Source organism: Orcinus orca, chromosome 5 (genome assembly GCF_937001465.1).
Source record: "Orcinus orca chromosome 5, mOrcOrc1.1, whole genome shotgun sequence".
In the NCBI taxonomy this organism is placed as follows: Eukaryota; Metazoa; Chordata; class Mammalia; order Artiodactyla; family Delphinidae; genus Orcinus; species Orcinus orca.
Window position 1 is genome coordinate 50,808,164 of NC_064563.1, and position 135,400 is coordinate 50,943,563.

At 38.1% G+C, this 135,400-nt stretch overlaps 1 protein-coding gene across 1 annotated transcript; it reads right to left on the minus strand.

Moving 5' to 3' along the window:
• Positions 1–14,412: 14,412 nt before the first annotated feature.
• Positions 14,413–118,909, minus strand: WDR49 (WD repeat domain 49). Its single transcript, XM_049710517.1, is given in 16 exon segments — positions 14,413–14,634; positions 14,637–14,699; positions 16,636–16,800; positions 18,444–18,542; positions 20,478–20,587; positions 27,117–27,128; positions 30,788–30,903; positions 34,073–34,237; positions 52,692–52,925; positions 71,467–71,612; positions 73,433–73,600; positions 85,913–86,087; positions 87,163–87,333; positions 90,632–90,981; positions 91,202–91,292; positions 115,388–118,909. Coding segments are annotated over 16 exon segments (2,364 nt in total). The 5' UTR covers positions 115,556–118,909; the 3' UTR covers positions 14,413–14,503.
• Between the last annotated feature and the right edge of the window lie 16,491 nt (positions 118,910–135,400).

Genomic DNA, 135,400 nt, shown 5'->3' on the forward strand with positions numbered 1-135,400 from the left:
CATATGATGGAGCTTCGAGAATGATTCTCACTACTCTTCTAAACAACACACTTCAATATGATAACAATTCTTTTGTTTCAATTACTTTTTTTTACAGTTTTTTTCTGGTCAGCCACAACTAAACAAGTACGTTGTTCTGTGTGGCTTTGGGCTTTCTGAGAACAAAAATAGTTTTAATTTTATTTTTATCTTTTAAACACTTAGGAGAGAGAATTAACATCCTGTGCCAACTCTGTTTTGGAAACTATAGTGGGCACTTTCCACATGTTTTCTGGTTTAGACCTTATACTTCTGCCTATTGTACACTGTGAAGGCTTGGACAAGTCACTTAATATCTCTGAGCCTCGCTTTCCTCCTTTGTTAAAATGAGATCACAAGAGCTTACTTTCAGATTTATTAAGGAACACCAACATTCCTGGCACATAGAGTAGTTACTTGTTTTCTTCACACCAATCTATAAAATAATAACATGATAAAAATATATCAACAGTGATTACTTACTGAATAATTTTTTTATAACTTCACCATTGTAAAGGTTATGTGTTTTTTTGTTATAAACATTTCTTTCCTTATATTCATACCTAAATTTATAACTTCTGATGGTCTGACATTGGAAGAAAATAATTTATGATGAAACGAAACAACAACCACAAAGGATGAACAGACACTTTCTGGCTATAAATATACACCTTTAACAACAACAACAAAAAATCTCTATCCTGTGGACCTAAGTAGTGACAATTGTTTACACTAATTAAGTTATATCTTTGAATAAAATGCCTACTAGCCAGGTGATGGTATAAAAGGGTAAGAGCCACGAAGGAGGAGAAGCTAGTTAAGCAAAGGTCCTGTCCCCATAAAAACTGGAAGGTCAGAGAAAAAACTATGAAGAAGAAAATGCCACAGAAACGCACACTATCCTTGCCCTGTGTGTAAACTATATGGACTAATCAGTGGTATGTGTCAAAAGCTCTTTTATCCAGTGTTATGCCTGGATCTTCATTTATGGTATCCAAAATGCAAAAAGAAAAAAATAGTTCAGTGCTTTTGAGGCTTGTTATATGAATCGATAGATTAGCTTGAATCCACAGGAAAAGTTTTTATCAATAAAACACAGGAAGTGAAACCAGTCCATAGTTGTATATAATTCCAGTCAGAAAACAGGAAATGGTCTCAAATATATTTAACATTCACTGTCACAGACCTCAACCTTAACAGCTACAAGCCATGTTTCCAAAAATTGTTATTATTCTCTTGGAAGCCTCAGGCCAGAAAACATACCTATTTTTCACAAAATCATTGAGAGCCATGGGGTCTGCCCTCTCCCTTCTGCCTCCTTTCCTTGCACCCTTTGACCCTTTGTGATTACTGCTGCCCTTAACCTTTATTCCCTATTTTGCTACACATTAAGCAGCTATAGAACCTTGAGATGTTTCCTATACTCTCAGCCTCAATTTCCTGCTCTGTATGAGATTCTTACTGTGATTTTAAAGGAGATAAGATGGATGAATGCTCAGCGATGTGTCTAATAAATAATAGTATTCAATAAATGTTTATTTCCCTCCTCCCTTTTCCTCTCCCCTACTTGACTGTATCTCCCAAACCCAAATGAGCTTAAAAGTAAAAGTTTCATTTTAGAGTCGTTTTAGAGTTACAGAAAAGTTGCAAAGATAGTACAGAGTTCTGGTGTACCCCTCACCCAATTTTCCCTGTTGTTAATATCTTATATTACCCTTTGTCACAATCAATACTGATATATTATGATTAACTAACCTTAGTATTTTATTAGGATTTTCCTAGCTTTTCCTAATGTCCTTTTTCTATCCCAGGATACCACATTACATTTAGTTTTCTGACTCCTTAGTTTTCTCTGGTCTATGATAATTTCTCAGACTTGCCTTGTTTTTGATGACCTTGACAATTTTAAGAAATATCAGTCCGTTTTTTTGTAGAATCTCCTTCAATTTGGGTTTGTCTGATGTTTATTTATGGTTACACGAGGATTATGGGTTGTTGGGAGGAAGATAACAGAGATGAAGTGCTATTCTCATTATATCTTATCAAGGGCACAGGCTATCAACCTGACTTACCACTGTTGATGTTAACTTTATCACCTGGCCAAAGCTGTGTTTCCCAAGTTTCTGTAAAGTTACTTTTTCCCTTCCTGTCTATACACTACTCTCTGGAGGCAAGTTTCCAAGCACAGTCTACACTTAAGGAAGATGAAGAGGAGAGTTAAGCTCTACATCCTTGATTTGGAGGCGTATCTACATAAATTATTTGGAATTATAGATTTTTTTTTTTAAGGAAATCTTTGCCATCCGAAAGACTGATGGTAGGTAGCAGCTTTTCCCCAAATCACACTGGAATGATCTCCCTCACAACATACTATCTCCCATGAATAAGACATATTATTCAACCCTCAGAATGGGAGAAAATATTTTCAAACAAAGCAACTGACAAAGGATTAATCTCCAAAATATACAAACAGTTCATGCAGCTCAATATCAAAAAACAAATAACCCAATCAAAAAATGGGCAGAAGATCTACACAGACATTTCTCCAAAGAAGACATACAGATAGATGGCCAACAAACACATGAAAAGATGCTCAACATCACTAATTAATAGAGAAATGCAAATCAAAACTACAATGAGGTATCACCTCATATGAGTTAGAATGGCCATCATCAAAAAATCTACAAACAATAAATGATGGAGAGGGTGTGGAGAAACAGGAACTCTCTTACACTGTTGGTGGGAATGTAAATTGATACAGCCACTATGGAGAACAGTATGGAGGTTCCTCAAAAAACTAAAAATAGAACTACCATATGACCCAGCAATCCCACTCCTGGGCATATACCTGGAGAAAACCATAATTCCAAAATATACATGCACCCCAATGTTCATTGCAGCACTATTTACAATAGCCAGGACGTGGAAGCAACATAAATGTCCATCAACAGAGGAATGGATAAAGAAGATGTGGTACATATATACAATGAATATTACCCATCTATAAGAAGGAACGAAATAGTGCCATTTGCAGAGACGTTGGTAGACCTAGACTGTCATACAGAGTGAGGTAAGTCAGAAAGAGAAAAACAATATTGTATATCACTTATATGTGGAGTCTAGAGAAATGGTACAGATGAACTTATTTGCAAAGCAGAAATAGAGAGAAAGGTAGAGAACAAACATATGGACACCGGGGGGGAAGGGGTTTGGGATGAATTGTGAGATTTGGAATTGACATATACACACTACTATGTATAAAACAGATAACTAATGAGAACCTACTGTATAGTACAGGGAACTCTACTTAGTGCTCTGTGGTGACCTAAATGGGAAGGAAATCTAAAAAAGAGGGGATATGTGTATACATATAACTTATTCACTTTGCTGTATAGCAGAAATTAACACAACATTGTAAAGCAACTATACCCCAATAAAAATTAATTTTAAAAAAAGACATGTTTATTCAGCCACTATCCGGGCTTTGAATACAAGAATGATGGTACCTTTAGAGAGTCATTTTAAATAGTAAGAGAATCTGTAAAAATAAGAAGTTGGTGGTGGATGCAGGAAAGGTAGATTACAGTGCAGTTAGGTCTGGCAGTTACTAGGTTAAGAATATATTTTTTTCCTCAGAAAAGTATAACTGAAATAAACTGAGGTGCAAAAGTTTGAGGGAGGTCTATCTTTGGACTAGTTAACACCAGACCTTAGTTTTTCTCCAAACACCCTGAATGGTTTCCTGCTTTTAGACTCTTTGTTTTCCAGCTCTCTCATCCAGTGGCATTTAAACTGAGTATCTTTTGTATGAAACGAAAGACTTTGTCTATCTCCACTAAAGAATTTAATCCACAGAGGGAAAGAGGAAGGCGGACAGTAAGAGAAGCTCTTCTAGAGAGTCATAACAATCTGCACTAATTAGATGACTGCCTAGGAAATGGAGCCATACTGATAAAACTCCAAGACAAAGGGCAGTTCTATGAACAACTAGACTGTAGAATCAATTTACAGGCCAACCTATTGCTTCTTTTCCATAGACATTTGACTTCTTGGAAAGTGGTTACTATGAAAATGTACAGGGAAATGGAAAGAGGTGAATATTCCTAAGAGTCCAATATTCCTAGTGGTCGAATACAAAAAAGCTAAAGAATGTAATAAGGAACACAGATAGAGTTTAAAACTTTTCCAAAAATGTCTTATGTGGTGATGCAAGAAGGGAGCCTACTATGGGCTCTGGCATCCTTGCCATCAATTCTATGAGAGGGAAAGACTCTAAATCTGCCATCTCTCGGTTCTGGATGTAGGAAGTAGGAACGATGTGTGACAAGTCCCCAAGTGCCCTAAAGGAAAGTGAAGGTGCCTAGAGTAGTGGCTTACCCATAGCAGGTACTTGACAAAACATTTGATCACTTGACTCAGAGACCAGCAACTTTTCAATATGGTCACATGTTGCTTGTCAGACAGGCAGAATAGAGCAGTGGCAAAGTGTACTGACTCTGGAATTAGAATGCCTGCTTTGGGGTCCCTGGCTCACCTCTTGTTCATTGTGTAAATCACTTAACTTTTTTCTGTCTTGCTTTCCTAGTTATGAAATAGAGATTATAATTGTAGATATCACCAAGGATTATAGTGACAATTAAATGTTAAACATAAAAAACCCTAGAACAGTGCCTGGAATATGGTAAGAACTCAATAAGTATTGGCTACGATCTCTTTAAGAAAGAATAATACAATATTTTTCACTCAAAGCAGGAGTTCCAACACCACCTACAGACAGTTCTAATACTCTTATTTTATTTTATGTTTGTATTTTTTATATTTATAATATTCCTATTTTATTTTCTCACATAAGCTCTACTGGCAGAATAATTAGATAATCAACAGCTTATAAATGATATTAAATATCAGTTCCCATCTAATAATAATATGGAATTTAGAACATAATTATTTCATATTTCTAAGGAACATTAATTTTAAGTGTACCTTCTGCCTTATATAAACTTACAGAGAAATTAATGGAATTTATGTTTCATTTCCCATCTAATTATTTTATACTGGTTTCTAATAATCATTTCCCCATAAATATTTTTTTAATGGTAGCGAAAGAAAAATTTGTCAGATAGTAGAAGATGGGGTAGATTTGCTCTTTGTTGCCCTAGAATAAGATGAAGATGGATGAGAGCATGTCCTACAAATGGATAGATCCGACCTACAATTAGAGCCCTTCTATAACAGAGTGGTTGAATAACAGAGAAGGCTATCTGCACAATGGTGAGTGCAGCCTGTAGGATATATTCAAGAAGAGGCTGGGGTGTGCTTCTCTTAAGGCCTCAAGAGGAATTAGTCTAGCAGACATCAGATACCTCTTTCAAGTTCATTATCGAATTATTAAAGATTAACAAATGTGAAAAAATAATTAAAAAATAAAACTGATGATTTATCAGAGTGGCAATTTAAATTAAAAATAATAATTTTTTAAATTTTTAAAAATTTAAATTTTTTTTAAATTTAAAATTTAAAAAAAATAAAACTGATGATTTATCAGAGTGTCAAGTTTAAATTTTTTAAAAAATAAAACTGATGATTAATCAGAGTGGCAATTTTAAGACAATGACAACAGTCAGGGCTGGTTCAGAGACAGCCATTTCTATATACTGCTGGTGGTGGAGCCTTCACACCATTGGGATGGCAATTTAGCAAGACTCAGAGGCCTTTAAAACTTTGACTCAGCAATCCAATTCAAAGAATTTATTGTAATGATGAATTCAGTCAGGTACTCTTAACACGTGTGCATGAAGGTATTTCAATAAATGTTTCTCAGTTAAAATTTGTAAACAGCGTAAATAATTTAAAAGAAGAGAATGTTTAAAAAGCTACGTGATAAATTCCTAAGAGGTCATTTCGAGTACTGATGTCTGTAGATACTCATATTAAGTAACTCAGAAGTGTACTGGCTGTATGTTTTTAAGTAGTAAAACAGATTATAAACTGTGTGTATTATATCCTCACGTTTATAAAATGTATATTTGTTTATTTGTATATGCATGCTCAGAACAAGACCTGAAGAGTGAAATGCCTGTTATTGGTGGTTTTGCTGCTAATGATTTCTTGTCATCTTTTTCTTCTTGCTTGTCTGTATTTCTAATTTTTCTCCTAATGAACATGTACTATTTTCATAATAAAGAAATACTCTAAGGTTATATTGTCTAAATTATTCATTCTATCTACAATGTTTCTAGATTACAATAATTTTGTGTTAATCCAGAAACCAAATATTGCCATAGGTTAAGAAAAATGCATGTCCACTGTGGTTTTTGTTCCCCCATTTACTTTTTTCGATTTCTTTTTTTCCCCACTTTCTAGTGGTAATATGACTTTTGCAGAACCTACAGAAGGAGAAAAATCTATTTCTTTGTGTCAATTTTTAACTCAGCATTAGGACTTCCTATTTTCTCTTAAATTCTATAGTCATCTGCATATCCCCAGGACTTAAACTGAAGACGACATTTACCACCTACCTACTTCTCACACACAATACTATAAGATACCTTAAGCACTATGAAAACCTGGTATTTATGTATAAGACAGAACCTCATAAATGCCAAGCTTTTATCCTGGAAAGAGAATCTTAGGAGTTAAGGTGAGAACATGGCTTTAAATTATTAAATGTTTCCTTCATTTTTCCTGCTTCTTTCATTTTCTACTGGCTTCTTTCTTTTTTCATCTCTATCTTTCTTACTCTTCCTCCCCTTCCATTTAAACATCCCTCCACCCGCATACACACCAAATGTGCTTTTCCCCTTTTAGTCTCTCTAAATTCTTTCACATGTGTACTTTTCTTTCATACTTTTGCATATGAACAAGAACTGGCATGATTTTCTCCTTGGATTTCCTAATCTGATTAGAAATAGGGCACATTCTTCAGAATAATATTTTCTTAGGGAAAAAGTGATCTGTAATCTCTTCAGTACTGGATGGAGGCCACAAGGGACATTCTACATCTGACAAGTGTATTTCATTTGTAGGTTTTCTCCATAGGATTCATGGACATGTTTCTGGGAGAAGTGAGGGCTGTACCTGCCAAGTCAATTCTGAGGATACGTTTTTAACCTTTTCCTTTCAAATAGTTCAAAAATTCCAAAATGATATTATTCCCTTCTATCTCATTATTACAGTCTTAAAATTTACTTCAATTCACTCATTTGAATTAAAGGCAGAAATTTTAAATATCACAGGTATTTTGGGATGTGTTGTCACTTGAAAAGATGTGGTATAAACAGAGATAACTTTGCTTTTTACTGCCAGAAACATCTCCCAAGGCCCACAGAAATGTATAACGAAGGTGAGATGATCACTCTGCTGTAGTCTTATTTCCTCTGGCAGAATGCAAAGCTCTAGTTTTAAGAGAAATCTGTGAAGTTAGGAACCTATACATCAGCACTAATTTTCAGAAGACAAGCAAAGTGTCATGGAACAATAGGAAATGAAATAAGATGGATAGAAGTCAGGAAAGAAGTCAACAGTTTAAAGTGCCAATTTTTAAATCTAAGGAAAGGCTAATTTAAAAAAAAAAGAATAACTGAGATTGTCATAAGTAATGGGAAATTAATATCTTGGCTGAAATACTCAAACAGGAATCTGTGACACTTGCATTCACTCTTCTAGAAGTGTCACAGGAAGAGAAACAATGATCAATCTGTGTTACCCTGGGGTAACTTTATCTCCTGATCTGTACAATTGAGTTGGGTGACTGGGTGGGGGCATTTTATCGTACACCAAGTCTTTCCATTCTCAGCCCTCTATTCTCGTACAGGGTCGGTCATGCTGTATTTCTAAACTGAAAGATTCTTCTGCCTGAAAGTAAAATGCCACTTGACATTTCAGCAAGCCATAATTCAAGGAAATGGAGGAACAAATACCAAAAGGTAATTTAGTGTAACAGGATGTTTAAAGGGGAATTTTTTTTTCTCTCCTACCTCGTCATCAGAGGTCCAAAAAATCTGAAAGCAAAGTAATTAATTAATTAAGAGGTAAAAAGTATTCCCACATTCCAAAGTGAGGTGCTAGATCGATTCCTTGCGCAGGCCCACTTTGTCAAGGAGGTAGCATCTTGTGATGCTCAGGCCAACCACCACTCTACGATAGAAACAGACTAAGGATGCAGCAATCCTAAGAGAGGACTGCACTGGAGAGAGTCATAGGTGTGCACTGAGAACCACTCCCACGGAAGAGGAGGAATGCTTCCCCCTCAGTTCTAGCTCCTGTTCACATAAACCAGGCAAAGAGTTTAACACATGCCCCCTGGGGTAACCATTAGAGGGACACAGTGAACCAGTGACTCATTAATATCTGAAAAAGTCTACTGTGGTTGAAAGTACCCCAGTGAGAGGAGGAGAAGGGGTAGCTGTGGAGCAGTTGGTGTGGCAAGGACGTGTGAGCTTCCTATTGGTCAAGAAGAAGTTAACCCAAGAGAAGCTGTGCAAGAGGCGAGGCTGCCAGTGTGAGGGGACTGGAACAGAAAAACCCCAACTGGTGGGTTTGAGCCCCAAGAGTTTAGCCAAAGAGTGCATTAATTTAGAAAGGTGCAGTGCAGAGGTCTCTGCCTGGTGTCATCAGAGAACCCTCAACTGTACTCCCTTAATGTAAACTATGGACTTTAGTTAACAATAAAGTATCAATATTGGTTCATCAATCAGAACAAATGTACCACACTAATATGTTTGACACTGTGTGGGATGGGCGTGGGGTATGTAGGAATTCTCTGTGCTTTCTATGCAATTGTTCTGTAGACCTTAAAAAAAGTAATATAGGCACATGGTAATAAAAATGCCAATTGTATCAAAGAAAATACAATGAACAAAACTGTTTTCTCAAAAGATTGTTTAATATGAAAGGTGAAATTATGAGAGCATGAGTTAGCAAGAATATGGGAAACAAAAGAAACAATTAAAACTGCCTGGCATTAGAGTTAGAGGAATGTAAGGATGGGATCCTTCAGAGTGGCATGAAAAGAAGAAATGGCTGAACAACAGGAAGGAAAGGCTAGAAGTCATAAAAGGAGAGTGATATCCAATATTCAAAGTCAAGCTCTTGGAACTTCTGACATATATACCTCTGTGTGCCTTACCAAAACCAGGAGTAAAATCTGACATACATTCTAAGATGGACAGGTAACTAGCTAGGTAGATACATACATACACATATACACACATATATTGCTTTTAAAGAAAGGGGTTAATTTCCAAAATTAGGTTGACAATGGAGTAGAAACAAGAGACTGGAAGACACAGAACAGAAGTCAAGCATTCAACAGAGACAAGAAGTAAGAATCAGATATCACCCTGAGAACATACGTTCTCCCGTTGCTACACACACATACCTACCAATAACCTAAATGTTAGCAAAATCTTGAAGTAGTCATTGAACATTCCACAAAGCACAGAAGGAATTTGGGGCCAATTTTACTCCTTATAGGTAAGATGTACTTACTTGTATGTTGACTCTTTGTTTTACTTATCAAGTAGAGAATGTTTTGATGGGTCTAACCATGATTCCTCCTTAGAAAGCAAAGGAATTTCCTTTATGCTTTTCTCTTGAATCTTATCTTCCATTAAATTAGTATTTCTTTTAGGAAGGGAAAAACAGTTCTCAAGTCGCCAATGCTTTGCCTGAAAAAACAGAGATTTACTTTTATAAAATGTATTTTCCTTGAACATTTATATGTGTCTAACATGTGCTAGATTATTAATTGAAGTCTTGGGGACACCAGAAGTGAAGATGATATGGTTCCTGAACTCAAGGAGCTTACAGTCTTCTAAGGGAGATGGGACATATACATGTAACTTTAATAAAGTTAGAAAGTGATGTATCATAAGAAACAAACAGATATTTTCTGAAGAGATAGTAATGAACTGCTAAAAAGAAATTAACATTCCCACTTTAAAATCCTGTATAGCAAGATGTATATTAACTAAAAAGAAAAACAAAGCTTTGGTTGAAGAACTGTCTGAATTTTTCATACTACTACTTTCTTTGCATCTTCCCCTCCCAAAATCTCAAAAGCCAGTCCAATTACTGAGTACTTTTTCCTAGAAAAATATATGTGTTACATGATAGTTTTCACAGATCTTGGCTACCGCTCTTAATGTGTATCCATCTAGCGAGAGCTCCCCATTGACAATTTATGTTTTAAATACAGAAGCAATTTCCTTGTCTTCTATTTGTTCACACTGTATCCACAGGAACGCAGCAGGGAACACAGCCTGTGTGAGATGAGGGAACGTTAGGGATCCCCAGCATATCTGACTGGCCTATGAATGATCAACTTTTGTCAGAGGATTTACAAAGTACAATGCCTACAGGGATCAGGAAGGCAAGTCTTGTATAAGATGATAAATAGCAAATGAAAGTCAGCCTCAGTGTTCATAGGCAAAAGGAAAAGAAAGGTGGCATTACACTGACTTAGAGGGAACCTATTTTCCATAAAGGGGGCCACAGCTACTCTCAGGGAATGACATGTTCTTTTCCAAGAGAAGCAAGAAATTTGGATATTATATGAAACCTCTTAATGTTTAAACATGGGCAACTAAATCAAATTTTAAACACTGGGTGAATAGGCTCGATCAAAGTCACTGGCCATCAAAGCAATCAGCTGAGGAGGGGCGCCAGTACACACTCTGCCCAACACAACAGTGGTCAGTGCTGAGATGGACACTGAAGAAGCACAAGCATCATCTAATTTCTTTTTATACCACAATCATCTGACAGTTTCTTGGGATAAATGTATCTCCACAGATAAACCATCCCTACCCCTATCTCTCCAACTCTAGAAATAGACATAGCACACCACATACTTTTAAAACTCTAACTTGAAAACCAACCTCAGATCAATAGCTATGTTATAAAACTGATTCACAGTTATTAAAAAAAAACTTCTTTTTTGAAATATACTGAATCACACTGCATTAAATTTTGAATACTTTAATCAGACTGAATGTGATTGGAAAATGAAGCCTTAGTGTATGAAATCAAAATACACGATTGCTTTTCCTTTTGTTTTTATAACTGCTAGAACAGAATTAATTCCACGAAAAGACAAATGCAACATTCAAATGTAGGTCAAAAGTCACTACACTGTACAAATCAAGCTGGTTCAGGAAAAATTGCTCTGATCCGAGCTATATTTAAGAATTGAGTCTCTTCTTATCTCTGTATTTCCGTCTGCCTCCCATATCTTTCTGTTCTTTCTGTGAAAGGGTGTCTCATCTCACACTATGAGAAGGACATTCACTGTTGCTTTTTTCCAGTATCTGTTAATTTTCTCTCTTTCTTCCTCCCCTCCTCTCCATTGCCCTCCCCTCCCACTGCCTCCTGTGGCCCTTGGAACTAACAGCACCCATATCCAAGACAGCTTGACAAAAGTGAGTTCTTAAAAAACATTTAAAGCTCAAGCAGAAGGGACTAGAAAACGCAGCTGTCCCCCGCTTTGCCCGCCTTTACTTTCTAAAACTACCCAGCTCTGGTGGCTCTTTTCCTATCTCGAACAGAAGGGAAAAAAACCAAACTATTTTCACGCAGGCTTTCTGAGGCTGAGTTCTTTGAAATACAAAAGCAGAGATGTGGATGGACCTAGAGACTGTCATACAGAGTGAAGTAAGTCAGAAAGAGAAAAACAAATATCGTATATTAACGCATATACATGGAACCCAGAAAAATGGTACAGAAGAACCAGTGTGCAGGGCAGAAATAGAGACACAGATGTAGAGAACAAACATATGGACACCAAGGGGGGAAAGTGGCAGGGGCGGGGGGCAGTGGTGGGATGAATTGGGAGATTTTGATTGATATATATACACTAATATATATAAAATGGGTAACGAATACGTGACGACCTATATACATGATGAAGTTCATCAATTTCATCAAATAGCTGATTTTACTGTTGATTTTTTTTCTATCCATCCTCCCCCATCCCCTCCTTCCTTTCTTTCCACTTCTCAAGTTAGTTAAATCAGTTAGAAACCTTTTTTTGAACGTTCATACCATTTTCCTAACCTCTGTTACCGTGAGCTGTTCTTTTGCATTTGTATCACAGATTGCTGTTCCCAAATGTACCTTTTTCAATTTCCGTATCAGACTTTAAAAAAAAGTGTTACATCACTGCAATCATTTAATATTTTCACATTTTAGAATTCTGGCATTTCTGTTCATTCAGGAGTACTGTCTTAATTCCAGTAAGAACAAACTCACAGAAGCCCCAACTCTGATAAGATCGCTCCGACCTCATGAAGACTGGATAAGTTCCGTAGAGATGTGTGAGCCAGGCGGCCGCTTACTGGTTCTCTCCGCCTCTGAAGACTGCAGCATTTGTGTGACTGTTGTCTGTGGTGCTCCTGTCCAGATCTTTGGTCAGGTAGAAATATCATTTTCTTATTATTCTAATATTTACTTGACATTTATTATGAGCTAGGCCTGATTTCCATTTGAATCTCATTGGCCATTCAAGTTCATTAGTCATGAAAGAACTGACTTCCATTTCTGGAACTGTAGCTCCAGGCCTCCCTTATTAACCAAGACAGTTCTATCAAGTGGAGGACACTGGAGACATGAAAAGTTTGGGGCCTCAACGCAGCTCAAAATGTACCAGCATTTCTGAGAAAAATTTCTCCTCCAAAATAAGTGGATCCCTTCAATTTCAAAATTTAGTAGAAACACACTACAATGTGGATAGATTTACTGCATTATTATCAAACAGATGACTATGACAGCCAAGTAATTATCAGGTAATAATCAAATATAGAAAAATTTAGGAAAAAACCAAACTCTTCTGTTCATTGTCTGATTTATTCCTGCCTAAATAACAATTGCTAATGTTTGCTGAGTTTCTCCTGTTCTAAGGTCTCTACATGAATAATTCCATGTAATCTTCACAATTGCCCGTCCCATGAGGGATGAATGCTCATTATTCCCATTTTATAGATGAGGAAACAGAGGCACAGAGAGTTTGAATAAATTGCCTGAGCTCACAGAAGCTAATAAGTGGTAGAGTTTGACGTTTGACTCAAGCTGGCTCATTTCAGAGCTCATGCTTTTAACCCCTTCCTCCCATGAAACTAAGCTGTGATTTATACCTGCTTATAAAAAAATAGAAGAAAGAAAATATTTATTGTCTCACATTTCTTTTCTTTTTTCCATTTATTTTCATGGGAACTCAGCTCCTGTTCCCTTTGTACTTTGGGGGACAAAATATCATCCCGATCTGTTTTAACCAGCACTGTTCAGACATGGTGGTGTGAGCATAGCCCGGAACCTCAGTTTCTATCTGGCCAGTTAACATGGTCCTATTCAGCAGCCTCAGGTGCCACTCTCATGCCCTGAGTACGGCGATTCTCTTCATGCTGGAAGACGAAGTCTGTTGTTGCTCCCTTTGTGAAGTCGGCTTGAGGATATCAACCTGTGCTGACAGAATTCCGTACAGCCCTTTAGGACACGGAGGGTGATGGTAAATCAGAAAATGATGGTAAATTGTGCAGGTAGACCGTTTTGGGCCGGGTAATGCGGAAGTCTGCAAGAGCTGTACAGCCTCTTCTGCTCTGTAAATAAGGCAAGTGCTAGACTCTTCTCAGGAAAAAGAGTGTCTGGGTGGGAACTCAAATCGGTGTGTGGGCAGGTGTGATGAGACAGCGTGGGGCAAAGCTGGCATTCTGAACATGAAAGGAGTTGAAAAGCTGCTTCTGGCAGTTGGAGAAGTTAATGCGATGCTGACATTGCTATATGGCCATGCCACATGGGCTCTGGTGAGATGAGGTGCAAAAAAAAAAAGAGTGTCTTCAAGCGGGTGTTGTCTGGAGTATAAGTCCTTTAGATGGTGCTGAAGCAAGAAATAGGGCTGTTCCAGGTATGCGTGCCATATAAACTGTGTCCACCAAACACAATCTGTACTGCAATTTTATTTTAATTAAGAAATATGTGCTAGTAAAACTGTTCATTTTATACCTTTGATAGTTTTCCTTAGTTATTTCATAAAGATTTTTTCTTGTATAAAATACAAAAAATACTACTATTTTACAGTATTATTAGAAAATTGAGCAGGTAATCAGTGACACAAAAATCCCAAACTAACTCAGGAGGACAATAATGTTAGATGAAAGGCCAGGACTCTATTTAAATTATGTTTACGGTCTCATTTCAAATAAGGCATATCTTAACTGTTTATTCTCAAACAATGCATGGTATATTACCGACAATACTGCATTCTTAAATTGGGGGATTGACTTGACGATATATTAACAGAGGATTTTCAATATTGAGAAAAATCTGTTTTTCCCCATGAATTATTTAAAAGAAGTCTGATCAATACATATGTTTTCTTTAAAATACTCAGATTGATCGTGTCTTCCTTTATCTAGAAAACAGACAAGACCTGATTCATAGTTATCTGTAACAAAAGGCAGTCAAAAATTATAAAGATACTGTTAGAATTTTTTCAACGTACCTCTGTATTCCAGATTTTCAACCACCCCTCAAGATCTCCTGTGGCGAGTTATCAATTTGACTTATCAGTAGACACAATAATGGAACCAACAACGTTATGAGCCAAAAATTCAGCCAGAAGTGCTTCTTAAATGTATCCCAGAATCTGACATACCCAGATCCTCCACAAGACACCAGGTTGGCACCCCCTAATATGTAAGAGAACCCCTAACTAGGAAACTACAAACACAAGAAACAACTTCCTCACTGGTTTGCCCTGTAGAAAGCATATGGATGTTGGAGAGGTGAGTAGCCCCAAAATCAACTTCCAGCACTCTGATTCTCTCAAATATAAACTGGAAAAAACCCTATGATACATTCACTGGTTTTTGTTGAATATTAAATGAGATAGGATATGTAAGATGTTCCATTAAATCTAGTTACCACTCCTTCGTTCATTGTTTTGATATTATTTGGGTTTTTAAATTTTGATAGAAGTAATCTGTTACTTCAAATAAACTTACAAAATACTAATTTCAACATTATAATAATATTTCAATTACGTAAAACACATCTTTCTTAATTACCCGTGGGACACATATACCAAAGAAGTAAAATTCCTCTTGCACAGAGCTGGATGCGTATATGTAATTATAGCAGCATAGTTATTGATTCCTCTATGTAGCTGTATGCTTTGAATTCTACTTATGAGCTTGTTTTTTAATCTTTCATCAAGAATTCATTGTAAGTCCTTATGGAACACTTTCTTGGTTCATAGGCCTAGAACTAACCTTTTCATTTTCCATTTTTATAGGCTTGTAGAAGCACTTTACCTAAATTATTCTTCTGTGGCAAAGTTCCTATTATTATTTGATAAATCTGTAGACTTCCAATTTGCTTCACAAATGTGCTGCCTATTAACAATCATATCTGTTTAAGGTAGAAATAATGGTATGTAGCCGCTTCAGTGGAAACAATTTGGGAATACTGATAACAGTAAGAAGAATTAGTGTTGAGAGCAATTTCAGGATAATAGTTCATTTTGTAAGTATAAGTGCGTCCTGGAAAATAGAGAGCTTTAGAATCTGTTTCAAGGTCTATTCTAAATATTTCGCAATGGTTCTAAAACTCTATAGGGGTATACCTTTATTGACTTTCAATGCAGAAAAATTATATAAGAAAATCATGCAGATTTTCCATCTGCAAATTGAATATGTGAGAGTGAATGTGGAAAACATGGTTCAGATTTCTTTTTTCAATCATATGACATATATATGTCTAGATTCCTATTGTTGAGGAAAAATATTTCTAAAATTTAAAACTTACTTTTTTAGATGAAAGGTCAAAACTACGCATTTTTCTCAGGAGCAGATTTTTACTCTGGGAGCACGTAGGCTGCATCAACACCACACTAACACAGCCATTGAAGACAAGGGGAAATTAAGCAAAGAGTTATTCAATCTATTATAATATCAAATAACTATGGTAAATCATACGTTAGCGTACATCTTAGAAGAAGCTCTAACTAGAACTCTGACTTATTCTGGAAAGGATTCATAGTTGGTAAAGACACCCAAAGCATTACCCACACCAAAAATATTAAGACAGAGCAGGCAGCTCTCTTGACCTGGGATCAGCAGTTAGTAGCAGCTGTTTCAAATGTTGCTATTGCCCCCAATCTCCAAGTTTGTCACTATTTTCTCATAGCCCACTTTGATAATAAGTGCCAGTGTGGTCATCTCAAGACTCAACCCTTCTACCCCATGCAGACCTAAGCTTTGGCTCGTATATTTGGAGCATATTTCTTGCTGTGCCCTCTACCCTACCAAATCTCTACGCCATGGCTACAACACCAATTCTGATCGTTGCCGAGTTTTTCTCACTCTGATCCTGACATACGCAGCACTGTATAAATTGCTTGTGGGGTCTGGTCTAGCTCCTGTTCCTGGACCCATCCTCCTGAATTCTAACCTCGTCTGCCATGGCCTGTGGCTTCCTGTGACCTGGTGCTGACTGTTCGCTAGACGCAGTCAAACTCTACAAGACCTAGATCGGATTAGATTGAACTTTCTTTATTGTTCCCTGCTCCAACACTTCACAATATATCAAAGCAGTCTACAGTCAAAATATAAATATATATTTTACCTGTGGCTGCAATGTTTTTTCTTGCTTCAAGGAAGCAAAGCCTCATAACAGCTTTATTGCACTCAGTGTCTGTCTCAAAGGAACAGGCTCCCAGAGTGGCCTGGTCAGCCATGGGGTGGGTGAAGCAGCTCCTCCCGGCACCAGGAAGCTTTTGAGGCTCTCTATCTGAGATGGAGAGAAGCCAGGTGTCTTAATGAAGAGACATATGCTTTTCAAACAAAACACTTATGAAAAACAATAGGCTCACCCCCATCACAGCCTCCAAAGACTCCAGCAAACCTCATAATGTTTCCAGTCAACATCTACGGAGCCTTGTGCTGTTCACTTCCTCAACCCCAACTACAAGGATTGCTTGATTCCATTTTTATTTCTCATACTCCGTACAAGCTTACTGTGTTTTCCCTTGATGTGAATTAATAGGGACTTCATTTTATAGTCCCTGCTAACACCTTAGAGATCCTGATATGTTCAAGACAAATGTGATTTTAATATCATGGCATTTTCAACTTATTAATCATTAATATTAAGCTTGCAAATAATTTAATGAACATGAGATACGACTGTGTAATGTATTTCAATGATCATTCTTAAGCAATATTATTTTAGTGAGTTACCCTGGAAAGGATATTCCTAATGGTGCTTCAATGATCTAATGATATCATCTCCAAGCCACACTAATAAAAACTGGGGATATCCATCCCAGAATCTATAAACAGTCTGCACACAGTTATGAAAAACCTATACAGAGGTGTCTTCAAAATTTCAAAGCAAGAAATCTATAGCAATGCCTCTTGTGTCTTTTATACATTTGACATTATCTGCTTTTCTTTCCTATCTGACTGTCTCTTTTTAATCATAGCCACAATTAGGTTCACTATCAGAACAAGACTGTGCTCTCCTGAGGACTAATGCAGACAAAGACGCAGAATTCCACCCTCTCCATGGAGAATTCAGATGAACCCTCATGATTAGCTCTTTGGACATAAAGCAGGTCAGAGTTTTGTGCCTGCAGCCAAGTAAACTCTAAATCTCTTAAGTTAGTCATCTTCCTCCTAAAAAATTACTCCCTTAGCTTTTCACACACACACACAAAAGCTGTATCTGATGACCAGTCCTTTCATAAGGTCTAACTCAGCCTCTGTGAGTTTATCCAGTTGAGACAACAGAACCTCACTGGGCCCTGAGGAATGACATATTCATTACCCAAATAAATTAGTCTAAGGAAAAACCTTTAGTATCTAAAGAAACTAAAATAAAATGTGAAAGGCAATTGTCAAGACATTTTGCTTAAGTATAAAATATTCATCTGCTATGCTAAACTCCCACCAGACACAAGTTACTCCCATCTCATGCTTCTCACAGGTTTCTAAAGCAAGAAATAATGTAAGATTTCCAGGTGGTATAATATTTAATACAAGCTCTAGATTGAGCCTGAGCTGCCTATCAAGTGAACACGAGTTCCCATCTTCCTACCAAGGAGCGCCCAAGGTTCAGCCAAAGGCAATTTGGCGAGGTTTATTGGCAAAAAATAAACTAGATAAAAATGAGAGGCCTGCTCCCTGCTGTCAGTAATTCAGAAACGCTGATATAGCATAAAGAGAAGGAACGGCAGCCACGGAGAATTTGCTAAGCCAAGTAAATCTCAAGGTTCTTTTTAGTCACGTTGACGAGACGACATCACTAATCCCTTGTGCTGATAGCCAATCATCTATAATTTAGGAGCAAGCTGCAGCAGGTCCATGAACAAACAACCAGGCTTACTGTGGCTGAACTCAGCCACATTATTTTAGTTGCAAACTTAGGCTCACCCGATTTGGATTTTAGCAGCCGCTGATAATCAGGGTGAAGGATATAGTGAGCATTTTCTGTGCTACTGTTCCACAGGACAGTTTCTCCATCATAGCTCCCTATATGAGCCAAGACACAGAACAGAACTTGCCTGAAAGTTAGATAGAAAATATGAGCAACAGCAATTAGAAGAAATCATTATCGAAATAACTTACACGGAATCTGGCGCTTTGTAAGTTCTCACTGTGTATTTGGAGACATGAACGAATAGTAATTACTAGTGTTTTTATTAAACTTTAGAACTTAGAAACTTCATGAAATATCTGTTCAGTAAGTGTGACAGAAATTATTGTTATATCTTTTTCATTTTATAGTAATAAAGCATTCAGAATAAAAGCTTTGTAACTAAACAGCTTGAGTCTGAGTCCCGGTTCTACCACCTACTAGATGTGTAACCTTGGGCAAGTTATTTAACTTTACCTGATGCCACAAGTTCCTCACCTATAAACCTTGGTTAATAATTTTATTTTTTTCATAGGGCTGCTGTGAAGAATGAAAAGCACTTAGTGCCTAGCATATTACAAATACTGAAAAGGTGTTAATAATTTTTGTCATATTTGTTTATTATTGAGGGCAAACAAATTAAGTCCTTCTTGGTTTCTGTTTCCTACAGTCTTCGTGTGTGTATGTGTGTGTGTGTGTGTGTGTGTGCATGTGCGTGTGTGTGTGTGTGCGTGTGTGTTCTTTTTTTTTAATTGAAGTATAGTTGATGTGTGTGTGTTCTTTCAGTTCCTTCTCTTTTATGTCCTTTATTGAATGCTGCTTTCTCCAATATTAAAAGTTTCCCTACACAAAGTCCTTCCCTACTGCTCATTACAGAAAACATAGAAAAGCCCAAATAGCAAGGCTAAGTCTGACCAAGCCTGTCTCGGGAGGAGCAGTGCAAGCCCAGACCACTGCTCTCAGCAGCCCAGTGAGGAAAGCTCCCTAGTGAGCAGAACGCCAACATCAAGTGGAGAGCAGAAGACAAGAGCTGAGTGGGCTGTACTGATGGTGTCTTTCTTGGGATTTGGAGAGAGAAGAGAGTAATACATGCTGAACTCTGTAAACTGCCCGAGGATGATGGGTTTCCACGGATTACCTGTCCATGGGAGTAGACTTCCAGCAGCTACATAGCAAATTCAACTGCAGAGTTGGCCCCCCAGAAGATAATCAGGCAAGTTCTGAAAACAATGAAACTGTAAATGTAGATAGAGCAGGAAACCTTGTATTGTAACACTTCATAGATATCCAAGCTCTTTTCCTGTAATTTTTCATTCCTCTTAATTGATGACATTTCTGGTTCTATAAAAAAAAAATTAGTCTGTCAAAATACAGACTTGATAATTTCATGGTGCAATCTGTCTCTATAAATTTATTTCTTTAGCTGGAAATGATTCAGCAATTTCTATCCTCTTTAATATATCATGTCAAAGTATGCCTGTAGATCCTTTCAAGAGCTTGGATTTATAGATGTTTCATGAGACCAGCCTTTAACCAATGTTATTTAGACTAAATTGTGCCACAGGGTTAATGTGTTCCCATTATAAAATATCTGAGTACCACGGAAGTGTGATTTGTACCCAACAGCCCTAATGCTGCTCCTCAAAAAAGGACAATGAAAATAAAACTTGTATTTACTGATGAGCTTATTGTGAGCACTGGGTTAAATCCTTACACAGATTATCTTGTGCAATCTTCACTATAAACCAAGATACTGATATATTATTATTAATCAGAAAAAATTATAATTTAGAGTTTAAATAACTTTCTCCATATGAGGTAGTGGCAAGTGGTGGAACCATTATCTGAAGCCAGGTAGCCAAGCTCAGGAGCTGACGGTCATAACCATTATCACCCAGCCCTAGAAATAAAGACCAAGAGTATCTCTAAGGGCAAGGACTGCTTCTTTAAGAAATCTTTTCATTTTGCAGGTGAGAAAAGGCTTTTTCAAAGTGAGTGAGGCAAAAGAATACAATTTTCACAACTGATGGTCAAGTGAAGGTTCAAGGAACCTGTAACAAGAATTTGTGGAGGTAAAAATGCAGTGCGTACGATATCATTACGGTGTTGTACTCCTCCCTTCCATTCTTCAGGCTGGATGAAAAACTGATTGAAGTTTTTACTTAGAGTAAAACAGAGTAATAGCCCTAGTAAAAAAGGATATAGCACTTAGCTGTGGATATAAAAGTGATATAGATATTGAGTAGCCATCATGCACTTGGATGGTGTGATTTGAGAGGTCTAAAAGATACTGCTGCCCAAAATTTTATCCCTACTTGTCATCCATAAGGCTGAATCCCCACACTGAACTTGCTTTTGGATTCTCTCCTGAATTCTCTGGCAAATTATAAATATTTAATATCAGAAGGTTAATCTTCCTTTCATAATCATTAAACCAACCATGCATGCATCTATCAGATTAATTATCCACAACCAAGACCCTAAAACAAAATTTCTCCAACATGGAACCACCAAAAGGGTTTTGACAGTAACAATAAAAAAGGGTAGAGTCTGTGGGTCCTTTTTCATACAGCATCTTGAGGAACTATATTTGTGGAACACTTGAAAATGCCACTTCAAAGAAATGGGATGGAGGACAGATATGTTTTCAACAGAAACAGTAGTTTTGAAAAGGTCAGTATTCTGGGGCACTTCTGGTGAATTTGAGGACAGACCAGAAAAGACAGAGAATGAAATGTCTTGTGCCTGGTAGGGAAGGGAGGAGCCTAAAGTTAAATTGGGGGGGCATCAAAATATGGGGCCACCGTGTTTCCTCTTGATTACAACTCTGGCTCCCAGCCTCTGGTAAGCCTCTCCCTCCTTCTAGAGCCACACACATTTCAAAGGAGCATTTGTAACCCCAGGCTTGATGTCTCCACCCACGTTCTCTCTACACCTTTCTGAAATCTTGCTTTCTATTCCGCCCATGCTAAAGGTCTCCCAACTGCCCTGCCAGTGTAACTAACTGCTCACCCTCTGATGGATGTGAGTTTGTTCCTGGAAACTCTTCTGTTTCCAAACACCCTGCTTCTCTTCCTGCCTCCCCAACCTTTCATTCCTTGTACTCTACTTCACCTCCCTTTTCTCTACTTCTCTTGTTAATATGGACATTACTCACTGTCATTCCTCCACTCCCCTCTCACTGCTCAAAAGGGCTTGTTCAGAGATTTTGTACACCATCGTAATTTCCAATCTCACTTCTGTACAAATGGCTCTTAAATTTATCTACATTTAGAACTTTTTCCAGTGTTGAGTCACTCCCACTTGACACCTGACAGTTCCATTATAGTTTCCATCATCAACACATCAAAAATCCAAATGTTTCATCTTCGCTCCACAGGAGGACTCCCTAAATTCCCAAAATTGGTTAATAGACCAGAATTCCACCTTCCTGCATGCCTTTCTCTTCTCTAGTCAAATAAAATACTCAGATTCTTCTTCTGTGATATGTTACATATTCATTCCTTCCTTTTTATTTTAAATAACCAATGACAGCTTCCTAGCTCAGCACTCACTAGCTCATGGTGGAAAATTTTTAATAGCCTCTTAACCCATTTCACTGTTTCTAGGCTACACATCTCTGGTACATTCTTCATCCTGCAACCAGATTAATCATTCCATTCAGGAGCTCTTAATATACATTCATTCTACAAGCATTTCTTTTCTCCTTGGAAGTCCCTGTTCATGGTGCTGCAGGGGACAGAGCCATGAATATAAAGTGATTAAAATGCAAAGTGAAATGTGCTAAGTGCCAAGGAAGTACTGACCAACTGCCATGGAAATCCAGGTGTAGAAATCACAGAAGGCTGACTGAAGGGGTTATTTTTGAGCTGGACCATAACGGATGGGTAAGATTTGGAAGAGGAAGTCACTCTAGGCAGAGTGGGGAAACAGAATGATCAAAAGGTAAGGCTAAGGCCCTGTTAAAAACCATTTCTTAGTTTTTTCCATCTCCTACATGACAAAATTCAAATGTCTGGGGGCCTGTTATTCAAGATCTAATAATATTTGGATCCAATCAACTTTTTTAGAGTTTTTCCCTTTATCCTTCTATCCTTGGTTTTCAAAGTAAAATGTGAATGTCCAGCTATTTGAGAGGGCTACTAGAAGCCACAGGGTAAATATGGCATGCCTTCCTAAGTGTTCATTTTACTCAAAGGGTTTTAGGGAAAATATTTTTATATTAAAAATAAAGATACATCCCACTACTGGGCATATACCCTGAGAAAACCAAAATTCAAAAAGAGTCATGTACCAAAATGTTCATTGCAGCTCTATTTACAATAGCCCGGAGATGGAAACAACCTAAGTGCCCATCATCAGATGAATGGATAAAGAAGATGTGGCACATATATACAATGGAATATTACTCAGCCATAAAAAGAAACGAAATTGAGCTATTTGTAATGAGGTGGATAGACCTAGAGTCTGTCATACAGAGTGAAGTAAGTCAGAAAGAGAGAGACAAATACCGTATGCTAACACATATATATGGAATTTAAGGGAAAAAAATGTCATGAAGAACCTAGGGGTAAGACAGGAATAAAGACACAGACCTACTGGAGAACGGACTTGAGGATATGGGGAGGGGGAAGGGTGAGCTGTGACAGGGCGAGAGAGAGTCATGGACATATATACACTAACAAACGTAAGGTAGATAGCTAGTGGGAAGCAGCCGCATGGCACAGGGATATCGGCTCGGTGCTTTGTGACCGCCTGGAGGGGTGGGATAGGGAGGGTGGGAGGGAGGGAGACACAAGAGGGAAGAGATATGGGAACATATATATATGTATAACTGATTCAGTTTGTTATAAAGCAGAAACTAACACACCGTTGTAAAGCAATTACACTCCAATAAAGATGTTAAAAAAATTAAAAAGATAAAAAAAAATAAAGATACATGAATTCATGAAATAGAATGTAAAATTCACCTGGATTTTATAGATAGAATGCAAGTTTTCAAATAACTTTCTTGCTTGTAGGAGCTGTTTTGAGCTGTTAGGAGTATTCAGAGGCTGTTTCTGAAGCACATCTCAGGTTCAAGCCAAGCAATACTCTTACTGCTCTCTAAGTATGCTTTGCATTTCTAGCTGCCTTTTTTTTTTTTTTTTTTTTTAATTTCTGGCTGCGTCAGGTCTTAGTTGTGGCACGCAGGATCTTCATTGAGGCATGGGGATCTTTCGCTGTGGCGCGCCGGCTCTTCGCTGTGGTGCGCGGACTTCTCTCTAGCTGTGGTGTGTGGGTTTTCTCTAGTTGTGGTGCACAGGCTCCAGGGCACATGGGCTCTGTAGTTTGTGGCACGGCGGGCTCTCTAGTTGAGGTGCGTGAGCTCAGTAGTTGTGGCGTGCACGCTTGGTTGACCCGCAGCATGTGGGATCTTAGTTCCCTGATCAGGGATAACCCGCGTCCCCTGCATTGTAAGACGGATGCTTTACCACTGGACCACCAGGGAAGTCCCCTAGCTGCTTTGTTTTTATTCATGATGGGTTCTTCGATTCCTCCATAGATTTCCTTTCACACACAGACCCACATCTACCTGTCTACACACCCATTTGTTAAGTCTATCTTGTTCTGTAGTCTTTCTTAATAACTAGTGCTGAAAGAAATATTTCCCTCTTCTGACCTCTTACATCATTTGCAGTTTACTTACAACATTTAATTAATATTATATAGTCTCTGCTCCTCTGCTAGATTGTAAGCTCTCAGAAACCAGGGATCGTGTCTTATTCTACAACCCTCAGTGGCAATCATAGTGACCTACACATATTAAGTATTCAATAAATATTTTTCAAATGAAGGAAGGAAAAATTCTCTGCTCAGATGTTACCTCATTGGGTAAGCCTTCCCTGACCACCCAAGCTAAAGACTCTTCCTTGAGTTTCTCATTCTTCATCTATATCATTTTTCTTTATTACATTATCATTATGTGATATTGGGGTCTTTACCTATTTGTCTGTTTCTTTTCTGTCTCTCCTACCATAAATAGGCTCTAGGAGAGCAAAGACTTTGTTTCTTCCCCTCAGCATCAGTAGTGCCTAGAATAGTACCTAGAAAATAATAGGCATATCATAAAAACTTGCTGAATCAATATATGAATTATTTTATTTTTAAATCAATAATTTAATGTTACCTTAGTATTAATATAAGGCTTAGCAAGAAAAGATAATATAAATAAGGTAATTTGCAGTTCTGAAATTGTCATTAATCTCATAATAGCTTTATATGCATATATTTTTAATTTTCTCTCTACCTATTGGTAAGTTTGGTTGAAGAGGTTACCTTTTGGGAATGGAGAATGTGAGGGTGGGAGTGAGAGAGAAGTGATCAGTCCATATCTCTTCTATTATCTCTCAGACAAAATACAATGTCAGATGTCTTCTTTGCCAAGCTATCCATATTAACTAGGTATATTTAGGGAGTACCACCCAAAGGTACAAAATCCCTTTCATAAGATAGTATAAAGAGCCCTTCTGATATTTGACCTTGTGTGTCAAAATGGTGAGAAACTAATTAGCTGCCACCTTTCCCTTGAAACCTAACCTGAAACTTTCATTTGAAATGAGTTATCCTTAAAATACCTTCAGAATCCACATTGTATTTCTTACTTTGTACATTTCCATGATAACTATTTTTTTTAAGTTTGTACTTTTGCCAAAAGTAAAATTGAAGTGCAGAATGAGCCCATTTTTAGGCCATTTTAGGAGTCTGAGAGATTTGTTCTTTCAGACATTGAAGGAGTTTACTAGCTCCATTCCACACCTCACATTTGAAATCCTGGGAGTACTGCTACCGAGTCTTTGTGTCTTCTTGTGATGCCAACCTTATCTCTAATTCAGAATTTAGATATGATGACCAACTCTGTGAAAGCAAAATTAGTTTACCTGTCCAGGGCAAAATTTTTTTGAATGTTTTAAAAAACAATCTCTTTTAGGATGAATGAGATAGGAAAATAACTTTTATCAAAACTTATCATGTAGAAATTGTCATGGTGAGAACAAAAGAACACAGTCAACTATTTGTTCCCTCGGAGATTAATTGTTCATATTTTGTTAGTCCAATGATCATAAGAACGTATCTGTGTTCAATCCATTGCTTTTTAGGCCAAAAGGATTATCTCAAAGATAGAGAATGAGGTCAAAATAAATCAGTTCATTTTTATTCTTTTTCCTAAAATTTGCGGAGTCCAATTTTGGATACTGAAACTGTCACAAAATTAGTTTTGAGGGTTACTTGTGAATTTCAAACATACTCGCCCCCTCCTAGCCTCCAACAATATTATTCAGAATAAGTCACAACTTTGGAAATTTTCATTCTGATTTTTATCCTAATAATAGAAACTGACTGAGTCATATATAAGATTATGTATAGTTCCCTAGCAAGGCAATTATTAAGAATTTAATATCTTGTGATACATAAGTTTTATTGTTGAGGAACTTCAAATCCCTAATCTCATTTCCCTTAAAAATACTTTTAGAAATAAAATTATATCAAACAGCTATTTACTGACCATTTACTTTTTAAAGGACGCTACTATCAATCATATTTTCAGAATTATTTGTAATTATATGAAAGATTCTCTTTTTATTTGTATAAGTCTAGATATTTTAGAGATAAAACCTTCATAAAGAGAGGTTTCTCCTTTAACTAAAAGAAGAGAAATAAAGTGGGGAAAACAAAGAGCTTGAGTTTATTTCTACAGAGAGTTGCAAATACAGAATCATGGAATTTGAGGGCATAAAATTAAGATAAAAATAAGATCAAATCTTAAACAATTATGATTATTTATTTGATTTCACCAGAACTATACATATTAGATGACTACTTTTAACAAATGCAAAGGTAATTGATCATCTATTCACTTAGTTTTACCAACATAAATACGGCTAGGTATTTAACCAGGTATTTTTTTAACTGACCCTATGTCAATTCACAACTTTGTCTCTAAGGATATTTTGCTTACGGTGATAAGAAACATATTTCTAGAAGTTCTGAATTTGGGGCTTCTTTTTTCTGATGGAAATATTCTCTAGATATGAAAGGTCATATTTCTAAATAACCAGCATGGGCTCTCTGATTCAGGCTTTGCTTAGGCCCATTTCACAGCGACATTTTCCATATCTTGCCTTGTATGCTTCAACTCCCCAACTAGAATGTGATGCCCTTGAAGGAAGGAATCCTGCTTCTTCACTTTCAGTCCATCATTGTTCCTAACTCCATGTTTTCCATCTAGGTGCAGTTTAAAGATATTTGTGGAAAGGAAAGGGGAAAAATCATGGTAAGCTAAAATTCTAAGGTATTGTTAAGTTGATAAATGTGTGGGTTTTTATGTGTTTCTTCAAGTGCACAAAACTGATTCATTAGCTTTGACATGACCAACCTACTCATTCATATTATTTATTTAAAAGAATATAATTGATCTCCCAAGATTTAATGACTCCATCTGTAACTCAGGAATGGTGGAAAGAGCATGGACCTTGGCCTAGAATTCTAACTCGGCTGCCTGCTAGCCTTGGCCAGGCTACCCAACCTCTTCAAGCCTTGCCTCCCGCTTTGTGAAAGAGAATTGGTAATACTTAGCTTTCTGGCTTACTGTAATGAGAGAATAGATTTGAATAGCTAGTCTGCTTTCCTCTAATTCAGAGTGTAATTACTGGGTAATCAATCTCTCTAATCCTCAGATTCCCTGTCTATTCAATAAACATTAATTAAGCCATTCAACAAATATCATTGAGCATCTAATGAGCCCCAGAAACTATATATATATAGCATATGTATATATATATGCTTATTAAATGCTCAGTATATATATTCTTAGGTTAAATAAAGTACAGGAAACTAAATAACACAAAGACAAAAGGGGGCATATTTCCACCCTGGGCGTAAAGAGAAAGGTTCTGATGGAGAAGATATATGAATGAGACTTGAAATAGGAATAAACATTAGCCACATGAAGAATATTGGAGAGAGTTCTAGGTAAGGGGAGAGAATAAAAGCATGGGGTTGAGAAACAGTACAGTTTGTATGGAAAGAGTCTGACAGCAGGTTGTTATTTAAGTTTGGAATGTACACAAGAATGGGTGAGTATGAAGCTCAGAAAAGTCCAGGCCAGAGGGCGTTTCGTGGGTTTTCTTGTAGACACTTTAAAAAGCTTTAAACAGGGAAGTGACATAGATTGCATTGTAGAAAGAAATCACTGTAGAATTCATTAAAATGAGCAAGTCTACTTAAGAGGTAAAAGGGAAGCATTACTAGAGGAAAGGACAAATAAGAAGGCTGTGACATTCATGTATGTAGAAATGATGCTCTGAATTATACAGTTTAGTAGTAATAGGAACAGATTTGAAAAAAATATTTAGAATATAAAATAGATAAGGCTTAGAGACTACTTGGTTGTGAAGTTGAGTGAGAAGGGAAAACCAAGGTGGATGAACAGGGTGTCTAGCAATTAACTGAAGTTCCGAATCTAAGAGAAGAAGCAGATTTGGGGAAAGGGAATGAATAATACATTCACTTTAGAATATGTAGAATTGGGGATTGCAGTCAGACGCATCCAGGAAGCAAACGGATAAGTGAGCTTGGAGAGAGAAGAGCTGAAGATAGAGATTTGAGATATCTATAAAATATTGCCTACCTTCCGAGAGGAAGCTAAGGATTAAGTTAGATAGTGTACGTAAAGTGGGTAATGCTACAAAGCACTATGAATAAAATAAATTGGATGGCATATTTATGCACCTAACTCAATAAATGTAATTTCTATTCCATCTTGGGCAGAATTATCAGATCAATTTCTTTATTTAAATAGAGCCTAAAGTTAAAGTTACAGTATAACTTAACAGCCTCCTCTGGGTTTTAAAGAAAGCTTAATAAGCTGACGGTCAATCTTCCACTTATTTCTTCTCAAATCACTAAACTATTACGGAGTTGGCTTAATGGACCATCCTCCCCAAGCCAGAACCAAAAAACCGACCTGTTCTCTTGCCTCTTTTGCTAAATGCCTCTTGGTTAAAAAAAGACCCTGCGAAGATCCTGCAAAATCCATCCTAATGTAAGACCTTCTACTTAGGAAATATAATTTTTAAATTCATCAACATGAAAGTAAAACAGTATAATTGAGAATGCATTCATTCAACTTTCAATTCCAACCACAGGGATCCAAGTCCTGACAACCTTGTGGAAGATGGAAAAGATGGAGGAAAATGAGAGGAGTGGTAAGTTTTCCTCCACTCATTTCAATCCTCCCAAAAATTCCTCCCCAAGATTATAGAAAGTGACCACCCACCATGTTGGGGAAGCTAGTAAAGTAGTCTTGTTCAGGCTTCAGAGGTGGCACTAGGTCTCTCTCTGACCAGACAATGACGCTAAAGCTGGCTGCATGCCAAACTGCTGAGCTACACCCAGGCCAGCAGGGGTGGCACCAGCATACATTGTAAACCATTAGATAAAACAGGGGGTAAGTCATGGGACTTCTTGCACCTTGAGGGTCTGGCCAGCCCCCGGGGCTCAAGGACATTCTCAGACTTAAGAGTTAAGACCAAGGCATTTATGACAACAACCAGAGCTGCAAACTTCCACGTAGGTTGATCGTTATCAGCCTGTGGCCTGGTGCTAAAAGCTGGGCTCCTTTGAGTGGCAAACTGAAGTCTCAGCAATGGAGTGGACACACCGCCTGGGACCTTCCCAAACGGGACTCCAGATTGCTGTTCAAGGGACTTCCCAGCGCTGCTTGGATCTGGATGTAGCTGCTTCCCCAATTCGGTGATGTGTAAACCTGTCTTTACCATTCTTTCTTAGTTAGTTATACTATTCTTTTCTTAATTAGTATACTGTAATCTCTGTTAATTCAATAAACTCTCTCTAAATTCTTGTTTGAGTGTAGAGCGGTTATTTTGCCAGCGAATCCTACTAACCTTGAAACCGAAAGTAAGGCTTTCAGCAAAACACACCAATACAGATCAAATCATTGGGTGTTCTTTTAAACCACTTTTGAATGACTCTGTATATCTAATCTTTAAAAATGTCCCCCTGTAACCAATTAAAAAAACTCACATTTGATGCTATTTCTAGCCATGAATGTATAAAAAATTAACTAAGAAAATGGTGTGTCTCCATAGTTTTGACTAACATTGATTAAGTTTTAAAGTTCTTTTCTGTTACGTTCAAAATTTAAAGTGGCTCAGCTGTATATTACACATCTCCCCTGCCATGATATTAGAGAACTTCACTTATTCATTGCCATAGGCTAATTATAGAGATCATTAGGCCGTAGTCTGCTGGAGTGGTTGAGTCATTGACGGATCATGATTGCTCCCAGGGATGTGAAGAAGCTGTGTCTTTCAAAGGTGGGGATGATTAAATTAGTTCTTAATAGCACATAGAATATACATCCTATTAAGTACTATAATGAATGAACTATACTTTCTTTACTTATAGTCAAACCACCCCTGAAAACTAAGCTGTGTGTGTGGGTCACTATATTTTCTAGTCTGTGTTTACATTTACATTAGGCAAAAGCCTTCCCTATGACTGATAAAAATCCCCAAATAAATACTGCTGGTTTTCTAGGTATAAAATCTGATTTAGTCCTACTTCAAACCATTAAGATCATATTTCTATAGTGAATAATCTTGTGCAAATTACCTATTAGAGCAATATTTTGTGAACTGTTGAATTTATGGACAGTATATTTTCAAAACACATCACACTTTAATTTTCCTAGTGCTTATACAATGCCATAGAAAAGGCCATTTATGATCCCTTAGTTCTCTCAGGAAAAGAGGAAAGAAAAGTAATTTTCCTTATAATGAATGGAAAAATTGCTCCTTGAGAACAGTAAGTGGGCTGTGAAAGGCCCTTCTCTGCACTGATATGAAGGAGGTGCTAACATAGATTTCAGCAGGCTGTTCCCCTCTTGTGCTGTCATTTAAACTAAGTAACAAGAGAAGAAGGAATGAGTTCCTTTTACAGTTGAAGGAATGCAATTTATACATTAAGAATTTATTGACTATAAAATTTGGGAAACTTTTGGATTTAATCCCCAGGAAGTGGTATTATGTTTCTATCTGGAATGGTTAAAGAAGAAGATTCCCAAAGCCAGGAGAAAGCAATGAAACACTTCTCAAAGCCACTCAAACTACGTGATCATAGAATATTTTATTCACAAGCATTCAGTCAATTCCAAATAGAATTTCACTCACCTAGGTCACCAGCGAGTTAAAGACGCAGAATCAGTCAGGATTTCTATGTTCTTTTTTCCTTTAGATTTTGATTTAAATAAAACTTTCTCCTTTTACCTTCCTACAGTTTTGCATGAAGCACATCATACCTGTCCCAGCCTGTAACCAGGATTTTCTTCTTAAGAACCAGGATGTGTGAAATATCCACAGCTCCCTCTTGCCCAACATTTAGTGTGTGGTGACGATAGCCATTGAGGTCCCAGACCTTCAACAGAAATAGTAAAATCAGCTTTGAGACAAGAAAAGAAAACGTCTTCTTCAATGAGTACATTAACAGAGTGTAATAGGATTATTTTACACGGTTTTGTTTACATCCTGGACTAGGGGTGATTCACTTGAGATACAAAATAATTAAAGAAAATCCTCTCACCATTTGAATTTAGCTATTATATTTATTACTCATTTTGTAACCTTATCAGTCTATTCTAATATTGTTGATTCAAAGGCTATAAATAAGTGTATATTTTTTAGGGGGAGACAATACAAAATCATGAAAAGCCACATTTTGGAGTCTGTCAAAATCCTGGTTCTTTCTCAAAGTGTCTTTCTAAATTTTAGTTTCCTCATTTATGACACAGGACCTTTACTCTTCAGGCATGCTTGGAATTTTAAACATCTAATACAGAGCCTGAAATACAGTCATCACGTCCTAGGTTTCCTATCTTCTGCCAATAAAACCTCCTGTTGACAGTGCGTGCCAGACCCGAGCCCACAGAAGCACAAGCAATTCCAGTTTACCTCCTCAGGCAGTGGCTGAGGACGTAGACCTGATGGGTATACTTTAAGAGAGAAGGTCATTAGGTCACCAGCAGTTAAAACTAAGCCCTGCTATGAAACATTATTGGTTCATCATCAAAGAGCAAGTTGGCACCTTCTATCAAGATTAAAACACATATACACTTTGCCTCAAAAATTCAACTTCTAGAAAATCATCACACAGAGACACTCATATGTATGAAATGACATATTTTGAAGGATATTCTGGATGCTTTGTTTACAAAAGCTAAAGATTTAAATCAACTTAATTGCTCACTAACAAGAGACTGAACATCAGAATATGGAATATCTACAGTAGCATATAATGTAACTATTTAGAAGAATGAGTCACCTCCAAGTGTCCAAGCTTTGCCCAGAGTCGACCAGCTATGGAAACTTAAAGCAAGTTGCTTTATCTCCTTGGGCTTCAGTTTCCTCCTCTGGTATAATAATAGTACCAACCATGTAGAGGTGTGTGTGTGTAAAGTGCTTAGCACAGTGCCTGGCTCATAGTAACCATGCGATAAAATTTAACTAACATCATTATTGCTGTTGTTTGCATTCATATGAATCAATGTCCAATACAGGAAAATGCAGAGCAGCATGGACAGTGGACTCTGCCACTGAGAAAAAAATGGTGCTCATGGTCTAGAAAGATGTACAGGAAACTAGTACCACTGGTAGCCACAATGGAGGAGCTGGGAACAGGGGTAAGAAAGAGACTTTCTCTTCACTGTATATCCCTTTTATGTTTAAAATCTTATTGTGTGCATACATTATTCAAAACAATTAATTTAAAAACAGACACTTCAAAACCGTGATAAATAGGGCAATACTTTTAAGTCTTTGATTGCATAGGTACTGGGTTTTAGATTCTAAATTATAAATGAGATTGGAAAATATCATTCATTCTTGTTTCTTCACAGAATATGGCCAGCGCAGCTCAACCTTGATTTATGCATCCGACATACCTACGCTGAAATTGTCAAGGTTCAGAATTCTGTTGTGCTATTGTGATAAAGATAAATGTACCTGCAAAAGCTGCGACTGTAATACTAAATTCACATTAACTTCTAACATGTCAAGGCTTGAGCTGAGACATTGAGGGGTATACATGCTCTTCACCCACATCACTTTTTTCTCCTCTAAATATGGCTCTTACCAAGTCCACCTAAAATAATACCCACAAAAAAGTATTGTAAAGACCTGACTGTCTCCAGATCCTATCAAGCTGTGACCCTTAGCTGGGATCATTTTTGCAACCATCTACAAGTCTGCCCTACGCTAGACTCTATGACCAGTTATTCCCAAGATAGGGATAAAAATAATCTAATCCATTCCCTTCATTTTTCACTTCAGCCTTGTATCCAAGGACTGGTAAGTGGGATTCTCACTTGTTCCTTTTGCCTAAGCCACTGTCTAATACTCCAGTTCCAGTTATTCTTGTTTTATTCTACCTTGACTTATTAGGATTGGGATTATCCCATTACCTTCCCACATTTTACCAGTTCTCCCATGAACTAGATTACTTTACTTAAACACATTCTCCCAGTCCATACCTCATGCCATTACCCTTCCCAGAGGCCACGTTCTGCTGATTTCTAGAGATTCTCACTGCAACATGCTTCACACTGACCTTTGCAGCCTGGAATCTCCCGGAACACTTGCCCCCAACTTCCATAATGTTCTACCTACATATCTAGGTAGCTTTCCACTACCCTCCCATGCAGCCTACCTGAATGCATCTTACAACCTAACACAGAAGGTACATCTAATTAACAGCCTTCTGACCCCAGTTAGGACAGAAATTTGAGAACCATTCAAAGCTTATTCAAGAAACTGCCTTCTGTTGCCTCAGACTGTCACAAGTCATCTCTCATCCAACACTGTCATCTCTCTTGAAGCTGAGAAGAACAGAGAAGATTCACTGGTAAGCATGATTTCAGATTGTAAGTATGTAGTTTTGCCTGAAATTTTGATCACCTTTGCAAAGTAAAATACCACTTTCCTCCCAGAAGAAATTAATAATAGTTACAAAATTTAAAAACTGAGAGGATGAAATAGTGTTAGTTTAGGATGGACAATAAATAAAATTATGATTGTTCTTCCTACTTTCCTTCTTTACTGTCTTATTACCTTCACATAAAAATGCAGATTACAAAATGGGTAACTTCTAAATATTCATTTTCCAAAAAATTTGCATCTATGCAATTTTTAAAGTTTACTTACTTGCCCTGATTTCTCATTTTATATACCAAAAGAAAAAAAAAAACAGCAAGAAAAATGAAAACTAGAGACATTAGCTGAAGCACATGAAAATTATTCAGGCTTCTTATTCCCCAGAGTGGTCCTCTATGACTTTCTGAAATAAGTAAGCCAAGTTGTGTTTTGATTCTAAATAATTTATTCAGAAAAACCATTTATTCATTTTTCCTCAGAGGTTTATTTTCCTAACAGCTTTGTTATTAGATGGTTTGGGTTATTTAGCTCTTCTTATCTTCTCATCTCTCTTCTTGAAAGGCCAAAAATACCAACACAAATATAGCCAAAGCTGTGTCTCCTCACACAATATTTTAGCCCCCTCATATCTGGATAGAAAAGCGTCACTGTGTTCGCACCTTTACAGTCCCATCTGTGCTGCCAGTCAAAAGCCGTGTCTCATTTGCATCGAGGGCCATTGTGCTGATTTCTGCGTTGCCATGGCAACCAGTAAACTGTTTGATTTTCTGCCCAGTGTCTATCATCCAGAAGGAAACCGTCGACCCCGCATCAGAACTGATTACCTACAAGAAAATAACACTGTAGAGAAATTAAATATAGTTCCAGAATCCACCGTTTTTATTTAAATAAAATATCCAGCCTGTGCATTTCCACCAGTGAGATTCCCCCAACAGTGACAATCTCGTAATGTATTTGCTTTCTTTTTATTAAGCTGATAACATTTCAATTTCTAGGCCAGAACTGAGGTAATGAAGTCATGATTCTCTTTATCAGAGAAGATAGGAATCTTCTTTCCTTACCCAGCTTAGTGTCTAGAGGCCATCCTGAAATCGAATCCTACTGAAATAAACTTATAAATCTTTCACATTTAGATGAGAAACTTGATTTTATCAGTCATGATGTTCCGACACTATTTACTATATGAAAAGAAACCTTTTATTATATATTAGCTTCCATTTAGCATTCAGAAAATAAAGCAATACCAGCCATTATGGGGAAAAGTTCATTTCAGCAAGTTGCTAGAGTTACTGCTTCTAATGCCATTAGTCCCTTTTTTTCCTCAAGGTACTGTGTATATTTTTACAACTAACACAATTTTTGATGGGTCACTAAAAACAAAGAACACAGGAAGGTTAAATATAAATCTGCATATACACTCCAAGAGGAAGGCAACCAAACAAATGCAAGAAGGGATAGGATTATATATAATAGTTCCATAGTAAGAAATTTAATAGTGTCAAGTAGACTGCTAATTTCAGCTCTAGGTATTTAGGCATCCTTTAAGAGATTTATAGGTTAAAACTACCTTGCCCATATGACTTTCAGACGCAAAGGCATGAAAGAAAAAACAAAAAAAACACTGAACATAAAAATGTGTAGATAGAAAGTTACCTGAAGCAATATCTAGATTTTAAGAAAATTTAAAGTGCATCTTTACCCACTTAGGTATTGATTACCAATGTATAAATATAAATGTATTAAGAATATGTTAAAATGTCACATTTTCATAATTAAATGGGTTAAAGTTTATCAAATATATGTTCGGAAGGCCTGGATAACTGGCTGTCATACACGTATTCACTCATTCATTCACTCATTCATTCACTCTACAGGCATTCACTGAACGTCCACTGGGTGCCAGCTCCATGGGGGCAGTGGGGCTTCACTGATGCATCCCTGCTCTCAAGGGGTCTATAGTCTAGGCTTCTACACTAGAATCACTTTAAAAATCACAGTTGTGTACCAGACCAGAGACTCAGACTTGATTGGATCAGGCAGTGGAATTTTTAAAGAGCTCTGCAGGTTATTTAAGTATGCAACCGGGTCAGGTACTACTGGGCTAGAGGGAGAAACAGACAAGAAGTAAATCAATGCCCAACAATCCTACAAGTTTAGAGGTATCACTCCTGGGTGATCTGGGGGCATAGAGAGTAAAACCACAAATCCATTCATTGGCGTGGGGAATGGGGATAAAATGTGAGGAGGATCGATCAGGGGTTGAAGATAGGAACATGTATGTATTGAGTGCCAAGCCCTTTACACCCACTACCGCATTTGATCTTGAAAGAAACTCTGTAAAATTATGTTATCACCCTCTCTCTACCAGTGATGAACTTGAGATTCTAATCAGTTAAGTACCATTCCCAAGCTTATATAACGAGGTTTGAATCCTGGGCCTTCTATGACAGACACATCATAAGGCCTTCCTCTATTTCAGCATCCTACCCCAGATAATTAAGAGTGATGAGAAGACAGAACTTGGAGGCTATTCCAAGCATGAGAAACAGTAAGAAGTGTAATGGAGCCAGAGTACAGACGATGAGATAAATGGTGGAATATCAGGGGAAGAAGCAAACTGACGACAGATATTTGAAATCCCTAATGAGCAATGCCAGAGAATAATGGGTAGTGTGTATTGTTTTTTTTTTTTAAACTGGGAAAGGGTTCATGGCTTTCATTGGTTATCAGTGGCATGTATGACTCAAAATAAAATTAGGAGCAATCTCTTTGTTCTTAATAAGGAGGAGAGAGAGATTGTATTTTTGTTGGTTGTTTTGTGAAGGTACCTCTGGCAGCAGTGTGGAAAACGAACAGGTTGTGAGAAGACCATTTAGAGGCTGCTGTATCAGTCCAAGTGGAGATGCTCACCTGAGACAGTAGTCCCAGAGGTAAAAAAGAAGAGGAGGGATTGAATGAAAGGGTCACCGTTTAGCAATCTTTATGCCTCAGCAAAGAACTGATCGTGAATGTGGGAGCTCTCACAGACCTTTTTTCCCCTGATATTACAACTCTTAATCAGACAATTTCTTAAATGATGTAAAACTATGTCTATGCTACACATTTTCTCTCTGTGAAATCAAAAGTAGCTTCAAAGTTTAATTACCGTTATTAAGCTACAGTGCAATTTCTAGAACAAAAGACCTGGATCTTCATAATAATGTGACCTAACACTTTAATTATCATTCCATGTAACTGTGTTTCTATTTGTTTTGGTTTGTGCAATATGCACGGTGGTTAAGCACTGGCTCAAGCCAGCATGCCTGAGTTTAAATGTCAGTGTCTGACCTTGGATGCATTACTTAATCTCTCTAAGCTTCAGTTTCCTCACCTATAAACCAGAGAGAATCACTGTCACTACCTTAAACCATTTTTAAGAGGTTGAAGTAAGCTAATATTTGTAAAGCATTTAGCACAGTTCATGGCATACAATAAATGTCATAAAAGTTAGCTAGTGTTACTATTCTATTTAAGCTTAATCATCTGACCTTTTATTTGGACTCATATCCTTTTTCATATCCGAATCAATTTAAGAAAAACATTTAATGTCTTGTTTTCTTCCAACCATGAGAGTGAATGTAGACAGCTACATTTCAGAAACCAGCTTTTAAGATGTACGTTGAAATTTAAAATTATATCACACTTGGAATTTTCTCACATAACTATTTAAGAATTTGGATTGTATTCATTAAAGATAAAGCCATGAAAACATAATATTCCAAGCATGAGTAAAAATTTTGATAGTCATCTTTGAAGAAAAGGTTAGGGGATTTTATGATTTCAATTCAAAAAGTGTTTATTGAGCATCTATTATATGCTAGGCATTTCAGTACTAAAAGATGGGTATTCCCTGATAGAAACAAAAAAGGCAAAATAAAGTAAACAATATTCAAAGAAAGACTTGCTTACTTGTTTAAGACTGGCATCATGCACATTACAAAGCATTTCATCATCCACTCACCACTTTTATCTAATGTAGACATTCGATCAAGAATTAGTAACCTTTGCTTTTTGCTATTTTGCACTCTCCCTCCTCAGCCTTACCTGGCTAAACCCCAATATACTGTTCATCATTTTTCAGCACTTTACTCATTTCACAATTTCTCACGAAATCGGAATCAATAATGACAACAGTGTACAGCCAGTCAGATTTCATTTTATGGCAATCTACCTTAAGGCGCAGTCTTCAGGAAGACAACATGTTGAAATGCAAGGACCGATTATGTCACAAGCACACACCTGGTATTAACCAGAATCTGCTCAAACTATGACAATATCAGAATACAAGAATAATAAGGCAGGTGAAAAGATGTTCAAAGTCAAGTGAGAGAGGAGGGCGTTTCCCATCACTTGGCAGATGAAGTGGTTTGACTACAGGACCGTGAGGACCGTGTTTTTAGCAAGCTGTTTTCATCTGCAATAAACTCCAGGAATAAGTATTGGCATCATATTTATATGCCACATTTTGATGATACCAAGTCCCTTTAGGTTTTCAGTTTCCTCTTGGCTGCTTCTTATCAGATGAGACCTTAACCTTTGAGGACAGGGCCTTGGCATCTGCAGAGCAGAAGCGGCACTTTCCTAATAACTACACTTCAGTGCAAACGGACCCTGTGAGCAAATCGTTCTGATGGAGGCGCGCTCCACCTTATGTATCTGAGTTAATAACCGTTTAGGAACATATGGGTCCTTTTTGTCTCTCTCATCTGAAGCTGTCACAGCCAATCAGACAATTCTAAGATATGTGAGGCTCTATCCATGTCCCCTAATTGTCTTTTTGCTATTCCAACAACAATAAGCACTTCTGTTCTCTTTTATATGCATCTCAAATTCTAGGTTTAAGCAAGAAAAACCAAAAATTGCAGCAGCAAATATTGCTGGCTACCAAGGGATCAGGACATTTGACTTAATTGCTGTTTATAATTTTATTTTTTTAAGTCAGTGCTGTTTGTGGTCCCATAATATAAAGCAGGTTGTCTCCTTTATTTCTATTTCGCATCGAATCTCTAGAGGTTACTTACCAGTAAGTAGTGAAGCGAGGAGAATGATAATATCTCAGAGTATTGGTACAGACAAAGAATTCAAATATTTTAAGGCAGCCATTCTCTATTTATAAATCTGATTTGTCAGAATATCACTTCTTTGTAGATTAATTTGTAATTGGATCTTTCAGACTCATTCCTTTAGTTTGTCAAACCCCTACCGTATGCAAGGCACAGGATCTAGGCATTGGGGATCCAACAGTAAAATATTCCTGCCCTTATATTTAGTGAGGGAAGAGGGGAGGGATGCAACTAAATGAGAAAAAAAGCATGCGCACACACACACACACACAAATACACACACACACGATGTTTAGCGGTGATAAGCGTTATAGAGAAAAATATAACCAAGAAGGGGGTAGAGATCACTGAGAGTGGGTGAAAAGCTGGGGGCTCTGGGAAGCTTTCCCTGAGGGATTATTTGAAGAAAGACACAGAGGTCAGGGAGGGAGCCATGCAGATACCTGGGTGAAGAGAGTCCCAGGAAAAGGAAACAGCAACACAAAAGCCCTGAGACAGAGTGTCCTTGGTATGTTCAAGGACTAGAAAGGAGGCCAGCAAGGCTTAGGCAGTATGAATAACGGGAAGGACCACGGGCTGTGACCGCCTGTGATCATTATACAGGTGCTCAGAACACTCCCCCAATCAGTAGGCACCCACAGGGATTAGGGTATGAAGTCAGAAAGGTATCACTTCCCTTTTTTGGGGTAATTTTATTTAGCTTTTACTCCCACTTTGTTCTGTGTATCTTTATACACAATATTCTTTGTCTTTCACAGAAAATCTACACAGGAGGTATTATAATTCTTATTTTACACATAAGAAAACATTGCTTAGAGAAATTCAATTACTTGCTCAATGGAAAGCATTAGGAACTCTGACTCTAAAACTTCACCATGTCCCTCCTTCTAAAGAATTGCTAAGAAAAACTACTTCAAAAAATAGTTGAGACTGCATTGGACTTGCATGTCCTGGCGCTGCAAGCTTGGAAGTTGTCACTCCATCCTAACAGTGAGTAAAAACCCGGAAAAACTAAAAGATCAACAACTCCTCTTAGATCAGTAAGAGAGGTGAGGTCACAGGGCAGATCACTGCCCTCCAAACTGGAGAGACCAACAGGCAGATCGAGAAAATCACAACCTACCAGAGCAGAAACTCATGAACTGAAAGCTCCCCAGGAAACAGAGCCAAGAGAGGAAAACCTGAACTGTAACTTATGAATCACTTGAGGCTCAAAGCGGATAAGTCTGAGAGTTAAAAATTCTGGGAGCTGGTGATAGGGGAGCCTCCACAAGTTTATGAGTTTTATTTTGAGGTTATGGACCAGGTTCTCCCTATAAATATTAGAGAAAAATCCCCTCATGCTCTGGCAGGGTCAGAGGGAAGGGAACAGCTTCAAAATACGTCAGACAGCTCTGTTCTTCTTAACAAGGTCTGCCCTCGGGAGAAAATGTATAACAGAGCCTAACTTGCTGGGGTTTCATCAGAGCCTAACTGATATGGGAAAAGAAAAGACAAAATTCTAGCTAGTTCTAGCCTTCTTGTTTCACCGAAGGGTGGAAGACAACTGAGAAGCATAGGTGAAGTGCACAGTCCAGAGGCACAGGCTCACTAAAAGACTGCGACCTAATCACAGAACTACAGAATACTCCCACCCCCACCACCTGGCCACCACATCTCGAAAGGCCTTTTTACGTCAGTCCCTTTGGCCCAGCACAACATGTCCGACTATCAAGAAAATTTACAAAACATACTAAAAGGCAAAATAACATAGTTTGAAGAAATAGAGCAAGCATCAGACTCAGACATGGCAGAGATGTTAGAATGATCGGATCTGGAATTCAAGACAACTAATGTTAATAAGCTAAGGGGTCTAATGGGTAAAATAGACAGCTTGTAAGAACAGATGGGTTGGGTAACATAAGCAGAGAAATGGAAATCCTTAAGAAGAATCAAGAAGAAATGCTAGAGCTAGATCAAAAATATTGCAACAGAAATGAAGCATGCCTTTGATGGGCTTACTAGTAGACTGGATATGGCTGGGGAAAGCATCTCTGAGCTTGAGGATAAATCAGAAACCTCAGAAACTGAAAAGCAATGCGTGCAGAGACTGAAAAAAAAAATACAGTATCCAAGAACTGTGGGAAAACTAAACAAGGTGTAACATTCACATAATGAGAATACCAGAAGGAGAAGAAAGAAAGGAAGAGAAGAAATACTTGAAACAATAATGACTGAGAACTTCCCCTAATTAGTATTAGACATCAAACCACAGATTCAGGAAGCTCACATAACACCAGGAAGGATACATGTAAAAAAACTACACCTAGGTATATCATATTCAAACTACAGAAAATCAAGGATAAGCAAAAGATCTTGAAAGAAGCCAGTGGAAAAAGATACCTACCTTACCTACAAAGGAACAAAGATAAGAATTACACCTGACTTCTCAGAAAACATGCAAGCAAGAAGGGATTGGAGTGAAATTAAAGTGCTGACAGCAAAAAGTCACCAACCCAGAATTGTGTATCCTGCAAAAACAACTAAAAATAAAGGAGAAATAAAGACATTCTCAGAAAAAGAAAAATTGAGGGAATTTGTTGCCAGTAGACCTGACTTCAAAATAGACGTTCTTCAGAGAAAAGAAAATTAATATAGGTCAGAAAATTGGATCTACAAAAAGAAAGGAAGAATATTGAATAGGAATAAGTGAAGATTAAAAAAACTTTTGTTTTAACCTTAATTGACTTAATAGGTAACAGTTTGCTCAAACCAATAATGGCAACAATGTATTAAATTATATATTTAATATGTATTATATATATACATAATGTGTAATTATGTATATAATTAAATTATGTACTTAAGGGAAATGAATGACAGCAATGATACAAGGGACAAAAGGGAGGAATTAGATTATTTTATTAGTATAAGGTAATAACACTACCTGTGAAACAATATAGTGTTATTTGAAAGTAGACTTGGATTAGTTATAAATGTATATTGAAAACACCAGGGCAATCTAAAGAAAGTTTTAAAAATATATATATGTGACTGATAATGCTAAGAAAGGAAAGGAAACAGAATCATTTAAAATACTCAATTAAAACCACAAGAGGCCAAAAAAAAAATGTAAAAGACAAAAATAGGAGCAAAGAATAAGGGCAACCAACAGAAAACAGTAACAAATATGGTAGATATTAATCCAACTCTATCAATATTAATCCAACTGTATCAATAATCACTTAAAATGTCAAAGGTCAAAATGTACAAATCAAGTCAAATTGTCAGAGCAGATCAAAAATAAGACCAACTATATATATGTAGTCTAAAAAAAACCCACTTGTGGGTCTCTTGTAGATAGTATATATATAGGTCTTCTTTTTGTATCCATTCAGCGAGCCTGTGTCTTATGGTTGGAGCATTTAATCCATTCACATTTAAGGTAATTATCGATATGTATGTTCCTATTGCCATTTTCTTAATTGTTTTGGGTTTGTTTTTGTAGGTCCTTTTCTTCTCTTGTGTTTCCCACTTAGAGAAATTCCTTTGGCATTTGTTGTACAGCTGGTTTGATGGTGCTGAATTCTCTTAGCTTTTGCTTGTCTATAAAGCTTTTGATTTCTCCATTGAATGTGAATGAGATCCTTGCCGGGTAGAGTATCCTTGGTTGTAGTTTCTTCCCTTTCATCATTTTAAATATATAGTGCCACTCCCTTCTGGCTTGTAGAGTTTCTGCTGAGATATCAGCTGTTAACCTTATGGGAGTTCCCTTTTAAGTTATTTGTTGTTTTTCCCTTGTTGCTTTTAATAATTTTTCTTTGCCTTTAATTTTTGTCAATTTGATTACTATGTGTCTCAATGTGTTTCTCCTTGGGTTTATCCTGCCTGGGACTCTCTGTGCTTCCGGGAGTTGGGTGACTATTTCATTTCCTATGTTAGGGAAGTTTTGACTATAAACTCTTCAAATATTTTCTCAGGTCCTTTCTCTCTCTCTTCTCCTTCTGGGACCCCTATAATGCAAATGTTGTTGCATTTAATGTTGTCCCAGAGGTCCCTCAGGCTGTCTTTATTTCTTTTGATTCTTTTTTCTTTATTCTGATCCATGGCAGTGAATTCCACCATTCTGTCTTCCAGGTCACTTATCCATTCTTCTGCCTCAGTTATTCTGCTATTGATTCCTTCTAGTGTATTTCTCATTTCAGTTATTGTATTGTTCATCTCTGTTTGTTTGTTCTTTAATTCTTCTCGGTGTTTATTCTTTAATTCTTCTAGGTCTTTGTTAAACATTTCTTGTATTTTCTCAATCTTTGCCTCCATTCTTTTTCCGAGGTCTGGGATCATCTTTACTATCATTATTCTGAATTCTTTTTCTGGAAGGTTGCCTATCTCCACTTCATTTAGTTGTTTTTCAGGGGGTTTATCTTGTTCGTTCATCTGGTACATAGCCCTCTGCCTTCTCATTTTGTCTATGTTTCTGTGAATGTGGTTTTCATTCCACACGCTGCAGGACTGTAGCTCTTCTTGCTTCTGCTGTCTGCCCTCTGGTGGATAAGGCTATCTAGGAGGCTTGTGCAAGTTTCCTGATGGGAGGGACTGGTGGGTAGAGCTGGGTGTTGCTCTGGTGGGCAGAGCTCAGTAAAACTTTAATCTGCTTGTCCGCTGATGGGTAGGGCTGGGTTCTGTCCCTGTTGGTTGTTTGGTCTGAGGCAACCCAACACTGGAGCCTAGCCGGCTCTTTGGTGGGGCTAATGGCCAACTCTGGGAGAGCTCACACTAAGGAGTACTTTCCAGAATTTCTTCTACCAGTGTCCTTGTCCTCGTGGTGAGCCACAGCCACCCCCCGCCTCTGCAGGAGACTCTTCAACACTAGCAGGTAGGTCTGGTTCAGTCTCCTATGGGGTCACTGCTCCTTCCCCTAGGTCCCAATGCACACACTACTTTGTGTGTGCCCTCCAAGAGTGGAGTCTCTGTTTTCCCCAGTCCTGTTGAAGTCCTGCAATCAAATCCCACTAGCCTTCGAAGTCTGATTCTCTAGGAATTCCTCCTCCCTTTGCTGGACTCCCAGGTTGGGAAGCCTGACATGAGGCTCAGAACCTTCACTCTAGTGGGTGGACTTCTGTGGTATAAGTGTTCTCCAGTCTGTGAGTCACCCACCCAGCAGCTATGGGATTTGATTTTATTGTGATTGCACCCCTTCTACTGTCTTATTGTGGCTTCTCCTTTGTCTTTCGATGTGGGATATCTTTTTCGGTGAGTTCCAGTGTCTTCCTGTTGATGATTGTTCAGCAGTTAGTTGTGACTCCGGTGCTCTAGCAAGACGGAGTGAGTGCACATCCTCCTACTCTGCCATCTTGAACCAATCTTCAAAAAAAAATTTTTTTAAATCAACTCCAACAATGAATCGGAAGAATTTGGTTGGTTCAACTTCTGAAAATTAATTAATGTAAACCAGGGGGCCCCAACCCCTGGGCCTGTAAGGAACCAGGCTGCACAGCAGGAGGTGAGCAGCGGGCAAGCAAGCAAAGTTTCATCCGCTACTCCCCATCGCTCCCCAGCACTCACATAACCACCTGAACCATCTCCCACCCCCACCCCCACCCCATCCATGGAAAAACTGTCTTCCACGAAACCAGTCCCTGGTGCCAAAAAGGTTGGGTAATGCTGAGTAAACCATCATATCAATAGGCTTAAAAAGAAAAATCACATGATTATATCAACAGATGCAAAAAAAAAAAACAAACCCATGACAAAATCCAACACCCACTTATGATTAAAAACTCTCAGTAAAATAAGAATAGAGGGGAACTTCCTTCACTTGACAAAAAATATCTACAAAAAACATGGAGCTACTATCATACTTAATAGTGAGAATCTTGACTCTTTCTTACTAAGGTCAGGTACAAGGCAAGGATGTTCCCTCTCATCACTCCTTTTCAACATTATATGGAAGCTCTGCCTAATGCAATAAGACAAGTAAAGGGGAAAAGGCATAAAGGTTGGGAACAAAGAAATAAAACTGCCTTTGCTAGCAGATGACATGATCCTCTATGTAGAAAATCTTAAAGAACTGACCAAAAAAATCTCCTGGAACTAAGAAGCGATTATTGCAGGATTGCAGGATACAAAGTTAATATACAAAAATCAATCATTTTCCTATACAGCAGCAATGAACAAGAGGAATTTGGAAATAATACCACAATACAATTTACATTAGCATTCACAAAGCTGAAATAATATAAATCTAATAAAATATGTAGAAGATCTATATGAGGTAAAGTAAAAAACTCTGATGAATGAAATCAAAGACTAAATAAATGAGAGATAGTCCATGTTCATGGTTAGGAAGAATTAATATTGTCCAGATCTCAGTTCCTTCCAAGTTAATCTATATGTTTCATGCAATTCAAATCAAAATCACAATACGTTACTTTGTGGATGGATATCAACAAACTGATCTAAAGTTTATAGAGAAAGAACACATACTCAGATGTAGCAACACAATATTGCAGAAGAAGAACAAATCAGAGGATTGACACTACCTGACTTCACAACTTACTATAAAGCTGCAATAATCAAGACAGTATGATACTGGTAAAAGAATAGACAACCAGATCAGTAGAACAAAATAGAGAGCACAAAATTAGACTACATAAATATAGTCAACTGATCTTTGACCAAAAAGCAAAGGCAATACAATGGAGAAAAGATAATCTTTTCAACAAATGGTGCTTGAACAACTGGACATCAACATATAAAAATATGAATTTGGACACAGACTTTACACCTTTCACAAAAACTAACTTGAAATGGATCACAGACCTAAATATAAAACACAAAACTATAAAACTCAAAGAAGATAACATAGGAGAAAATTTAAATAACCTTGGGTTTGATGATGAATTTTTAGATAAAACACCAAAGGTATAGTACATGAAAAAATAATTGAAAGCTAGACTTCATTAAATTTAAAATTTTCTGCCCTGCAAAAGACACTGTCAGGAGAATAAAAAGACAAGCCAAGATCGGGAGAAAATATTTCCAAAAGACATATTTGATGAATCACTGTTACCCAAAATACACAAAGAACACTTAAAATTCAACAATAAGAAAACAAAAAACCCCATTACAAAAATGCGCCAGAGACATTAACAGACACCTCACTAAGGAAGGTAAACAAATGGCAAGTAAGCATTTGAAAAGATACTTCCCATCATATGCCATCAAGGAAATACAAAGTAAAACAAAAATGTGATACTACACATCTATTAGAGTGGTCTAAATCTAGAACACCGACAACACCAAATGCTGACAAGGACGTGGAGCAACAGGAACTCTCATTCTTTGATGGTGGGAAAGTAAGATGGTACAGCCACTTTAGAAGGCAATTGACAATCTTTTTACAAAACTAAATATACTCTTACCATATAATCCAGCCACCATGCTGTTTGATGTTTACCCAAAGGGGCTGAAAACTCATGTCCGCACGAAAGCCTGCACACAGATGTTTATAGCTGCTTTATTCATAATTGCCAGTACTTGGAAGCAACTAAGATGTCCTTCAGCAGGTGAATGGATAAATAATCTGCAGTACATCCATACAATGGAATATTATTCAGTGTTCTAAAAAAATAAGCTATCAAGACATTAAGATACGTAGAGGAAATGTAAATGCATACTACTGAGTAATAGAAACCAATCTGAAAAGTCTACATACTGTATTCCAATTATATGACACTCTGAAAAAACTAAACTATGTAGACAGTAAAAATATCAGTGGGTGCCAGGGGTTAGGGGAGGTGGGATAAATAGGTGGAGCACAGAGGATTTTTATGATGTTATAATGATGGACATGTCATTATACATTTGTCTAAACTCTTAAAGTACATAACACCAAGAGTGGACCCCTTATATAAACTGTGATTACACTTGATGGTAAGGATGTGTCAATATAGTTTTATCAAGTGTAACAAATATACCATTCTACTGGGGAATGTGGATAAAGGAAGAGGTTATGCATGTGAGGGACAGGAGTATACGGGATATTTCTGTACCTTGTTCTTAATTTTGCTATGAACCTAAAAATGCTCTTAAAAATTTTTTTTTAAATAGTCTTAAAAAAATAGCTGAGGGGCTTCCCTGGTGGCGCAGTTGTTGAGAGTCCGCCTGCCGATGCAGGGGACACGGGTTCGTGCCCCGGTCCGGGAAGATCCCCCATGCCGCGGAGCAGCTGGGCCCGTGAGCCATGGCCGCTGAGCCTGCGTGTCCGGAGCCTGCGCTCTGCAACGGGAGAGGCCACAACAGTGAGAGGCCCGCGTACCGCAAAAAAAAAAAAAAAAAAAAAAAAAAAGCTGAGACTGTGTTAATGAGAGAGGCTGAGGAAAGGGTCATCTTTTACACTGCTGATGGATTTAATGCACCTTTTATGCAGAAAATTTGACAACATCTGTCAAGGTTACTGTCTTAAACACTCTCTGACCCACTAATTCCAGTTCTAGAAATTTATCTCACAGATATTTCCTCACTAGTGCCAAAATTTGTGCATTCAAGGTAAAAAATTACTACATTAATTGTAATACAAAAATACTGGAATCCATCTAAATGCCCATAAGAACTGATTAATAAAGTTTGGCACACCCATTTAATAGAATACCATGCAGCTGACAAAAAGAAAGAGGATACTCTGGATAAGGAGATAAATAAAATGATCTTTCGGCTGTATTGTTGGGTGGAAAATCAATGTACAGAGCAGTGTTTCTGTGCAAAGAGCAATTAAAATAATAAATATTCTTAAATATTAAGAATTATTATATACATCTATTTAAAAGAGTGTATACATATTTACTTGTAATGAATACAACAGCCCTTAAAGGGTTGCTCATGGATCTCATGAACTGGTTGCCTCCAGGGAAGGAAACTGGTAGGTAAAAACAGGGATAAGAGGAAAATTTCACTGTATACCCTTTGTCCATTTGAGTTTTATAACACTGAAATATATTACTCCTTCTAAGTAACCACATTTAAATAAGTGTGTGTGTGTGTGTGTGTGTGTGTTGGTTTAACCTTAAGGCTAGGGTGTTTCCCACAACTCCATCAAGTGACCAGAGCTCATAGCCTCAGTATTGACATGTAACCAAGGACAGCCTTAAGCTGACCAGTGAAGAAAAGCCACGTTAACTGAAGCCTGGTCACTTGGAGCCCAGCAGTAAGCAGGCAAAGAGAAAGTTTTCACTAGTGTTCATCCAGTTCTGTTCAATTAGAAGCTCATTGATTTTGCCTTAAATACAAGCACTGAAGAGGTGCTTTGTAAGGTGGGGATAAATTTCCCTCAAGCTTGTCCCCTTCCCTCTGCTCAGATATTACATTTCCCACAGGAACTACCAATTGAATTGGTTAGATTCTCAAATATCTCAATTCCCCCAAAATCATATGCAGAAACGAGGACAGGAGATGCACTGTCACTAAAAAATTATACCCCAGTCCCATTTTTAATGAATGATTGGCATCATGTTACCTGTGAGAGTGTGAGAGTTGGTCCTCAAGAAAAAACACTACTCTGGGTAAAGTAGAGGTCTAATCTTCAAATTTTCAAAGCCAACATCCCATGCTGAATTACAGGAGCCCTGTCAGGGATCTCAGGAGTCCTGCTGGAGGCCGCCAGGCAGCCACTGTCTGACAGGTCTCTTTATGTACGTATGTGATTAATGTTTCTACTCTTAGAGATCAGGTAAAATGGGAAGATTCAGGAAGCCATTTTTGTATCAAATTGTCTCATATGCATATATTGTAACCTAGAAATTCATTCTCAAGATTTTACCTTACAGAGATAAAGTCATGAGTGTGAATATATTTATGCATAAAGAAATGCATAATAGCAAAATGCTCGTCAAGGCAAATGGATCAGTAAATTATGATACATACATACAATGAGACACTGTGCTGCCTTTTTAAAATGATGAAGTAGATCTACATTTAGGTACAAGGAAATAATTCCAATATGTTTCGGAATAAGAAAGTAAGTTACAGAACCATATTCAGGTGAAATAGTCTATGCACAGAGAGACATTTAGATATTTTGATGATGTTTCAGCAATATTTAATTCTTTACCTGAACTTACTGCGTTGTTTTAATTTCTTATAATAAGCAAGTAATGTTTTACAAAAAATAAATTATTTCAATGAGAAAAATAGTAAATATCATTGTCTGTCAAGATTTGATGATACTGATATATTTAGCCTGACGATAAATATGTCTAGATGCAAAACACACTGAAACATGACCTATTTTACAAAAACGCATAAACCCACATCATTAGGATGAGAGCCATGGTGATAAGTCAGAAATTTTATCTATTCCAGTTTATATGTTACCTACAAATACATTTTTAAAGTTCCTCAGCATTCATGGGTTTTTAAGAAAAGCTTTATTTAAGAATTCTATGCAAAGACAGTTCCTTAGAACTACCTCCAGGATACTGAGTGACTTTGATTCTTTCAAAATTGTGCATTCCAGGGACTCCCTCAACCTGTCCCAACTTGTTCTGCCACTAGCTGTGAGGGCAAGCTTTGCTGGTGAAATAAAGCATAAGGTTCCTTTTCAAAGGCCCTGTGTGGCTTAACATCACTTTCTTAGATTAGGATGCGAGGGTACCAAAAGGCAGGAAGATAAAGAAAAGTCACAGAAATATGCCATGTCACTTTCATATAGAAATAATGGTAGGTTCCCACTGATGACCAAATAGAATGAAATAATAGTAAAGTGTCAGCAACATGTTGAAATGACAATGCAAGGGAAGGTTTTCATTAGATTCAGATAAAAGGAAAGTCTTTCAAAAAGACACCAAACCAAATAACCAAAGAGCAAGCACCAGTGGACTGAAAAAGCATGGGTTTGTTTTGAACTTAGAATTAGAAATAGCAGTAAAAGGAATCGAACATCCATTGGTGCTCAGAAGAGTGTTGGGAGTTGTAGGAAAACACAGAAGGGGAAGACAAGGATCTTTCCCTTTCATCAAACATGTGAGGGGAGAAAGTGAGAATTTAGCCAATTGTTTAATTGGAAAACAACTAGAAATGCAACCGACGCGCAGAGAGGGGAGAGAGGTATGGTAGGAGATGTCCCTGGAGACCTCGGATGTTGAGAGGACCAGAGATGAGCCCCGGAACTGAATGTTTACCAGCAGGAACTTTAATGGCAGAGAAGAGAAGGGGCAGAAAAAAACTCTTCCTCACCTCAAGGGACCAGAGACAAAGCCCAATTCAGGGGCCCCTCCGCCTTTCTAACTCTTCCCAACATCTGCTTTCATATGACACATGGGTAAAATAAAGAGTAAGAAATATCAAGATGTTAATAAGAAAAAGAGGTGTCCTAAAGCACCACCCTTCAACCTGAGAGGTATGGGGGAGCCGGGGAGACTTGCCAGGGCTGGCCACCTGGGAGGAAGGAGGACGACTTCCAAGAGGCAGGACACAGTAAGGCAATGCTGCAGAGATACCTGTTGTTACCATTATTACGTCTATGCTCACACCACCCCCGCCCTGCCACACACACACTTTTGAAAGTCAATAAACTGAAGCTTAGACACGATAAATAGTCTGCCCAACATTTGAACTCACATTTCTCTAACTCAGCAGTTCTCAAAACTTTTGATCTCGGAATCCCTTTATACTACTAAAAATTATTGAAGAATCCAAATAGCTTCTATTTATGTGGGCAATAGAGACAGAGACAGAGGTAGAGATAAAGACAGAGACAGACAGAGAAACATATATATTTACCAAAGTAGAAATTTAAACTGAGAAATTGTTAAAACACAGGAATACAAAAGCACATATTCCTTTAGCCATCAGAGCAACGATGTCCTCACTCATCATAGAGCCTCTAGAAAGCTCCCTTGTACACTCATGAAACAAGAGAGGAAAAAGTAAACAGCAAGTTAATATTATAATGAAAAGAGCTGTGATCTTGAAGATCCTTTGAAAGGATCTGACTTCCCCAGGGATCTGAGATCACGCTGTGAGAACTGCTGTTCTAACCTCAAGTCTATATTTTTCCAAGACTAGACCTTGGTACATTGAGTGAATGACCTTCACAGTCTGGCTCTAAGCTCCCTTCACTGCCTCAAGTCCCACAGTTTTTGCTAAGTCTCCCCAAACTAGCCATACCAGAATAAACCCTCTCCCTGAAAAAAAATGTAGAGTCTGTGCCCAAGCTTCTTTGCAGGTGGCCATGTTGTACCTTCTGTCTGGAACTACTTCCTTCTCTCCTCTTAGGGGTTCCCACTCTAGATTTTAGGGCTCTGCTGAATGTCACCCACCCCAGCCCCAGCCAGATTTGATCACTTTCCAAGGATAGCACTTTGCTTTTGCCCCATTCATTTCACTCTACTCCACTGTTTCCTTGTGAGCTGGTCATGTGTCTACTTCCTCTTCTTTCACCCCACCATCCTGTAATGAGCACCTACCCAGCAATGAGCTCTTGGAAGACGCCCAGAACCTGAGTCTCCCTGAACTACGGGGGCAAAGAAACTATGTGCCACATGAATCTTTGATCCCTCATTCCCGGCACCTGAAACTTATTCAAAACTGTTTTATTTGCTTTGTCTAATTATTCTGAAATGATAAATTATCACTGGCTGATGGGACTGTGGGTGATATTATTTTCTTTGCACTTGACTGCAACATATTTTTACAATTATAAATGTTATACAACATTAAAGTGTTTCTCTATAACTTAGCTGCTAATAGTCAGGAAACACTTATGTATGACACACAGCTCTATGTGCTTTATATACATATTAATGCATTTAATTATTTATACTTTTAACAGCAGAAATAAGTAGAGGCATGAATATCCAACTCATTTGTACAGATTCTTTCTATATGATATTCCATATGTGCATAGTCTATTGTTGCCTATAACTTGCATATCTTTGTGTTATCTTGGCTTTATCTTCATGTTCCAAATGGAAGATTCCAGACCTTCTTTGTGCCCCATTTCCTGAATTCCTCATGGAAGATTGCTCATTTTATGGTCAGGCAATAGCAGATCGAAACATCAACACACAAACCTAGCACTTTAACTTTGCAGATCTCAATTAGCAGAATGTTCTCCTGGAAACAAATACATCTCTCAGTAGCCACCAGGGAGTCACATTAACTGGTTGCGTTCATAAAGTTCAGTAAAACATTTAGGAGGGAATGTTCTCCCTGAAGATGGAATTCAAAATGGATCGTTTTGTAAAGGATTTTTATCTCCTAGAATAACCGGAAAACAGAGTGTTTGAAGTAGTGACATGACACACTACTCATTACTAACAAAGGGCTCTCCTCCCCTTGCACCCAATCTGAACTACTCATTTCTGTGTAGCTGCAGAAGCTTCGGCAGCAAGGAAAGATAGAACGGGCTAGAGTTACTGTTTAATTGTCCACAAGCTGGATACTGGCTGTCTGCTTGGCTCCAGCTGTGCTGTGACTATCAGGCCTGAGGTGATCACGGTCGCAGACTAAGCTCAATGGGTGCCCGCTCGCTCTGTGATATCCACAGGCTGGCCCTCCCTTTCCTCTAAGAAGGCCTGTGGTCCTTGCGGCATCTCCACTCCAGAGGAGCCCGCTTCCTCATTGACATGCAGGGAGCGCTCCCATAAGCAAAAGCTGCAAAGCATCATTACCGTGGTCGGGAGACAAACAACACTCGCACTGCATACCAAGTGGCACCACATTTAACTGAATCATTTTATTATGAATACATTCCGGGCTGCCACTGTGAGCCACTTGCCTAAACTATGCTGGCAAAATGGATCTTTGCTAATTACATTTCATGCATATTTCAGATCTTTCCATGGGGATGCAGGAGGATGGTGTTCATAAAAGGGAATTTTACAGCCAGGTTCACTTGCGTTTGGCATCAAAACCCAAACTAGCGGGTAACAAAGATAAGTTCAATTACATTCCACGTTGTGTTTGTTTTAGCTGGAATGTTTCCTCCTAGTAACTCTATCAGTGCTGCTGTGGTCACTGGTTGAAAATGAAATCACTCTTCAAATCCACTTGAATACACATTATTGCAGAAATGCAACAGTTATTAAATCATTTCTTTTCCACATTTCCTTTTCTATATTTGTCCTTAGATTGAATTAAGGAAATAAGCCTCTGGATGTGGGGACATGTCAGGAGAGTGACAGAAAAACATCATTACCTGCTTCAAGACTGAATTGTAAAGCACACAAGTGACTGCTTTCTTGTGGCTTTTCACCCTCTTGCCGGAATCACTTTTCACTGCCAGCAATGCTAGCTGGTTATTAAACGAGATGAAAAGCCGTCCGTGGGCTTCATCAAAGTGGAAGAGACACCTGAAGTCCTGACTTTTGGAGAAAGAACAAGCTATCCTCTGGATGGACAGCTGGTGCCGAATATCCCAGAGTCTCAAAACCTGCATGAAACATAACAAAGTCACAGGAGTATGTCAAGAATAATTCTAATTTTTTAGCCAGATTTTCTCTAGCTCACCCTCGATCCCAGGCAGGCTCTGCATAGTGCTGTAATTGTTCACACTTCTCTCATAGCACATATTTTTTGTATTTCCCTTCTCTGTTTCAGTATCTCCTCAACTGTAATCTCTTCTAGGGAAGGGACTGTGTTTTGTCTCAGTCCCCAGAAAAGTGCGTGCATTTAGTAGGTGCTTACGATAGGCAGAGTAATCATCTTCAAAGATGCCCACGTCCTAATCCCTGGAAAATGTGAATATGCTATCTTACATGCCAAAAGAGATTTTGCAGATGTAATAAATTAAGGCCTTTGAGATGGAGAGATTATCCTGGTTGATTTGGGCAAGTCCAATGTAATCACAAGGGAGATCAGAGTGATGGGATGTGAGATGGACTCTACCTAATGTTCCTGGCTTCAAGAAAGGAGAAAGGGGGGGCCATGAACCAGGAGAGCTGGAGAAGGCAAGGAAACGATTCTCCCCCAGAACCTCCAGAAAAGAAGACAGCCCTTGGAGTACCTTGATTTTAACCCAGTGAGACCCAGGCTGGAATTCTAACCTACAAAACATTAAAGGTGTGTTGTTTCAAACCACTGAGTTTGTGGTTATCTGTCACAGTAGCAATAGAAAACGAATACAACCTCTTTCGATAGATAGATAGGTAGACAGATAATATATGTATATATTTTTTGATGAAATAAAAGACTTGTTATTAAATGAAATCAAGTTCAGATAAAACACAGACAATTAAGACACAAAAAATGACATGCAGATGGAACAAGGTAAACACTGAAGGAAATGGGAAGAGCAGCTCTGCAGATGCAAGTGTTGCCACTGTCAGTCATGGTGCAGAATTAACACAGGGCAGTGAGGGAGAGTCAGAGTGAAGACAGCGAAAATCCTCTCCAATAGGGGCCAGCGGGCCAGCTCTAGGGCCAAACTTTTGGGGTTCTGATTTTGGCTCTATCCCTTACTGCAGGGTGACCTCTAGTAAGTTTCTTTGTCTCTCTGAGTTTTTGATGTGGTACCTACCTAATCTGATGCTATGAAGAGTGAATGAGAGCCCATGTCAAGCATTTAGCATGATGACCAGTATGTGGTCAGTGTTCAGTAAATTTTTTTTTTTCATTATTAAGTGTATTTTATTCTTTTTACTGTATAAACATTAGAACCTAAGAGCAAAAAAGTTTCTTTCAAATAAACTAGTGCATCTTATCCAGTATGAGAATTATTTTAAATTATCTATAAAAGATGACCTCTGTTTACACGAGTGTTTATTACTCCATAGGGCAGGCTACCCAGTAGTTTTTAACCTATTTTAAATCATATACTCCTTTGGGGGAAAAAAAAATAATTTGAAAACGATGGTCCATCCCCTCCTCCTAAATGCATATACCCATACATGCACACAATTTTCCACATAATTTCTTTGGATACATAGACACACACATCTCCCATACAGATCCTGATATCCCATGGGATAGGAATTCCTAGAGTAGTCATTATGATTAGCCAAAGATGTCCTCTTCTACCTTTTGATTCTATCCTACCCTCTTTTCCTACATAAGCCTCTTCGTATACCTCTTTATCCAGGGTAAATGGCCCCAGTTCTTTCAACATCATAACATCATTTTTAGATCCCCCTCCACCATGGCAGCCTCTTGCTTCTCTCACTTTGTCTTTTTTTTTCCATTTTCTCTCCAGGGGAGGATGGTCATCCAGGCTTTGTTTACCTTTTAAAAAATATAATAAGATATGTCCATGGTGTAAAATGCAATAGCACCGAAGGGATTTTTCTTCAACCCATCCCTCTCGGCCTCAAGTCCCACTCCTCAGAGACAGCCTTCTTTAACTTTTTTTGAGTTATGGTTTTGTCCGTAACACCAAATAATAGCTGTGTGTGTGTGTGTGCGCGCACACGTGCGTGAACACAGCATATATTAATCATACATTGAATGACATTCTCCTCTGAAAGTAATGCAGTTACTTACACTCATTTTCTCCCTTTCTCTTCCCATTGCCCCAATCTAAACATTGTATTTTTTTAGTCCTATTGTTACTATGCTTTAAAATAATACACTTACACATTAATTACTGCACTATCAATATAAGACAGTATCTCTCTGCTCACTAATATGTAAAATGAATACCTTAGGGTCCTCAAGGACCTCTTTAAGCAAAGTGCTCAGAATTGAGCCAATATTTCAGGTGTGTTCTAACCACTGTTACAGGCACTGTGACTTCTTTAAAGCAGCCTACTTTTACGTGAGCTGATTAAGCCACTCCAACATGCATTGCCCTTACCTTGGGGTCCTGACTGAGCAAAACTCTAAATCTTATTCCCATGAACAAATAATCAAGCCAGACATCTACCATCCTACCTTCAAAAATCTGATGTTGTAAGCTCAAACTAGGATTTTTCTAGTTTCAAAGTGTAAAGATATAATTTTGAATCCTAATTCTATTATATTGATAATTCCTCCCTGATGTGTCCACACATCCCATGGAATACAGTAGATGGTCAATAGATATTTTCTTAATTTGTTGAAGGTTGTGGTTCATTTAACAACTATGTTTTTATCCCACTCACTGTTAAAAATATTAGCTAGGATAAGTCCAAAAATATAACACTTCCATAAAAAAGCTTGCCTCACTTCTACATGGTTATTTACCCGATTGCAGATCTCATCTAATTCACATTGAAATTTTATGAGACTTTTTCAAACATCTTGCAGAAATGAGTATGCTTGATGTATAGGGTAACCTCTCCATTTACTAACACTTATAACAAACTTAAACTGACCTAGTCAAATTCTACCAGATAAGCAGCATTACCAATCCCTCTAATCCCAAGAATATATATTTATAAAGTAAATTGGGTTTTCTTGGCAAGAATTTTTTATTAAACAACTTATTCTAGTTCTTAAACCTTACTATTTTTATTTAAAACATTCTGGCCACTCTCCAGAAAATGTTTATCCTCAAAAATATAAACTCTATAAGAACTAAGACTTGCAAATATATTTCAAAGTGTTCTAAATACAAATAGGATTGATAAGCTATTATTTTGAATGTTAAAACCACATAGATTAGATGCATCTAAGATTAGATGCATCTAGATCATTCTCAAACACTCATATAACTTACAATAGTCATATCATCATTGTTCAAAATCCTGTCTTGTTTGGTATGGACTCCCTCCTAAAAAACTGAAATTAACTTCATTTCAGAAAAATACTCTGGGGCATGGTTGAGTATAGATTAACAATAACTCAACAGTATTAATGGACTATAATTTCCCCAGAATCATTTTCTGCATGTTGTTCAAATCATTTATGTCGACTTTAATATTTCATTGACATTTAGTCACATAAATTAAATGAAAAATTAAAAATAGATGAGTGATAACCTCTACTCTATGACAGGTGAGTTCTTGCTATTAGCAATTAAAATTAGAGGTGCGTTTTTTATGCAAAATGTGTATATTCATTAATTTTTCTTAAAATTAGTTTTTACTTTTCTTCTTTCCCTTCTTCCCTTGAAGAACCCTTGACTCTCGTAATTAGTGATCCTACTAAGTCCCCTTCCATCTTTAATTCTCTAATTTTTCTTTCTGCTGAGAACCAAAGCTAACAACATTTATATACTGTCATCAATGTATAAAACAGTGTTTCAGCATACTCCCAGAAATATCATGGTAGGTGACCTCCCATATGGTTTTCAATTTTTTCTACACTTCACATTCTATTCCAGTGGTTCTTAATCTTGACATTAGAAACACCTATGCTGTTTAGAAATTGCTTATGTTTGAGACTTTTCTCAAACCTATTAAATCAGACTCTCTGAGGATGGGGCTCAGGTATTAGTTTTTTGGTTTTTTTTTTTTAAATTTCCCAAGTATTTTCATTGTATTGTACTTTAACTTCTCAATTTGGTTTTAAGATCAATGCTAATCTCCTTGAACAAGACATCTTTCTCTCAGCTTAATCAGTAATACCATGTGGCTTGGCTTTAAACCAGATAACTGTACTCCCCTATTCAGTCTATATCTTTTTAATCAAGAAAAAATCTCACATTAATTCTATTTTATTAATCAAGTCCTCTTGCAAAATATCACTTAAATATCTAGTTAATATTTGAGAATCCTTGATTTTCCTTTTTTTGTATTCAAATTGACTTCTGAAATAGAATTAGGTCATATTTCAGAAAGGAGTATATTTAATATCATTTTCCATTCCGATATCCTAGAGAAGTTTTCTTTATTCTTAGTAGGAAAAATAAAGAAATTGGTAAACACCCAGGCTTAAAAATTGTAATTGAGGAACTGATTATTTTTTAATTTCTATTTTCCATATATTTTTATCTAAACTGTACTTTCGATTTTCATCATGATACCTGAGAACTTGTGATGCTTGTCCAAACTCAGACTTACTAAGCCTAGTCCTTGAAATGCTCTATATAGGGGCTCTTTACTTCATCTCCATTTTTATAGTATTAGGAGGAGTAAGCATCCAAGCTTGTGATTTTATATCAAGGCAAAATTTAGCTTTTCACATAATGATGAGGACTTATTTTTCTACTTAATCTTTATCTTGTTTCAACTGTTACCCAGTTAATAATGCAGGATTATAAAAGCAAATCCTGTGCTATTCATATACACTAGCACTAGAAACCAGTGGATTGGGACTCCAGACTCCAGTCATCTCGATCCTAGTTTTAATATTCCTCAGGTCTGTCAGCTTACGTATATTATATTACTTCTCCATTTTCTCACCTTTATACGGAAGGGGACGCCGCCAGCACTAAAATTCTGTCAATTTTGTCTAGAATGTACTGAAATTGCTCAATCCATTATCTATAGATTCCAAAATAACAACAACTGAAACAATTTCAAGAAGGTGTATTGTGAAGATTGGGCTAAAGAGATGTAGTCTAATTTTACAAAAAAGTTCTTCCTGCCCCCTGCCAGAGATGGACAGAATCACTTCACATAGGCATAATAAAACTATAATAAATAAATAATAAATAAATTAACAAAACTTTTCTTTTATCCTATAAATATTAGAATTATAAATGGGTAACTTCATGGATGGGTGGGTACAAAAATATATGTATGGATGGATACAGAATCTGTTTTCAGTGCACTTTTTAAAACCAAATCAGCATTATGTACATATTGGCAACATGTCCAAATTTAATTCAAAGTAGTTAGGGGGAAAAAAGATTCATAATTTCCAATAATGATATAAAAGTGAGGGAAAAGTAGAAGACAGACTTAGAGAACTGCATCAAAATGAGATTTGTTTGGCTGCATCAAATATTTGCTACTAACTCCTACCACCCTGTAGGGCATAGATATAAAATGACAATAAGAAAAAGAGAGAAAGAGTATATATCGCTAAGGGGATTTTGAAGACAGCAGTGCAGCAGCCCAGCTCTCTGGGATAATCCACAAAAATGGATAGCCTACTTGCAGATAATAGGATAACAGGAACCGAGGGCATTGGCTTTCCTGAATATACCTTTATGTATTAACAAGTCTATTTATTTAGAATTTAAGCCTTTGGATAATCCACAAAGGCATAATCAGTGAATGCTTAAAGGCAATTTTGTTTGACATAGCATACATATTCTACTGAATAGCTCAGCTAATGTTTTTATCTTGAAGTAATATAACAGATCTTCCTTTAAGAAATATTTTTGCCATTTTTGTCCTCAGGATTGAGGTCCACCTTAAAATATTCGTGGAAGGTTAAAATCTTCTCTTGTGCTATTCATTGTTAAATTGTTACCATAGCCATTATCATCTTTTTTTCATTCTTTTCAACAAAAATGAAAGAAGACATACAGCTCTAGGACACAGATTTCTATTGTGTGTGTGTTTGTGTATTCTATCATTGACCTTGAAAAAGTCAAAATGTTTCTTAATGCTATGAATTGTTCTGCAAAAATCTCATTAATTTCCCAGTTGAAGTTCAGCAATAAATTTAACTAATATCAACATTTTATTTAATTGGCTTTCTTTTCAGAACAAAAGTCCTTTGGGGAATTTTTAAATTTCAATTAAATTGATTTTTTTGCTATTATCATTGCTCACAAACACTGAAAAACATAACAGAATTTTTCGCAGTCTTTAAACAAAAGTTTTCTAACTTTGCCTTTCAAAGATCACTCTTCCTCTTTTACTTCACAAAGTAAACCTAAACACTTTAAATTTTTTTCTTTCTTTTTTACTCAATATTTATACTAACAACTGCTTTGAAGAAAGTAAGTGAAAACCAGCTAGAACAAGGGAATCTTGGTTCAATTATCCTTCCAGACTAGGTTTCTGTGGGGGGCCTTCCTGCTTCAAAGAAAAACAACTCTGAATAAAACATAATTTCTGCTGCCTTGCTGGACCTCAGGGATTGGAGACAATCTCCACAGGTCCAAAAGAAGAAGGAGGAAAAAAAGAAGCAAACTTCACAAGGAGACAGTGAACAGTAGGCATAAATGAGTAGACTATAACCAGGAGAGCGGGCAGACAGCAGAAGCAAGAAGAACTACAATCTTGTAGCCTGTGGAACAAAAACCATATTCACAGAAAGACAGACAAAATGAAAAGGCAGAGGACTATGTACCAGATGAAGGAAAAAGATAAAACCTCAGAAAAACAACCAAATGAAGTGAACATAGGGAACCTTCCAAAAAAGAATTCAGAATAATGATAGTAAAGATGATCCAAGACCTCAGAAAAAGAATGGACGCAAAGATCGAGAAGATGCAAGAAATGTTTAACAAAGACCTAGAAGAATTAAAGAACAAACACCTAGAAGAATTAACAAACAGAGATGAACAATACCATAATTGAAATGAAAAATACACTAGAAGGAATCAAAAGCAGAATAACTGAGGCAGAAGAATGGGTAAGTAACGCGGAAGACATAATGGTGGAATTCACTGTCACGAACAGAATACAGAAAAAGAATGAAAAGAAAAGAAGACAGCCTAAAAGACCTCTGGGACAACATTAAATGCACCAACATTAGCATTATAGGGGTTCCAGAAGGAGAAGATGGAGAGAAAGGACCTGAGAAAATATTTGAAGAGTTTATAGTCAAAACTTCACTAACATAGGAAATGAAATAGCCACCCAACTCCAGGAAGCACAGAGAGTGCCAGGCAGGATAAACACAAGGAGAAACACATTGAGACACATAGTAATCAAATTGACAAAAATTAAAGGCAAAGAAAAATTATTAAAAGCAACAAGGGAAAAACAACAAATAACATAAAAGGGAACTCCCATAAGGTTAACAGCTGATTTCTCAGCAGAAACTCTACAAGCCAGAAGCGAGTGGCATGATATATTTAAAGTGATGAAAAGGAAGAACCTACAACCAAGGATACTCTACCCAGCAAGGTTCTCATTCACATTCAACGGAGAAATCAAAAGCTTTACCGACAAGCAAAAGCTAAGAGAATTCAGCACCACCAAACCAGCTGTACAAAAAAATGCTAAGGGAACTTCTCTAAGTGGGAAATACAAGAGAAGAAAAGGACCTACAAAAAGAAACCTAGGGCTTCCCTGGTGGCACAGTGGTTGAGAATCCACCTGCCGATGCAGGGGACACAGGTTCGTGCCCCAGTCTGGAAAGATCCCACATGCCGCGGAGCAGCTAGGCCTGTGAGCCATGGCCACTGAGCCTGCATGTCCAGAGCCTGTGCTCCACAACGGGAGAGGCCACGACAGTGAGAGACCCACGTAACACCAAAAAAAAAAAAAAAAAAAAAGAAACCTAAAACAATTAAGAAAATGGTAATAGGAACATACATATCGAAAATTACCTTAAATGTGAATGGATTAAATGCTCCAACCAAAAGACAGAGGCTCACTGAATGGATACAAAAAGATGACCTATATATATACTGTCTACAAGAGACCCACTTCAGACTGAGGGACACATACAGACTGAAAATTAGGGGATAGAAAAAGATATTCCATAAAAATGGAAATCAAAAGAAAGCTGGAGTAGCAATACTCATATCAGATAAAATAGACTTTAAAATAAAGAATGTTATAAGAGACAAGGAAGGACACAACATAAGGATCAAGGGATCAGTCCAAGAAAAACATATAACAATTATAAATGTATATGCATCCAACATAGGAGCACCTCAATACATAAGGCAAATACTAAGAGCTATAGAAGAGGAAATCGACAGTAACACAATAATAGTGGGGGACTTTAACACCTCACTTACACCAATGGACAGATCATTCAGACAGAAAATTAATAAGGAAACACAAGTTTTATATGACACAGTAGACCAGATAGATTTAGTTGATATTTATAGGACATTCCATCTGAAAACAGCAGATTACACTTTCTTCTCAGGTGCACACGGAACATTCTTCAGGATAGATCACATCTTGGTTCACAAATCCAGCCTCAGTAAATTTAAGAAATTGAAATCACATCAAGCATCTGTTCTGACCACGACGCTATGAGATTAGAAATCAATTACAGGGAAAAAAAACCCATAAAAAGCACAAATACATGGAGGCTAAACAATACGTTACTAAATAACCAAGAGATCACTGAAGAAATCAAAGAGGAAATCAGAAAATACCTAGAGACAAATGACAATGAAAACACGATGATCCAAAACCTATGGGATGCAGCAAAAGCAGTTCTAAGAGGGAAGTTTATAGCAATACAAGCCTACCTGAAGAAACAAGAAAAATCTCACATAAACAATCTAACCTTACACCTAAAGGAACTAGAGAAAGAAGAACAAACAAAACCCAAAGTTAGTAGACAGAAAGAATCATAAAGATCAGAGCAGAAATAAATGAAATAGAAACAAAGAAAACAATAGTAAAGATCAATAAAACTAAAAGCTGGTTCTTTGAGAAGATAAACAAATTGATAAGCCTTTAGCCAGACTCATCGAGAAAAAGAGGTAGAGGACTCAAATCAATAACATTAGAAATGAAAAAGAAGTTACAATGGACACCGCAGAAATACAAAGCAACCTAAGAGACTACTACAAGCAACTCTATGTCAATAAAATGGACAACCTGGAAGAAATGGACAAATTCTTAGAAAGGTATAACCTTCCAAGACTAAACCAGGAAGAAATAGAAAATATGAACAGACCAAACACAAGTAATGAAATTGAAACTGTGATTAAAAATCTTCCAACAAACAAAAGTCCAGGACCAGATGGCTTCACAGGTGAATTCTATCAAACATTTAGAGAAGAGCTAACACCCATCCTTCTCAAACTCTTCCAAAAAACTGCAGAGGAAGAAACACTCCCCAACTCATTCTATGAGGCCATCATCACCCTGATACCAAAACCAGACAAAGATACTACAAAAAAAGAAAATTACAGACCAATATCACTGATGAATATAGATGCAAAAATCCTCAACAAAATACTAGCAAACAGAATCCAACACACATTAAAAGGATCATACACCATGATCGAGTGGGATTTATCCCAGGGATGCAAGGATTATTCAATATACGCAAATCAATCAATGTGATACACCGTATTAACAAATTGAAGAATAAAAACCATATGATCATCTCAATAGATGGAGAAAAAGATTTTGACAAAATTCGACACCCATTTAGGATAAAAAACTCTCCAGAAAGTGGGCATAGAGGGAACCTACCTCAACATAATAAAGGCCATATAGGACAAACCCATAGCAAACATCATTCTCAATGGTGAAAATCTGAAAGCATTTCGTCTAAGATCAGGAACAAGACAAGGATGTCCACTCTTGCCACTATTATCCAACATAGTTTTGGAAGTCCTAGCCACGATAGAGGAGAAAAAGAAATAAAAGGAATACAAATTGGAAAAGAAGTAAAACTGTCACTGTTTGCAGATGACATGATGTTATACATAGATAATCCTAAAGATGCCACCAGAAAACGACTAGAGCTAATCAATGAATTCGATAAAGTTGCAGGATACAAAATTAATGCACAGAAATCTCTTGCATTCCTATACACTAACAACAGAAGATTATAAAGAGAAATTAAGGAAACACTCCCATTCACCGTTGCAACAAAAAGAATAAAATACTTGGGAATAAACCTACCTTAGGAGGTAAAAGACCTGTAATCAGAAAACTATAAGACACTGCTAAAAGAAATCAAAGATGACACAAACACATGGAGAGATATACAATGTTCTTGGACTGGAAAAATCAATATTGTGAAAAATGACACTACTACCCAAACCAATCTACAGTTGCAATGTAATCTCTATGAAATTACCAATGGCATTTGTTACAGAACTAGAACATAAAAGTCTTACAATTTGTATGGAACAACAAAAGACCCCAAATAGCCACAGCAGTCTTGAGGGACAAAAAAACAGACCTGAAGGAATCAGACTCCCTGACTTCAGACTATACTACAAAGCTACAGTAATCAAGAAAATATGGTACGGGCACAAAAACAGAAATATAGATCAATGGAACAGGATAGAAAGCCCAGAGATAAACCCACGCACATATGGTCACTTTATGTTTGATAAAGGAGACAAGAATATACAATGAAGAAAAGACATCCTCTTCAATAAATGGTGCTGGGAAAACTGGACAGCTACATGTAAAAGAAAATAATTAGAACACTCCCTAACACCATCCACAAAAATAAACTCAAAATGGATTAAAGACCTAAATGTAAGGCCAGACACTATAAAACTCTTAGAGGAAAACATCAGCAGAACACTCTATGACATAAATCACAGCAATATCCTTTTTGACCCACCTCCTAGAGAAATGGAAATAAAAACAAAAATAAACAAATGGGACCTAATGAAACTTAAAAGCTTTTGCACAGCAAAGGAAACTATAAACAAGACGAAAAGACAGCCCTCAGAATGGGAGAAGATATTTGCAAATGAATCAACAGACAAAGGATTAATCTCCAAAATATACAAACAGCTCATGCAGCTCAATATTAAAAAAAACAAAGAACCCAATCCAAAAATGGGCAGAAGACCTAAATAGACATTTCTCCAAAGAAGACATACAGATGGCCAAGAGGCACATGAAAAGCTGCTCAACATCAGTAATTATCAGAGAAATGCAGATCAAAACTACAATGAGGTATCACCTCACACCAGTTAGAATGGGCATCATCAGAAAATCTACAAAGAATAAATGCTGGAGAGGGTGTGGAGAAAAGGGAACCCTCTTGCATTGTTGGTGGGAATGTAAATTGATACAGCCACTATGGAGGACAGTCTGGAGGTTCCTTAAAAAACTAAAATTAGAATTACCATATGACCCAGCAATCCCACTACTGGGCATATACCCAGAGAAAACTATAATTCAAAAAGACACATGCACCCCAATGTTCACTGCAGCACTATTTACATTAGCTAGGTCATGGAAGCAACCTAAATGTCCATGGACAGACGAATGGATAAAGAAGATGTGGTACATATATACAATGGAATATTACTCACCCATAAAAAGCAATGAAATTGGGTCATTTGTAGAGACATGGATGGACCTAGAGACTTTAGTACAGAGTGAAGTAAGTCAGAAAGAGAAAAACAAATATTGTATATTAACGCATATATGTGGAATCTAGAAAAATGGTACAGATGAACCAGTTTGCAGGCAGAAATAGAGACACAGATGTAGAGAACAAACATATGGACACCAAGGGGGCAAAGCGGCGTGGGGAGTGGTGGTGGGATGAATTGGGAGATTGGGATTGACATATATACACTAATATGTATAAAACAGATAACTAATAAGACCGAACCTGCTGTATAAAAATAAAAAAGTAGAAACTATAACCAGGAGCCTAAGCCTTGGGCCAGCAGTGAGTCGGAGGCACTGAGGCAAGACTGTTCAATTAAAAGGACAACAGGGGCTTCCCTGGTGGCGCAGTGGTTGAGAATCTGCCTGCCAATGCAGGGGACACGGGTTCAAGCCCTGGTCTGGGAAGATCCCACATGCCGCGGAGCAACTAGGCCCGTGAGCCACAACTACTGAGCCTGCGCGTCTGGAGCCTGTGCTCTGCAACAAGAGAGGCCGCGACAGTGAAAGGCCCGCGCACCGTGATGAAGAGTGGCCTCCGCTCACCGCAACTAGAGAAAGCCCTCGCACAGAAACAAAGACCCAACACTGCCAAAAATAAATAAATAAATAAATTTAAAAGGATAACAAATAAGGAAAATGCAGTAGCCTCAGGACAGTAGCTTTACTCATTTTCATTCTGCAGAAACAAACACAAATCTTCTCTGGAGGAAAGCATTTTCAATTTCATTCCTCAGAATGCCTATAGTTTAGCAATAGCAAAAAATGAGGTAACAATAAAAGATACCAAACATAGAAAGGAAACAATAAGAAACAATTCACCATGACGAAGAATCATCAGAATAGTAAATATCTAATTTGGATCCCCAAGGACTCCAGGTATTAGAATTATTTGATAAGAAAATGCAGTAATTAATATGAAATTAAAGAGCTAAAAGTCAAAATCCCCTAAATGAGCAAACAACAAAAGAGCATACAAAATTACCAGGCAGTTAAAAAACATTTTAGTAAAAAATTGTTACATTTTAAAACTAAATGTATAGGTTATATAGAAAGTGGGCACATCCCATTATAAACATTCCCATAAAAGTCAAGAATATGATAAGATACCACCTGAAATTGCAGGAGAAACCTCAATAAGGAATGGGACATTTTTGTACAACTTTTCTGAAAGGCATTTAAAAAATGAATAAATGGATAAATACAGGGTGTACTTTCTCAATATTTTAAAGATGTCACCTATCAAATTCAATGTAAATCCAATCCAAAAATTAATATGGTTTTTCATGAAACATGAATACTTATCCTAACATTTACTTAGAAGGATAAGATGCCAGAGGATTGTTAAAATTAAAAACAAAAAACAAAAAAACCCCACAGAAGTAGGAATTTCTCTACCAGATATCAAAACATACAATAAAGCTATGCTGGTTAAAGCAGTGGTGTACTTACGCAGGAAAAGGCAAATAGACTAATGGAAAGAATAAAGCATCCAGAAACAAATTCATGTATACCTGGAAATTCAAATGATAACAATGGAACTTCAAACCAGTGAGGGAGAAAAATTTTTCAAAAGAAATTATTCAAAAAAACCTTGGGGCTTCCCTGGCGGCGCAGTGGTTGAGAGTCCGCCTGCCGATGCAGGGAACACTGGTTCGTGCCCCGGTCGGGGAAGATCCCACATGCCGCGGAGCGGCTGGGCCCGTGAGCCATGGCCGCTGAGCCTGCGCGTCCGGAGCCTGTGCTCCGCAACGGGAGAGGCCACAGCAGTGAGAGGCCCGCGTACCGCAAAAAGACAAACAAACAAACAAACAAAAAACCTTGGATGTCCATTTGTAGAAAAAAAAACATTTTACACAAAAATAAACTGCCAAGTTAAATGCAAAAAAAAAAATTCGACAACAGAATAAGTATTAGCAGAAACTAAAGGAGAACACCTCTATAAATATGAATTGTGGAACATGTTCCTAAGCTAGATACAAAACCAGAGCCACAAAGAAAATCATTTCTTAGACTCAACTTCATAAAAATTTAAAATTTTTGAATGATAAAAATCACATAAACAGGGCTTCCCTGGTGGCGCAGTGGTTGAGAGTCCGCCTGCTGATTCAGGGGATACGGGTTCGTGCCCCGGTCCGCGACGATCCCACATGCCACGGAGCGGCTATGCCCGTGAGCCATGGCCTCTGAGCCTGAGCGTCCGGAGCCTGTGCTCTGCAACGGGAGAGGCCACAACAGTGAGAGGCCCGCGTATCGCAAAAAAAAAAAAAAAAAAAAAAAAATCACATAAACAAAGTTAAAAGATGTATGCTTGAAAGAGACAAGATATTTGCATCATATATAATAAAGGATAATCAATATATTTTTCAAACTACTACTATTGATAGTATTCCCGAGTCCAGTTGATAGGATAAAGGGCTTGATCAGATAATGAGCAAAAAACAAGAAATATAAATAAATGGCTAATAAATAATTGAAGAAATTCATCCTAATTTTTTATCCATTAGATTCACAAAAGAATGAACACATTAGTGGTATCTATCATTGACAAGAATGTGGGGAAAGAAACACCTTTACACACCTCTGACGTGTATACCAATTGGAACAATATTCCTGCATCTAAACCATCCTTTAAGAATTGAATCCCTGTTGACCCAATAGCATCACTTCTAGAAATGTATCTCAAAGAACATATCACAAGAAATTAGTTATGTGGTCTTAAAGATGTGTGTGTGCATGTGTGTGTAAATGTGTGTGTGTATGTGTGACAGTTGGTTAGAGATAATATCTATTATAATCAACAGGTGATTGAATAATTAAATTATGACCATCCATACTATGAATTACTATGTAGCAGGTAAAAATTCAGGTCTATGTATACTCACATTGAAAGATCTCCAGGAGATATTGTTTAGGGAAAAGCAAGTTGCAAGAAAGTATGTCTCACGTGATGCCACTTACATAAAAATTAATAATAAATACTACCTTGTATTTGTATACACACATAGGATGGTATACAGTATATAATAATAAATTATAACACCACATATTATTATAACACAATATGTTATAGTATGTAAGTATGTGATATAAATATAAGACAATACACATCGTGTTAATAATAGATATTTCTTGGAAGAGGGATTGATTTGAAGGGGGAGTGAAGAAAAGGGATATTCACTTCTTGTACTACATGCTTTCTCATTTGTAATTTTTACAGAAGAGCATTCATCTGTTTACTTGGCATAATTTAAACAAAATGAAAGTGGCTTTGTCTCTGGATGGATAGAGGAAAGTTGAGGAGAGAGGGTACGCAGAAGGGGAATGAAGACACACAGGTAAGAGCTAGTCACCAGCACAAGAGTCTTTGAATTTTCCTTCCCAACCTTGGGTGCACAATACAGAAACCAGACTCTGGGAAAAATCAAAACCTCAAACAAAAGATTAAGTTACAAACTGATCTGATTCTGGTGGCCAAATCAGGATAAGTAGCCCAGGAGAGAAGAGTTAGGAGCGATAGAAAAGCCTAATCAGATTCACTGGTTGAGATATTTCCCAGAGGCTTTGAAAATCCTTTTACTCCCATGGTGATTCCTCCTCTAAATGACCAAGTTACTGGCTCCCAGCAGGGCCTTGCCATCAGTGATTGCCATCTTAGGAGACAATTTAGGAGTCCAAAGCAAAATGCAATTGGACTATTACTTATACCAAATGCTATAGGGATAAACTTATTGTTTAATAATCACTGGAAAGCACAATAGAGAAGTTTTCCAAAAAAGAACTGAAGTAAGTCTCAGGAAATTATTTGGATCTAAATTACTTTGGTCTGAAAATCCTCTAATTTAGCAATTCATAGACCAAAATATGGTTCAATCAAAGGCTCTTTGAAAAAAGAATGCTTTCTCTCATTTTCCCTGTTCCCTAAATTAACCCTAGTCCTATAAAATATCCAAAAGAATTTTATGCAGTAAAACAAAGGCTTAACCTGGTAGCTGAAAGCTCTGTTGTTTGTCGTGAAGACATACAGGCTAAGATTATTATGCATTTATCGAAGTGAAATGGATTTAGACTAATGTGAAAGACGGCATGACAAGCTTCATTACAATGTAATGGTTTAAAAGTCAAAGCAAAAATAGGATGATAAAACTGACTTGAAAGAGGCCATACACAATCAATTCTGACTCTAAGAACATTTTTTTCACTTGCTTTTAAAGTTATAACACCTTTCAGGGAATTCTATAATGATAAAATATCTGTTATTTCTTTCATATTTAGCTTTGATAAAGATTTGTTCATTAAAAAAAAAAAAAAAGATTTGTTCATTTAACTAAGATTTATTGAGGACCTACTATGTATATGGCACAACCCAAAAAGAGAGTTCCAAACCTCGTGAATCCTGTCGGTTAGTTGATAGTTACACTATTTTATATGCTTTATTCAACATGTATTTAATGTATATTAATATGTGCTAGATACTGGGAAACACAAAAATGAATTCAACAAATAATCTTTGTCTTTAAGCACTCAAAATACAGTGAAAGATAGAGTATACATATACAGCCTTCAAGTATACATGTCAGGCTGTGTTAAATTCAATAATGGGGGACTTCCCTGGTGGTCCAGTGGTTAAGAATCCGTCTTGCAGTGCAGGGGATGCCGGTTCGATCCCTGGTCAGGGAAATAAGATTCCCACATGCCGTGGGGCAACTAAGCCCGCAGGCCACAACTACAGCAACAAAGAGCCCACACACCACACAGAAAGATCCTGCACACACAACTAAGATCTGAGGCAGCCAAAAAAACCCCACAAATAAATAAATATTTTAAAAAACAAATTCAATAATGGGAGTTAGAACAAAGTGCTAAAAGATCTCAGAAAATAGAACAACTAAAAGCTAAGGCATCAGAAAAGTCTTCATTCTGACTTTCTTTGGTATTTAAGATTCTTTGGTATTTAATATGTATTCACTTCAAACTGTCAAAAAATAATCACTGGGGCTTCCTGATGGCGCAGTGGTTAAGAATCTGCCTGCCAATGCAGGGGACACGGGTTCGAGCCCTGGTCCGGGAAGATCCCACATGCCACAGAGCAACTAAGCCTGTGCGCCACAACTACTGAGCCTGTGCTCTAGAGCCTGTGAGCCACAACTACTGAGCCTGTCAACCTAGAGCCCGTGCTCCGCAACAAGAGAAGCCACCGCAGTGAGAAGCCCACTTGCCGCGACTAGAGAAAGCCCGCGTGCAGCAACGAAGACCCAATGCAGCCAAAAAAAAAAAAAAACCACTGAACAAACACTGCAAGGTGCCAAGCACTGTGACTGATACCAAGTGTACAAGCTGAAAAGACACTGACCCTACTTAGGAAAGTTAACTACAATTTCAGTACAATAGAACACATGTTCTAAGGAGGGACACACAGGTGCAATGGGAGTGCAGAGAAAGAAACACCTAGGTCTGTCTGAAAGACTCCAGAAAGTCTGAAACTTCAAGGATAAATAGGCTTTTGCCAGTTGAGAATGGAGGAGAGGGAACTGAAGGCAGAAAGAAGGGCACGTGGCAGAGCCATGAGGCAGCATGGTGGAAACAGGCAAAGTGTGATGCGGAGCATCAGATGAATGGAAGAGAAAAGCAAGAAGTGAGGTGGGCCTGGTAGACTGGGGGAGGGCTTTATATAAAAGCTTAAGAATTTTAGAGCTGATATTTAGAATGAGGGTAAGAAGAGGTATTGAAGATTTTTTCTTAGACACCACTTAATTAACAGGATGAAGGGCAGATTGGAATCAGACCCGTATGCAAGAAGGGAGACATGTTAGGCAACCTTGCAATGTTTTGGATGAGCTAAGTCGAAAGAATAATTCAAAAGAGGATGAGATTTTGAATTAGAGCAATGGCAGTTGAGAGGGAGAGATGAGGCTGATAAATATATTTGATGGTAGAATCAACTAGCATTGGCAGTTGAGTAGTGAAGTTTCAGGTGAAGGGAGGAGATTTACGGTCTGATAGGTAATACAGTAAAATAAGCAAGTTTGGCAGGACTTATGCATAGGGTGAAGCTAAGGATTTGAAGATGAATTTCTATTTTTTCTATTTAATTTTCACATATACAAGTATCACTTTAGAATAGAATTAAAAGTCAGAGTCACTGAAAAAGTCTCAGAGGCTGTCCCCAATAAGCCTATTGCCCATCCTTCTTCTCTTCATAGATTTCTGTTCTTGAAATCTATCACATGTTAACTGGATCTATATCAGGCATTATGTAAAACAGAAGCTTTACAGAGGAACACATGATGAGATTATTAGAGATAAAGAAATTTTTCTGGGAGATATGAGTAGTGAATAATGTGATCAGGATACAACCGGGACTACCTGGTTTTGGTACAATGTTTTTTCCACCATATTTAGAATTTGCACCAATATTGTCAAATAGAATGGGCTAATATATTTAACTGAAATGTTATTAATGTACTTGATATTCTTCAGATTAACTTTGATTTCTAATTTACTGAGTCTCTTCAGTGGAAAAGCAACAATAGTTAATTGGCTGTGCCAATTAACAAGAATTCTATATCTTATCAAAGCAACATTTTCTCATTCCCATTTCTGTTTTGTATTTTTATTGGATTAGTGAGTACTTTGGAAACTCTCAAGATGTGGCCTATTGAGAACGCAAAAATAAGGATTACATCTATGAGTACATGGTTTAAAACAATTTTTTTTTAATGAAACACCTTGTCCAGTTGCCCAGGACTATTCCTAAATTACCATCAGTATCATTTTTAAAATACAGATTTCCAAAAACATAGTAGTAAGTCACTATATTATAAAAATCTATACCAGCTCTAAAAGGAATTTCAGACCGAAGATAGATTTGGATAGGAACTGGGGAGGCAGAACTAAATAAATTAAATGCACACTGTTACTAACTTTATCTTTGGAGAAGATGAAAAGTTTTCTTGCAGCAAAGAATTGGACAGCTATTACACTGGCTGAGTGACCCCAAAGGACACCAACCGGCTTAGAGACAACATAGGGGTTCCAAAGGCAAACTTCATTGTTAAAGGCAGCAGTTGCTAATCGGAATTAGAAAGAAAAAAAATGTTTTTAATAACTTGAATACTCTACTTTTTTTTGAAACGAGTATATCACATCCTATATCACCGTAGGTAGATAAAAGCCTTCTGAGCACTAATGCACCCTTGTCTTGAAGGAAGGAAAATCTTATCATTGTCCGATAGCCCAGGCTAATGCATGAATGCTATCACTGGAAATAGCTGAAATGCAGGGTGAAGGGGAGAAGGAGTCTGCATGGGGTGAAAGGACAAGACAGTTCCATTAAGAGGCAACCAGTAGCCCAACCCGGAGGGCAGAAAATCCTTCTCCCAGTCCCAAAGTTCCCCCTCTACAGCCATCACAGCCTAGGAATGCAGACCACGTTAAAATCATCCCAGGGGTAAGAGAGAACTAAAACAATATTTAAGGTTCCCAAATTAATGAAAAGGTGTAAGGAAACCAATTATTTTCACTGTCATGTAAATAATCAAGTATTTGCAAGCAAATAAGCAGCCGAAATATATGTTTGACCTGCTCTATTGAGGCAATAGTTTTGTTTTGTTTTGTTTTAACACAAATTGATTATATTCAGGGAGCACAGTGCTTCTTCAGGTCTGGGGAAACTCAGCAGAGCCCTCTTTGTCGTTCCCTTGTTTAGGGCCAACTGTGGAGCTGAACTTATTCACATTTATGGAATCGCCATAAATGGCAGACCCCTATTTGGATTAATACCCAGTGTAAGGGTTATAGCAATAAGAGGAAGTGAATCCACTCTTGTTTCAAGTCTTTACCCCATAGTATGAAATTAGTAAGACAACTGATAAATTTTACCCTGAGTGTTACTGCATACCGTAATATGCAATACCAGCACTGTGCCAGGTACAAGGTAGCGATCAGTATAAAGGGGCTGAAATAATCCATGAATCAATGCAATGGTTGATATTTGAGTCCTCCCAAACTCAATTCACTAACTCCTCCAGCTTCCTCTAATAAATCTACAATCCTCCTTGAAAGTCTGATGTTGGCATATTCCTGAGTTCAAAGTCAAGGTCTCTTTTTACTGTGATTGTCAGCTGTGACTGTTGGAAATTTTAGAGACTCTGCTTAACTGATATCAATACTCTATATAAATGATAATTTTTGAAAGAGGGTTAATATGACCCATTCTGTAGGCCATGTATGTTCATTCTCTGTACTACCCTATTAATTTTTAAAATAATACCTCACTTTTTTATAATATTTGAACTAATATCATATATATCAAATTATCAGCTTTCAAAATACCTAAATATTTTATTTAAATAGATAATGCCTGAAAACCTTTATCGCTTATTTCTTCAGCGAAAATTTACATCAGAAAAAGAACTCTCCTTTAGTATGCTAAAGGACAAATCTGAAAATTTTCAAAAACCATTAGAAGTTGTATTCTGAAAGGTGACTGAAAAACATTCTACATTTTGCATTTCTCTAGTAAGTGAGTGTGTGTGCGTGTGTGTGCGCACGCACATAAGAAAATGATGTATAGGTTGAGCATTTGGTGATGTTAGGAAGATGGCAGAAGGCAGACACTGCATTCTTTCTCTATGTCATTTTACATTCCCCACCAATTCTGATAAAAAGACTCATTAAAGCACTGGGGAACTTTCTCATCTTGTCACCCCAATGTAGTTCATATACGCTGCACATCATAATTCATCATTGTCAGACGTAATAAAATGTGAGCTGCTTAAGTTGGTCTCTCTGGCGATAAAGCAACATGGCGAAGAGGCTCCATGCGTGCGGATATGCATCCCAGACTATTGATGAGTCCCTCATAGTTATCATGATTTATTTTACATACCAATTAACTTGAGACGAGAGTGGTAATCAAAAGCACGAATGCCCTGGGCAATGTTGAAGGATGTCATTTTAAGACGCTTTTTTGATTTCTCTCTCCATGCCAGCACCCCAGTGTTCGTATTGCTGGTTGTACTGGAAATAATAGCATCTAAGGACGCACTGTAAGTAACTGATTAAAAAAGAAAAGAAAAGAAAACAACCTTTAGTCGATTTCTCAAAAGATACAGGCAAAATAGAATTGTTTTAAAAGATAAAATTAAAACTTAAATTCAGATTATAATGATGCAACCTGACACTTAGAAAACACCTCACTAAACCCTTCTCACCAAAGAACCCACAGTGAAAAGTTACATCAAAGTCTGCATCCAGACTTTTCCTCACCCCCAACGATAGCTTAAACATTTTTTTAATTAGAACACATGACAGGAAACAACATTAATCACAAGAATCATGTGGGATTCTCGAGATATAAGCATCTGGCCAAAACACTGGGTTCTTCCTCCTGGGCCGAAAGCAGGCAAACAGGAACTCAGCAGCTATCTGCTGCTCTCAAGGTCCGGCTCACGCCCAACCCATTGTTTTGTTTATGTTTTGACTGGTCTAGAATGTTTGAAAGTGCGGTGTCCTGGACTCAGTGCTCTGCCAAGAGTCACAAACACAGCTAGAAGCCCAGGCTGATTGGCTGTTCCCCTGTCCCTGATTATCTAGTACTAAACGGGCAGCAAAATCCCACTTCCCAAGCAACAAAAGTGATCCTGCTGCCTTTCGTCAGAACAACCTGTGCATTCCTATCAGACTCTCGGGCTCCAAAAGACATAGCTACTCTGTCACCAACTTCAAACCACTAAGCCCTCCACGGTTAGAGGGCAGTTCTCTTTTGCATTTTAGTAAGACAATGATTTGTGCCCCAAGGTAAAAGATTTCTGATTTGACCTCAAGCCCAAATTTCAGCCTCACATAAAGAGGGATGTTGGAACTTTGTACAGCTTAAGAAAAGTTGCTTTAATAGGACAGCTCTTGAAAATGTTTCTGATCTGTTTATTATACAGAAGCAAGAATAACACTCTTGGAATACAATTCTCAATGGATCGCTAGCATCCCTGCACTTCTTATGGAACTAATCCCTGACAGCAGTTCGTTCCACACTATCTTGTTAAAGATGTTTACATAGAAAACAGCCTTAGAATGTAAGATCGCTTCTCCCTTTGCAGCAAATGATAGACAAACTTACTACTAAGAACAACCCTGGAGCAAAAGATAGCACGCGCCTGCCCACTGTAGAAGATTCAGGTTCTCTAAACTCAGGGTTCCTCTCCTGTAACATGACCCACTGCGCGCGCAGGCATTCATCTGCAACTGTCTGCTTTGCCTCTGTGGGACTTGGGTGTCAAGGGGAACTGACACAAATATGCGGATACTCATGGGGCTTGCTGTGCTGGGAGTAACGAAGTCTTTTTGCTCTAACACAGGAGTCTTCTGTCCTCTGTCATTTTAAGATTATTTTAAAAATTCTTTCTCCAAGTGAGAACCACAGTATTTGTATTGTTAGCTGTGCTGGAAATGGCAAGCTAACTTATTAGTAACTAACTTGGAAATAGTCTTACTATTTTGGTGAAAGAATTTAATTTGCTTTATATAGATGTGTGTATATGCATATGCATATATATACACACATATATATGAATACATACATTTCCGAATTACTAAAGACAAGGAAATTCTGAGAGGCAGAAGTATAGCTCAATACATTCTTTCCTTTGAGCTTATTCTATTAAGATGATTGCTTCTAAAAGCAACTGGGACTTATATGTTTTAACATGACCAATTTAAAACTAAGGAGATTGGGACTCTTCATGTGTCACATATAGATGTCTTCTCTCAAAACACAGCATCCAATCTTCAGATTTATTAGACGTCTACTGCATGCCCTGTGCTATGATACCTTTAATAAGAGAAGAAACAGACATAGCTTGGATGGTCCCAAGCTTGGAAAACAAGATATGCAAATCAAACAATTACAGAAAACTTTAGTATACAATAAAGGGATAAATTGAGTAGTACAGAAATTATAATAGAAGTTCAAAGATGAAAGAAACCAGTGTGGGCTTCAGGGTTTGGAAGACATTTGGTGGGCCCTGACAAAAGGAGAGCATTTCAAGAGATAAGTGGTGACAAAACACATGTGTGGGAAACAAAAGGTAAATTCAGAGCTCAAAGAAGACGAATCTACTCCTTTATTTTACAGGCTAAGAAATACAGACCCGTGCAGGTTCAGAGATTTGGCCAAAGTCAGCAACTGACTGCTGTCCAACTCAGAACTAGAGCCCAAGCATTCTAATTCTGAGTTTGGTAGTTTAATGTCATATAATGTGCAAGATTAAAAATCCAGTCGGGATTGGACATTAGTGTTTGGCAGAGCCAGAGTACAAAGTCAAATCTGATCTCCTGACGCCTGGAACAGGGCTTCTCATATTTTAATATGCACAACTGTCACCTAGAGATCGGTGTTAAAACGCAGATACTCATTCAGAAAACCTAAGGTGCTGCATTGCTAACGATCCGCAGTTGTGGTTGTTGACGCTCTCTTAGGACCACACTTGGAGCAGCAAGACACTAGAGTACATTCCTTAGAGCACTGCCATCCTTCTATAGTCTAGAGAATTAAACCATAGTTCTTAAAACTTGAGATATTAAATGCTCCTTTGGGAATCTGATGAAAGATATAGACCTTCTCCACCAGAAAGATGTGTATACACACAAAATTTTGTATAAAATATCAGGATCTGGGGAACCTCCCCCCTTCTACTCATGAAGCCCAACCATGATAGATCTGAAGAACTCAGGTTATTAATCTCCAGCTACCAAGTAATTTGGGATTGCAAAACACTTCACCTGCTTTTTCAAGGGATTCTTCAAGTTTCTGTTACTAAGGATGGGTATGCTTTGCTCTTTTCAGGGAAGAGCCCTTTGCAGGAAGCAGCTCTCTGCAGGAGGCCCCTTTTGTCTTGTCACTTTAGCAAAGCTATATTGTAACTAACCTTTAAACTAGGCGCTCCCATGCTCTACTCACCTCCTGCCCAAGCACAATGCCTTGCCTAACCTGTTGACTCTTTCCTTAGATCAAAGAAATAGAAATGAAGACTAAGTAATTAACAGATGACTCGATCTTTTCCCCAGCTTCCCCTTCTGTAATCCCTCAAGCCAACTGTGTGAACAAGACAGCATTTAAAGAAAGATCACAAGGAGTCCATAAGTCTGCATGCAATGGGAGATGGTGATGAATCTGACCCCCTACCTCAATGATTACATGAGTTTACTCCCCCTTTTTCCCTTTAAAATCTTTCATGGCCGAGCAGAATCTTCTGAGTTGGTTCTAGAACACAAGTCCGCCTTCTCCCCAGGTTGCAGGTCTCCTGAATAAAGCAACCTTTCCATTCCTACCAGCACTTGTCTCTCAAGTATTGACTTTCAAGTGGCGAGCAGTCCAACCTGAGTTCAGTAATGCCCACTTTGGCGCAGCTAAGGAGCCCGCGAGCTGCAACTAAGGAGCCCGCCTGCCACAACTAAGACCCCACGCAACCAAATTAATTTATTAATTTAAAAAAAATACCCACTTTGGGTTTCTCTTTTTAGTTTCTACTTCTTTAAAATAAATGAGTTTAACTGATCTTTGATGCTGGGGTTCTACAAATCAATTCCAGAAAACAATTTCTAAGGAAAAAAGGAGGAGGTGCAATAATGCAAAGGAGACTTTCAGAAAGGAGAGCTCACAGAGCTCTAGGCAAACAGAATAATTCACTGAGCAGTGTACTGTGAAATATGAAACACAAAAAGACTGCTAAGGGCCAAACTGGTCTATTTCTCCACTCTGCCCAGAATTCACCTGGATGGTACGTTTCTTGCTCATCTCCCATCATGTAATCTCCCTCAATCTATGGATTACTTATAATAATTATGTGGGTAATTTTTTGAATCCCTCCCATTCATTACCAGGTATCATCATGCCAGATGCCCTCACCCTGTAGTCATCTTTAGTGGGCAGATATCCCAAATTTACTGATGAGGAAATAGTCCAAAAGCCATATCACCCAAAGGCATGTGGCTAATTGGAGGTGGAGATGAGATTGAGCCCAGTCCTGTCTGGCTGTGAGCTTTCCATTTTGTACTACTGCATCCTTATTTTTCACTAAGCCACACTGCTGTATGTATGCCAGGTTCTTTCTATTACATGATCTGAAGTTCTTTCTATTACCAACTACATTTATGTTCCCCATACTCTCAATCCCAGACCAAACTCACACTTCATCTTTAGTTTTTCCTGATCTCTTCACTTTTTTATTGCTACTTATCCCCCTAGGACATAGTATTCCTATGTCCTCTTGTTTTCCATCTTTTTCTCATCTACTCTTTCCTTCTTAAAAAAAAAAAAGAAAGAAAGAGAGATAAATGAAGGAAGGAAGGAGTAATCAGTTCCTATAAAACTGAGTTCTTTGAGCCTCATTGGGGAGCAATTAATTTTAGGAGCATAAAGGTTGCTGATCACTTTTACACTAACACCGCTACTTTACTAGACGGACCAACAGTATAAAATCTGAGGACAAGTATCCTCAACAGGAGCAACCTCAATGAAAATATTCCCTTTGTTTACAGAAAATGCTAAGAGTTATCATAACTTGACTTAATGAAGCAATATTATAATACATAAAGTATACAACACAGCACTATAATTATATCTTCAAATCCATGGAAATTTCATAATATCATTACACTACAATCAAAATAAAGGATTTCTACCCAGAAAATTGCTTTGTCATGTGTTTCCACATTATATCCAAGTATCTTCTTTAGTTTTGAGGCTATAAAGAAAGACATATAAAGAAGTACATTCTGCCCTGGTATTTAAAGTATTGCTGTAAGATTTGAACCTCGAGGTTAGCAAGTGACATTCATGGGCCTGTAGTACATATTAGAGGCTCAACAATTCACACTTTATTTCTAAACCAAGATATAACCCGTTTCTGATTAAATTGTAAAATGCCAGAGCTCCTGAAAATGCCTGAGTAAAAGGTGAAAGTAAAGCCATTTCCTTAAAATCAGATTACCTGATATATAAAAATGTGTCAATGTGTTCCTCCCTTCTTGAAGAGAGGAAAGGAAATAATGGGTTATGATGAAAACGTTTTTAAAATATCAAGCTAGGGAATGGGATGAACTGGTAAAGTATATGAGTTGTTTTTAACATTCTCACTGAGTTTGGGGATTGGTAAAGAAACATTTAAAAATTACTTTTCAATAATATTTGAGAGGATAAAAGACAATTTGATCACGTCTGTCCATTACGATGCTAACTTTCAGCTCTTCCACTGTCTTGCCCCTTAGTCATTAAAAGGCACTAAGGGAAGCTGTCATGGATTTTTGTCCTCATGTTGCTGTCAAAATAACCCTGTGTAATAACAATTAGTTTATGTGAAAAAAGTGATTTGAAAATGAAAAGTGATGCCTAAAAACTAAGTAAGTAATTCTATTAAGTACCCTTAGAATAAGCTAGAATGAGGCCACTCTTTTATCATTTGCCAACAGATGAAAGCTATAGCAGGGTAGAAAATTGGGCCATTTCTAACTAGGAATTCTTATTATCATTTTTCAGGCTTTTACTTTATGAGTCACGTGACTTAGGAAAACTCCCTACCTTGAACTTTCTTTGATGCCCTCTTGTGTGAGGGAGTTTATTTTCAGTTGCATTTCTTATTTTGAAGTTGGAGTCCCATTCTCTGAGACCACCACAGGGCTCTCTACATTCTGAGCAGCTGCCATTTCAAAGAGGAAAGATAAGAAAGAATAATTCTATCTATTCCATTTTTAAAAATCAAAATACATCTAACTCAGCACTGGTAGGTACATTAAAAATAATAATGCAATTCATTTAATGAATTTTCAGAATACTGATTAGACCTAGGTTCACAATACAATGGATCTTACCCTTCCACCACACTGTGGAACGAGCTGCAGGAAAAGATCTTTTACTTCAAACTGAGGCCAGTGGCTCACAGCTGATTTCAACGGCTTTAAACCCAGTGAGGGCGCTGGCAGGAAGGGCAGCGTGTTCCAGCTGACTCAGTGGTGCACCATTTTTGTCTGGAGGACTGATTTAGATGCAGGGAAGTGGAAAAACACACCAGCAAGACACTAAATCTGGCTTCTCTTCCAAACTTAGTCCCATCAATTATGAAGGCTCCCGAAGGAAACGACCTGCTGCCTGGATTCTAAATTCCCTGGCACAGTTCCATTAATTAGCTCAGCAATTAGTGATTTTATCAGTTCAAACTCGAAGCCGTGGTCAAACAAAGGGGGCGAAACACCTTTCAACATAATAAAAAGTCAATCATTTTCATTATTGGCAATTTAGTATTCACTCTTTCCGGAGCTGTACTTCAGTCTCTGGTTTCCAAGGTTTCCAATGATATTGTCTATATGAAAAGGCAATTCTTTGGGACCAAAAAAAAAGAGAAACTTCTTTGAGGTTGAAGACATTTATGTCTTGCCGCTACTGCCCAAAATCACTGTACTTACTTTTCAAGCATTTCAGAAGGTAATTATTTTTCCGTTAACATACACCACAGAACCACTCAGACACAATGAAAACATTTTCTCCTTCAAAGTTTTAAATAAGTATGAACCTTACCTTAAAGCAGTAAGCTAATATTCGCATGTCTGAAACTGAGTTTTTCTTTTGACATTTCAATTTTACAGATATTTTGTCATTAGCTTCAGTGAAACATTATCACCAAACTTGCCATGTATTAGTTTCTTTCCTCAATTGTACATTCCCTCCTCACACTGAGAAGGAAATCAGTACAAATATTTCTTTTTTTTTTTTTTTTTTTTTGCGGTACGCGGGCCTCTCACTGTTGTGGCCTCTCCCGTTGTGGAGCACAGGCTCTAGACGCGCAGGCTCAGCGGCCATGGCTCACGGGCCCAGCCGCTCCGCGGCATGTGGGATCCTCCCGGACTGGGGCACGAACCTGTGTCCCCTGCATCGGCAGGCGGACTCTCAACCACTGCGCCACCAGGGAAGCCCAGTACAAATATTTCTTGAGGAGGTCTAAGAATATCAATTCATGTTGCTGGGGTAAAAAGAGTATCACATGGATGCAGCCATTGTTGGCTTGCTCCCGACACAGTAAGTCTTGCAGACCAAGGAGCACAATCACTACTAAGCCCACTGTCCTCTACTTGACTCCAGCCTGCCTTCTTCCTTTTCCTGGCTCCTCATTTCAGCCTTCTTGCATTCTCTTCATAGGGAAATAACTGACCTGCAAGCAAACCCAAAACAAAAAAGTTGTATTTAAGCTTCGAGTCCCAGTGACTAAATCTGGGAAAAGGCAGTCATCCACTGCTTAGGACGGAAGCCAGTCTCCTTTCAGAGGTACCTGAGTTTTAAATCTAAAACTTGAAATAAGACAAAGTCTTATATAGATACTTCACCTTTCCATATTCTCTACTTTCTCCTTTTTGAGTTATCTTCTCTTCTACTGCATTTCTTCAACAGCCATTCATAGAGTATTACACTATACATTATCGGTAAATATATTTTTCTCACCCTGACCATTTTCTTTTTACCATAAATAACCCCCCTTAAAAAAAAAAGTCTACCAATATTTGCAAGATTTCTTTTGGTTTCTCTTTTCTTCTGAAATATTTTTAATAACATTTATTCAATGTCTTAGTCAGGGCTGCTGTAACAAAATATGGAGACCTAGTGATTTAAACAACAAACATTTATCTCCCACAGCTCTGGAGACTGGGAAGTCCAAGACCAAGGTGCTGACAGATTTGGTGTCTGGTCAGGGTCTACTTCCTAGTTCACAGATGCCCTACTTCTCACTGTGCCCTCATGTGGGGAAGAAGTGAGAGAGCTCTCTGGGGGTCTCTTTCTGTTCACAAGAGCTATACCTTCATGACTTAATCACCTCCCAAAGGCACCATTATAAGGGAGTAGGCGGTGGGCTTAGGACTTCAACATATGAATTTGGGGAGGAGAAGGACACAAAAATCCAGTCCATACACTCTGCCCCTGCCCCTCTCCCCAAATTCATGTCCTTCTCACATGTAAAATACATCTCAACAGTCCTAGAAGTCTTAACTCATTCCAACAACAACTCTAAAGTCTAAGTTCAAATCTCATCCAGATAGCTAAATCAGACATGGGTAAAACTCAGGATACAATCCATCCTGAGGTAAATTGCTCTCCAAGCTGTGAACTTGTGAAATCAAACAAGTTACACGTTTCCAAAATAAAATGGTAGAACAGGCATGTGACAGGCATTCCCATTCCAAAAAGAAGAAAGAACAAAGAGGTGATAGGTCTCAAGTAAATATAAAACCTAACAGGGGGAAACTCCATTAAACTTTACGGCTCAAAAATAGCCCATTGGTCTGATAATCTGCCTTCCAAATGTACTGGGATAGCAACATCACCCCCAAAGGTACTGCCCACGCTGTGGCAACGGCCCCACCTATGCCGCAGCTCTCTGAAGTAGCCCCACTCTTGTCAGGGCTCCACTGGCTGCAGCCCACACCACAGGTCTCTGCAGGGATGCCCCCAAGTGAGGCACTAGACTGGGGCATGCTAGCCCACCTGAACCACAGAGGCAGCCTCACTCACCCTTTGAAACCACTCTGCAATATCTCAGAAGAAAAGATCCAGGAACTTGAAGACATAGAAATAGAATCCAACTCAACTAAAGCATAGTGATTTAAAAAAAGAACCAGCTGAATAAAAATGAAAAAGCCTCCATAACTAGTAGGGCAATATCAAGCATCTTACAGAAAAGAAAAAAAAAAAAAGAGGGGGAGACAAAAAACTTCAGAAAAAATAGCAATAGAAAAATTTTCAAATTTAATGAAAATCCAAGAATCACAATGAATTCCAGTCAGCATAAACACACACACACACACACACACACACACACACACACACACACACACACCCCAAGAAAACTGAGGCACATCACAATCAGATTGCTTAAAATCAGTGAGAAAGGGAAAGTTGTATGAAACATTATACTACGTGTTATAAAGGACACTAAGAGAATAAAGGACATATTTCCTGCCCTAAGAATATTGTTTTAATTTTCAATTTATGTATAAATGTGATTTGTATGTGAGACATCCAAATTTGGGACATCTGGGATTGGGAGGGTTATGACAGGCAGAACCAAAATTCTGATGTGGGTACAGAAATTTGTAGGAACCCAGGAGCAAAGCCAAAATTGAGAAGTTTGCAAATTACACAAGGAAGAGTCCATCTGAATTAGATGGTTGAAGAGACAAATATGAAGCTTGGCAAAGGGAAGGGAAGTATCAGAACAATACTGGTAAGAAAGATTCTTCTTTTGTGGCAGATCAGGAGTATCTCAGAATAAAGAATCCTAGAAGTAGTCAACATTGAGAAAGTGAGCTGGGGAGAGCATTGGGCCCACGAGGGCATCTGTCAACTGCAAGTAGAACATTCCCAACCTGGGAACAGAAGTCTTTGTGAGATATTCTAAAACGGCTCATCATTCCACATTTCAGACCTCAAGTCCTGAAGATTCCTGTTTCAAAAGGTTGCTTGTTTGTCTCCTTGCTTTATCATTTCCATTTTCTCATGATCCCAACTAGCCAATCTGATTGCAGTTTCTTTCTTTGTCCTCCAATCTACGCTGGACAGAACTACTAAATAGAATTTTCCTAAATGCTGTCTACATCAGGTCTGCCCAAATTTCCTCAGAAACCTTCAATGCTTCACTGTTTCATTTTTTCTGTTAAATGTGAACTTGGCCTGGTTGCCAAGATCTTCCAACAGACATCCTTATTAGACCTAGGCACTGTTATGTCCTTAATACTCCATCTCTGATCTAGTCATGTCCATCTCGCCCTCCATTATTGTGCCTACTTGCCTACCTTTATTTATGTTCGCCATGCTCTCTTTTTTTCCCTCTACCCATCCATCCTTCGAATACCACCACTCACCCTTGAAGTTCTTCCTCATGTCTTTTCCTGCTTAAGAATTACAATAGGGGCTTCCCTGGTGGCACAGTGGTTGAGAGTCCACCTGCCAGTGCAGGCGACATGGGTTCAAGCCCTGCTCTGGGAGGATCCCACATGCCGCGGAGCAACTGGGCCCATGAGCCACAACTACTGAGCCTGCGCGTCTGGAGCCTGTGCTCCTCAACAAGAGAGGCTGCGATAGTGAGAGGCCTGCGCACCGTGATGAAGAGTGGCCCCCACATGCCACAACTAGAGAAAGCCCATGCACAGAAACGAAGACCCAACACAGCAAAAATAAATATATAAATTAATAAACTCCTAAATAAAAAAAAAAAAAAAATTACAATAGGAGTCAAAATCTTGTTTATATGATTTAGCAGTTAATTTTCAGTACCATTGTACAATGTTCAAATACATGCTTTTATATGTCTTTAATTCTTACTTACCTATTAAGTTTTTTGAGTTAAGCCTATAATTTATCTTTCTTCCACTGCCTCCAATGCCTAAGACAGTTTTAAAGCACATAAAATATAAATAATTGTCGACTGATTTAAATAAGTGGACTAAAGTAAATATATTCTTTCAGCTATTCTTCCAAAGACTATTCGCTTGATTATGAGTTTTAATTCAAAGAGCTAAGACATATATAATCCAAATTAGGTAACAAAGATCCCTAATTTTGTAATATATATAAAACTTTTCTGTAGCCAATTCCTAATTGCCGTGGTTTAGAAGCTAAACTCCAAAGGTGGATTCCTTAGGTCATAAACATGAATATCTACTGCTGATACTAAACTAAGTTCGCATATTCTTTTGTCAGTAGGTAAAAGAACTACAAATCAGAATGATATGTTGGAAATATGATGAGCAATGAATTCACATTGACCTAGAGAAAAATTCTTGTCCTGCAACTTAACAGACAAGAGCTCATCAGCAGATTACTTCACCAGTAGCGTCGGTTTTTGAGAGGTTTAAATGAAATTGTGACAGAGTCTAGAGTGAGAGCTTTTCATTCTCTCCCTGAGTGTGAAGAGAGTATTTAGACACTATTCATATTCAGACAAATGATCTCAATTTTAAAACCTTGTTACATCCCCAACCTTTTCAAAAACAGAATTCTATTAGCTTTTTCTCTGTATTTATTCATATTAAAGGTCATGGAACTCAAACTAAACTTCAGGGAACTTACTACAAGCAGATTTCAAGAACTATAACTTTACTACTGTGGTCTTTTTAGTCTTTAGTTTATGTATTAAAATATCATGCTTGTTTGGAAGCAGCTGTAATACCTCCCTCACTTTCAAGGACTCTCTTCACTTTCTAGTACTTTCTTGTTTCCAAGTATGAAAACATAACACATAATTTTGTGCCTGTCACACATAGTGGATGACCAAAAAATTTTATCTTTTGGTTTTCCCACAATTTATATCATGCCAGAATTACAGGATAGGTAGAAAGTACCAAAGACATGGTATGATTTATATTGAAGAAAAAAGTGCAAAACCTATAGCTTATCATGTGGGATATTATTATTGTAGGTCATGCATTAAGGAATTAGTTCCAAACTCCTAAAACTCAAAGAGGGGAAAACTACCATAAAAGCCAACAGTTGGGTCCATTTTGACTACCTCTTCTTCAAAGAATATTAGGAATATACCTACAATACAACAATGAGATTGACAGTTTCCATTCCAATCATTATTGGAATGTAGCATTATTTAATGTAGCAGTTTAGAAGTGAGAAAAATAACATAGTCCTTAGTGTCTGGACCAAAGGAGGTATCAGAGCAGAAACTGCACATCTGGATCTTGAACCATCAGATGCAAATTCTGTAAAAAATTAGGCATATTGTGAAACTAACAAACTCATTGTTGACTAGGTTTTAAGAAAGTCCTGGCCTTCCATAGATGCTGTTTTATAACATAATCCTATCACACAGAAAACTGCCACTCAAGTACTCTAGATCAGAGCAACTCAGTCATTATATCAAAGAAGAGAAAAAAGAAAAGAAAACTGAGAAGAGTCCATTCTGAAGGCAGTCAAACTAATATACTTGCCATGAGAATATAAAGAAAGCAAGGGAGTGTTTTGAGGGTACCTGTTAAATTCTTTTATTAAGTAGGCCCAAATGTGACTAAACAAAATTAGTTCGGATCAGAGTTGGGGTGAAGTTAAATAGATTCTGTGACAATTTTCTCTCCTGTCTTGAGATTTCCTGACTGCACAGCTCGCCTGAATTAATTGTATGAGGCATAAATTTTAGAAGGAAAAAAAAGAAAGAAGTAATTCCTGCTAGTCTGCAGGGGATAGCAGAGTCCAGGTCAAAACCTCCAGGGAATCAATTATTAGTTTCTAGACTTGAACACTGTGTGTGAAACATTTTCATTAAGAATGTAAATGTAGAAGTCTAAGGTGACTGTTTCTTTCATTGTTGTTTAAATTCAGTACCTTGTCTGACCCAGTCTCCACAATGAAGTTTGTGCCCTAACGTATAGCAACATTTGTGACGTCCAGAGCACGGCTCTGCCCAGTTAATGGTCACAGTTGCTTCTTCATCTTCACCTGCACCAGCAGGATGCTCAAAAAGGGAAATCAAGGCCGTTGTGAAAGCAATTACTTGAACCTTGAGAGAGACATTACAAGAAAAACAAACATGGGTAGGGTAACTGTTACAAGAAGATTCTATGCTCTTTATTATTAATAAGGAATAGGTATTGAATTAACAGGCATTTCTTTAATATTATTTAAAGGTTGCAGGCAGTTATAGTGAAAGACATGACACTACAAGGTTGCTAATGCAATTACCAAGGGCATTTTATTTGTTTGCTTTTATGATCTATTTGTCATTAAAAACAGTAAAGATGAGGGCTTCCCTGGTGGCACAGTGGTTGAGAGTCCGCCTGCCGATGCAGGGGACACGGGTTCGTGCCCTGGTCCGGGAAGATCCCACATGCCACGGAGCGGCTGGGCCCGTGAGCCGTGGCCGCTGAGCCTGCGCGTCCGGAGCCTGTGCTCCACAACGGGAGAGGCCACAACAGTGAGGGGCCCGCGTACCAGAAAAAAAAAAAAAAAAACAGTAAAGATGAAAGGCTTACATAATTATGAGTGGAAATTGTTCAAATTAGACTATTTCAGCATTCACAGGCATATTCTACTGTCGTTCAGTAAGAAGTCATTTTTCAGAGGTCGGGTGGAATTTGATGGGAAGACAGAAATCATTGTATGCAGTGTCTGGGGCTCAGTGCTGCTCTCTCTCATGCACCTATTCCTTTGTCACATGGGACAGGAAATAAGCATTTCCCAGGAGCTTGCTACTGAGAAGCCTGAAATCTTATAAATGAAAATGTGAACAATTTGAAAGAATTATTAGAGATAACTTCAGACACAATATTAAATGTTTATTAATATTGGGGTCTAATAGATTAAGCATCTTATGGTGAAAAAGTTAGCAAATACTTTTTTCCTAAATAAGGAAGATGAGACTATACACAGGCAAGAAAACCATAGGGCAGATTGGTTTTCATATGCAAGGAGGGGAATTATGACCTAATCCATCTTTTTCATGTCCAAGGTGTGTGGCCTTGTAATCTATAAAGTAGTTCAATTAGGGGGTCACATTCATTGTACTCTATTTCTATTTTGAGCTAAGCGTTGATGATTAAATCCATAGTGTTCAACCTTATCCTTCCCTCACTTACCTTTCCAGTTATGTCCCCAAGAGAAAGAATTGACTCTTTGGCGTCAAAAGGGTCGTACCAATAATCCATGCAAACTGGTGTTCCTTTCAGGCCTTGGAGTTTATATGGACAAGGAAATTCTTCTTAGGACAGCAGATCATAGAAACAAATCTGTTTTCTTGTAAAAGCCACCTGCTATCTAAAGTAGCAAAGTAGAAAATCAGAAAATATTTCTGATGGATTTAGTGAAAACAATATGAAAAGCAGACATGCAAATCTTAGCACCAAATCAGACATTTTCACCTGAGGGTCCTTAATGTATTACAGAAGTATAGCATGGTGGCACAAATGTGCATTATTCTAACCAAGTATTCTAGGCAAGATAAAAACTTTCCCATTTGAACACACTTTCTTCCCTATCGCTACTTCACAGACCCCCAACTTCTTCCACCCATGGGAGACTAGGCAACTGATCACAGGAAAGACAAAGACATAGAGGTCTACAGCATCACACAACCATACAGAAACTTTACAAACCATGTTTTATGAGGCAAGCAGAGGCTTTCACAGAAATAAATTGATAAAAATTCTGTAAGTAGCCTTCCTAAGTCAAATAAAATCCTAAAAACTATTTAAGAAAGGGTAAATACATTTGTAAATAAAATTGACAAAACTTTAGCTAGACTAACCCCCCCAAAAAAGAGAGAAGATACACATTACTAAATCCAGAAATAAAAGAGTAGATATTACCATCAACCTTACAGAAATTGAGAAAAGGATTATAAGAGAATACCATGACCAACTGTAAGCCAACAAATTAGATAACTGAAATGAAAGGTACAAATGCCTAGAAACACAAAATGACCTAAACTAACTTAAGAAGAAATAGAAAATCTCAGCAGACATATAATAAATAGAAAGACTGGATTTGTAATCAAAAAAATTTCCCACAAAGAAAATCCCAGGCCTGGATGGCTTTTCATTAATAAGTTCTATCAAACATTTAAAGAATTAACCCCAATCTTTCTCAGACTCTTCCAAAAACTAGAAATGGAGGAAACACTTTCCAAATCATTTTATGAGGCCAGTATTTCCTAATACCAAAACCACATGAAGACATCACAAGAAAAGAAAACTGCAGACCAATATTCCTAATGAATAGAGATGTAAAAATCTTCAGCTAAATACCATCAAAGAGAACCTAGCAACATATAAAAAAGGTTACACACCGTGACCGAGTAATATTTATACCAGTGTAGGTAAACAAAAGTTGCCACCTCAAAATGTGTCTATCTGGCATGAGGATTAATTTAGGTTGATTGTTTTTAAGAAACAGAAGACTCAAGAAGTTTTTCTTTTTACCTCCCCCCTAGCTGCCTGAAGAATTTGGATAAAGGGCCTGTTCCTAGAATAGAGCTATCACCAGAGATATCTGCAAAGACCATGGGCTAGATGCAATGGCAGAAACTCAGGGTCTAGAGTCCACTCTGAGTCCCAGCATCTCTGTATGGCCCAGCAAATATTTGTATACCAAATATTTGCTTTTCCATCCTCATGTAAATTGCCTTCATCCCCTTTGAGATCCCAAACCACCATCCCAACACTCTCTTTTGTCTTTGTTAAAGATGATATTTAAGGTGAAGACTTTGGACACTTTGGTGAGTTACTCAGTTTTCCTGGGTCCCTTCCATATATACATGTTATTAGACTTTTGTTTGATTTCCCTTGTTAATCTGTCTCATTTCAGTTTAATTATTGGACCAACCTAGAAGGGTAGAGGAAAATTTCTTCCTCCCAACACCAGGAATACCAGGTTAGTTTAACACATACAAATATCAACTAATGTGATACACCATATTAATAGAATAAAGGAAAAAGGTGGTATGATCATCTTAATAAATACAAAAAAGCATTTAACAAAACCCAATGCATTTTCATGATAAGAATATTCAACAAATTAGGAATAGAAAGAAACTTGATAAAGAGCATGTACAAAACAAAACAAAAACACAACCTACAGCTGATATCATACTTAATGGTGAAAAATTGATTGTATTCTCCCTAAGATCAGAAATAAGACGAGGCTGTTCACTCTCACCACTTCTATTCAACACTGTGCTGGAGTTTCTAGCCAGGGAAATTAGGCAAGAAAAGTAAATAAAAGGCATCCAGATTGGAAAGGAAGAAGTTAAACTAACTCTATTCGTAGATGACACGATCTTATATACAGAAAATCTTAGGGAATCAACAACAACAACAAAACCAATTAGAACCAATAAGTGAGTTCAGCAAAGTTGTAGAATATAAGATTACTTTTTAAAAACTATTTATATTCACTAGCAATGAACAATCTTGAAAATGAAATATCAAAGGCAGTGTAAGAGAAAGAAAAGACAAAGCACAAACTGGGATACAATATTTGTAAATTATCCATCATATAATTGCATATAACCAGAATATATAAAGAACTCTCAAAACTCAATAATAACAAAATAAACTCAATAAAAAATGGGCAAAGGATTTGGACAGACACTTCACCAAAGAGGATAAATAGCAAATCAGCACATGGAAATATACTCAACATTATTAGTCATTAGGCGATTCAAACTATCAAATAAACAATTAACAAACTATTAAAAAAATCATAAGACACAGAAATATGTACATGAGTGGATATTTGATGATATTAAGGAAATACTGCTATTGATATTAAATGTGATATGGTATTATGGTCATGCTAAAAAGACTTTTTTTGAAATACTGAAATATTTACAGATTAGATGATTTGATGTTTTGGATTTCAATAGAGGGGAGATGTCGATGAAACAAGATTGGCTATGAATTGTAAATGGCTACGGGTGGATATTGGTTCTTAATGGGATTATCTCTGCTTGTGTGTAAGCTTAAATTTTTTCATAGTAAAATTTACCATCTGCTTAATGTAAAATACTAAGACTATGGATTTTTTAAGCTGCATTCTTCCCTCACAAATTGATTTTCCTTTCAGTATGTTATCTTTCTCATAGGTCTAGTTATATGAGGGTATTTGGGCTGAACGGGCCCTACCCAACAAAATTAAGAAACTGACTAGTACAGTGGTCAACATCAGATAAGCAATTCCCTGAAATTGCACTGAGCTGTGCTATGCACTGATATAGCCTCTCAGCTCTGCGTACAGATCCAAGACTCTGCTAAACACTACAGTCATAAAGGTCTTATCAGCTAGTAATGCAGCATGGCCTCACTGGGGACAGAGCCAAGAATCTGAGTCACTACCGGCCTTGCTATTTAAAAGCACAAAACAGAACAGTCTGTGAATTGGAGTAACTCACTTGGCTTTACTTGCGTTCCCTCCAGGTGAGACGAGAGGTACAAAAGAGTGATGCAGCTCTCTGTCACTGCTCGTGTTACACTTGCTATTGATCAGGAGCCCTGTCTTATCATTTCCCCCCTTTTACAAGCAATACATTTATTTCTAAAGACTCTGTACCTTGTTTACATTTTCCAGAGAAGCCATACTTGTCAGCCACAGGTGTTTAAGCTTGTTGGCATCTGAAGTGATGGGAAGCATTTCTTGCAGCTTTAAATGCTCTCCCCAGATTCCTACTACACCTTCCTTCCTGATGATCAGATAACGACTTGAACTTTTTAAGAAAATTACTTTTTGAATGGTGTCCTTGCGTTTCACTGGGAGGCATTCAAGGTCTTTCCACTGGGGAACCACCATTGCCTTTGCTTGTTCATCTTTCTCATAAAGTGTTAACAGCACAAATGAAGTCAGCTTGTCCCAATTAATACAGCCATCGTGGGCCACATCCACTTTATCAAACAGCTCTCCATGGGCTTCCCTGGTGGCGCAGTGGTTGAGAGTCTGCCTGCCGATGCAGGGGACGCGGGTTCATGCCCCGGTCCGGGAGGATCCCACATGCCGCGGAGCGGCTGGGCCCGTGAGCCATGGCCGCTGAGCCTGCGCGTCTGGAGCCTGTGCTCCGCAATGGGAGAGGCCGCAACAGTGAGAGGCCCGCGTACCGCAAAAAAAAAAAAAAAAAGAGCTCTCCATATTCTTCCTTTGTGCCCCAACCAACAATCTCTGTCATCGTCTGCACAAACTCTTCTCTGGACATACAAATGGTTTGACTTGGCTCTGAGGGCTAGAAACAGGAAAAAAAACAAGACATCAGTGAAAACGTCCTAAATACCAGAGCACTGTGCTACCCCCAAAGGTGGATCTAATCAGCGATTCTTCCAAGATGCAAACAAAAACATCTACTTTATAATGGTGCTATACTTAAATGAATTGGGGCTGCAGAGCAAATAACTGACAGACCTACAAGCTGACATCCTCAATCACAGATGTCCTTATAACTGGCAGAGGGAGATAGGAGAGTCAGAGGTTTGATATGATGATGGATGCAGAGGTCAGAGTGATGCAGGGCTATGAACCAAGGACTGCAGATGACCTCTAGAAGCTGGACAAGGTAAGGAAAGAGATTATCCCCTAGAGGCTCCAGAAGGAAGACAATCTTGACAACACATTGATTTTAGCCCTGTAAAACCCATTTTGGAATTCTGAGCTGTAGAACTGTAAGATGATACATTTGTGAGGTTTGTGCTACTAAGTTTGTGGTAATTTGTTAGAGCATCAATAGGAAAAAAATATAGTGGTTTAGAGAAAATGGGTGAATCCCTGAAGAGAGCTTAGCATAGCCAGTAAAATGATATCCCAGTGACACTTTAATCCAAGGGCAAGAAGTCACCTCTATGAACACACCATTACAAAGACAGTGAAACCTTATAAGCTGATTTTCTTTATTCGTGGTAGTTATGTTCTATAAAGCCTTTGCAAACACTAAATTAGCAGATACTGAACCATGGCTTTTATGAGAAATACAACATTAGGTTTCTGTGAGCCTCTGGTCACAATATTTTCATCGTCAATTCATAATTTTGTTTTATGTCTGTTTCCACTGAAAGACATTTTAATATATATTGTTAATTCATTAACAGTGAATTCATGGCCAACATTACTATAAGTCAAGACAGAGTGAAGCTTATCTAACACACGTATTTTCTCCATAAGGCACAGCACAACCTTCTTGCACTTAGACAGAACTTTACACTACACTTGGGGAGCCATTTTAAACAGTGAAATCACCGAAAAAAGCACAAAATGCAAAAGCTTGGCACCAAGTGGAGCACAAATAGGACACTTGTTTACAGTACGAGAGCTGGAATAAGAAGGTAGGGTGTCACTGAGTTTGACCTCAGCACTGAACCGGCACACTGGAAGACTGCAACTTTTTGCCACTCTGTACATGTGTGTGAATGACCATGAAGGTGCCTTGAGTATTGACTTGGGGGTTACAAATAAATTTTAGCAAGTAGGCAAATTCACAAATACAGAATCCATGAATAATGAGAAGCATCTGTATTTCAAATAAGTATATAGCTTAATATTGATAGGCTGTTTAGTTCAGTGAGCTTCATGATGAGAGAATCTATTTTTCTACTACCTCAGAGCCAAAGAGTCAGAATTGACAGTAAGCACAGGGAGGCAGCATATTGTAGAGCAGGTCAAACAATTGTAGGTTTAATCCTGGTTCCACCAGAGTCTGTGGGAACTACTGGCAAGTTACTTCACTGTTGAGGCTTAATTCTCCCATCTGTGAAGTGGATATAGCAAAATATCAGTCTCAAGAAAATGATTATGAAGGTTAAATGACATATCAGTAAATGCAGAAAAAGCATTTGACAAAATTCAACACCCATTCATGATCAAAACTCTCAGTAAACTAAGAATAGAAGGAAACTTCCTCAACTTGGTAGAGAATGTCTGCCAAAAACATACAGCTAACATCATACTTAATGGTGAAACTTGTAGCATTCCTACTAAGGCTCAGGTACAAGGCAAGCAAGTCTTCCTCTCACCATTGCTTTTCAACATCATCTTGGAAGCTCAATGCAATAAGACAAGAAAAGGAAGTAAAATTATAATGATTGGGAAGAAAAATAAAACTGTCTTTGTTCACAGATGACATGATCATCTATGTAGAAAATCTGAAAGAATCAACAAAAAAGCTCCTGGAACTAAGAAGCGAAGATAACAAGATTGCAGGATACAAGATTAATATACAAAAGTCAGTAGATTTCCTATACACCAGCAATGAATGAGAAGAATTTGATATTAAAACCACAGTATCATTTTACATTAGCACCCTCAAAAATGAAATACATATAAATCTAACAAAGTGTGTATGAGATCTATATGAGGAAAACTACAAAATTCCTATCAGCAAAGTCAAGAACTGAATTATTGGAGAGATATTCCATGTTCATAGAGAGGAAGATTCAGTATTGTCAAGATCTCAGTTCTTCCCAAGATAATCTATAGATTCCATGCAATTCCAATAAAACTCTCAGCAAGTTATTTTGTGGATATTGAAAAACTGACTCCAAATTTATATGGTGAGGCCAAAGACTGAGATGAGCTAACACAATGTGAAGGACAAGAACAAAGTTGGAAGCCTGACTCTACCCAACTTCAAGATTTATTATAAAACTGCAGTAACCCAGACAGCGTGGTTGGCATAAGAATTGGCATAAGAATATAGAACCAGATCAATGAAATAGAATAGAGAGCCAGAAACAGACCCATATAAACACAGTCAACTGATCTTTGACAAAGGACCAAAAGCAATACAATGGAGAAAAGATAAAATCTTCAACAAATGGTGCTGGAATAATTGGACATCCACATAGCAAAAAAATGAATCTAGACACAGACCTTATACCATTCACAAAAATTAACTCAAAATGGATCACAGACCTAAATGTAAAACACAAAACTATAAAACTCTTAGAAGGTAACATAGAAACAAACCTAAATGACCTTGAGTTTGGTCATTTAGGTTTGTTTTTAGATGCAACACCAAAGGCACAATCCATGAAAGAAAGAATTCATAATCTGGATTTCATTAAAATTTAAAACCTTCTCATGAAAAACAATTTCAAGAGAATTAGTAGACAAGCCATAGACAGGGAAGTATTTTCAAAAGATACATCTGATAAATAATTCATCCAACATATACAAAGAATTCTTAAAGTTCAACTATAAGAAAACAAATAATCCAATTAAAAACGGGCCAAGGACCTTAATAGATACCACACCAAAGAACAAATACAGATGGCAAATAAGCATATGAAAGGATGTTCCGTATCATATGTCATCAGGGAAATGCAAATTAAAACAACAGTGATATATTACTACATACCTGTTAGAATGGCCAAACTCTGGGACACTAACAACAGTAAATGCTGACACAGATGTAAAGTAACAGGAATTCTCATACGTTGCTGGTGGCAACGTAAAATCATAGAGCCACTTTGGAAGAGAGGTTAGCAGTTTCTTACAAAATTAAACATACTCTTACCATATGCAGATCCAGCAATCACACTCCTTAGGATTTACTCAAAGGATTTGAAAACTAATATCCACATGAAAGCCTGCACACTGATCTTTATAGCAGCTTTATTCATAATTAGCAATACTTGGAAGCAACCAAGATGTACTTCATAGGTGAATGGATAAATAAACTATAGTACATCCACAGAACAGAATAGTATTCAGTACTAAAAAGAAATGAGCTCTCAAGCCATGAAAAGACATGGAGCAAACTTAAATGCATGTTACTAACTGAAAGAAGCCAATCTGAAAAGGTTACACGCTGTATGATTCCAACAACATGACATTCTGGAAAAGGCAAAATTATGGAGACAGTAAAAAGATCAGTGGTTGCCAGGGATTAGAGAAGTGGAGGACGATGAATAGGCAGAGCACAGAGAATTTTCAGGGCAGTGAAGCTACTCTGTATGGAACCACATTAACGCATACATGTCGTGATACATTCGTCCAAACCCATAGAACGTACAACACCAAGAGTGAACCTTAATGCAAACTGTGGACTTTGGGTGAGTATGATGTGTCAAAGTAGATTTATGAGTTGTAACAAGTGTACTACTCTGGTGGGGATGCGGAGAATGGGGGAGGGTATGCACATTTCAGGGTAAGGGGTATATGAGTAACCTCTGTACATTCCCCTTAATTTTGTTGTGAACCTAAAACTGCTCTAAAAATATAAAGTCTTAATAAGAACGGTTAACTGAGATACCACGTGTGTGAGAACTAAGTAATCAAGTGTTTAATAGAAGTTAGTCTAAGCTTTTAATTAATTAAATTAACTTTCTGAGAAATAATTGGTATTTAGCCGTTTGAACTACTCAGAAGTCCATCATTCTTAACTTTGTTAAATTATTTTTAGACTAAAAAGTTTAGATGATGGAAATTTTTCAGTGACCCAGATTTTGAGTACGGAAAGAAACCTGATCTTAACAACACTCCATTTGAGCCCAAACTGCAAACTGTTCCTGAAAGCTAAGTCAAGTTGATCTTGTATTTTAAACTATTATGTAATGACATCAATCAGCCTCTCAAATCTATATCATTATCCCTTTAACAAAAAGCATTTTAAGGCCAAACCTTATTTTCTTCCTATAAGTTTGTAATTTATTTTTATTTCTACGAACAAGAAACTGTTCTGACAAATACCAAGACAACTTCTTTTTTTACATTCTAGAATATGGAATGGCAAATAGACCATAAACAAAGAAGAAAATAAATTTTCTTCCCCAAAGTAACATATACAATCACCTTTATAATTTTCTGCACATGAATAATGCCAATATGCACCAGGGGAAAATTTGAGAAATACTTCCAATTTATGAAATGTGACAGAGAAGCACAATTGTATGACATACTTGGCAATTCTATTACTAATTGTTCACTCAGTAGCTTTTTTTGCTTTTAGTTTTAAAATAAAACCATGGTTTTACCATGAAAATCCTTCATTCTAAATAAATATGCACCAGGGAAGTCCCACATTAAACAATTTTATTCAAACAATATTTATTATTGTTGAAGACACATCCACGTCAAGTTAAATTCACAAGCATATATTTAGTCTAGCTAGGGAAATAGTAAGAATTTATGAAATTGGATTTCATTGTAAAACATAGAGCATAAAATAATTCTCAGTCCCTTCAACTGAAAATTTAATTAGTATAGCTTTAACAAAACCTTCTTCCCATAGACAATTTGTTCTAATTTGAATGTAGGCCTTCCAAATAAAAACTACCTCATAATGTTTTAAAGTATACCCTTTCACTCCTATTAGTCATGATTCTCTGTCTGGTCTTTTTGAGCAATAATTAGTACTCCTGCATCTATTAGAACTCCTTTTCTAATAAAATTGAAGAGTGAATGATCCATTAGAAAACGTATTCTCATTCAGCTCCCTAAGATGATGTTAACAAATTTATTTTGCTATGTCTAGGTAACTATGAGTAAGAAAATAACCAGCTATGGCCTCTCATTGTTCTTGCAAGGAAGCTAATATACTCAGAATGTCTGGCTGATTATCTCAGCAAGCACGACTTCAGACCTTTAGAAAATCTTCCTGTCTTCCTGAATCCCTTTCAAAGAGTATTCTAAACATCATCTCCTTTTGCCTATAAAGCATTTTCTGCAGCTACAGTCAGTTCTTGTGAGCTGTCTTTAAGAAAAAAAAAAAAAAGCATGAACTCTGTTACATACTCTTCAGTTTTTGAGCTTTGTTAAGATTTGGATTTCACTGTAACTTATATAAAAACTGAGCACTAAGGCTAAGCGCAAAATTCTGAAAATATACCCTTTCTAAGAAACTTGACAGCCCTTTTTTTCACCAAGAAGAGATCACGTACTTTCAATTAGCAATATATGAGTGTGTCAACACATTTAAAAATTATTTATTTTTGCATAAAATAATCCTTGTTTACTATAGAAAAGGCAAAATATAGATAAGCCAAAAATTAAAATCCTCCGTAACGCCAAAAGCCTACCAGACTTGTTCCTAGGCAGAAACAGAAATACCTGTGCATTACTTACCAAATGGTGTCATGATTTACATACCTTTGTGCGCTGCTTTTTCCATCATACCATGAAGCTATGCCTTGTATAATATATATTGGTCTTTAACATCATTTTAATGGCCACGGAATATTCTATGGAAAGGCATAAAATTTATAACCCCTGTTAATAAAAACTTCAATAGTTCCCAATGCGTTCCCGTTTCATATAAACCACCCTGCAACATACATCTTTGCTTGTTTGTCCAATTATTTCCTGAGGGGAATTCCCTAGAAGCAGAATTGCTGAGTCAAAGAATTTGCACAAGTTTTTGATATATTTTGCGAAATCTTCCTCCAGAAGACTCAACAAATTTACATTTCCATTAACAAAGTATGAGACTGCCTATACCTCACCAAGCTGGGGTATTCTCATTCTTCTTAAGAGTCACCAACTGGTTTCTAAAAAATAGTTCCAGTACGGCTGAACACCGACATACTTGCTGGCAAAACAGATAAACATTCCCAAAGCAGACACAAATCTTTCCAAATCTGCCGACTCTTAGAAATGTTGTTTATCTTTGTTTTTCCTTGACTTTTTCCTATAGCAATATTTTATAATGAAATGAGGGGAAAAAAATTTTCTTTTTTTTCTACTCTGTAAACATGGACTTTCTCAAGACAAGAATACAAGTCCTACTTTAAAACTACAGAGAGATCACAATCCAATTTAGTCAGAAATCTGGGTATTTTCTCCTTTGTCAAAGCCGATAGCGGGTTAACATGTCACTGACCCAAGTTGCACTGCCTTTATCCATTGCTGAGTATTTACTTTCAGATTCTGAAAATTAATGTCAAATGGCAAGTTGTAAACCACTTAGAGAAGTACTTCCATCCATTGATCTATTTATTAATAAAAATATATATTGAACATGTACGTCATACAAGGTATCATGAGGTAGATTTATTCATTCATTCAACAAACACTTATGAAGTGACTTCTCCATGCCAAACACTATTCTAAGCCCTCAGCACCAGCTCTGAACAAGGTAGTTGAAGTCTATGCTCTTCGAGTACTTACGTTAGAGTGGGGAGCCCAAGGATGCTGATCCCATTGAATGACACATGGCTCTAGGTTACCAAAAGTAAAAAACGCACAAGAATCACACTAATTATTGCTTTTCCTAATTTCAAACTGAATTTAGGACTTAAACATGGCAAAAACATTCCATGAACTGAAATCTTGTGTGGACCAGAAATCTTTCTTAAGTCTGAAAAAAAAAAATTTTTTTTAGGTGATTAAAATTCTGCAGTGCTTCTTTTTCTCTACATAAAAAAATAGTTTCTAATAGGATCTCAGAATCTTGTTTTCCCCAGAATCTGCTGGTTTTATCAAGTACTTAACCAAAAATAATATTTCTTCTGTCAAATATGTAGCATGATTTTTTGGTAATGCTCCATGACAGCTGGATGAAGATATACTATCTCAGTGCATCCTTCCCCCCATGCACTGGGGGAGGGATAATAATATAGATTATAAATCTATAATTAAATTTAAAATTGGCATGCTGCTTCCTCACACTTCATTCCGTTGCACTTGCCTCAATTTCCCTTGGTCACAAAGTATATTGGTTATGAATATGTATTAGAGTTTGCTGTCAAACCCTGTGAACATCTTCTGGAGCAGAAGATTAGATATGTTATTTCAAACAGATGCATCAGTTTATATCATCCTTTGCAATTTTCATTTACCAATGAACATTCATGAGAGATTGAACAACAGAAGAGACTAGTCTGCCAGCCAAGGTTCATACTGCTATCTTTTCTTGCTTCAATGGATTTTAGTTGGTTTTAATTTTCATTTACATTATGATATCAATGATTCAAGAGCTCACCAACCTAAATGGAGTTAAATTTTTGTGACTAACAAAGACACAGGCCTTGAAACCCCCATACTGAATTTAAGGTTTAGAACTAAACTCTCGCAAACCAAAAATTCAACAGTTAGATTTCCTATCCAACTGGTAAATTAGAATTGAATGGCAGCTGCAGGATAAAAAGTCAATAAATCTTTCTCTTTTAAATAAAGATCATATTCCCTGAGAAGCGTAAGTGTCATAATATTTTTCTCTAAGGCTATGGAAGTCTTTAATTTTCTGCTATGGACCTAAACCATGTTTATCACTATCATCTGTTTTGCCTAAGCTTAAAAACTTGGAGGGATGAGCCTGACCAGTGGAATGGTATAGCCAAGAGACATTTGAGCTTCATTGATCTTCATTTGAAAATATCCTTACAGTAGGATAAACATATACTGTTTTTAAAAACAATTGCTCTCTCTTCACTGGAAACCACAGACGGAGTCAAAGAATTGCACACATCCATGAACTTCAGGCATGTTAGAGCTGGAAGAAAGTTTAGAGAGTCTACACCAAACCCTTCATTTAAAAGGAAGAAACTGAGGCCCAGAGAATTAAAAAGACTTCTCTGAGGTCACATAGCTCACTGTTGGCAGAAATAGGCTTAAAACCTAGGATTTCCAATTCCTAGCCACTTTCATCATGTCACAAATATGTTGACCTCAACAAAATCTGATTCTCTCTAGGATAGCACATTCATCAGAAAAACAGAAAAGTATGAGGTTGGAATGTGTATACCCAAATGGTCTCATGCAATTTTGCTAAAATCTATTTACTTAGAACCCTAAAGCCTTCTGTTGGTCTACTTAAAATTTACATATGATCTCTGAATCAATAGAGTAAGCAGGAAGTGACTAAACAGTCAGAAAGATTCCAACCCAGGTTCCAGAGGAAAATTTTTTAAACCAAATTATCAGCTCCTTCCTGCTCTTCGTATCCTCCTCAAACCAGAAATCCAACACTTCAACCAATCTCTGGCCATTATACTCATTCCTTTTCTCTGTCACACTTCCATCCCAGGTGTCTAGCGAAACACTAGCCCTGGAAAAGCATCTTCTCCATGCCTACATCCAGGCTGCTGAACAAATATCACAGAAATGGGCAGAATGGTGTCACAGTAATAAAATGCATGATCTCCAACCTCAAAAGGTCCCTCCTATGCTACTAGGAACGCTTCCATGTTTCCTGGCTGAACTCTTACCCTTATTTTCACTTTCTTCAAATACCTACTTGATCATTTCCCTGTCCATTCCTAACAGAGAAGTCTGACTACTAATTCACAGCAATGAAGAAGGAAAATAGAGAGGAAGAGGAAGAGGGGTAGGGGACATCAAGCAGATGGGAACTTCCTCAGTTTTCTGCATGCACATAGAGACTGACCTGCATCAGTAGCCGTTTCCTTCCTTCCTTCCCGTGGTAACAGAAATCCTCCTGTTTCCTTCCCCCACCACCTCAATGAACTCTCTTCTCTTGCTCTCTATTGACTCCTTTTCATAAGCATTTCAACATAATCAAATTACTTGAACTGTTAAAAATCTTCCCTGACATTCCCATCTGCTTTCAGCTACTGGCCCACCTTCTCCTTTCAAACAACCATCTCAAAGGAATCACGTTCACACACTGTCTCAATTTCCTCTCCTCCAATTTACTCAACCTTTGCAATCCAGCTTCCTTCCCTTTACCTCCACTGAAATGGTTCTTACCAAGAAGATTAAAAACCATTAACTAAATCTTTTAGTGGATTCTTTCCAGTTCTTATAAGGTGAAAAATGTACCAAGTTAATATTTGATGTCAAAATATCTTTGTTGGAGAAAATTTCTTGAGACTTCTATTTAGTTAGAAAGTGAAACCTGAGGCCTATGAAAGACATCGATCAAGAAAGCAAAAGGTTCAAGCTGCTCTAAAGGAGAGAAGAAGAATTTGGTATTTGTTTTTGTTGTTTGTTTAAGCAGACGGGAAGAGAATAGTGTCAGAAAGGGCAGGTGGACAGGATGGGAGACAACAAGAGAGCAGACGGTGACGTGGCAATAAAGGGCCATTGAGAAAATCCCGTAGGCAACACACCCATTGATAAAATATAGATATGAATACTTGTTAGTTTTTCATGAACCTCCCTCCATGTGGCTTCAAGCCACTAAGATATAGCCCCCCCACACACACACACATATATACACACCCTTAATCTCCTCCTCAGCTCTTCTGCTGAAGAATTTGGCCTCCCATGCACCTACGGTCACCTAATCTATGACATAGGAGGCAAGAATATACAATGGAGAAAAGACAGTCTCTTCAATAAGTGGTGCTGGGAAAACTGGACAGCTACTTGTAAAAGAATGAAATTAGAACACTCCCTAACACCATACACAAAAATAAACTCAAAATGGATTTGAGACCTAAATGTAAGGCCAGACACTATAAAACTCTTAGAGGAAAACATAGGCAGAACACTCTTTGACATAAATCACAGCAAGACCTTTTTTGACCCACCTCCTAGAATAATGAAAACAAAAACAAAAATAAACAAATGGGACCTAATGAAACTTCAAAGCTTTTGCACTGCAAAGGAAACCGTAAATAAGATGAAAAGACAGCCCTCAGAATGGGAGAAAATATTTGCAAATGAAGCAACTGACAAGGGACTAATCTCCAAAATATACAAACAGCTCATGCAGCTCAACATCAAAAAAACAAACAACCCAATCAAAAAATGGGCAGAAGACCTAAATAGACATTTCTCCAAATAAGACAATACAGATGGCCAAGAGGCACATGAAAAGATACTCAACATCACTAATTATTAGAGAAATGCAAATCAAAACTACAATGAGGTATCACCTCACACCAGTCAGAATGGTCATCATCAAAAAATCTACAAACAATAAATGCTGGAAAGGGTATGGAGAAAAGGGAACCCTCCTACACTGTTGGTGGGAATGTAAATTGATACAGCCACTATGGATAACAGTATGGAAGTTCCTTAACAAACTAAAAATAGAACTACCATACGACCCAGCAATCCCACTACTGGGCATATACCCGGAGAAAACCATAATTCAAAAAGATACACACACCGCAATGTTCAGCGCATCACTATTTACAATAGCCAGGACATGCAAGCAACCTAAATGTCCATCAACAGAGGAATGGATAAAGAAGATGTGGCACATATATACAACGGAATATTACTCAGCCATAAGAAGGAATGAAATAGTGCCATTTGTAGAGACGTGGATAGAACTAGAGACTGTCATACAGAGTGAAGTAAGTCAGAAAGAGAAAAACAAGTATTGTATAATATCACTTATATGTGGAGTCTAGAAAAATGGTGCAGATGACTTATTGGCAGCAAAGCAGAAATAGAGACATAGATGTAGAGAACAAACATGGATACCAAGGGGGGAAGGCGGGGGTGGGATGAACTGGGAGATTGGGATTGATATATATACACTATTGATACTGTGTATAAAATAGATAACTAATGAGAACCTATTGTATAGCATAGGGAACTCTATTCAGTGCTCTGTGGTGACCTAAATGGGAAGGAAATCCAAAAAGGAGGGGATATACGTTTACGTATAGCTGATTCACTTTGCTGTACAGAAGAAACTAACACAACATTGTAAAGCAACTCTACTCCAATAAAAAAATTTTTTTTTAACTCATCAAACTGAAAAAAAAAAAAAGAATTTGGCCTTTATGACAGGCTGCTTTGGGGGTTTTTCCTTCCCCAGAATTTTATAGTAGTCTAATCATACCACATCAATGGTGGGAGAAGCTCCAGTATTTTTTCTGGCAGCATTTACCAGTGTCTGTTCACTGACCAAAGTCCACAGTTGTTTAAGGTTGACTGTTAATGCAGAAGCTCTGCCAGAAAGCAAGGAAGTGATAAAAGATTGATGGAAACATGTAAAAAGGATGCAGGAGCTGGCTTGAAGGGGCTCACACTGTCCAAACTTCGGCAATTTCAGTATCAGAAAGAATAATGATGGTAATAGATAGTAATGCATTGAATAGAATAAATGAATCCACAAGTCTGTAGTAACACCCAAGATACAGACAGACAGACAGACAGACAAACAGACAATAGAAGGAAGAGAGAAAAGGGAGTGAAAAAGAGGAAACCTCTTTATTACAGAGGAATGCTACATTGAGAATAAACAAGGATCAAAAGAATTTAAAAGTCACCATTTTCCAAGCCTATGTAGTCATTGTTTCAAGCCAAGATCATCAATTAATGCTTAAACTAATGGGTGAAAGATATTGAAGAATACTATAACACAATATCATAGTACCACGCCACAGGTACCTTTAAAAGGTAGAACTCTAGTGGACCCACTTTATCAAGCAATCCAACTTATAGCATCACCAGTAATGAAACAAACTGACATGCTGTGCCTCTGGTGTCATTCAAGAGGTGGACATAACATTTCTTACGTAGTATCCTTTCCAAAAATGGTGAACCTAAATCTAACAGTGAAGAATCAATAAGAAAATCCAGATTGTGAGATGTTCTAGACATCTGACATGACCCTTCAAAAATATCTATGTCATGATAGATGAGAAAAAGTAAGAGAATGCTTCTAGATTAAAGGAAACTAAAGGAAATGTGTGATCCTGGAAAGGATCTATAATTAAAAAAAAAAAAAACATGAAAGACATTACCAGGGCAAACTGGGATATTTTAATACACACATTTTTATTAGGTAATATATGGAGTTAAATTTCCTGGGTAAGATAATTTCATTGTTGCTATTTAGAAGAAGACCCTTGTTCCTAGGAGATATATTTTGAGTTAATTGGGGCAAACTATCGTCATGCCTGAAATAACTTTTAAATGACTGAGGTACAACCGTGTGCTATGTTCTGAATATTCGTGTCCCTCCAAAATTCACAAGTTGAAACCTTAATGCCCCGTGTGATGATATTAGGAGGTGGGACCATTGGGAAGTGATAGGTTATGAAGATGGAGCCCTTATAGATGGAATTAGTGCTCTTATAAAAGAGACCTCAGAGAGCTCCCTAGCCCCTTCCACCATGTGAAGACACAACAAGAAGTCTACAGCCTGGGAGTGGGCCCTCACCCACCCAAGCTGGTACCCTGATCTCAGACTCCCAGCCTCCAGAACTGTGAGAAATAAGTTTCTGTTGTTTATAAGCTACCCAGGAAGCAAAATATTAACAATTGCTGAATCTGGGTGGAGGGTATATATTCACTGCACTTGTCTTTCCATTTTCAAATTTCTGTAGGTTTGATATTTTTCAAAATAAAAAGTTCAAGGAGAGAAAAAACAATACTCCTTTCTCTTCCTGTGTTCCCCAACTCAATGTATGTTACCGCCTTAATACACTCAATTGATCAACGAGTTCTGTGCACCATCACTCCCGCATCTCTCCACTAACCTCTGCTGTGCAGGCAGGCCATTGTACCAGCCCTTTAGTGGCCTCTCCGACTCCTTTCGGTCCTGCTCCCAGCTCCAGCCCCCGAACCATTTCAAAAACTACAGCCTTAGTGATCATTTCCAAAATGTCAATCCCATCATGTCATTCCCATGATTAAAACATGTCAGGGGCTCCGTACAGTCCCCCAATATCTGCTTTATTTATTTGTGTGTGTGTGTGTGTGTGTGTGTGTGTATCACTTCTTCTTTATCCATTCATCTATTGATGTAGGTTGCTTCCACATATTGACTATTATAAATAATGCTGAAATGAACCTAAGGGTGCATACATTTTTTTTCAATTTTATTTTATTTATTTTTTATACAACAGGTCCTTACTAGTTATCTATTTTATACATATTAGTGTATATATGTCAATCCCAATCTCCCAATTCATCCCACCACCACCACCACCACCACCACCACCCACTTCCCCCCTTGGTGTCCATACATTTGTTCTCTACATCTGTGTCTCTATTTCTGCCTTGCAAACCTGTTCATCTGTACCATTTTTCTAGATTCCACATACATGTGTTAATATACGATATTTGTTTTTCTCTTTCTGACTTACTTCACTCTGTATGACAGTCTCTAGGTCCACCCACGTCTCTACAAATGACCCAATTTCGTTCTTTTTATGGCTGAGTAATACTCCATTGTATATATGTACCACATCTTCTTTATCTGTCTGTCTCTTTGTCCGTCTCTTTAACACAGCTCTCTAAGGCCCTCTAGATGGTTCTGGCTTGATGCTCCAGCCTTATCTTTCCTTCCTTTCCCCTTTGCAGATGAGTTTTCTGACTTCTTCAAAAAGCATCATACTGCTTCTGCTCAAGCAAACTTTGTACTTCCCATCCTCTTTCTAGAAAACTACTCTCTCAAGCTCCATTTACCTGCCTGAGTGATGCCCTTCTGTCAGATGGCAGCCTGGATGTTACTTCCTCCAGGAAGCCTCCCCGGAGTCCCCTCCCCAATGTGAGCTATGTGCTCCCCCAACACTGCTCTCTCCTCAGAGCACTGAGTGATTACACAATAACTCCAAGTTTATTTGTCAATATAGCTCTCCGTGAGGGAAGGTCTGGGTCTAGGCAGTTTTCAACTTCCAAAGGGTAAACATTCAATAAATATCTGTTGTAAGAATCAGTAAATGAATGAATGTATTGTTAATATTCTCATCTATATTGTAGAAGTGGTGCTCATCTGTTTTACCAATAATAGCCAGGTTGGGGAGGGGGTCAGAGTAGTGAACAATGGTCAAGTTATAGAATCATACTGTGTAAAATAATGTTGGAAGATAAGAAATAAATTTGAGTAAAGTTTCGCGTTGTTCATTAAGAGAAAAGAGACAAAAATAGAAATCAGACCACTTTGGGTGATGTTCTGGTTTTGCCAACAACTCAAATGGACAAATCCCTTCATTTGGATTTTTGTTTCCTCACCTGAGAAATAAAGGCAACAATGCCTCTCTATAGCCTCTCTCTTAATGCTAAAGTTCAATGAAAGGAAGGGGATGGAGAAAACTACTTCATAGAGAGACAAAGTATGTATAAAAGGTGCTGCTTTTAAATTCAGCATCATTAGACCATACATTTAGAAAATAGTAGCACCGAGTCTTTAGGCTATTAAGATATACTGACACTTTAATAACATTTACCTTTGCATTGAATTATGGTATAGATAAGGAGTCCACAAAGCCATTTGCCATACCTTACCCTGCTACAAGCACAGTTCTATTTTTCCATAATTGAGACCTTGACACACAAGGTCTCAATTAGGGAAAATACACACATTTTTCATTTTAGAATATGATTATGCACTGTTCTGCAATTTTCTTTTTTTCACTGAACAGTAAATCTTGGCAATCTTATGTCTTCCTTATTCTTTTTAATAGCTGAGTAGTAGAAGTATACCATAATTAATTTATCCGTTAATTTATTGATGAATATTTGGGGTGTTTTAAATACTCCATTTTATTGACAATATTACAATGAATATTTTTATACAAATTTTATTTCTGTACCTGTCATAATTTATTTAGGATAGCTTGTAGAATTGGAATTGCTGGTTCAAAAAGTATGCATTTGATACATTTTACATTTGATATATTCCAGAAAATTGCCTACCAAAAAAGCCTTCACAATTTACAATCTTAGTAATAGTGTTCATTTCCCTGATTCTTCGCCAACAGTAAACATTATTGATCTTTTTAATCTTTGCCAAGTTGATGAATGAAAAAGGATGTCTTCTTTTTTGATTGAAGTTTTAAATCCAATTCCTAGTGAGTTGGATTATATTTTCACATGATTAGCAGCTATTTATGTGGCACTCTTCCTTGAATGCACAAAATAAAATATGTAATATATATTATATGTAAAATACACTGTATGTAAAATAAAGCTACATGTGATATGTGTACATGCATATATGGGTAGAAATGAATGAAAAATACACTAGAAGTATGCAACATTAAGAGTAGTTACCCAGGGTACTGTAGTTGCTAAGGGTAAGCCATGGTAAGAGGAGAATTTCATGTGTAACTTTGATTTTGTACAATGAAAATAATGTATTCCTTCTTTTTCTTTTAATAAGAAAAGAACTCTGGGCTTCCCTGGTAGCGCAGTGGTTGAGAATCCGCCTGCCAATGCAGGGGACACGGGTTCATGCCCCGGTCCGGGAAGATCCCACATGCCGCGGAGCGGCTGGGCCCGTGAGCCATGGCCGCTGAGCCTGCGCGTCCGGAGCCTGTGCTCCGCAGCGGGAGAGGCCACAACAGTGAGAGGCCCGCGTACTGCAAAAAATAATAATAATAATAAAAGAACACTTAAATAAATAGGAATCATAAAAATTGTATATGACTGACTGCACCCCTTTTTTCTGTTTGCTTCTCCTCCCTCAACTTCCAGGAAATAAACCTGCTTCTTTATTTATGGTATGGACTCCAGTTGTTTCTCTACCCCCTTGAAGGATTCCCCTAAGATCCCGTCTTAGACACTCTGCTCTTTCCTCAAGATAATCTCATTTGCACCCAGGGTCGCCATGCTCTGGGGTCTCACACCGATTTCTCTCTGCCAGCCTGATCCTTCTACATGGCTCTACTTGTAGTTAATCAGAGCATCTGCAATTAGAGAAAGAAAAGAACACACAGGTGCTATGAAGAGAGAAAACAGGAACAGGATAAGGTGCTAACCCAGCCTGGGTAGTGAGAGAAGACTTTCTGGGATGGTGGTATTTAAACATGAAGTATGAGTGAGGAGTTGCCTGGAGATTGGGGGGAGGGAAGCGGGAATATTCCAACATGAGGCACCAGCATTTGATAGGTCCTAAAACAGGAATACTGTTAAAGCATTCAAGTAACTAAAATTCCACCAGCATGAACAATTTGGGTAATGTGCCAGTGTCAGATAATTTTGTGACTGACTTGTTGGAACCATAAATCCAGACTGAATACCGGTGGCGACGGGAGGGGGCCTTGAAGGAGGAGGTAAGGATTCCCTTGGAAGAAATAGATGTTCCCATCCTTTACAGCCCTAGGAAAGCGGAGAGATAGGTCTTAGACTAAAGTAAAGGAAAATATTTTCTGGTATCTCTGGGGCCAATAATCAGTTTGGCCTCCAGGCTCTAAGGAATGAGCAGTCTGGTATATTTCCAGGGGGATTAAGGCGCTGAAAGTAGCCCCTTGGCCATATAAATGTGGCCAGAAGTGAGGAAGGGGAACAAGTTAGAAGGATACCAAGAGAAAGGTCTGACACAGCCTTATCCAATAGGACTTTCTGTGATGAAGCAAATCTTCTGTTATCTGCACTGTCCGATGCGATGCCTGCAAGCTACACGAGCCTCCTGAATACTCTAGATGTGGCCCGTGCTTCTGAGTAACTGAACTTTTTATTTTATTAAATTCTAACTTTATTTCATTTTAACTTAAATAGCCACATGTGGCCCATGGCCACCATATTGGACAGATCTGGAGGAAGACCAGTGTGACAACCTGGCCTCAGGGGTGTTGAGAGAATTAGGGAGGGAGAACATGGGAGGCGATGGAGTAGAGGAAAACCGTGTCCCTGGAAGTCCTCAGCAGAGAATGCTGGCGCCCAGAGAATCAATATCTCACAAGATGCTTATCCATAACATGGTGGTAAGGCGTGACGAGGGAAGAAAAGACCCAAGGGATTCGTGTCTGAGCAAGCGTGAGGCAGAGCTTCAGGCAAAGGTCAGAAATCAACAAGAGACAATTCAGAGGATTCCTATTTCCAGCAACAAAGTTGGTGGGGTCTCGTCTCATCATTGGGTGTGCTATACTTGTCAACACAGGACAAACGTGAAATCAAAATGGCACAAATTATAGTTCTCCAGTTGTCTTTCTTCATGTTGCTTTTTTTTTTTTTTTTTTTTTTGGTATGCGGGCCTTTCACTGCCGTGGCCTCTCCCATTGCGGAGCACAGGCTCCGGACGCGCAGGCTCAGCGGCCATGGCTCACGGGCCCAGCCGCTCCGCGGCATGTGGGATCTTCCCGGACCGGGGCACGAATCCGTGTCCCCTGCATCGGCAGGCGGACTCTCAACCTCTGCGCCACCAGGGAAGCCCCATGTTCCTTTTTTAATTTTCAGGAAATTACAAAGGTAGGCTGTGCCCTAGGTCTAAAGGTCTGGCTAAGTTGATATACTACAAATGAATAGCAATAGGCATCTTTGCTTTCTTTCTTTCTCCTTTATGACCAGTTTCTTGGTTGCCTTCTCTGCTTCAGTCCTGGCCAAAGCTTAAGGTTAAAATATCTGTCCCCCAAAAGCACTCTTCACCACCCTCTCTGACCAAGATTAATTTTTATAAGCACCTGTTATGAAAGCACACAGAGAAGTTAGAAAAGGCATGAAGCCGTTAGAACTTGTCACAAAATTTAGCACAAAGGCAGCAGTGTTCAGGAAGACCGATTTTTCGTATGTGTTGACAAAGAACTTCACTTGCTTGTGCTTTGGTGATGGCATCGTTTGTTAACCTCACCCATGAATTGTAGCAACTCGGACAAAACCACCAAAGAATTCCTCTGCCGTTTCCAGTTGTGCCAGCTGCAGGGCTGTTGGATTTGTCTTCACGCTATTACCTTAGTGCTGAGGAGGGGTGCCTGCAGGGTTCACTGATTTTCTACTGCCATCCAAAATAGGTTTTTTGGATTCCACTAAGGGAGTTGGGGCGAGAAGTGCTCTGCCCTGCTGCCTTTGTTCAGCAGATGATGGATTGACTGAGATTGCTGAATGTACTCTGCACTATGGAATAAAGTTATAGATTAAGCTTTACCTGTTTACTTTCTCTCAAGCCTCCATTGAATGCCTTTAGAAAGGAAAAAATAATAATAAAAAGCAATGAGTTATTCCTATCTTTCCCTTTTATTCTTCCACCCTTCTCGGCATTGATTTTATTGTAGGAAGTGTTGATTATTTGCTGATGGTGCATTAATTCCAAGTTACCAAGGCACAGTGCCTGTGTGCTACTAACTTGACATGCTCGTTTTGTTAATGAAGTCCTTATCCTATTGGATTCCTATTCCTTAGAGCAAATCTCAAAGGGAGACTGCCTGGTGGCCAGTGGTAGCCATGCCATACAATGGGCTGGGAAGTTGGCAATCTACCACAGAACCCTGGCTCTGCCCCATGGGACAACTCAATTAAATATCTTTCAGCTTTATTCTCCTTATGTGTAAATGGGAAATAAAAATATCTGCCCTGCCTACATTTCAGGCTGGTGAGAGGATCAAATAACACGATACCTACAGAAGTGTTTTATAAAATCTTACTGAACTTCAAAGATATTAAATTTTTATTCATCATTTTTACCTCCACTGATTTCTAGAAAGAGTTTTAGTTCAGTTAAAATAGAAGGTACATAGACAGTTGGACCATTAAAGCAAAGATAAAAGAGCAAGGATCATATAATGAAAACAGAAGATAATTGTTCCAGAAAAATCTATGTTAAGAATAGTTGTATCAGTTGAACTCTGAATTTAGCTTTGAACTTCCTGGCAGCTAAGGCGAAACACAAAACACCATTAGGCACACGACTTTCCTTAATCTATGAAATAAGTATGCTGGTTTATTAGGAGAGATGGAAATTTTCCTACCATTCACTCTAAGGATTGTGGGTGAGACTGTTTTCTGGGCACACACCTGCCTACACTTTCCAGATGGCCTTGCAATTGGGATGGGAACCTGGCCCACAAAACCTTTCCCCATGTGCTCCTTCATGCTCTTTCCCCATGACTATCTTGACATATGGCCACTGTGGAAGGAGGAAGATGGAAGGAGCCTGGGGACCAGAATCCCTACTTGGAGCTGCCTGCCTATTAGAAATATCTGCTCTCTATATGAGCAAGAAATAAGTCTTTATCATGAATGTGCTATTATATATTTTACACAGTTTGCACACCCTATAAAAATAAAGATTTTCTAATTTTGGAACTTTATTGGATTCCATAATATACAGTTTTTAACTATCAGTCTTATCTTAAAAATGTATTTTTTAAATGATCTTCATGGGCTGTCTCATATTTTGACAGAAGCAAACAAAATCTAACAGTTCTGAGGAAAGGGAATGAAACAAAGATGGGTGATTTTATTTATGTGTTTGGAATGGTGATGTCTGGGGTAGAAAAGAAAGAAGCAAGAGGTAAGAATAGTTCTGGAACATGAGCCATAGCCAGGAAGGCCTGTCCATTTGGGTAACTTAATAGTGAAGATACAGTGAGCAATGAGAAGGCGGGTCCCTAATGAACTGGGAGAATCCTGACAGTTCGGAAAGAATAAATAATGGAAAGGTGGGAATCTGATTGTCTGTATATTTTTTTTCAATCTCATAGCCTTTTAATAGATTAGCCCCACCTCACTTTAAAAATGCAGACCAACACTGTCACCACCAAGCGGGTTCCTCATTTCTCCTTCTCATCCCTGGGAGAGGTAAGGATGGAAGGGGTGGGGCAGGAGGTCTTGGTTTTTTTTGGGGGGGGGTTAATATGATTTATTTAATTGTAAATGTATGTAATTAAATTTTTTGTAACAGTTACTGACTGCATTCCCTTAGAGTCTAGCCTGCCCAGCAGGGCATCAGAACTCTCAGGTTGTCCTGTTGGTACAAGGAAGCGTTGTTCATAGGCCCTACTGTAGACAGGAATCTTGGGAATTTTATAAAGACAATCAAGCATGAAGATGTCATACATTCTGTGGATTTAATCATTTATTATACCTTAAGCACAATTTTCAGACCTGCAAAAGTGCCTTCTGAATTTCTCTGGTCTTTTTAGATTGTCAGCACAAGTGTGTTGTGTTTAGATTCCATTCAGCTCCCCAAGACAAGTTTGTTCAGAGAACCTTCCCCTAACATCTCTGGGGACTTCCCGTTAGGATTTTTATTCTTCCTTTCTCACACTGAACTGTCCTGGCCCTTCCTACTTTAAGCAGAAATAGTTCACCTTTTACATGCGGTTTAGGAGATTTCATTTCAAGCTATTTAACCTAAAGATTTAGTAGGACTTCGGCAAACAGCAGCATGGAGTAGACAGGGTAGGGCCAGGCCATGGCTCTGGGCCAGAAAGAATGTACCAGGAGGTGATACAGACACAGTTGCTGACAGAGGCAGGTCAGGACCCAGTCCAGTGAGTCCAGCAGTATAGGCAAACTAGATACAGGCCAAACACGCAACAAGCCTTCCAAGATCAAAGAGCAGACTGTCCTGACATGAAGTGGTCAACAATGGAGAAATAAAGAAAAGAAATATTCAGGAACCTACATAGCCACAGTCTTGGAAGAAAGTCAGTATACATCAAGTCTCAATGCGGCTTTTCCAAAATTCCATTTCCCTTGGACCATAATTTCTATTGCTCAGAATTCCTATAAAATTAGCAAATCACAGCCATCCTTCCTCACACAGTAACTGACTTCTGAAGTATCTAAGAAAATGTAAAATATGTTTGACATTAAAACAATATGAATATCCAGAGACCACATCATTTCTCTAAGCGTTACAAGTGCTACAGGAAAGTTTAAGTAACAAGCATTTTACAATTCTATGAATAATACAAGTTTCATTCCCTGCGAGCTGATATATGACTTTTTGGGCACCATCACTTGAAAGAAAAAGAAATCCACAAGTTACTTTTCTAGTACTTCTATCCAGATAACTTCTTTGTTCTAAAGAAGAGGATCAAGACATCACTTAAAATCTTTCACATGCTAATAGAATATGAAGACATGGAAAGATGATGCTTTTGTACTCTTCTATGTGAATTTGTGTCTTTGCAACACATTGCTTCCATTTCCTACCCCAATTAAAAGGAATGTAAAAGCATAGTTGTGAGTGTTATTCAAAGCTTAATTTTTTTTTTAGGAAATGCATGAGTTAAAATTAAGAGAATGTTAAAGACCATATTGTTCAACCGCTACTCACTGAACATATAATACCTATGTTAATTGAGCACTTTTTCTGTGTCAAGCACTCTTTCGAGTGCTTTCCGGATAATACCCCATTTAATCCTCACAACAACCCTATTATTCGCACGTTAGAAACAAAGGAAACTGAGGCTCAGAGAGATTAAGCAATTTGCACAAAGTCTCATTGTCGGTGGCAAAACTGGGACTCAAATCCAAGAAGTCTGACCCCTGACTCTTATACACTAAGTGATTCTGACTCATATACCATCATGCAATAAACATAAGCATTACTCACTTCATTCCTAAATGTTACTACTAAGATTTATATGGTAGGTAATATCTCATTTGGAAACATATGTGAAACATTGACTACAGGAAGACTCAGCTTCCCATTTTTCAATAAAGCATTGCTACTGCTATTTAAGGACATGGACTTTACCTACTGTCTGAAAACTCTTCAGCCCCAAATAAGCAATCTGGGTACAAAAAACAAAATAGGAGATGAAAGGATCCAGTGCCAGAATCGTGGCATTCCAAGAGCATGTCTTTAGTGACTGGACTACAAATCACTGACTTTGGGGTTCTGTGTTGCAGGACAGCCCCTGAGGGCAATTTTTCTTTTCACAACAATCTACACCTGTGGCCTGTGGGCCCAACGCTTATGGCAGATGGAAGAGAGTCCACAGAAATCATCTAGTATATGATTCTTCTCTAGGTGTCCATGCTGTGTGTGGAAACCGTGTTGTCTCAAGGGCCTAACTTTTATTCCTGGTTGTACATTTGCCATTGGATCGTTCCATTCTGTCTGTTGAATCTGGTAAAAATCGATGGACTTCATTTTTTCTTGAAGTATGCCTGCAAAGCTCAATTTTTTTTTTTAAATTACATTTTAAAAAAAGATTGTAATTAGATTGTCTAGGTTCATGCAAGCCCTGAACAGCAATTTCTTTCTCCCTTTTGGTCCATCAGTGGTACCTGCTGTTCCAACTGGTTAATTTCAAAATAAGTGATCCAGCCTTTGAAACATTTAAAGTTAAATATATATATATCTTGAGATCCAATTTTCCTATTTCACTTGGGTTCACTCCAGACTAATTGGTAATTTGAAAAGAACACCCACCCCTAACCTTTTATAGCAGTTTCACTTTCTAACACATTGACTTTATACAGTTGACCCTCCTAATAGACCCTAGCGTTCAACTTTGTGTTCTTAACACCAGAAAAAAACTGCCACATTTCTGTTCATTCCAGAGTCAAAGCTGTCCTAGTCTGCTGTTACGTTTTTCTGAATGTCCTCAAGCTGTCAAAATGTTTGCTATGTCTATCAAACTATGCCAGATTCATTTGGGGCATTGGACATGAGCATCACTAAAATCTTTCAGACAAATGGGTTTGGATGAACTGCAAATACATGAAGATTAAAATGAGAAAAGTGTAGGGCAGCGCATGTCTTTGCTACTAAATATGATAGAGTCTATTAAAAAGAAATGATTGATACTATTGGGACATTCTCAACACAGGTAAAATTTAACTTGTTATACAAAACAGGGTATAGTAGAGTATTTCAGTGGTTAGCAACTCTTTTTTTTTTGGATAGGTAAAGATTAAAATTTGTACCAACTACAGACCAATATAACGGTGAGATTTCATCATGCTTTATTAATTTCAAGGTGGTATTCCCAAACATTGTATGTCTGTTTCAAATTAATATGACACTCTCAAGCACCCCAGAGGACATTCTGAAGCCCTGAGATCATATTTTAGCAACTGTAATGCAGCAGGAAGGATGGAGGCTCATGTCTACCTAAATTCCACAGCACGGAAGAGCACTTCTTCCTATCAGCATGAGAAGCTAAGAATCATTTTGATATATGCTGTTCATTAGGCATAGCTGCAGAATTCAAAATTAAGATAGAGAGAAGGAACTTATTCATTTACAGTTAAAATTCTTATGGTAATTAAAATTTTTAAAATTTTGTTTTCATCGGTATTGCTCCAATATTTGCAAAAAGAGTGGCAGACTGGTCCCTCCCATGGGATCTGGGACAATAAAGTGCCACAATCTGCTTTGAAAAGGAGCTGCGTCGCTGGGGTGAGGCAGGGGAGAATGTTTGCACACCGGGAAGTGGCTATTTGCATTTCCAGAGGGATACTTCCATGTTACCTGCAAGGACAGTTATTATTGGGAGTCACCCTAGAGGTCTGGCTTCCCCCTGTCACCGTCGTAACTTTCTGTTTTCCAAAAATATGTTGATCTCTAAGAAAAAAATTTGTCCAAGAATTCATTTTCCTTCCTGGATGGTAATGATATTCAACAGCAGCAATTTCATACTAAATAATATTATTTGTCCCGAAGAACTGAGGGATAAAGTTACTCTGGTGTTAAATCCAGGTCTGACCAATTCTTTTCAGTTCCCTGTTTTAACCATTAAGCATATTAAAAAAAAAAAAAAAAAAAACTTTTAAGAGAAAATCTGTTTCATCCTGGTCTCCTTCATGAGCAACTCAAAGTCTCCAGGAAATAAGATTAACGCTTACCTCAAAGGCTCTTTGTATTTGGACAAAGTCGCCCAGGCTGAGTTGGTTTTCAAGCAGGGCTATGCAGGCATCTTCCTCTGCAGTTTCACCTTGTGAAATTCTCTCTGGGTTCTCTGGCCCGGGCTGGGATCCTTTGTTCAACTCAAGTGTAGCATTCTGGCAACTCATAATGGCTTTACCTCTTTTTAACAGCCGTCATTTTAAGAGCAGTCAACTCTCTAAGTATTTTTCTTTTTCTTTTCCTTCAACAGGTGCCTTTGAAAAGAAACAACTTAGCAATCGAATTCCAGAATCAAAGTACATTTCAAGGTACTCAATTAGGAGGCAAAAAGTTCAAGCCCAGAGGTAGGGAATGAAAGCTCCCAACCCCCACACTTCCTTAATTCCGCAGTTTATTTTCAAAACCCACTGTTGAATTGTTTTAAAACATCCCCTCCTTATACTCTGTTTAACCTGGCTTGACTTTAAAAAGTGTAAAAGCTTCCCCTGTGTTTATAGAAACTGACACAGAATGCAACATCTAATACTCATTTTAAATGCATTAGAAAAGCAATTTCTCAAAATCTCTTTGGCTAACCTTGCTTCTATTCACATGTTGTGGTTTTAAAGTCCATTTTCTTGTGTGGAGGTGTGAGGTAACACAGCTGCAAGGTTTCCGCCCCAGTGAAGCGCTTGCCTCTGAAGGCCACCTTCCCAGCAATGTGGCCTTGTTTGTTTCAGCCCTCCCTGCTGCCTTTGTGTGCTTCCTGGCAACCAACATAAAGCCCTTCACCTCCCCAACTAATGAATGACCTGAAGGTTGGAATATACAATGTAAACATTGCGGCTTTTTTAAAGGACAATTCAGTGCACTCATTTTTTATTAAATTTCAGCCCTGCATTATTTAATGACAACTTTTATAAATACATTTTCTATGAAGCATGTTATGTATTATGAAACAAGATGATTAGCCAAAGAAAAGAGCAATGAATTTAGGAATGTTACATTTTCCATATAAAAAAATGTTTCATTCTTATTTAATAAGAATCCATTCCTATATTCTCTTTGTCTTAGTTTCTATGTATATAAAATGGGGATGGTTTAGCATAGGCTTCCAATTCATTGAAAGACGTGGTGGGGGGGAACACAGCATAACATAATATGATAAACCTTATAATAAAACTACTTACAGTACCATCACTGGTTCAGCTAATATTAATGAAAAGGAAGGAAAAAGGAGAAAGTTAATATTTTGTTTTAGTATTTACCATATGCCAGGCACTACACTAAGCACTTTGTAATTCCTTATCTTGCTAAAGCTTCACAATAACCCTGCAAGGCAGACAAGACCACTCTTCCCACTTTACAGATGAAGAAGCAACGTAAAGGCCAAAGGCCATGCAGTCAGTAAGGCGTGGAAAACGACAGAGTGGCTCTGCCTTCGGAGCCTGCCCTTTAGATGGAGGCCATCTCTGCACTTTATTTTCATCTCTGTAAAACTGAAAAGTTGTCACTAGATATTCTCTAAGTTCTTTTTCCTACAATTTCATTCAATGAGCTAGTGTTCACAGGCACGTGGTGGTACAAAGCACACTCCCTACAACACAGAGATGCAAGTATCCCAAGGCTTTCCTGGACCAGTTTTGGAAAAAAAAATGAAATATCATTCAAGCAGCCATTAATTCATCAATTTCTCTGTCCATCATTCATTCCAAAATCCATTTACAAAGGACCTGGTGCCTACTCGTGAGGGGTTTACAGTCTTATAGGAGCTGTTACCTGTCTAGTTCATCTTTCATGCCAATCCCAACCTCTTGCTGTCTATAGTGCTGTGTTGAGAAGAATCGTGAAGTTATACGTAGGATCAGAGGAAAAGAGTGGCATTATAAATTACGGATGTGTATCATGGGGACAGAAGGGCTGAGGGAAGCATATTTACCACAAATTTGCCTTTCCTGGTTTAGTCCTTCATGTAAATTAGAAAAACAACTTTAAGCCCTAATATGATAAATTTCCCTAAATCATCTCACATAAGGATAAAATTTGTCTTCTTACCATCCTAATTAGTAAATTAATAATAGTTTAGTTCAGCCACATCAGTCCTATAAATGTCTGTAAAATGTTTTATGGTGATATGTTGAGGAGTTGGGCTTAAATAACAGACACTAACGAGGGAAGGAAGAGGAAACAGAAAAAGTATTCTGTGACGCTGCACAGGGAGAGGTAGGCATCCCACTGGATGACGATGCAAAATTCTCTAATTATTCTAAGACAGTCAAACTGCCTGGACTACTTAGTTTTCATAAAGATGCAGCTCTAAATGTTTTCATTAGTCAAAACAGGAGAGTATAATGAACAGCTAACAAATTACTGTAGAAGTTAATTAACTGACACAGTTTTCTTTCGGTAAAATCGTGGCATTAGAAATCATTCTTGATCATAAAATCTTCGATGGCTTTCACCTTCTTTGTAACTGTGTGGTTAATTTTCAGGTTAAATTTCCACTGCTCTGAAAAGTCCACAACTAGCCTCTTGCCGATACTGAAATTTTCCTTCTTGCCTGCCATGAATCAATTATCAGTTTGTGAAAATCTGCCACGTGCCCAGTGCCATCCTAGGCTCTGTGGGGAACGGTGCACTGATGAAGACAGTCTGTGCTCTCAAAAAGTGGAAGGTTCAGGACTTCCCTCGTGGCACAGTGGTTAAGAATCAGCCTGCCAATGCAGGGGACACGGGTTCAAGCCCTGGTCCAGGAAGATCCCACATGCCGCGGAGCAACTAAACCCGTGCGCCACAACTACTGAACCCACGTGCCACAACTACTGAAGCCCACACGCCTAGAGCCCGTGCTCCACAACAAGAGAAGCCACCGCAATGAGAAGCCTGTGTGCCACAACAAAGAGTAGCCCCCTCTCGCCGCAACTAGAGAAAGCCCGCACATAGCAATGAAGACCCAACACAGCCAAAAATAAATGACTAAATAAATAAATAAATAATTTTTTAAAAAAGTGTAAGGTTCAGTCTGGAGAGAAAGCTGACTGACTGACGGACACTTGCTCTCTTCTCCGATAGGGACCAGCCAACAGCTTCTAGCATAGTGGAGCACTCAGCACCCAAAAGGACAATGCAAGCAGATACATCCACTAGCTTTTGCTTTTCTTGGAACCTTGGGACTGAATCATTCTCCCCCACTGAACAGACACTCCCATACGTGTCCTTGTCACAACTCCCAGTCCACCCCCAAATCCCTGCACTCTTCCTCCCCCGAAATTCATCCGCACCAACACAAATGCAGGCCCTGTCTTTCCTCTTAATTTCCCTTCCCTTTTGTTCATCCTCCTGTCACCCTGGACCTGTTCTTACTAACATTCTTAATCTTTGCCTAGAATTCTCCCACCACCTCCTTCCTATAATAGAAAGCCGCTTCCCCTTATAAACCCCATTTCCCACCAAACCATTTCAAGCTGAAGCTCCTCCTTGGCCCAGGCTCCATCCCTCAGTGTCAGTGGAAAGGTGTCTTCTCACGGTCTCTTCGCTTCTTGAACCCACACCTTCCCAACATGGTCCCAGTGGCCAAACACCCCTACAGCCCTCCCCTTTCAGCCCCCAGCTCACTTTAAACATCACCTGCTCCCAGAGCCTGAAAGCACCAGCCCAGCCTTTGGCACCTTTATTTTTTAATAGATCTTTATTGGAGTATAATTGCTTCGCAATACCGTGTTAGTTTCTGTTGCACAACAAAGCGAATCACCCATATGTATACATATGTCCGCATACCGTACCTCCCTCTTGAGCCTCCCTCCCACCCTCCCTGTCCCACCTTTCTAGATGGTCACAAAGCACGGAGCTGATCTCCCTCTGCTATGCAGCTGCTTCCCACCAGCCAATTATTTTACATTCGGTAGTGTACCTTTTAAGCCCTCAAAAAATACTAGTTTCTTTCCTTCCTTGTTCCAGATCCTCCTGGTTCAAATTCCTCCTTCCACTCTGCAACCACAGCATCGTGTTTACACTTTCACTACAGCAGTTTTTCTTTCTGCCTTGCAATATAATTAGTTGCCTTTGTAGCTATCTCTCTCCCACAACATTAACTCCCTGAGAACAAGGATGGTACCTCACTAATGCCCATAGCCCTACATTGCCCAATGCAGAACTTTGTATAAACTACACAGTGGTATGGTCATGTGTACTCATTTGTAAAATAGGATGGGCTGAAAGCGAAATTCTCCTATAGTTTTGAGTTTTCAGTGCCAGGTCCTGGGAATGGGTGGCACTGAGTCCGAAATGGAGACAGAATTCCACACAAAAAAATTAATGAGGGAAACAAAGTTTGAGGTTGTATCTTCAAGGCTCTTAGAATAAACTGTTCAAGCACTTTTGAAACAAAGCATTTGTTTTTTTTTTAATTTTTATTTATTTTTTGGCTGTGTTGGATCTTCATTGCTGCATGCAGGCTTTCTCTAATTGCGGCGAGCGGGGGCTACTCTTTGTTGCAGTGCACGGGCTTCTCATTGCAGTGGGTTCTCTTGTGGAGCACAGGCTCTAGGGATGCAGGCTTCAGTAGTGGCCCATGGGCTCAGTAGTTGTGGCTCGTGGGCTCTAAAGCACAGGCTCAGTAGTTGTGGCATACGGGCTTAGTTGCTCCGCGGCATGTGGGATCTTCCCGGACCAGGGCTCGAACCCATGTCCCCTGCATCAGCAGGCAGATTCTCAACCACTGCGCCACCAGGGAAGCCCAAGCATTTATTTTTATACACGCAATTTCTACGTAAGATGCTCCCGTGTTGAGGCCCTACTCTGTCCCAGGCGCTGCTTTAGACACCAGAAAAGCAAAACTGAATTAGACACAGCTCTGTGCTCACTGTTGCTCAGAGACATATAACAGTAAACGCTGGTTTTAAGTTAATTTTACCTTTGGACAAAGCAGGTCCCCTGTTAACCCTTAGGCAACAAAATATTTCCTTTTTTTGATCTGCTGAACAATGTCTAAAGTAAGAAAACTATATTTTTATAACAGCATTTCTCAGGCTGTTCAAGTATTTAAACACTGAGAATTCATGAAATAATGATATCCTGAAATAACTAAATGTATCATTTTGCAATAAATTGCAAATTGATATATGTCAAGTTCTAGTCTAAGCAAGCAGTTGTAGACAAATTTTAAAATATATGGAAGTGGGGCTTCCCTGGTGGCGCAGTGGTTGAGAGCCCGCCTGCCGATGCAGAGGACACAGGTTCGTGCCCCGGTCCGGGAAGATCCCACATGCCGCGGAGTGGCTGGGCCCCTGAGCCATGGCTGCTGAGCCTGCGCGTCCGGAGCCTGTGCTCCACAACGGGAGAGGCCACAGCAGTGAGAGGCCCGCGTACCGCAATAAATAAATAAATAAATAAAATATATGGAAGTGGAAGGTAAAATTAGGAAAATCCTAATTTTTGACTTAAGCGTTCCTACTCATTTGAAAAAAGCAACTGCGATTTTTATATTATCAGTAGATACTTAGGATCCACTGAACTGAATATTAAGAATAAGTGCTTAAAAATATTCTCAAATTCAATCTTTTTTATGCAAATTCTGATAGGCCTTCCCAACAGTTAATCACTTTTTGAGCCCTCTTTGCTTTAACATAAACATCCTTGTCTTTGAAATCCAGTGTCCACGTTCAAAGTCCCACATGGGCTTGTTGTTTGTCAGCGGGATTTCCACGAGGGAGCCACTTTCTGGGCAATTACTCTGAACTACCAAATTCCTTTATGTTTCCGATCTAAGAGGACACTGCATTTTATTCCATTTGGAGATTGAGAACAGTTTGTCAAAGTCACCTTGATATTGAGCACTTGCCTCCATGTATAGAACCACTAAAAAGTAGTCAAAAAATCATTGCATGAAAGGAGTCACCGAAAATCCAGTAAACATTTATTGATTTCTTCCTTGAAGAAAGAAGGAAAGCAGGTATGTGGGAAATTAACAATTATTGAGTCCCTAGTATATGCTAAACACTGTGTTAGGCACTTTCACAAATGTAATTTTATTAAGCCTCATGGTATCGCTGCAAGACACTTGATATCTTCCCAATTTTGTTTTACTGATGAGGGTACCAAACAAGATTGAGTATCTTGCCCAACTTCACACAACTTGCAAATTATATAATATAATAATATCATAGTATGGTCTCTGCTAAGACTTGACACATTTTTTCATTTAATTCTCTTTGAAACTCTATGATGTGGGCACCATTATGGTCACCATTTTACAGATGAAGAAACTGAGGCTTAGATGGATTAAATAACTTGTCTAAGATCACCCAGCAAAGCTGTAATTCAAAACTCGGATCCTTCTATGTACTCCACAGTGTAGAACTCTGTAAAGAGTAATCTGCTAGACACCATAGTAAATTCTAATCCAGTTTGGGAGCTGAGATGTGTGAAAAGTGGGGAAACGAGAAAGCATATATTTGGTAATAAAGTCAAAGGAACTTAAGAATTTGGACTCAGTACACCGGGCTTAAGTCTTAATTCTCTCACTTTCAATCCTTTATTTCTTGGGCAAGCTGAATCATTTCTCAAAATGAAGACAGTAATATTGTTTATTTCAGAATAGTTTTAAGGTTAAAATGAGATAATATGATGAAAGCTGTATGTAAATTGTAAAACTTTATGCACATGAATTAGCATTAATGTTAGTACACAGTCAGAGAAAGGGAAATTCCCTGCAAACTCAGAAAGATTGGGTAGGAGTTCACAGAGAGATTGGAATATTGTAATTGTAAAACAGAATGAAGCAAAATCATCCATGTCATGACATTTTCTATTGAAGCTGAGATTCTATAACCATCTTCATTGCTCCTAGGAAGTTCTTACATTTAAATCCATCCCAGAGAGATCAAAGCCATATCAATATATTCAAGGTTAGTTATTAAAAACAATGCTTAGTGTGTGTGTGTGTGTGTGTGTGTTATACTTAACACTTTGAAAAAACATTTTCTGCCTTAGAATTAGTTAGAGATAATGGCAGCTACAGAAGTCTCCTCTAATGGATCTGGTCTGATTGGCACTGAACCTACTCTTTTTTTCTTTAACTTTTTTTTTTTTTTTTGTGGTACGCGGGCCTCTCACTGTTGTGGCCTCTCCCGTTGCGGAGCACAGGCTCCGGACGCGCAAGCTCAGCGGCCATGGCTCACGAGCCCAGCCACTCCGCGGCATGTGGGATCCTCCCGGACCGGGACACGAAGCTGTGTCCCCTGCATCGGCAGGCGGACTCTCAACCACTGCGCCACCAGGGAAGCCCTGAGTCTACTTTTAATAACAACAGAAATAGCTCTTCACCATCACCAAAACAGTGTTACCACTATCCGTCATAACATGAGCCTCTTACTCTTCAAGTGCCCAAATCCCCAGAATCAGATGTTTTGTTTATAAAACTCTGTTTTAGAAGGAAAGTACTCTCTAGATGGCTTAGCCTCAAGGGAGGATACATGCATGCATATACATATGCATATGCATATAGGAGAAGAAAGACAGAGGGGGAGGAGCCACATAAGAGTGTAAGATTGGGAGCTTCTAGACAAGTTGTCTCAAAGCAAGGGAAGGTCATGGGCAGTCACAGCACTGGTCACTACCTGGGGTGGCAGAGGTGTAATTGAGAGATAAAAATATCTCCAGAAGAGACAAAATGTAAGGGAACAAGAGCTCTAAGGTCAGAGTCAGGAGACCTGGATCTTAATGTAGTCCTACCATGTCCATGTAACACTGGACATTTACCTTTGGGCTTCAGTTTCCTTGGTCGTAAGTGGGGATAATAATTCCTACAAACCCACTTCAAAGACTCACTTTAAGCCTCCAAGAAGATCATGTATGTGAAAACATTTGCCCACCAGAAAGAGCTATGTAAATATTTATTTGTTGGTTGATTCATTCATTCATTTTATAATACTTTTATGTCACTTAACATGTGTAGGGCATCATCGTCATGATACCAATGCTTATCAGTCATGGGTCTTAACAGTAAAGGGCATAAAGTCTAAAAAATGAATCATGTAGGTAAAATAAATGTTATAGATGAAGTACTACGTGGATTTGGTTAAGAAAGAGATTGCTTAAATATATTTGAAGGGGCATTGTGAATGGAGCAAAGATGGCTTTGGAAGAGGTGGCACTGGAGTTGCTGTTATGGCTTGCTTCGTATGTTGAAGTCTTAAGCCCTGATACCTCAGAATGTGACCTTATATGTTATAGGGTCATTGCAGAGCCAATTAGTTAAATTAAGATGAGGTCATATTGGAGTAAGGTTGGCCGCTAAGCCAGTATGACTGGTATTCTTATAAAAAGAGGAAATTTGTACATAAACACACACACACACACACACACACACACACACACACACACACACACAGTACCACGTGAAGATTAGAGTTACTCTGCTAGAAGCCAAGGAAATACTAGAAGCTAGAAGTGAGGGCTGGAACAGATCTTTCCTTAGTGCTTGCAGAGGGAGCATGCCTGCTGTCACCTTGATTTCAGACTTCCAGCCTCCAGAACTGTGAGATAATAAATTTCTGTTGTTTAATGAAGCCACTCGGTCTGTGGTACTGTGTTATGGCAGCCCTTGGAAATTACTACGATTGTTTATATGGTAATACAAGAAAAACTGTTTATGTATAGAAATGTATATTATTAATATATTTATTATTTTTATTAAGCTAATAAAAATGTAAATATAATCATTGTAATACAATAGTATGCTATTATTATATAATTATATCGAATATAATATACTATTATAATATTATATAATATTAAGCACCTAGCACAGTGCTTGGTACATAGTAGGCACAAAATATTGATAAATACTTATTGAGTTAATTTTTTTATATTTATTTATTCATTTATTTGGCTGTGCTAGGTCTTAGTTGCCGCATGCAGGATCTAGTTCCCTGACCCGGGATCAAACCTGGGCCCCCTGCATTGGGAGCATGGAGTCTTAACCACTGGACCACCAGGGAAGTCCCCGAATGAATGTTTTAATAAATAAAAAGGAGATCGCAGAAAGAGGAATGAATTGGCAACAAACATATATTTTTTATCTGTTTCATACTTTCTTTCCCCCCCCGGACCAATCCTTTACTTATCACACACAAGAAAAATCAGAAAAATCCACACTCCTATGAAAAATGCTGCCATTTCACCTTTGTTTACTCTAAGAAATTCTGTCTAGGAAAGCAAAGAAATAGAAAAAGTCAAAACTTGTAAAAATCAAAGTTCTGAGACAAACTGCACTTTAAAAGATTGAAAGCTGTGATCCCCAGAGAGAACACTGCCACAACAATATTTCTCACAGAACATAATGCTCCCAGACACGGTGCTCTGATGAAAGCCCTGAAGACCACAGGCCTCTATTTTTCTGCAGCAGAAACAGCAACGGTCAAATTAATATCAGAAATACACTCCTAAATCAATTGTTGTACGTGTACCCATAGAGAAGGCATCTCGGAAAATGCAAATGGAATGTTTGCAATCATTGCCTAGACCAAATGCTGTCAGAGAAAATGGATCTTAATTTACTCAACATATTTTGGTTTTATAATTTTCACAATTAATTCTTGACAATGTCTGAAAAAACATGAGGCCCTTAAAGGCAAGCTTTAAAAATGCACTCTGGAATGGGGCAGGGAGTTAGGCATGTTCAGAGCAGATGGCAGGAGGTTTGATTACTCTGTTCATGTCCTCTACAGATGTGTGTGTGTGTAGGGGGCCAGTTAGCTCAGGAAAAAGCTTATCTACCTATTGGGAAAATACAGCAGTGGTAATGGTCAGGAACACAGATTTACCAAGTGGGATGCTAAATTTAGGGAAGTGAGTCAGATTTTCAACTAAGGAGAAAAATGATACAAATCTATGATCATAACCAGCTGCATGACCTTGGGAAAGTTACTCAACTTCTCCGGTTTCAGAATCTTCATCTGTAAAATTAAAAGGTTAAATCATATGATCTTTAAGTTCTCTTCCAGTACCTAATTTTAAGAAAAAGGAGAGGGGAAAGCATAAGAGCCCTGTGAGCTCTGCAGGAAGAGAAAATATTCCATGTCCTAGGTAATATTATTGCATTTGTACCCACAGTACCCAGGACACGTCTTTTGACATCATAAATACTTTTTTGATGATAAATTAAATTATCATATGGACCAATTAATGGACCTGTCAGTCAAGCATTTGCCCACCTGCCACACTCTGAGCCCAACACTACCTGCTTCTCTCATTGGATTAGCAGTGGAGATTTCAGCAGTTGATTATGGCAAATGGATTCTGTCAAAAGAATACAGTTCAAATGGATTTGTTTATTCACACATTTATTTCCCCAGACACTGACTGATAGTGTGGGCCACGCATAGTGTTATGCACTGGTGCTATAAAGTGACGAAGAAAGACTGGCTCCTACTCTCATGAAGCTTACAATCTAGTAGGGTAAGAGGTGGATTCAAGGAAGAACATACAGGGGCTCCTAATCCTGAGTTGGAAAGATGGCGAAAGGAAGATGCATTGAAAACAAAGTCATAGTTATGATAACTCCCAAATGATGAGTAGGTATTAGCCATATAAAGAATAGGATGAAGGGGGTTTAAATAGAAGAAACAATATGTGCAAAGGTCTGGAGGTGACTGAGTTCATGGTGGATTCCTGGGGATAAAAATAGTTTAGTTTGGATGGCTCATACAGCATAGGGAAGGAGGGCTGGGGGAAGGGGTGGGAGTCTGGCTGGAGAAGTGAGCTGGTCTAGATCATGACAGCTGTGCTGGGGAGCCAGGTGGTCATGCTGAGGGCAGTAAAGCTATGGAAAATTTAAGCAGAGGATGTAACATGATGAGATGTGCATTCATGGAAGATCACTGATGCCCAGTGGTTCTCATCTAGGTAATTTTTAAGTGATCTAGGCAGCTTTAAAAAAATTCAATGCCCAGTTCCACTTCAGAACAATTATTTAAAATCTCTGGAGGTGGGGAGCTTCCCTGGTGGCACAGTGGTTAAGAATCCGTCTGCCAATACAGGGGACACGGGTTCGAGCTCTGGTCTGGGAAGATCCCGCATGCCATGGGGCAACTAAGCCCATGCACCACAACTACTGAGCCTGTGCTCTAGAGCCCGCAAGCCACAACTACTGAAGCCCATGCACCTAGAGCCCGTGCTCTGCAACAAAAGAAGCCACTGCAATGAGAAGCCCTCACACTACAGTGAAGACCCAACCCAGCCAAAAATAAATTTATTAAAAAAATTAAATCTCTGGAGGTGGAATCCAGGCACCAGTAATTTTTCGACTTCCACAGATGATTCCATTGTACAACTAAAATTCAGAACTACTGGGTCAAAAAGAGGCAGGGGCTTCCCTGGTGGCGCTGTGGTTGAGAGTCCGCCCGCCGATTCAGGGGACACGGGTTCGTGCCCCGGTCCGGGAAGATCCCATATGCCGCGGAGCGGCTGGGCCCGTGAGCCATGGCCGCTGAGCCTGTGCATCCGGAGCCTGTGCTCCGCAACGGGAGAGTCCACAACAGTGAGAGGCCTGCGTACCGCAAAAAAAAAAAAGAGGCAGGATCAACTAGGAGACAATTGAAGTAATAAAGCTGACAGCTGATGATGGTTTTTGTTTATCCCAGAAAAGTATCGGAAATACAAGAGAGAGTATGTGATAAGTGTGGAGGAGAGAAAAATCCAGAATAAGCATCAACACAATTCTGAAACCTCTTATTGTATGTTTTAGATTTCAGAAATCATTTTAGTAGTTTAAATATTTTAAAAAATAAAAATAATTAAATAAGATGGGGGGAAAATGAAAATTGAACACAAATAGAAACAAGTGTACCCAGCCAAATGCATAACATAACCACAAGGAAAGAAAAAACAAAACCAGTCCAGAGAATGCTTGAGCATAGGACCTTGACTATATAACCTCAATTTAAGGACAAAAAGAACTACAAAGAATCTTGAACTCTAATAGTTTTCTTGATTGCAGTGGCATTTTGAAACTATTCTGAAACTATTTTGTGTGTATTACAGGGTTGCACAAATAAATGATTTTTGTTTTTGTTAGGAATCAGGGTTTTCACTGTAGCAGAAGGGAGATACAAATATGGAATGGGAAGAGGCGAGAAGAACTCTATGCTGTTGCACTGGAATTAGAAGATATCAGTATAAACTAATTTCTCTCTCTCTCTCTCTCTCTCTCTCTCTCTCTCTCTCACACACACACACACACACACACACACACACACACACACACACACTTATTTCCTAGCTCTGACTGCTGAGACAACTCAAATGCAATAAGCACATTTAGCCCAGGTCTTCATTTCTAAATATGATGCTCCTTGGAGAACTAAATGATTCCAGAACCAGGGCAGGAGTAGTACAAGACAAACCTTGGATATCTTGTTTGCTAGAAAGTAAAAAAAAAAAAAAAAAAAAAAAGCTTTAAAAATGATAGACACATCAAAAAGAAATCGGTGAAGGCAAAAAGGGACTCACACTGGCCAAACTGGAGTCAATTTGAGCAACAAAATGAATAATGACAGGAATGGGTAACACAAAGAACTTTTAAGAAGGGTCCATGATTCTATACTGATACAAATATATATATATATATATATATAGAGAGAGAGAGAGAGAGAGAGAGAGAGAGGAAGAAAGTGGAAAGAAGGAAACAAGGAAGGAAGGAAGGGAGGGAGGAAGGGAGGAAGGAAAGGGTGGAAGGAAGGAAGTGGACAGGTAGGGAATAAAAAGAGGTAAAATGATAGAGTTAGAAAATCACTATTTCACAACCAACTTTAGTAATAATTGATTCAGGAAAAGATCATCAATTGATTAAAGTTTCTTAAAAAATAAAATATTTACACAATTTCAAAGTATCTTCCTCACAGATTACTTACATTACAGAAGCAAAAGGGGTACCTTGCAGTGGAGTAAGTTATTGGCGTTAATGTCGCCAATAATGGGACAGGCTGACATCATGTGCATCTGGATGTGATGTGCCGAGAAGGACCCAGCATCACTTCCACAATATCCCTGCCAAACCCAGAACTGAATCTATTCATGAGTAAACAGACACATCCAAATAGATAGAATTCCATAAGACATCCAACCATCCTCTTCCCAAAATGTCAATGTCATGAAATGATAAAGAATCATTGAAACTGAAAACACAAGGCAACTACATGCAACTCATAATCCCACATTGGCTCCTTGAATTGGGGTTGAGTGAAGGGAGGGAACAGCATTGGGAGGAAAGGCAACATTTAAATATGGACTGTATATTAGAAAATAGTATTGAATCAATATGAAATTTTCCAAATTTGATAATTGGCCCGTGGTTATGTAAGAGAATGTATTTGTTCTTAGAGATAAATGGCGATGTAGTTAGGATAAGGGTGCCTGATGCCTGTAATGTTTGCAACTGGCTCAACAATAATAATCATATATAACAACTCTAAATACACACTTACACACATCGATGTATATTATTGTACTCTTCTTACAGCTCTGTAGCTTTAAAATTTTTTCAAGATAAAAGTACAAACTTCAGGATTTGAGCTTCAGCAGGGGAAGCACCCACTGTCACCCAGCTGAGTGTGTGAGGACATCCTCACTTAGGGAAGCCAGTGGCTTTGGGGTCACTTTGGCTTTTACAGCTGGGAGTCATCCAGTACCCCTCCTCCCACCCAGGTGCCCAACACCGTGTCTATTCTCCAGCACAGCCTGCATCTCATAGTACTGAAGACACTATGAGAATACCTTGTTAGGAAAATAAATACGAGTACCTAAATATCAATACTCCACAAAGAGAGCTACCCAAACACTACCATTAGGCAATGTAGGTCAGGCTATTTGGGTCATAAAAACCAAACTCACTTACATAGTCAAGTAATGGGGGTTTGTTATATAGTGTGATTAAAAAGAGGAAGAGAGGGATACACTGGGCACTCCTGGAGAAGTAATGAATTACAGGCGTACCTTGTTTTATTGTGCTTCACAAATACAGCATGTTTTACAAAATGAAGGTTTGTGGACACCACAGTTAGCTGGTTCCCAGAAACCTAGGTCCAGCAAGTCTAAAACTGTGCTTATTGCTTTTAACCTTGTGTATTCTCCAGTATTTTCTAACAAGACAAATGTTATCATCTTCCTAATTGTTTGTATCTATTAGGAACGTACTAGCTTGCAAGTAGCAACAGGAATTGTTTTGTTTTTTGTTTTAATATAGCTAGAAATCTAGAAAAAGGCAGTTGCTGATGTTGGTTAAGTGACTCCAGTATGAACTTCCTGAGGATGAAGGGAAGAGGGAACGCGTTTCCTATTTTATCATGTAAAAACAAAGGCCTTTCCAGAGCCCCAAACAGTCTTCCACTTATGGTTTCATTGGCCAGAATCGTGTCATTTGTCATGTGGTCATTTCTGCCTATGAGGCAGTCTGGGAAATGCAGGCTATCTTGCCTGGTGTTGGGTACAATGTTCTTCTGTATGAAAACAGGGTTTTGTTACCAAGGAAGAGACAGGGAAGGGATGCTGGGTAGGAAACCCAAACTGCTTGCAAGATGGCTAGAAAAAAATTAACGGCTGTTTCAGTAGGATTTCAAGTGAATCGTCCTTGCCATATTAACTCCAGGACTCATAAGGAGTTTATGTATACTGGACCTAAGAAAAATGAGAGTCTGACTAAGGACTGCCACAATTCAAGCACCTGTACTTCCCTGTTGCAAATGACTTTGGAGAAATGAATAACCAGTACTATGAGAGGCAGGCTGTGCTGGAGAATGGACACGGTCTTGGGCACCTGGGTGGGAGGAGGGGTGCTGGGTGATTCCCAGCTGTAAAAGCCAAAGTGGCAACCCTGTGTTGAGCAATTTTTCCAATAGCATTTGCTCACTTTGTGTCTTTGTGTAATTTTTGTAATATTTCAAACTTTTTCATTATTATTATATTTGTTATGGTCACCTGTGATCAGTGATTTTGACGTTACTGTTGCAAAAAGATTACAACTTGCTAAAGGCTCAGATGACAGTTAGCATTTTTTAGCAATAAAGTATTTTTTAATTAAGGCATGTACTTTTTTTTTAGACATAATGCTATCACACACTTACTAGACTACAGTATAGTGTAGACATAACTTGTATATGCACTGGGAAACCAAAAAATTTTTATGACTTGCTTTATTGTGGCAATCTGGAACTGAACCCTCAACACCTCCGAGGTATGCCTTCACAGTAGTGCCAAGTCTGATGCAGTACTGGAAGGTTATTCTGGAACAAAACCAAGTCTGGGAATTGGATTATCTTATCTCAATAGCAGTCAATTGAATTTTCACCTAAATGTAACTCGAGCAACTCTTCTGCTGTTTGTTTCTGTGTTTCTACACCCTACTTTTTCACTACAAACTGACAACTTATCCTCTGATCAATTTTCTCCACCTCATCCTTACTGGTGGTCTCTGTTTCCTCCTAATGTTGGCCCATATGTCTTCTGCTTCATGGCTTCATTGTATTATTTTAGTTTCCTCTCCCACTGCCAAACAATTTTCAGAATTACCTAGTTTAGAATTTAGAGCAAGGGTCTGAAGTGGCCTGGCTTATCACGGTGGAGCAGAGCTGTATTTCAGACTGGCTATCTCAAAGGCCAACCCCAGTAATTTTTGCCATTGGATAAGCTTTCCACCCCTGTTCCAATCAGTGTTGATAGGGAGGGTCACGTAAAAATAGCCAAGATCCCTTTCCTTCAGCAATGACCATGGCTGGGGCATTCCTTCAAGACAGGAGTCTGGAGGAAACCAAGTAACTCATGTAGGGTTTGTGAGTACTATCAGAAGAAAAAGGGAAACATAGGAAATATGTTAGTGCTTTTTGTGTCCAGGAGTCCCACTGGGTCCTGCTTGGTTTCAGTAGGGGCTTGGATCCAGGCATTTTACATGCACTTATCCTCCCAGCAAAACAGACTGCTAACCCTGACTCTGCTTTGCAGACAGGGAACAGGTTCAGAGAGTCTGTATGTGTATTCTTCTTTGTGTGCTTTTGTCTGTATAGCTTTGTTTTTACCATTTTTCTTAGGGTTCTGTCTGTCCATTTTATTTTTTGTTTGTTTGTTTGTCTTTTAGTATAGATTTTAGCGCTTCTTATCATTGGTGGATTTCTTTTTTGGTTTGGTTGCTCTCTTCTTTCTTTTTTTAATTACTTTTTAATTTTTAATAATATTTAAAAAATTTTTTATTTTAATAACTTTACTTATTTTCTTTCTGCTCCTTTCTTTTCTTTCATTCTTTTTTTTTTTTCTCCCTTTTCTTCTGAGGCCGTGTCGCTGACAGGATCTTGGTGCGCCAGCCAGGTGTCAGGCCTGAGCCTCTGAGGTGGGAGAGCCAAGTTTAGGACATTGGTCCATCAGAGACCTCCCGGCTCCACGTAATATCAAACGGCTAAACCTCTCCCAGAAATCTCCATCTGAACACTAAGACCCAGCTCCACTCAATGACTAGCAAGCTACAGTGCTGGACACCCTATGCCAAACAACTAGCAAGACAGGAACACAACACCCCCCATTAGCAGAGAGGCTGCCTAAAATCATAAGATCACTGACACCCAAAACAAACCACCAGACGTGGACTGGCCCACCAGAAAGACAAGATCCAGCCTCATCCAGCAGAACACAGGCACCAGTCCCCTCCACCAGCAACCCTATACAACCCACTGAACCAACCTTAGCCACTGGGGGCAGACACCAAAAACAATGGGAACTGCGAACCTGCAGCCTGCGAAAAGGAGACCCCAAACACAGTAAGTTAAGGAAAATGAGAAGACAGATAAAAATGCAGCAGATGAAGGAGCAAGGTAAAAACCCACCAGAACAAACAAATGAAGAGGAAACAGGCAGTCTACCTGAAAAAGAATTCAGAGTAATGATGGTAAACATGATCCAAAATCTTGGAAAGAGAATGGAGAAAATACAAGAAACATTCAACAAGGACATAGAAGAACTAAAGAGCAAACAAACAAAGATGAACAACACAATAAATGAAATTAAAAATTCTCTAGAAGAAATCCATAGCAGAAGAACCGATAAGTGACCTGGAAGATAAAATAGTGGAAATAACTACCACAGAGCAGAATAAAGGAAAAAGAATGAAAAGAATTGAAGACAGTCTTAGAGACCTCTGGGACAACATTAAATGCACCAACATTTGAATTATAGGGGTCCCAGAAGAAGAAGAGAAAAAGAAAGTGACTGAGAAAACATTTGAAGAGATTATAGTTGAAAACTTCCCCAATATGGGAAAGGAAATAGTCAATCAAGTCCAGGAAGCACAGAAAGTCCCATACAGGATAAATCCAAGGAGAAACATGCCAAAACACATATTAATTAAATTATCAAAAATTAATTACAAAGAAAAAATACTAAAAGCAGCAAGGGAAAAGCAACAATTAACATACAAGGGAATCCCCATAAGGTTAACAGCTGATCTTTCAGCAGAAACTCTGCAAGCCAGAAGGGACATATTTAAAGTGATGAAAGGGAAAAACCTACAACCAAGATTATTCTACCCAGCAAGGATCTCATTCAGATTTGATGGAGAAATTAAAACCTTTACAGACAAGCAAAAGCTAAGAGAATTCAGCACCACCAAACCAGCTTTACAACAAATGCCAAAGGAACTTCTCTAGGCAGGAAACACAACAGAAGGAAAAGACCTACAAAAACAAACCCAAAACAATTAAGAAAATGGTAATAGGAACATACATATCTATAACTACCTTAAATGTAAATGGATTAAATGCTCCAACCAAAAGACATAGACTGGCTGAACGGATACAAAAACAAGACCTGTATATATGCTGTCTACAAGAGACCCACTTCAGACCTAGGGACACATACAGACTGACAGTCGGGGGATGGAAAAAGATATTCTATGCAAATGGAAATCAAAAGAAAGCTGGAGTAGCAGTTCTCATATCAGATAAAATAGACTTTAAAATAAAGACTATTACAAGAGACAAAGAAGGACACTACATAATGGTCAAGGGATCAATCCAAGAAGAAGATATAACAATTGTAAATATTTATGCACCCAACATAGGAGCACCTCAATACATAAGGCAAATGCTAACAGCCATAAGGGAAAATTGACAGTGACACAATAATAGTAGCGGACTTTAACACCCCACTTTCACCAATGGACAGATCATCCAAAATGAAAATAAATAAGGAAACACAAGCTCTAAATGATACATTAAACGAGAGACTTAACTGATATTTATAGGACATTCCATCCAAAAACAACAGAATACACTTTCTTCTCAAGTGCACATGGAATGTTCTCCAGGATAGATGGTATCTTGGGTCACAAATAAAGCCTTGGTAAACTTAAGAAAATTGAAATTGTATCAAGTATCTTTTCTGACCACAAGGCTATGAGACTAGATACTAATTACAGGAAAAAATCTGTAAAAAATACAAACACATGGAGGCTAAACAATACACTACTTAATAACCAAGAGATCACTGAAGAAATCAAAGAGGAAATAAAAAAATACCTAGAAACAAATGACAATGAAAACACGACGACCCAAAACCTATGGGATGCAGCAAAAGCAGTTCTAAGAGGGAAGTTTATAGCAATAAAATCCTACCTCAAGAAACAAGAAACATCTCAAATAAACAACCTAAATTGACACTTAAAGCAATTAGAAAAAGAAGAACAAAAAATCCCCAAAGTTAGCAGAAGGAAAGAAATCGTAAGTATCAGATCAGAAATAAATGAAAAAGAAATGAAGGAAATGATAGGAAAGATCAATAAAACTAAAAGGTGGTTCTTTGAGAAGATAAACAAAATTGATAAACCACTGGCCAAACTCATCAAGAAAAAGAGGGAGAAGACTCAGATCCATAGAATTAGAAATGAAAAAGGAGAAGAAACAACTGACACTGCAGAAATACAAAGGATCATGAGAGATTACTACAAGCAACTCTATGCCAATAAAATGGACAACCTGGAAGAAATGGACAAATTCTTAGAAGAGCACAGCCTTGCAAGACTGAACCAGGAGGAAATAGAAAATATAAACAGACTAATCACAAGCACTGAAATTGAAACTGTGATTAAACATCTTCTAAAAAACAAAACCCCAGGACCAGATGGCTTCACAGGTGAATTCTATAAAACATTTAGAGAAGAGCTAACACCTATCCTTCTCAAACTCTTCCAAAATATAGCAGAGGGAGGAACACTCCCAAAGTCATTCTATGAGGCCACCATCACCCTGATACCAAAACCAGACAAAGATGTCACAAAGAAAGAAAACTACAGGCCAATATCATTGATGAACATAGATGCAAAAATCCTCAACAAAATACCAGCACACAGTATCCAACAGCACATGGAAAGGATCATACACCATATTCAAGTGGGGTTTATCCCAGGAACGCAAGAATTCTTCAATATACGCAAATCAATCAATGTGATACACGATATTAACAAACTGAAGGATAAAACCATATGATCATCTCAGTAGATGCAGAAAAAGCTTTCAACAAAATTCAACACCCATTTATGATAAAAATCCTCCAGAAAGTAGGCATAGAGGGAACTTACCTCAACATAATAAAGGCCATATATGACACACCCACAGCTGACATGGTTCTCAATGGTGAAAAACTGAAACCATTTCCAGTAAGGTCAGGAACAAGACAAGGTTGCCCACTCTCACCACTACTATTCAACATAGTTTTGGAAGTTTCAGCCACATCAATACAAGAAGAAAAAGAAATAAAAGGAATCCAAATCAGAAAAGAAGAAGTTAAAACTGTCACTGTTTGCAGATGACATGACACTATACACAGAGAATCCTAAAGATGCCACAAGAAAACTACTAGAGCTAATCAATGAATTTGGTAAAGCAGCAGGATACAAAATTAATGCACAAAAATCTCTTGTGTTCCTATACACTAATGATGAAAAATCTGAAAGAGAAATTAAGGAAACACTCCCATTTACCATTGCAACAAAAAAAAAA